We start from the raw sequence: 111480 nt of genomic DNA, 5'->3' as shown, positions 1-111480 counted from the left end.
CGTGTTGGGATGGAACTTGTCACCCCGCAGTTGGGTGTCTGTATACTGTATAAAATAGGTGTAAACTTCACTCGGCTTAGCCCTGGGGGTGCAGCCTCCCCTTTCGTGCTCTGAACAGCACAGGGCAGGCGGGCTCTGCCCTGCCGGGTGGCGGGAGGGGGCTGGGGGGGCCCTGCCCAGAGGCTCTGGCACCTTCGGGCACAGCAGGGGGGCAGGAGGGAGGGACCCTGGAAAGCTCTTGGAAAGGTGGGGGCTGTAGCTTCTTACTCTAGTGGAGTTTTTACACCATGCTGTAACATTTGAACTTTCACAAGAGATGTAATAATTTTGATAATAAAAATACTTAACTTGAAAACCAGTATTTTTGACAGTTTCTTTCCATTTCCTTACCACCTTGAGTGCTGCTGCCCGGGTGGTGGGGTGAGGCAAGGTGCATGCCAGTGTCCTCGCTGTCCCTGCAGGGTACATGAAACCTCTCGGGAGCAGCCCTGCAGAGCTCCCTTCTGCCAGCGTTTCGGGTGAAACCGGGGGCTGCTCTGGGGGCCACCATTCCCGAGAACAGGGAAAATCCCCAAGCTTCCTGGCTGGAGCATTGAGACGGTGGCCGTGCTGCTGCTCTTCTCACTCAGGTTCATTTGGGGAGGAGGTGGGGTGGGGGGTGTCCCCTGTGCTACCGCACCCGCTTCAAAACCTGGTTTCTGGTGTGCTGGTGCCCGGGGCTTTGCATTTTCATACTGCTTGCCTTTTCCTTAGGAAGGCCGAGATGGGCTGAGCCAGGAGTGGGACCTGCCTGGTGTGCCTGCAAGTGCCATCCTCACAGCTGGCACACCTGAGGTGTCCATCGCCTCCGAGGTTGGACTGCCCTCACCATGAAAATGTTCCCTCGACACCTTGTGGGACAGTGTCTGTTGTGGCACGTCCCCCAGAAGAGTCTGGCTCAGCCGCCTCCTTCCCCGAAAGCTGCAGGCAGCAACACGCTCTCCCTTCTCCCCAGAGGCCGACCAAGCCCATCCCTTGGCCTTCCTCCACACCGTGTGCCTGCATGGGGCTCACCCAGGCTGCGATTGCGTCCCGTAGTGGGGGTGCCAGAGCTGGCCGAAGCTCTCCAGATGTCCAGGAGGTCCCCAGGCTGCCCTCGCGCTCGCACAGCCCAGAAAGCTGTCCCCACTCCCCTGCTGGAGCACACCACTGCACTACGGGCCACGCGAGTTGTTTTTCCATCAAGGCGCAGGATCTGCTGAATTTCAGGCGGCTCCTGCCAGCCCGTGAGCCGACAGCCCGCCCGCGGTGCTCCACAGCTCCATGGGGACCCGAGGACGGGCAGGAGTGGGGGGGCTTGAAACGCTCCTGGGGATAGACAGGACCCAGCCCCCACCTCCTGCCTTGCCGGGGGGGGGGGACAGGCCCTTTCCCTGCCCTGCCTCCGGCCGGAGCCCCCCTTGCGCACCCGCCTGTGCAGACGGAGGCTCAGCCCCACCGGGCACAGGGTGGGCTCCCTACCCCCGCTGCCCACCCTGCCACCCCCCACCCCCTGTGGCTGCGCCATGGCCAGTGCCCCTGCGGGGTCCTCGGACCCCCTGCAAACCTTCCCGGCTTTTCCAGCAGCGCCGGGGCGGGGGGGGGGGGCATCCCAACCCTCCCCACACCACAGGGCGCCAAGCTCGTCTGGTTTGAATTATATTTTTCAATAAGGTTTTGTGAAACACTGTATCAAACTTTGTACTAAAATACAGATATATTACAGCTACTGTATTCCTTTCTCCACTGATTTTCTTCGCTTGTTTTTCAATTCAGCCGGCAGCAGCGCTCCCAAGCTGGCAAGACCCGGGCGCTGCCGGGGCCGAGGGGCAGCTGCCGGAGGGAGGCCGAGGCTGGCAGAGGCCGTGGGCAGGAGCGCCAGCACCTGCGCCATCCCGGGTGACTTTGGCTCCACAGCTCCATCCCTCACCACCGCCATACAGGGCCTCAGGGCACGACTTACCTGCTCCCGCCAGCCCCGGGCACCACGATGGTTCCTGCGGAGCCCGTCATTGCCATCGCCCAGCAGCCTCCATGCGCTGTGGCCATGGCCGTGGCCGAGCCCCGCTGGCAGCAGCTCCCCTGCCCGGGGCTGCCCATCCCAGGGCCGTGGTCCTGGTCCTGCTCCGCTCCCTGCACCCAGCTCCAGCCCGCTCCCAGGCTTTGCCCGGCGCCCGGCCCGGCCTCGCCAGGGCCCTGCAAACAGCCCCCGGCTACTCGCACTGAGACGCGGCCAGTGCTGAGGACTTTATTGCATTGCAAGGGCTGTGGTGGCCCCAGCCCCCCGCAGCCGGGACCTGGGGAAGCCCACACATGCCGGTCTGGCCAGCAGAGCTGCGGCCGGGCTGTGGCTGCCTGTGCCAGGGTGAGTGCCGGGGGTGTCGGTGCCGGCTCCCGGGTGCTGCACGTGTGCGATGCAGGCTGCCTCGTGCCCGGAGGCTCTGGCCTCAGTGCTGCCCCGGGCAGCCGCTGCCAGCTCCCTGCGGGCCATCACCGCGGGCCAGCGAGGTGCAGCCAGGGGACGCGACCAGGGTGCCAGGGTGGGAACAGGAGCGCCCAGGTCTCCCCCAGCCACACCGTGTGGCAGGGAGAGCCTTGCCGTCGCCAGTGGAGATGAAGCACCGTATGGGGATGGGGAGGGAAGGCGTTTGGCAACAGCCTGCGGTCAGCTCAGGGAGGGGGCTGGGGGGGGGGGGTCCTGCACCCATCCGAGGCGGGGGTTGTATGTCCAGCTGCTCCCACTTACCAGGGCTTACATTCAGCAGCGGCTCGAGTCGGGTGTCCCAGCGGCCAGCAGCAGCGAGGCCCCTGTGGTCCCTGTGCTGGGGGGGAGCGAGCGGCAGCCCACAGCCCCAGCCACGCACCAGGAAACACCACGCCCTGGGGCTGCGCTCCTGGGGTGGGGGGCGAGGGGGCTTGAGTCACTTTACCCTGTTTAGAGAATATGAATTTACACGTAAAAGTAGGGGTTGGGCCCCGGCCCCGCCACCGGGTCCCCCAGCCATGGAGGCAGGGTCACGGAGCTGTACAAAATGGGAGCAGGGAGGGGGCCAGGGCCTGGAGCAGCCGGCGCGGGGCATCACTGAGCGCGTGTTCGGGTGGGATGCAGCAGGTCAGGAGTCCTGGGGATGTAGAAATCTGTTAAAAACTCTGAGACTGTTTTTTCCTTGAAACAAAACCGCAGTTGGATGCTGTTCTCGAACGAAGCGGGTTTGGGGCATCCTCCCCCGGTGGTGACCCACGGGCGACAGGGGGTGCGGAGCTGGCGGGGTGCGTGGGATGGCGGTGCCAGCATGGACATGGAGGTGGCCATGGATGCGGCGGATGGCCGGCACGTCCCCGGTGCAGGCAGTGGGGCCCGGGGAGCGGCACGGGACGCTGCGTGGCTGCTGGCAGCAGACGAAGGGCAGGATGGGGAGGGAGTGCCCAGGCTGCCGGCCGCGGGAAGAGGGTCCTGCTGCGGGCACTTGGCTTTATATCCTCTGTGGGGAGAGCACAGCAGGTCAGGGTTGGTGCTGGGCAGGACTCACTGCACCGCCGTGCCACCAGCATGTGCCACACACATGCCTGTCCCCATCCCTGCTGCCCCCTTTCCCCATTGCCCCCCTGTCCCCACTGACCCCAGCCCCATTGCCCCGCATAGCCAGGGTCCCCCCATGCCACCCCACAGGGAGCCACCCAGCACAGTCACACCCAGACACGCCGCACGGTCAGGGCTAGGGGATGGGACAGTGACACTCAGGACTTACCGCAGTGCCGACAAAATCTGTGGAAACAGAAGAGAGGGCATCAGGCAGGGTAGGGGGTCGGCAGCCCACTCCCACCCTGCCCAGCCTGCCTCGCTTTGCAGGTGGCACTTGAGCCTGCAGGACCCTCACTGCAGACTGCTGGAGGGGCCGAGCCCCCCAGGCTATTCCCCCTAAGGATCCCGCCGCCCATGGCCACGGTGCAGGGCCCCAGGACCCCCGGCAGCGCAGCGCTCACCTTTGCTCTCTGTCTTGAGCTCCTCGTGCAGCAGGTCGTTCTGCCGGTTGCCAAGGACAAAGGCCAGGAAGGAGAGGATGAGGGCATTGAGGATGCCGATGATGGCCAGGATGTAAGCCCAGCGCACGGAGCAGTCGCCCAGGGAGTACTTCCCTGTCTTCTCCCCGCACATGTCCCTTATGGTCTCTGCATCCCAGCCGTCGGGAAAGATCATGCAGCCCAGCACCAGGCAGAGCGCTGCAAGGGGGAGAGGAGCGGGAAGCATCAGAGCGCACACGGGTGGCAGTGCTGGGTGCTGAGCCCCCCAGTCAGTGCGTGAGTGCATCCCGTGCCTGGCAGGGAGCCTGCCTTGGCCCCACGACAGCCAGGCAGCTCTGTGGGTGACAGCCACTGCTGCCCCGACAGCCCCAGGGGACTGCGTGGCTGCCCCAAACGTGCCCCACACACAAATGGGGACTTCAGGGTCTTGGTTTCTTCAAGCACTAACCACAGGATCAGTGGTTCCTCATGGCCTTTCCTCATCACCGCGGGTTCCCGCATGTGGGCAGAAGCTACTGGCTGCTGCCTGCGCCAAGAGGGTCGTCGTCCCCAGGAGCCCCCACACCCAAAGGCCTCACAGCCTGCAGGCACCGCTCCCAGCGGGGCTGCTTGCTCAGCACACCTCTGTCCTGCACACCCCATGCCGAGCAGGGAGATGTCAGGGAGCCCCAGGATGATGCGGAAGGGAAATGCTGAGACAAAGCCCGCGAAGGTCAAGGTAAGGAGGCAACATTTTTTCTAACTACAGCAAGTACAGAAGCTCCTCACCCCGTATCAGCTGGGAAAGCTACAAATGTTAAAGATGATGGAGATGGGTTGGGATGCCCTGTGAGTATTTTTGTGCTGGGTTAGGGAAGACTGAGGGGCTTGAGCCTGCACAAGCAACAAGGTACCTCCCTGTCCCGTACTGCTGGAGCACAGCAAACACCCTGTCCGGCACAAGTGCTGCTGCGGCAGCAGCCCTGGGGGACCGGCAGCTGGTCTGGCTGGCGAGCTTTTGGGGTGCTGATGTGCACTTCTAACCGCTCTTGGTAGGGAAGGGAAATCCCAGGAGAGGGGGAAAGCGAGCGCAGGGCTGGCATAGGGCATCGTACCGGGACTCGGCACTGCCCTCACATCTTGATGTGCTGTGCCAACTGTGCTCCCCAGGAAAGGCCACAGACCCGAGGTGAGCTGCCCCCAGCAGCCCACACACCAGTACATACCACCACCCGCCAGCTGCTGCCTGCTCTCTGTCTCCTCCATCCATGTCACAAACCTGCTTGGTAAAAGCATCTTTGCAGACAGAGGCGAGCTCTGCAAGCAGATTTAGCATCATACACAGCCCTGGTGCTGCCCTGGTGCCACGCCAGCACCACATGACTGCACAGCGTGGCGCACACATGAGGAGCTGACAAACCAGCATCTCTGGCACGTCGTCACTGGGGACTCCCAGCCAAGCACAGCCATGTCTGGGGAACTCCCTGCCTGCTGAGACTGGACTAACCCAAAACCATCCCCTCTGGAAGAAATTGTGCAATTGGCATCGACGCTGTGCGCTGCACGGGGCACGGTGAGGAGCCACCTGGCCTGCTGCTAACCTGAGCACCCTCAAGCACAGACCTGAATTAAAGGTAAGGAGGAGCAGCAGACTTGTGCCGGGGACTCTTCCCAGGAAAGCAGAGATGCCAAGAGGATTTTAGAATCCACTGAGCTCCCAGGGCAGTGCAACTGTGAAAAAAGCTAAGGTGTTCTGTGGCCATCCCTGGTGATGGGGTGGGTTTGCCCCCACAGGGCTGGTCAGGCTGGCACAACCCAGCCTGGAAATGGGCATGTCTCTAACAGCTCTGCCAAAATTGGTGAGGACAAGAAAAGAGCCGTGAGCATGTGGTTGAGGCCAGAGGAAAGCTCAGAAAGCAGCAAGGCAAGCGCTCCAGCTGCCTGGGTGGGCAGCAGCCCTCAGTGACAGCCCCTCTCAGCCCAGAAGAGAACAACAGGGCAGTGCTCCAGGGTGGCAGAAGGCGGCAAACATAAGCAGAAAAAAAAATTAATAAGGTGCTAATTGTACCTGCACCAGCAAGGGCTTGGGCAGGCTCCCAGCTTTTGCACACAGCCCTCAGTCAGTCCTTCACAGGAGCAGAACGGCAGCCCCTAGGCCTTCCCTTGGACTCTGCAAGCATTGGTATGTCCTTTGCATTTCTGAGCATTTATTTGGGCTCTGGATCCAGCTGCCCAGGTAGAGCCGGAGCTCACCGAGAGCTCACCACTCTGCAAACACCACAGGTGTGTGTGTGAGGATCTCCCAGCACGTCAGCAGGTCCCAAACATGGCAGGACAGGACAGTGATGCTGCAGGCTGTGGATTAACGTGCTGGAGGGCTACGGCACTCATGGAGGATACAAGAGACAGGGTTTAAGGTGAAAGCAGAAAGCTGCTCAAAAGAGTTATGGGAAAAACACACAGCACATGAGCCACCTGTGCAGCAGGTTGTCACAACACAGCCATGGAGGACAGGCAGCAATGGTCACTGCCAGGACGCCTGGGGCTGGCTCTAGTGTGTGTCTGCCTGCCCTGGTCCCTGCTGTCCCTGTGTGCCTGCTCTGCACTGGCACAAGAGCAACGGGAGCCTGTGCCCTGGCCTGTGGAGTAGGTCCAGGAGCTCTGCCCGAGACCTCACAGCCCCTATTTGCCAGACAGAATTAAACTACAAATTTACTACCAGGGCAAAGGAGCATGCCCGAGTCACTGCAGGTACCCGAATGCCACTGCCCAAAGGTGACCAGCCTCTTCCCACAAGACCCCGACTGTTCTGCAGCTCCCTGGGAAGTGGCTGGGGCAGGGCTGCGCCACCGAAGGCAGGTCCTCTCCCAGCAAAGAGTTGTGGAGTGCTCCCCTCTTCCCATCTGTCCTACGTGTTCCCAGCAGCAAGCTTCGTCCTCTGCTCTGTCACAAGCAATTCCCTTTTCCGCATGTCCCCAGGCCACCCAATGTCCTGGAAACACCTTCCGGTGCCTGCAGCAAGGAGTAACGTTGAAGCAGAGCAAGATCAAGGAGGGGATCCCCACATGGTCAGCCTCAGCGCTGCCCTTCCCAACAAACCCCTCGTAGCAAGTCTGAGGGGTGCAAGGACGGGGCTCTGCCTGCCAGTCCCTCTGCCCACAGCACCATTCTGCCAGCACCTGCCTCCAAAAGCTCCAAAGTCCCTTGCAGACCTGTAGAAAAACCTTGGGTTTTGTTTAAAACACCCTGTTTCTACGCCTTGCAAGCACATGAAAAACACCAAGGGATGACTCCTACAAGAACCACTATTTACGAGGAAAAAAATAACCCAACTCCCATCCATTTTGCTTTTAATTCCCATTCTCCTGAGGTGGGACTGCCAGTGGCACCATGGACAGCCAGCCACTTCGTCACACACCCCAGCTACCATCGCACCCCCAGGTCCTGGGCTCCCACTCCCTCTTCCAAAGTTTTCCCAGTTGGAAAGACAGATCTGACACTGGGCATTTCAGTGACCACCAGGGCAGGATGCATGCAGAGGGAAGACAAAGCAGCTGTGGTTAGCAGGGCTGCTTGTGGGATCTGCTGGGGCTGGGGCTCTGGCCCTGGGGAAACCACCATTTCTCAGCTTGTGTTTGCAGCTGGTTCATGGCTTCCCACTCGGTGCTCCCTTGTCAGGGTTCCCTAGAAATGAAACGGGCATCTCAAGGGTTTTTGGTATCCACGCAAAAGAAATTAATTGAAGGGAGTTCAATGTTATGACTCAGGCTGCAACACTGGAGTGAGATTTTAGCAGAGAGAGATGAGGAGGCTCCTCCCAGCAGCATAACGTCCCCTGGTAGAAAGTGCATTTAGCTAATTTGGACCGTCTGAGTAACCTGCATGTTTGCAGAGTACCACAGTTATCCCAGTGCTGCCCCAGTCCCGTGTAGTTGTGCCTGCAGGATTCAAATCTAATTTTTTTTAATCACTTTTAATGTCTAGTTTAGTCTGCAGGCGTGGGTGAAGACTGGCTTTTACTGCTCTCATGTGCCATGGGTGGAAGGGGCTAGTAGGGACGTGCCCTGCAGCTGAGAGACACGGCCGCCCCCCCAACACGAGCATGCAGAGCGTCACGCTGCCCCAGGACACAAGAGGGATTGAAAATTGGAAAATGTGGGTGTAACTGGGGGAGAACTTCTGGGTCCCAAAGGGCTTGTTAAAGCTGGCTTGGGGACAGCGGGGTGTTTGGCCCCATGGGCAGTGGGTCAGCAAGCTGGCTGTCCCTTGCTCTCATGCACATCACTCCCACCTTCACCACAGGGATGCCTCTCTGCTGGCAGCATTTTGGTGACCTCCCCCAGCCCCTCACGTCTACCTTGTGCTGAAGGGGAAGAAGCTCCGGGTGCCATATCCTCCACTGTGCTCATGGCCACTTGCCGCGACGCTGTGTCATCAGTACATCAGAGGTTCCCGCCAGAGATCCCCAACACGGTGCCCCTGGGCACCACGCACCAGCCCCAAACCCCCAGGGGAACAGGGGCTGTGCCGTGACTTTGGGATCTGGAGTGGCCATTTCTCACTAGGAAACCTCCTGAGAGCTGAGCAGCCAAAGGAAAGGAGACAAACACAGCCTCCTGTCCCCTCCTAAAAACAGAAAACCCTCAAAAATAAATGAAAGTTCAAGGCAGCTTGCTCGGGATGGCTAGCACTGGCCATTTACACAGACAGGAGCTCCCTTACGGCATTTTGCTCCACAGGCTGTTTCCGAGCCAAAAAATCAGCAGGATTCAGAATAGAGTTATGAGTTGGTATGAATCAGAACTGACAGTTACTTTATCTGGAACAACAGTTAAGGGATGTAAGCTCCAGGACACGAGTGGCTCCGAAACACCCAGCTCAGCCCCTCCCTGCAGGTCCACAGGCACGTTAACAGCTACTACAGGAGGGTTATGCTGCCTTCCAAAGCCCAGGGCTGGCTGCTGTGGAGCACGAGGCACTGGATGGATGCAAAGTCTGCGCTGTGTCGCTGCTCCTGTCCCCACTGTATGACAGGAGTGGCCCGCAGAGGAGAGGGGAAATCTTGAGGAAAGCTTTTTTTGGTGCCAGAAGCTAGTTTTGCAGTGATGTCTTCTTTTTGCTGCAAGGTTGGCAGGTGAAAGCAGAAAGACCTGGAAGATCAGATATGGGCAATATTTCTCCCTTGGGCAGAGAAACAGCTCAAGACTGCTTCATCCTCATTCCCAGCAGCTGTCCCAGTTACACTCCTAGCTGGTTTAGAGCAGTGGTGTCACTCTCTCATTTTTTCATTAAGAACTTCAACAAATAACTTTTACATCCATGAAAACATATTTTTTTGAAGTCTCAAACTCTCTCTGACAGAAGCTGCTTCTCCAGCAAGTTCCAGTCGGGAAGATGAGCTCATCCTGACATGGCTCAGCAGAGCCACCACATCAGCACCAGTACCAGGGAGTGTTCCAGGGCTATGGTGTTTGCTCAGGCCAGACGCTGCTCTCCATGAAGGCTGCAGCCACACCACCACCACCACCACCACCACCACCACCACCCACAGCTCAGCCCAGCAGTCAGCAACAGGCTTCCTATAACCACTCCTCTTCATGGACGTGCTGAAATGATGCCACCAGCTGTGCTGCGGGAGGGGTCCCCACTCAGGTGGTGGCAAATGCAGCTCAGGTGCAGAAGATGAAGCTGCTGATCAAGGCTCTGCCTCTGCTCCCAGTTCACACACTGGTGGGTGAGAAGGGCCCATCTGAGAGGTGAGTGTAGCTCCAAAGGGGGACTCCAAAAGCAGAAAAAGCCTGAGATGATATGTATTATTGTTCACCATCCGGCAAGGCACTTGGACACTGTGCAGTTAACTGCAAAGTGCCACCGATAAAGACAAACCCCAGCCCCACGGCCAGTGACAAAGCCCTGGATGGAAAGGCACCTCATGTGTCATGCTTGTGCCTAGCCAAGGGAGCTGGAAGGTCTCACCACACTGAAGCATGAAGAAACACCTTCAAAGGTGGCCAGTCACTTCCTCCATGCAAGAGGCACTGCGTGCTCAGCTGGCTGCCTCTTTTGACCCTCAGTGGACTGTGAGTACAAAACTGAAGCCCCCCTGAAAAGAGCCCCAGACCCACTGGGAGTGACCATCCTCACGGGAGGCATGCGGGTGCAAGTGCCATGCAGAGGGGGCTGGGCTCTCTCGCTCCAGCATTAGTGCTGGACACCAGAACAACTTTGCTCCAAGCTCAAAGTTAACTCACAGGGTGATCGTGTCTTATATTACAGCAGAGAATTAGGGAATCGGAGGAAATGCTGAGGCTCCTGGGCAGCCTCCTCAGCACGTGGTGGTGTATTCCTGCGCTCCGGTCTCCAGCAGATGACTGCTCCGTGGTTGCTGGAATGGAGGCATCTACAAAATCAGCCCAGTTGCCTTCATCTCACTCCTGTACCGGCCCCCCATGGCAGGTGGATGAGAGGGATCCCACACACAGCCCCTTTCTCTTCAAGTAAGCATCATCCTGTGGGACTTTCTGAAGGAGCTCCTCTGTTAATTTTGAGGACTGGGGTGGCATCAGGGTGCTGTCAGTCATACAGTTGTTGACGTGCTCGTGTTAAAAGCCATTTCTGGTTTTGTAACAGAAGGATTTAGCAAAATCTCCAGTTTCGCGTACTGGGATTTTGAACAGGGCAGATGGCTACATTTCTATTTGCGATAAAGCAGAGCCTTTCCTCTTAATTAGATCCAGTTTCCTCCTAGGGGGGCAGTGGCTTTTGAGCTGGAGCTTTCTGTGAAGCTCTAATTAAACCCTTCCTTGATTGTCCACTAATTAGAGATTGACGATTTAAACTGAATTCCTGATCTTTCTCCCCTCCTCCTCCCTCACCTTCCTGCTCCTGATTTTTCTCCTCTGAAGAGCCCATTCATGCCCTTACTCAGCTGCCCTGTATTCTGCACTGGCTGTCCCATAGGGACAAGGTGGACCCACCTCTGCCCTATCTCTCTACTTTTCACCTTGTTTACCTGGTTTTCACCAGTAAGATCATGAAACTTTGGGCCTCGCTGTTGCTTCTGCCATAGTGGTGCAAGGCCTCAAGCTAAAACCTTGCTGAGGCAGGGGGAATGTCTTTCCCTTCCCTGCCCCTTCAGGCCGCCTGCTCTGGTACAACCCTCTGACCTCCCAGGTGGGTGGATCTCCGAAGCTTGCCATCATGCTGTGCTGGAGCCTGCATCAGGCCACATCCTGCCCTACCCATGGGATTTGGCCCATGGTGTCCTCTCCATGGGTCATGGCAGCTCCCTCTCCATGCACAAGGTACCACATCCACCTGCATCTGCCTCTGACTTGCCCAAAGAAGTTCAGCCCTGCCCAGCCCCTCAGATGAGGTTCACTCTTGTCAGGACACCCCACCCCACCACTCTGTGTCCTGGCCCTCCCTGATGGTGACACCAGCCTCTCCTGCAGGACAGAAGCTGTCTGGTTCTCCCCATCTCAGGGCAGTGTGGATGGCCAGTCTCTGTTAATGCTGCATTGGATTTTCCCCGACACAGAGAGGCTGTGTAGCCATGCTGCTTTGGGAGAGCTCTGAGCCAAGACTGGGCCAGCCAGGGCCAGAAGAGCCAGCCCATGGCCCCAGCAACCATGCACTTGGGATCCTCACAACTGCAGTGAACTGCAAGGTGCAAAGTGTGAGCAGGCATAAGCCCCAGGGAAGAGCAAGGGGTACCTAGAGGTGACAGCAGTAGGGTGCTGCCATGGCCACCCAAGCCTGAGCCAGGGCACCACAGGAGGAACCGGGGAGGAAGCCTGGAGCTGCCTTCAAGTGCAGTGCCCTCCACCACGCAGTTCCCTGTGCAGTAGCAGCACCAGCCGGGCGCTCCAAGCCACTTGATTAAGCTGCTGACAATCAGTAGGATTTGGGCTCTGAGCTTGCCTTAAACTGGTAAATCTTCAGGACAGGGAAAATTAAAAATGAACGAATTTCCCAATAAGCCAAGGCAGCTCCAGGTCTGGCTGTGGTCCTGATTTGGGTGAGAAGAGGTCAGGCTAGCTGCTGGGCTAGCTGCAACCCCCCAGCATGAGGGGGCTGTATCCCGCCACATCAATGACTGGGGCCTTTCTCCCAGGGGTGTGGACTGGGGTCCTTTAATTAGGAATATGGGGGGTTCTGGGTCTTTCTGGTGGAAGCTCTGGGTCTGTTCACACCTTGTATGCAGTGGGGAGTAAGGTAATGTCTTGCCACATGTGGTAAAACTGGAGAGATAAGGAAGTGAAGGGTCCCACTACTAGGGGAAGCTCAGCATCTCTTTTCAGGGTCTTTCTCCCAAAAGGACAGACCCTCTGTGAGGACAGCTTGGAAGTCCATGTACAAGAGGATGCTTGGGATCCTTATCAATATATGCATCAGGTCCCCTTCTGGGGAAAAGTTTGGGTGTCACTTTGAGGAGTGAGTCTATGAGGGCATTGGGCTACATCTATGGTGGGGTTTCTTTTGTGGAGGGAGCTAAGAAGCATCTATAGCCAGGGGCACTTTTGGCAGGCATGACTGGGCTTGAGCCTGTGGTCACTTCTGAGGAGCCATCAAGGTAAATGTATGGTGCTTCTGTGGGAAGCACTGTACTTGAGGTCTCTTTATGCAGAGAGCTGAGGATGGTCTGTCCTCAGAGTCCTTTCATGATGAGGGAGGGAGGGAAGGAGGGCAGAGGCGGCCTGGGCACATCTCTTTTAGGGGGAGCTGAAGGGTCTGTCTGTGCAGAGGCATTTTTAAAGGGCTGGGAGGTCCATGCATGGGCTCCTGCCAGTAATGGGGTCCCTTCAGGGCCTGGGGGTTCCCCTGAAGTGGGTACCTGCTGGGGGCAGACTTGCTCAGGAATGCCCTCAGGGCTAGGTAGACAGGGAGACTAGCCCCTGATGTGGGGTGCCCCAGGGGGCCTAGATCCCCAGGGGACTGGCCCCAGCCCCAGGGTGTCCTAGGGCATCCTTGTGGCTGGTCCTTGACTCTGTGGGACAGTCCTTGTTGTAGGATGTCTGAAAGCTGGTCCCTGACTGGGGTGTACTAGGGTCCTCCAAGGCTGGTCCCTGGCCCAGGGTGTTCCAAAGACAGCGCTCCAGGGCTGGCTGGTGCCTGTTCTTGGGTCCTCTGAGGAGGGTCCCTGATCCAGCTTTCCTGCTGTGTCCCAGGGATCCCCGTGGTACCCTGGGGTCAGATCTTGCCTGGGGAGCCCTGGCTGCCAGTGCCCAGAACAGATGTCCATTCCTGGTACTCTGCCAGTGGCTGTGCCTGGCCTGGGTGTCCCAGGAAGCCCTGTAGCACTCAGGGGACGGTTTCTGGCTGGGACATCCCATGGCCCTGCAGTGCTTGGATGCTGCCCAGTTTCCTTGAGTAACCCTGGTGTTCCCTGCAGCCAGTCTCTGTCTGGGGAACCCCGGGTGCTGGTGCCTACAGCCAGCACCTGTTCCTGGTGCTCTGTCAGTGCAAGTGCCTGGCCTGGGTGTGCCAGGAAGCCCTGGGGTGTCCCGGCTTCAATTCCTGTCTGGGACATCCTATGGATCCACAGTACTTGTACCCAGCCCAGAGTTCTTGGGCAGCCCTGGTACTCCTTGTGGCTGGAGGCCCTGACAGCAGTGCCTGCAGAGCGCTGGACGCCAGTGCCCCAAGCTGGTGCCCATTCCCGGTACTTTGTCAGTGGTAGTGCCTGGCCAGGGTGTGTCAGGAAGCCCTGGGGCTGGATCCTAGAACCACAGCCCTGCAGTGCCTGGACCCAGCCCAGCTTCCTTGAGCAACCTTGACATTCCCTGTGGCCAGGGCCCCCACTACCAGTGCCTGGAGCTCGCCGGGCGCCAACACCCACCGCCCGCGCTTGGCGCCGCCATCCCAGCGAAGCCCGCATCCCCCCCGCCCGTCACCCGCCCTGCGTGCCCGGCGAAGTGCCGTCGGGGGCCGGGGCCCGTCGGAGGCCGGTGGCGGCGGGTACCTGCCAGCAGCTGCATCCAGGCGCAGATCTTGTAGACGGTGGCGGTGTTGCAGAAGAAGAACAGGGCGAAGCAGGTGATGCAGCCCAGCGTCAGCACCATGGACAGCAGCACGAAGAAGGCCGCCGCCTGGAAGGCGCCCGAGGGGATGGTGCTGAAGTCGGTGAAGGAGCCGCGGCACGACAGCTCCCGGCCCGCCAGCCCGCTGCCCACGCAGTAGTGGAACAGCCCGAAGTAACCGGGCTTGGGCGTGTTGACGCTGTCGCCCACCCAGTAGGGCTGGATGAAGACCACCACGTTGATGATGGCGAAGCAGATGGTGAAGATGGCCCAGAGCACGCCGATGGCGCGCGAGTTCCGCACGTAGTTGTCATGGTAGAGCTTGGAGGCTTCCTGCGAGGGCAGCATCCTGCCGGCCGCCGCGCTGCCGGGGGGCGGGGGGGCCGCGACGGCGGGGAGCCCGCCCGGGGTGGGGGGGGGCCGCGGCCTAGGCGCGCCCGCGGGCTGCCGGCCCCTGCGCCACCCGCGCCGCCATCTTGGCTGCCGCCTCTGCGCCCCGCGCGCGCCCCCGCCGCGCGCGCGGGCGCGCGCCCCCCGCCACTGCGGAGCAGAGCCGAGCCCAGCCGAGCCCGCCCCGAGGGGATCGGGCCGCTTCGGCCGCCTTCGGCTCCGCCCGCCGAAGGCTCGGCCGGGTTCGGATCGAGGCTCGGCGGGATTCGGCCGCTCCCCGGCGGCTCGGCTCGGTTCGGACCGCGCTCGGTAGCTTTCGGCTGGGGTCGGGCCGACTCGGCAGGTTTCGCAGTGGGTCGCTCAGGTGGGGCTGAGGCGGTGGCGGGCCCGCTCCGGTACCCCGGCCCACTGGGGCCGCTCCCCGGCCCGCCCCCGCCCGGAGCCGCCGCGCCGCGCAGGGCCCCGGTGAATGCCGGCAGGTACAGTGGGCGTGCTCGGCCGGAGCCGGCCCACAGGGAAGGCGTTCATCCCCCCCGGCCCCTCCTCGACCCCGGCTACCGGAGGGCCTCCCCGGTCGGGCAGCCGGCCTTCCCGACTCAGTGGAGCCGGAGCAAGCAGGCTGCCGCCGGCGGGGCTGCACGGGTACGGAGAGCGGCGGGGCATGGGCCAGCAACGCTCGCCCGTCCCGGCGGTGCAGAGCCGGGGTACGCGGCTGTGCCGGGTCGGGTGTCGCGGGCGGTCAGCCTGAGGCACGCGTACGGGGGCAGTGCCCCGCAAAATCCCGGCCCCCCGGCCCCGGCAGCCTCACGCTGGCCCCAGAACGCCGGCGGAAACCAAAGCGTCTCGAGCCGGTTTTCGGTTTTCTTCTCCAGACGGTTCAGATGCTCCGCGTTAGCTGTAGCTGTTGCTGAGCTCAGCTTACACAAAATGCTCCCGAGGCCTCTTTCTCTTCCAAGTCTCGTCAAGGTTCGCAGCTCATTTGCACATCAGACACACGCTGATGGAAACAACTTTGTATTCTCCCGCAAGAGCAAAGGAGCTGCCTGCCGTGTGCCTCTGGCGATGTAACGGGCTGTCTGTTAACGCCGGCACGAACAGCACATGCAGGCTCAGTGCGCGACGGCGCTGGCACCATCCCCGTTCCCATCCCGGGCACACGAGCCCCTACCGCTCCCAAGCGCGCACGGCCGCACCGCCGAGCCCGTGCTACCGTTCACCTCGCGGCTGCCACTGCGCCTGGATTTGTGTGGGCACGCACCCCCCGAGAGGGGCTTCTTTAATGAACACCCGTTTCGGGATTCGTTAAGAACAGCGCTACGGTCAGACCCGCTCAGCGGTGCCCGCCAGCGTTTGCCCCGTCTCTCTGCGGGCCTAAGCGAGCTTCGTGCAAAGCCTCGGCGCCCCACGGCTCGCAGCAGCGCCGGTGCTGGGGAGCACCGCGCAGGCCACCCCACGCCTGCGGGGCCCCGGCCGTGCCCAGCCCTTGCGCTGGGCCTCACTCCTCCCACCGCGCCCCTGACCGCGCCAGGCCCCGCTTCGGGCTCGCACCGACAGCCAGGCGGCTACTGCCCCGCGGGAGGCCTAGAGCAAACCCAACCGCACCGAGCGAAGCCCGTCGCGTCCCGATGACGCCGGCGGGCGAGCGGAAGGGGCGTGGCACGTGGGCGGCGGTGATTGGCCAGCCGGGCGGAAGCGACGGAGGGCGGAAGCGAGGGGTGGGGCGGGGCCATGGGCCGGCGGCGGTGAGCGGCGCGGGGATGGCGGCGGCCCGCGGCTGCCCCCCGGCGGGCTCCGGGGACCGCGCCCTGGCCGAGCTGCTGCTGGAGTTCTCCCGGACACAGTACCGCGCCAAGGACGGCGGCGGCGCCGCCGCTAAGGTGAGGGGCCCGGGCGCGGGGGGCGCCGGGGAGCGGCGGCGGTGGGGCGGGCCCTGACCGGTGGCTGTGCGCAGGTGGAGCGGATCGAGCGACGGTGCCTCGAGCTCTTCGGTCGCGACTACCGCTACAGCGTGATCCCCAACGTGCACGGCGAGGTCTGCGCCCACTACCCGCGGCACATCGTCCTCCTGGAGCGCGACGCCGGCGCCGGCCGCGACCCGTAAGGCCCCCGGTGCCCCGGTCCCGCACGGCTGATGGCCGGCGGAGGCGCCTTCGCGTTTTGTCCCAGGGAGCTTCCGCACCTGCCAGCGGCCGCTGCCGCTCCAGGCTCCCGCCGGCCGGGGGAAGCCCCGCCAGGCTGCGCTGCGGCTAATTATAGCCGGCGGTGTCAGCCGCTGGGTGCGCCGCTCCCGGGGCACCCCTCGCTGCCTGCCAGGGCTGCGCTTCCCTGCCGAGCTCCCCCAGGCTCTTGGGCTTCCCTGGGGAAAGCTGCTAAGCTGAGCCTGCAGCTGCGGGGTGCGAAGGAAACGGGGTGTTTCAGGGCAGCGCCAGCTCCGCTGCATGCTGTCCTCGGGTAAACCTGAGCACAGCACTGGATCCTAATGATTACTGTGCTACAGCTCGCCCGGAGACGCAAAGAGCTCGTGGCCAGAAGCAGGACTGTGTGATGCTCTCCTTGTCTTCATGAAGTGCCTGTGGTCTTGCTTGGAAGGCCTCTGATTAGAGAAATCTTAGTCTGGAGAAGTAGCCTGCTCCCACCGTGGTACATGCGTTAGTGAGTGTTGAGGTTTAGTGAACTAACGGAAAATGCTTGCTTGCTGTTTAGTGCAAGTCTAAGCTAACATGTTTCTGGACTTTGACCCGCAAGCTGAGAATCGCATTGGTGTCACTTCTGGCTGAGCATTACCTGCTCCCTGCAGCTCTAATGACAGCCTCTTATTTTTTATTTTCTATTCCAACAAAACCTAATGTAATTTTGAAGTCTTAATTGTGTCTGTGACAAGAGTAACACATTCAACGGGATGGCGGTCACCAAGTTCCCCTCGCATGTCCAGCTGCTGCCCGAGGAAGGCAGACTGTCGGCTGCCATGCTGGCACGTGGACCAGGTGCTGTAGGAGGGGGTCTCTGGAAAACAGCCACAACAGATTGTCAGGTGGGAGAATTTCTGCTTGACAGTTAGATCAGATTAGAAAAGAAGAAACCTCTTGCTGAAAAAAAGGGAAACAAGTCTGAAGCTGTAAATATGACTAGGAGTGTCTTTGGGGAAGAGAAACCAAACACTTCTGCTTTTCCTGTTCTTGCAAGAGGAAAAGATGCTTAATTTTTCTGACAAGTATTCAAAACAAGTATAGTTACACTTAGTGCCCTCTTTTCTTCTGAGGCTTTTGCAAGTCAGCAGTGACAATTAACATTTTAAACATTGATTCTTTCACAGTCTTGATTTGCTGTCCTAGAGAGTCATGGAAACAGGCTACCGTTCATCATTCCTTGCCTCCTGCTTCCTGGGTGATAATCTCTGTAAAAGCCACTAAGTAATTTTTAGACAAAGTCAATTTTTAGTTTTAGTGTTGCACTCTGGGAACTAATTACAAAATAGAGACTGTTGCACTTCTTGTGTTATAGAACACGATAACTTCTTCCAGTAAATGGAATGCTCCCTCTAGGACTGTGGGTCTTTGGCTGCCTTTCATCTTTGTAATGTTCTTAATCAGCTGATAAGATCTTGTTGAAGCATGCAGGATGTTTCACACCTCTGAGAATACCAAGGGGTTTTGGAAGCATTTCTCACTTACGAAAAATCTGCACTGCCCTATTGGTTCTGCTGGTAGAGCTGCTTCTGAAGCCGTGTGGGGCTTCAAAACCCAAACAAAAAATGGGTATTTTTAACCCAGATTGGTTTCCTGATCCTGTTCATTCTGTAGCCGGGCAGCTGGCAAGAGAAAGGATGTTGCTTCATCAAAGTTTATTAACAGTACTCTGAAATCCAGGCAGGTGCAGGAAGGGTACAGGAGGAATTTGGTGTGTGTTTTCAGCCTGTATGCCCCTTGGTCAAGTGCTGCTCACAAGGAGCCGCAGAAAGTAGCAGAGTGTGTCTGACAGCCAGGGATGCCTTCCCTGTGCTTGCAAATCTCTGGTGTCCCTCCGGAAGGAGCAGGCAGGTGATGTAGGCAAAGGAAATCGAGGGATGTGCGCAGTTCTTTACTCGCTGTCTTAGAGCTACTGTGACTGTGCTTAATTGAAATGTCCAGATCTCAGACATGGGCCATGTCTTTGGTTTCACCTGATGATCCTGTTGTGTGCATGCACTCCAAAAAATTATGATCACAGGATCACAGCCGCATGTAATCTAACAATGTGAGACTTCGTTCCAGTGCTGTATGGCTACTGAAAGAGAAAGATCTCTGCTTCAGGCCTGTCTAAAATATACAGTTGCCAAAACAGTTGCTTGTTCTTATAGGAAATGTTTCCCTTGAATTAAAAAAGATTGATTCAGGTTTGGTGTCTGATTTTGGAGGGGAGGGTGGGCATGAAACTAATGCCAAGGTAAGGTTGCATAGCAGTATCTTCTGGAAAACAAACTTCTGAAGAACTACACACACGCGCGCACACACACAAGTCCAAAATAAAAAGAATTAAGATACACATAATTCCTTCTACTTCATCCCCTACCTTGTGCCAAGCAGCCTTAATGATGTTCTGATGTTCTTTCACACTTCTGTTGAAGAGTGCTCTGTTCTCTGAACTGTTTTCAGTAGATTTTACTCCTACCTATGCTGCATTTAATCACTTGCCCCTGTAAGAGCATTGCACCAGTTCCTCAGAGCAGCCTTTCCCCTTACTAGACTCAGCACCGCTATGTTTACTTATCATGTTTGTCTCTTGCTCAGGTTTAGCTTTACTGACAATGATTCTCAAAATGAGAAGATCCAAGAGCCCTGTTTGTAGCACAGCTACGATGGATAGCGGAGCAGGTCTCCCCAGTGCACGTGCAGGCTTTCCAAGGAGCAGGTGTGGGAGCGTGGGAGAAGGGTTCATCCTACCGTGTCCCCAGTGGGGCACTGGGCTTCCTACTCACCCTGTGTCCCAGATCCCTGCCAAGCTGCTCAGACTCATTCCCCAGGGCTGTGGTGCCTCTCCAGAGAAGGGCGATTAGTGTGCTGAGAGGTGAAACCTGTTGTCTCAGCTCCTGAGGACATGCTTCTCTTATAATTTCTGATCTTCCAGGCATTTGATTTTTACTGAATCCCATCTTCTGGACTTCGAAGCACTGCCATGGAGCTCTTCTGATAGCACCCTATGAAAATTCTTGTTTCCCTCTGTATTTGCTTTTGCAAAGGAAACATAAGGACAGCTGGAGCAGAGTGCAAGATGTATCTCTTTAATTACGCGTGTTCATTTAAAAACATCCCCACAAGCAAATCTATATATCAGAATCTCTCATAGTTTTAAAACAGTTTGGTATGGGAAATTATACACCAAGGCATCTCTTCTCAAAATGCTCACAGGCCGTTCCTGCAGCATGTGTTATTCACATGCTCTGCGAGGAGGGAAACAGATTGTGGAGCAGAGCTCTTGGCTGTTTGCAGTGACAGCGAGATCAGGCACATGCTTTTCTTGCCTGCACACAGTCTTACATACTCCTGTACAGAGTATATTGCATTAGCATTTTCCTGTCTTTTCACTTAGCACCTTCATGTCCACAACGTTTAAAGATCAGCCGGGGTTCTTGGTTCTTGTTCTTTAAGTTCTGATATATGTCAAAGCTCTTTGGAGCTGGACAGCCATAACAGTTGTGTATATAGGGAAACATAAAATATCTTAAGCCTCCGCTATGAATTCTGAGAATTAAATCCTTTTTTAAAAAAGAAAAAGTAGGATTTGAAGGTCTTTTTTGCTGTTTCCCTGCTTCCACTGGCACTGCCTTGTATAATCTTTTCCACAAACAGATCAATTTCCATGTTAATAATAGAATATTTTTTTTAATCCTTCCCAGAATGGCATCTGTGGGTAGATTGCTCCACACTGTCACTGATTCTGAAGCTCAGCAACTTTCTTTTGACTTCCAGCATAACAGTATTAATTTGTTCTTAGTCCAGCATTGTGCTTTTGAGTTCTTCTCCCTCTGCATTGTAAGTTCTCTCATTTGCCGTCATGTGTATATTCTGTCCTCACTTTATCTGCTCTGCCAGTCAATCCATGGTGGTTTCTTTCGCAGCATAGACTGTCCCCTGGCCATCCTAATCATCTTTCTGTGCCTTTTCAGGCATGGGTGGGTCACTAGAATCAAATGCCTTATCTCAGCTGGGATCCTGGGTTCTGCACAGTAATGCTGGTAGTTCTCCATCCCACTGGAGAGTTTTCCATGATTGTATTTGTCCCTTTTTTCAAACTTCCCATGTTGATAATGGGCAAGTATCCAGAGATCAACCAGTTCATTTAGGCTTTTCTATTGAGCTCTACTGGAAAGGGCTGACTGGAAATTCTTGTTAATCATCTCTAAGTGCATGGCCGTGCAGTTTTGTATGTCCAGTCTTCATCTGGTTTCTATTATGTCAGTCTGGATGCTTCTTCGATTCCTTGTGGAAGCTAGTCCACCCTGCACTGACTGTTCCTCCTGAAGGTCTGTAATTCAGAAGTCCATTTGGATTCCTATCAAATGTAGACTGGTACTTGGACAGCAATTTTAACTTGTTTCCACAATGTCTCCAACTTGGAACACACTTCTATTTTTAAAAAAAACCAAATATAATTTAGTTATGCAGATGCAGCTGACATTAACTACCCTGCTTAACCCACTAGCTGATTTACAGTTATCTAATTACCCAGCAACACAAATGCTCAAGTGACCAGAAGTAAAGTTCATTGAGTGTTCAAGCTTTGATTATCTATTTTATTTATTTTTCCTTGTAAAATTATCGCTCTGATAGTGAATTCACTCTGATGGTAGTGCTGAGCTTCTTTTTGATGGAAAGGTGGTGGGGAGGAAAGTAGAACATGTATTTTTGTAGACACTGGCTTGCTCTGGTAGTCCTTCATTAGTAATCCACCTTAGTCTGTAGGAAACCATTCTGATGGTACTGCTCCTGAAGATACTTGCTGTCATGTACTGTGCAGCTGGCCTTTCAAAATAAAGAAAAAGAGACAGAAAAGCATCCATACATATTGTACAGCTGTGGAAGCAATTCTAAAAGAAGTATTCTCTTGCTTGCTAACTTCAGAGCTGGCTTCTAGGCAAAAGGGATGGGGATTATGGCCCAGGGTATCTGTAGCAGCTTTGCTGAAAGACACGTGAGAGGATGCTGTGTGTACTGAACCAAATCTCTGTCCACTAGGTTTGAGAGCACTGTGCAGGTTGGCAAACTGCAGGACCTTATCAACCGAAGTAAGATGGCGAGGTGTAGAGGACGATTTGTTTGCCCAGTCATTCTGTACAAGGGAAAGGTAAAGCTTCATGGGTTACCTGTCTTAACTTAGAAAATAACCTTTCTCCCTGCCATTCGAACTGTGCAGCCATGTCTTCAGTCAGTTGTCACCTTTCTGAATGCTGTAAAAATCTGTTCTTAGGTACGAGCAGGCAGCCTGTAGTAGGAGGTAGCATTTGCTATCTAGGCTGCATAAATCATTTGTGGAGACTTCAGGTTATTTTAACCACCATGTCGTGAGCATTGCAGCAAAGAGCTAACATTTTCTGTGTATGTGTGTCCCTTCTGAAGGACCAAAGATATTTGGTCTTTGAGAGGGGAGAGACAACAGTTGTCACTTCCTGCCCCTTACTTTTCCCAGCGGTGAGCTCCTTTTGAGTAACTTTTCTCCTTAAAGATAGTTTCCCTTGTCTGTTCCCTGGGGATGCAAGATTGCATAAATGGTCTTAGGAATGTGTGGACTTGTCTGCAAGGGGATCTGTAAGAAAGTAAAATTAGTTTCATTTTTATGTGGATTATTTAAACCATATTGAAGTCCCATAGGAATAGTCTCACTTGGCATTTAAGTAGCTTAATTTGGTTTTCTTAGTTCAATTTAGAAGCACTGTATGAATAGCAAAACCATACCTGTGACAATTTTAATCTAGCTTGACTGAAGCCATCGTAGGATGAACCTGCTGACCTTTTTCTGCAGGAGTGAACTGCCCAGAGTTATACTGGGACCATTCATAATCTTATCCACAGGAATGTGGAAACAAGGCTCAAGTAGGGTATTAACAGAGCATGGAAGCTGCTAACTTGGCAGGAATTGACTGTGTTAGTGAATTGGAGAACTGGAAATGAAAAAGTGATTTAAAAACTAGCTACAGATAAAGGTAATTGGGAGTTTGATGTTTTTGGAGAACTTGATCTGGACCAGGGTTGCAGGGGAGGATGCTGAGGGGCGGTAGCTGTAGGTACCAACCATTTCTAGGTAACATGAGGGAAAATAGGCATGAGACCTGGTAAGGGAAAGACCTGGAGCATGTGTGGTTAATAATAAAATCTTCCTCCAGCATATTTGCAGATCAGCAACACTGGCCGGCTGGGGAGAGCTCTATGGGCGCACCGGCTACAACTATATCTTCTCAGGTGAGTGAAGAGCCGTTTGTTTCTGCCTGGTAAGGCCTGTCGGTGCTGGGACAGTGACCTGCACGTGAGAGCAAGCCTCTCCTGAGAGCCAATGCAAAGCTCTGGCGTGGACCTGCTTGTGTCAGGCCCCGCGTAATAGAGCAAAGACTGAAATCTCGTGTCTGTTTCCAAGCACCATAGTACAGGACGGAGTGCTCATAAGAAGCAGTGACAAAAGAACTTGAGGCTGAACAGGGAGTTATGGGAAGCATGTAGGCAAGTAAAGCAGCCCAGAGGATTTCAGGGACTGATTCCCAGACATCAGGGGTAGGAATAATGGAAGAAAGAGGGCGAGAACTTGCTGTTGTTTGACTAATCCTTGGGAATTAAATCCTGCTAATGGTGAGATATACTGGACTCTAGGGAAAGCTCTTCAGGGGGGTGTTGAGTGTCTGTACTGTGGGATCTGAAGCCTGGCTTAAGTAAGCACTGTGTAGCAGTGTTGGGGTGTCCTTCTGGCTGTCAGCAATGGGTTTGACCTGCCTAGGTCCTTTGCAATGACAAGGAAAGAGCAGGCTACATTAGAAAACAGGCTTTTTAGGAAGAGGAAATGTGGGGAACTACTGAGAGCACTCACATGTGGAGAGAGGGTACCAAACCATGACCTTTCTAGGCACGTGCATGTCTTGTCAGTTTGGGGGTTGAGTTGGTTTACACAAGCTTCGGCTCTTAATGCCTTTCTTGCAGGAGGTTCTGATGATGCTTGGGCAGATGCAGAAGACATTTCAGAGGAAGATTCTGCACTTAGGTTTGTATGCATCACTGGGATGGGGAGAAGGGAGTTTGTACCAAAGCTGTCTGGCTCAGCCAATCAGTTCTGCTCTTTCCTAGGCTGGGCTTTGGGTACAGGCTTGAGACCGTCACCAAGCTTGGAGTCTTGCTTTCCTTGCTTTTGAAAGAGTCTGGAATGCTAATAGCTGGCTGAACCCAGTGTAACTGAAGCCTGCTAATCTCTTGCCAGAGGGAAGGGCTGGAGACAAAAATAATATATTGCCATTTAAAAAGGTATTTGAATTACACAGATGCGTTTACTTCATCAAAAAGTACTTCTGCAGGCTGAAGAAATTGTTCTGTATATTATGTGCTTGTTGCAGAACAATGAGATATGGGGAGGGACCCTAAGCACCAAGTCTGCAGTATCAGTTTGTTGCAGAGTCTGACTGATCTGTGGAGACAAGGCTTGTGCTGTGCAGCTAGAAGCGGTTTGGGGAAGAGCTGTGGCAGTATGGTGCAAAGAATCAGACTCAGCGTGGTGAGTCTTCCATGCTCATCTTGCGTTGCCTTGTTCTGTCTTGCAGAAATGCAGACTCCCAGCTGTTTGACAAGGTCAGAGGGCATGACATCAAGCTGCTTCGATACTTGTCAGTCCGATATATCTGTGACCTGATGGTGGAAAACAAGAAGGTGAAGTTTGGCTTGAAGTGAGTCTAGGTTCATTTGTTTTTCTGCAGGCTTTGGATCGCAGCTAGTGTAGCCCTTACATGTGAATTGCTATTGAGTATGCACTCAGCATTCTGGGAGCAGTCCCTGAAGGAGATCAGTTAGCTAGTGCTGTAAAAAGAACCACAAGGTTTTAGGCCAGAGAAAGCTGCATCAACGGGCAAGATAGCTGCTTTCATCTGTCTTCTGCAGTCTGAGTAGGTTTTCTCCATAAAGCTTGTGGTGCTGCGACACTCACCCCTTCAGAAAGGGGAAAATAAAGGACCTCTCTGCTTGGGTATAGGAACAAAGGGAGGTGTTTCTCCTGGTATTTCTCTCAGGGAAAAGCTTTAGTGGTTTTGGGCTGTACCCAGTTTATTGGGATGTGTTGAGTAAGTTCTGCCCCACTCACTACTGCGTCAAGTCACGGCGCAGGGAGATGTGAGAGGTAGCTTTTGGGTTGCTAGTATCTCCATGAATAATACTCTACAAATGTCTGATGTTTTCCTCTTGTCCTGTGCAGTGTGACGTCTTCTGAGAAGGTGGACAAAGCTCAACGTTACGCTGATTTCACGCTTCTCTCCATCCCATATCCAGGTACAGGACTGATGTCCAGAGGGACTCCCAAGGGACAGGTGACAATCCGTTTCTGGGGACTGGGAGCTACCTGTGTGTGTGTGTGTGTAGTGAAATGACTGTGGCTTGCTGAATATTTCCTGTGCTCCCTCTGGAGAGAAGCTCTTTTAATCAGAGAACAGTGCAACAAATCTGGATGCTCTGGTAGTGTGAGTCAGCATTAGGCACTCTTTGAACTAGCAAAATCATTTCTCAGCAGTTCTAATTAGTTCAAGCATGGAGAAAAAGCCCCAGAGGTGGAGCTGGGGTCAAGATGGCCTTTGACACCCCCACAACTCCAAACTACTACTTGGTGCAAGATACATATCTTGCTCTGTGTTATGTAAACCCCTAATTCCTAAGAGTATTTTCTAGTCCTGGTGTTTCAGAGCACCACTGTAAGATATCCTCAGTGCTAGGCAGAGCTGTTAACCTGAGCCTGCAATGTACGACTGAGATGCAGACCACTCAAGCCTGTCTCGCTGGCTATATTGGTCCCTGTGCCTAGCAACCACTGCTGGGTCACTTGCTGCACTCTTAAAGATGAGCTGAATATTGCTGCCTGCCTGCTGATGTCAGGCTTGGTGATAGGATTGGATGTGAGACTGCTGTGCTTGAAGTCTGTCTGCAAGAAAGGACTTCTTTCTCCCTTGTGCACCAGGAAATGGAGAGGAGGAAAAAAAAAAAAAACAAAACCCAACAAAACTGTTGTGGATGATCCAAACCCAAACTTCTCCTTGATTGCTAGTTGTTGCCCTTAAATGTATTTTCTTTTTTAAAAAAATGACGTGTATTTCCTTTCATATAGAAATGAATGACAACTCAGAGAAGCTGCATGAAGATTTCTATTAAGTTTGCCATGCAGATTGCCAAGGTGTACAGAAATAAGAGTACTGCTGGTTTCTGTAGCATATGGCACAGATATATGTTGCTGCCATATGCCTCGCCATACCTAGAACATGAGAGAGACAGTGTACACAGGTCTTTTGTAGGATATGTAAAGAACGAGGAAGATATAAGCTGTAGCGTTGTTACTGTATGGGGATCTGCATACTATATGCAATATTCAGTGATGGTCCTTCCTCTTTTGCCATCTGGGACAGCTGCTTTCTTTTAGCAGCTCTTCAGTGCTACAGTAGAGGTACACCTTGTAAAACTGGAAATTCTGCCTGCAGATGTTGCCTGATTTCAGCAGTGCTGGTCCATAGGGAAATGTTGTCATTCTGTTAAATCTGAGACATACACATCTAAGGATGAGCAACCCATCTAGTGATTGGCCAAGTGCCATGATACATTCTTACTGATGTTTCCAGGTTTGCATTACAAGATACTCTGTTTATAATTTGTCTCTAAAGTTACTCTGAGATCCTGTTGCCTTAGGTGAGTGACGCAGTGTCCAGACATAGAATCTTAGCATTGTTTATGTTGGAAAAGACCTTTAAGATCATACAGGCCAACTGTTAACCTCACGCTGCCAAGCCCGCCACTAAACCTTGACCCTAAGTGCCACATCTACATGTCTTTTAAATACCTCCAAGGATGGTGACTCCACCACCTCCCTGGGCAGCCTGTTCCAGTGCTCGACAGCCCTTTCAGTGAAGAAACTTGTCCTGACATCCAACCTAAACCTCCCCTGGCGCAACTTGAGGCTGTTTCCTCTTGCCCTATTGCTTGTTACCTGGGAGAAGAGACCGACCCCAGCCCAGCCCAGCCTCCTTTCAGGCAGCTGTAGAGAGCGATACGTCCCCCCTGAGCCTCCTCTTCTCCAGGCTGAACCCCCAAGCTCCCTCAGCTGCTCCTCATCAGACCTGTGCCCCAGCCCCTTCCCCAGCCCCTGCCCGGCTCTGGACACGCTCCAGCCCCTCAGTGTCTGTCTGGGAGTGAGGGGCCCAAACCTGAACCCAGGGTCCGAGGTGCGGCCACACCAGTGCTGAGCACAGGGGGACGGTCACTGCCCTGGCCCTGCTGGCCACACTGTTTCAGGTACAAGCCAGGATGCTGTTGGCCTCCTTGGCCACCTGGGCACACTACTGGCTCAAGGTCAGCTGCTGTCGACCAGCACCCCCAGGACCTTTCCCACCAGGCACCTTCCCAGCCTCTTCCCCAAGCCTGCAGCGCTGCGTGGGGTTGGTGTGACCCAAGGGCAGGACCCGGCACTCAGCCTTGCTAAGCCTCACACAATTGGCCGCAGCCCATCAGCCCAGCTTGTCCAGATCACTCAGCAGAGCCTTCCTATCCTCAAGCAGAGCAACACTCCCACCCAAATTGGTATCATCTGCAAACTTACTGAGGGTGCATTCAACCCCCTCATCCAGATCGTTGATAAAGATACTGAACAGAGCTGAGCCCAGGGGAACACCCCTGTGCCTGGCCGCCAGCTGGATTTAATTCCATTCACAACTACTCTTGGGGCTCAGCTATTCAGCCAGCGTTTTACCCAGTGAAATGACTGTCTAGGGTGAAAGACTTGGGTTAAAGTGGGGTATCTGTAGAAACTTTTGTGTTCTGCAGTGCAGAAAAACCCTCTTTTCCATTTGACTGGTAGTTGGCATTTGTAGATGCCTCTACTTACTGCCATAATCCCCCCATTCTTTGCTTTAAGCTGTTCTTTAATTGGAGTTAAATCTCAACTGACAGATTGCTTCCTGACTCTGTTTTGAGGGCTAGTGCTGTCCTTCCACAAAGATTATTTTTTTATTATTATTTTGCCGTTGGTGTTACTTGTGACTTGCAGGGTAGGAATCATTGCCTGTGCTCGGTGCCTGGCACAGGCATGTCGTGGTAACGTGGGCGCTGTGGCACCGCTGGGACACACACGGTACATCGGGAGAGGTGTTTTGTGTAGCCTGCAGGCAGCTGCAGTGCTAATGGTGCTGCTCAGCTGTGACTAAGTGACTGCAGTTTGCAGCAGAGACTTCAAATAGTTGTTATGAGAAGAACAGAGCCAAAGGATGAACTTGAGGAGGGGAGGGCTTGGGGGAAACCTTGGAAGTGGTTATGTACCTGTTTCCTTCAGACAGGGCAATTCACATGTTTGAAAGAGGAGACTTAAATGTGAGAGAAATCACAGCCATGTCTGACAGAGCCCTTTCTTGTTACCTGCAGCAGATGCCCTGTGAAAGTTGGCTTTCCCCAGGGCTCCGCCAACACCTCCTTTTGCTGGTTGCTTCTCACGCAGCATGACAGGCTGATGCCTTAGATCTGTGCAAAAGCCAGTGGCCCTGGAAAGTGTAGCTCCTTGGTGAAACCTCTTGTTTGGGAAAGAATGAAATCAGTGCCTCAAACTCCACGTTTGCTGCGTGTTTGGAGTTTGCCCTTTGCTGTGTGAGTGTGTTCACTGCCAAGTGCTCTGGGTTGTTGCTGCTGGGAGGCTGTGCTGCACCCTGTACTGATGATTACTGCTCTTCTCTTCCTGCAGGCAGTAGTTTTGATTGGTCTGGTGTTCTGGAGCCTGGGGCTGCCAGCACTTCCAGTCCCACAAGGCACTTCAGTTGTTAGATATCAGTTAGCTGAACAGTTGCTCATGGTCTTTTTTTCTTGCAGGCTGTGAATTTTTTAAGGACTACAAAGACCGGGATTATACAGCTGAAGGTCTTATATTTAACTGGAAACAGGTATATGGGTATTGCAACATGGAGAGCTGTGGGCTGTACCGGGCTTAAGTCTTGCCTCAGAGTTCCTGAGTGATGGTATATATGCCATGCTTATTTCTGATCACAAGGAGGAAACCAACAGGACAAACAAAACAGATAGTGAATGTACTAAATTATTCATTGTAAAATTCCTATGTAAAATAAGTGAATTGTTATCCTGAAGTCCAGGATGCTTGACCTCTCATGGGCGGTATGGGTTGCTCCTGTTTTTGAATTTGGTGTCTTATTGACAGCCTCTGTTCTCAGGTCTGTCTTCATATTCTGTGTCCTGCTGAGGAAGATTATTGAGTGGAGCAGCCCTACAGGAATTCAGAAACTAATGTGATTTGTCCCTGACTTTCACCGTTGGGAGCACAGAAAAGCTCCGCTTATCCACTAGTCCTTCTAAGAGGCTATGAGTTAATTCTTAGCACTTTTTTGCATCCCGCTTATCCACTAGTCCTTCTAAGAGGCTATGAGTTAATTCTTAGCACTTTTTTGCATCCAAAGATGCTTTGCTGAGATGTTTTCTTCTAGGTGCACCATTTGGCATTTGTTGTTTTGTTTTTTCTGGAACTCGCTGCCTTCAAGTCATGGCTTTTCTCTGACCAGTTGTGTTTGGGTTTTTTGCAGGATTACGTAGATGCTCCATTAAGTATCCCAGTCTCTCTGACCCAATCTCTGAATATTGATTGGAGTGAGTACCAGGTGAGCAAAGCAGGTGTCTCTGTGGGAGATCAGAGACTCACTCAGGAAGCATCAGTAAAGATTTGAAGTCTGACTTGCTCCTGTTGCCATAATCTGGCTCACTTCATACCGTCCCAGCGGGAGCAAGACTGCTTACTTGACTGTTCAGAATGGCAGTGGAAATCCTCTACCCAAAAGCTCTGTGGCTTGGTGTGTCCCGAGGCAGCTGACTGTAATGTCAAATCTTTTTCTGTAGCTTGCATAAAGCTTGCAATCCATTGGGGAGATACGTCACTAACAGGGGTAAGGAGCATGCCAGGAAAGGGAAAGCAGGATTACTTGTTGGCAATCTTCGCTCGGCACATGCTTGCAGTGGGCAGGCTTCCTTGGCTGCGGAGAGTCCTGAGAGAGGTCAGCTTACCTTATGCGAGCAGTAGGCCAGTGACTAGGCACCTTCTTCGTGGGCATGCAGGGTGCCTGTCCTGTAGGAGAAGAGTAGAAAATCATAACTGACCGTGGCGTGTCTCCATTCCTTATTATTGTGACAGCATCGCAAATGACAATTGGATTCTTATGTTTTCCCAAGCTTCAAGGTTTACCTTTGTCTGTTCATACCAGGGAGCATCCCCTTACACTGCTGATTAGTGTGCTCCATTTCACACATTGGTGGACGTACCAATCCCCCCAGGTTTTGTGGTGATTGACTGCTGGAGCGTGTTGTGCTTCTGTGCTCTGTGGCTGGAAGCACTACAGAACTAGCAGAGCTCCCTGTGCTGGGCCGGTGTGGGTCAGTCAGTGACATAAATAATGTTTAAGTGCCAGCGTAAGCAGAATTGCAGAAAAGTAGCTTGCAGTGTTGAAACAGAACTAATGGGACCACAGCGTGTTTATGGCTAGAACCTTGTTCACTAGAATACTGAGCAGCCAGTATTTTAAAAAGGATATTAAAAATGGAGGAGGGTGTAATAAATAGATGCAGAAATGATCTGAGGACTGGAGAAGGTGCTTCACTTAAAGCTGAAGTTCTCAATCTGTTTAGCTAATCACAAAGGTGATGGAGGGTTGACTTGATTAGCGTGTAAGTACGTTTTCAGGGAGAAGATACTAATTCTAAAGCACTCTTCAATCTGGGGAAGAAAAGCTGCACAGGAAACAATATCTGCAGTCTGAAATCAGACCTTCAAATAAGGAAAAGCATTCTTGTGTATTACTTTTGAGGATGATCTATTGGAACATGCTGCCAAAGGAGCAGTGAGCTGTCACCCCTGGCTGAGATGTTTCACTGGGCAGAGATATTGCCAAGCACAAGCTTCAGGCTGTATTTGGGGCAACTGAACAAAACTTCCTGGTTTCTGCTATAGAAAGATCAGACTGGATGATGAGATAATTCCTCTGGCATAAGCACAAGATTGGGTTGAATTGGGCAGATAAAAGACTTTGGAAGTATGGGGTTTTCTGCCCCAGGCTGAGCGTGTTCCTCATTTCCCTACTCTTTTGTTGCTGTGCAGGCTTCATGGCAGAGCAATATGTTCTTTGACTGACAGTAGTCTTAAGCGTGGTTACACACACAATGCGCACACATGCAAGCACACAGCAAGTGTTCTATTGCTGGGGGTCAGATGTTACTTACACCGCTAACACTGTCACAATGAAACATGTTTCCCTCTCCTTGCCTTTTCCTTGCTAATGCGATCCTATTTTCCTGAAGCTAGTTCTGCCTCTGATCAGACCACTGAAATTCCCTGCGTCTTCTCATGACACAGTGGTTAAGAGTGGCATGCTTGAGCTTGTCCTGATGTTTTTCACCTGCATCTCTTGTAGTGCTGGAGGTCTCTGAGTTCAGAGCCCTTCTGTGGTGCTGCTGCTACTTGGGCGTTACTGCACAAGCCCAGTGCCTGTCTGGAGCAGCTGGGAGTGGGTCAGCCCTCTGCAGGCAGCCTGCTGGGGCCGTTTGCAAGGGCCGTAGAGTTTTGAGCAAAATGCTTGGGTTGTGGGAACGAGCTGCTGACTTTGGCCTACTCGCCCCATCGTGCTACTTGCGTCACATACACAACTGTAACATGGCTGCTGAGCCCTTTGGTGAGGTGCACGTGTGCAGGGGGCTGCAGAGCAGGGTCAGCACTCTGCAGGTGTTTGCTGGCTCATGTTAGTCTCTGAGCATGGGCTGCTTGGAGCTTTGGGGCTGCTGGCAAGCAGGTTCTGTGCCAGCCAAGCAGACAGCAGAGATGTCCTTTTTTCTTTTTTCTTTTTCTTTTTTCTTTTTTTTTTTTTCCCCACCTGGTCTCTTGTCCCAGCGTGCCTTTTGCAGAGGATGGGGGGATTGATTAGAACACCAAGGGGAAGGTCTGTCTCTCCGAGGAATGGCTGTGGGATTATTTCTGCTTTGGTGGGGTTCTGGATAGAGAAGCCAAGAGCGTGGCAGGTTCTGAACTGCCAAACACCCTTTTGTTGTGGGCAGACCCTTACCATCAACATTTCCCTTTCTGCAGAGCTGGGACCTCGTACAACAGACACAGAACTACCTAAAGCTGCTGATCTCCATCATCAATAGTGATGGTAAGGTAAACTCCTTGCTCCCAGCAGTCTAACCGGAGCAGTCGCTGTCTCTGGAAGAACAGCTGATGATATTAGTGCCACTGTGGATCAGTTCCCAATACAGAAGAGATACTTTATAGAGAGCTTCACTTCTCTCCCTTCAAAACAGGGTGATGATCCTAGCATCTCAAGGCTCCAGCTCCCTTAGAAAGGGTCTTGCTGGTTCCTTGAGAACTCTCTCCTCCCAAGGATGGAGGGATATCTGAAAACTTTACCTAATGTTTTACTACTTCAGAGCTGAAGAAAAGAAACATTTTTTCCTCTGCTTGTTGACTCCAGCTCTTATTTTGCTGGACACCCGTGTTTTGTCCCGCCAACCCAGGGTCTCATTAGGTGCCTACTTAAGAGCCCTTTCCATCTTCTGTCATCACAGCCACCCCAACTCTTTGAAGGGTAGATATTGCCCTGTGTTGGCATCCCACTCCCTTTGGGCACTGTGACTTTGTACCTAGCACCGTTGGACAGATGGAGCTGTGGCTGGCTCCGCCAGCATGGCCATCAATAGACTCCTGCAGCAGCTGTGTTGGGACACACTGCAAATTTTGTGGAGAGCCCAGGATTTGTGCCCTGTGTGTGGCTCCGCTCAATGTATATCGGTAGGAAGGCTGGTGAGACTGAAAAAGTCGTGAGTTGGAGCAGGTTTCTCTCTGATGTGGGGATACATTGTGATGGTGAGTTGCAGCTGCGTAGGTGTATGTTCTGCGTAGCAAAGTGATGTTCATACCTAGTGACTTCATGTCCTGAGCAGCTGTCAGAACCAGTACAGCACATCAGCTGGGGCTGCTGACAACCCAGGACACTCTGAGCAATTTGTTGGCTGCCATATGAAAGACAAAATGTTCTGGCTTGGTGGCTGAGCTCTGCGCTTGAGCCTGGGCTGTGGGGATGGAGGGTAGCTTGTCTCTACAGATTTGCCATAAAGAAAAGTTGTTGCTCTTGTTGAAACATCCGGTTTTTTTCTTCTTCCTACCTCTGGAAAAGATGACAGCGGGCTCCTGGTGCACTGTATATCCGGCTGGGATCGAACTCCGCTTTTCATCTCCTTATTGCGCCTCTCCTTATGGGCTGTGAGTACCTAGCTGACCTGCTCTGCTCCTGGGGGTGATTGCTTGGAGGGTGACTGTGTCACCAGGAGGTGGTAGTAGAACAGTTAATGTTCCTTTTGAGGGTCTTGGCTTCAGAGAGGTGTGGTTTGGCTTTGATGTGGAGCCCAACACGCTGTCCTGCCATCAGACACAATATCACAGGCAGGTAGAGCAAGCTGGGCATCTTGGATCAGCATGACAGTGTTCAGTAGATTGTGAATTCCCATGTGCCCAGGGCTGCTGCCTGAAGGTTGTTCTCATTTGCTTTGCAGGATGGGCTGATCCACGCGTCGCTGGAGCCATCCGAGATTCTTTACCTGACAGTGGCCTATGACTGGTTTCTCTTTGGGTAGGTACATTAAGTTTTACTCACACAGATATCCCTGCATAGCAGGCTAGAAGCCTTCAGGCCTCATCTTTGGTGTTTGCTTACAACCAAAGGTGGGTGTTGGGGCAATTCCCAATGAGCTGTGACAAGAGAGGCTGATGCTTTTGGTTGTTTTTTTTTTTACCTGGAGGCTCAGGCCATCTGGCGGTTCATGACAGCTTGTGCTTTTCTGCTGATTCTGGCTTCCTGCGTCTGACTGAGCTTTCCCTTGCTCTCTTTTCCAGGCACATGTTAGTCGATCGACTCAGTAAAGGAGAAGAGGTGAGTGTCTGGTGGGGGCAGTGGATGAGCACTGCTTTTTGTTCTCAAGGTACTTGTTTATGGTAGCAGCATTCACTGCCTGCTTCTGGTAATATCAGTGGTCTGGCTGGGCTCTAAAAAGATTGTTCAGGTGCTGGAAAGATGAGGCAGGAGCCTTTCCCATCACTTCCTGATGCATAAGGTATATAGGAATGCTTTTCTCTCAGTCTGCAGTTTGGTTGGTGGGTGTTAGTCCTGCCAGTTCCCCTGCGGTGCCATTAGTGTTCAGGCCCCTGGTGAAAGGGTGCTAGGACTTGCTGTTCAGCTCAGCAATGAGAAGGGATGCTTAAGGCATGTGACTCCTGGGAGCTTGTAAATAAAGTTGTGTTGTCTGGCGTGCTTGTCCTGAGTGCCAGCCCTCCTGCCTGGATGCTGCAGCTGCATGTGGTTTGCATGTCATCGTAGGCTCATGGAGCAGCTTGTGCTGGCTCCAGTGTGTGTATTTGGCGGGGTGTATCTGTGGGTATACAGATGGGTCTGGGAGGCAGTTAAAATTAGTGCAACTAATTCTCTTCGAAACTTTTACTGTTTAACAGCAAAAAAATGATTGCTCTGACTGTAGATGCAGTTCACTGTAATACTATTTTTTGATACAAATAGAGAGGTGGGGAGTATGTCTAAGCCTTTTGTTAATCCCCTGCTCCTCAGACTCTCACTTCACTAGGGGATCCCCTGCCTCTGAGCAGCAGAGCCAGGACCCTGGCCTATTTTCCATCTTCCAGGGGTCCAGGACCCCTGTGTTGGTATTGTTATTCCCATTCATTCCTTTCCCAGAGCTCTGCTGGCTCTAGCCCGGCAGCTCTGCTCTGCCGCCTGCTTGGCCCAGGGCAGAGCTGGCAGCTGCAACAGGAGAGGGGTGCATGGCTGCCTCTAGCACTCCCTGCTCGCTGTGGCAGGAGGAGAAGGGCTCAGCTCTGCGCGGGTAGATGGGGTGGCAGAGGCACCGCAGAGCGAATACCACAGAGCAGACGTGCGTGGCAGGGCACGAGCTTGGGACCACAGATGCTCCAGGAACCGCATGCTTCCAGGTGTGATACAGCTGTGGTGCGGAGGTGGAGCATGCAGCTCTAACCCTGCCAGTCCTGCTGGGCTTGCTGCTTACCTGGGTGTGTAAGCAGAGGCTGGGGGCCATCTCTTTTCCATTCTGCACTGATGGCATAAGTACCTGCCGTGTGCTTGCGGCATGTGTGCGAGGCATTGATAGGGGATTTGTCATACACCTTCCTTTCTGGGCCTCCCCGTGGCAGGGAGAACAGAGGGTCGGTTTGTGTAAGAGAAGGCCCAGGATGGGATGGTGGCAGCCTGTGGCTGGTAGCTGCAGATTTCTTGCTATCTCCTCGTCAGCACCTCCCCGTGAAGATAAGAGGCTGCATGGAGCCTCAGGTTCATTCCTGAACCACTCTTCTCTCTCCCTTTGCTCAGATTTTCTTTTTCTGCTTCAATTTTCTGAAGCACATCACCTCTGAGGAGTTCTCTGCTGTGAAGTCGCAGAGGTAAGGAGCCTGTGCCTGCTGCTGCATGGGCTGCAGAGCCAGGGAGCTTGTTAGTGCTGTTTCTTTGGGGAGATGGAAACCCTGGTGTCCTGGCCCAGTTTTCTTTAATTTATTCTGCACTCTGAAGGCTGCAAAATGGGGACGAGGCTTGTGAGGTGCCACGTCGTGCTCTGAAAAAACTGTCCATGCTGAAATGTGCTCTCTGCTTAATGACTGTCCGTGGCTGCTTTAGCACGGATGAACCCAGAGATATGTGCTCTGGCTGAAGCAGGCTGTGCAGCAAGCTCCTTCAGGCACTGCTGGGGGGAGCGGGGTGGCTGTTCTTCAACAGACCGCTAAACGTTAACCCCTTCCTCTTTCAGGAGGGGCAGAAAGAAATAAAGCCCACCCTGGAGACTGAATAAGCACATCTGCCTGCAGCCTGTTGCCACCCTCTCAAAGCACAGGGGATATGGGCTGGGACTGTTAGGAGAGTCAGATACTGCGCACCGGTCCCATCCCCTCCCTCTGCCCCTGCACAGCTAACTCCTCACTGCTCTGATACTGCTGGGTACTACAGAGATCAGGCTATGGTCACCCTCCACGCAGCGCTGAAGCGTGGTTGAGGTAACTTTGTCTTTCCTTCCCCAGAAGGAAGAGTTTGCCACCTGGCTTCACCCTGGAAGAGATCTGCATGCTCAGTGAGTGCTGCTGCCAGGCATCGGTGTCCCTGGGTGCTGGTAATGGTCGATCGCCCTGGGGGGCTTGGGTTCCCAGCCTCAAGGTGACTACAAATGGCTGTGCTTCCCTTGGGGCCTCACAAGAACCAGCCCCAGGGCACGGGGGAAGCGTATTGCTTAAAGGGAGAGAAGGTGAGCAAGACCAAGCTGGTCTCCAGGTAGCTGTGTTTTCTTTTCTCTAGAACAGAGAGATCGAGGCAGCACCACAAGTCTGAGCAGTGACTTCTCCCTGGGGATGGAAAGCTCCCCTGGAGCAGCTGGGAGCTTCACCTATGAAGCAGTGGAGCTGATGCCAGCAGGAGCACAGGCTCAAGCAGCATGGTGAGGAGATAACCACTCAGTGGGGCTGCAGAGCAAAAGGTGCAGGTTCTGAGCACGGTAGAAAATATACTTCTGAAGTCCCTCACCCTCCAGGTCTGCTCTCTGTGACATGGGTTTGTTAGAGGGGAGGGAGGAATTTGGCTGTCAGAGGCTTTGCTGCAACTTGTGCTACAAGAGCTGCACCAGAAGTTGGAGACCACCCCATGTTCAAGACTGTCAGGCTTCTGCAGGGATGCTCCTGAAGCTTGTCCCCTGATGAGGGTAAAGCAGCTTTATTTCATTTTCACCACTTTCACTGTTAAACTTCATCCAGAAAGGATTTCATTACTTTTAAAAGATGGTTCCGAACTACCTGGAAAATAACATTTGGCAGCAGCCTCCCCAGGGAAAGATAGAGACAGTTTAGCTGCCCTAAAATGAAATCTCATCAGTTTCTGGAAGAGATTATACAGGGGAATATCTGCAGTTAATGGTAAGTGGGCTGGGTGGCCAAGAATCCCCTCTAAAGTTTAGCCCTTCTAACAGCACCAGGCGTGTGAGCTGAAAGCAGGTTGCTGCCTGCAGCACTGCTTAGAGATGCTTCTGGGGGGGGGAATATGCAAGTCTTGGTGCTCCCAGTTGATAGAGGGTGACATAGGAGCCACCTGGGGATGCAGGTAGCTGTCTGGAAGCAGGGACTGGGGCAGGTATCTGGTGACTCTGCTGCTCTGGGACGGGCGTTGTGCTTGCTTGTGGAGTTTCTGGTGCTGTTCGGGGATTTCAGAACCTTGCTGTAGGGTTGCCCCTCTCAGTTTAATTTTTCTCTCCTCTCCCTCAGCACATGTGAAGATGCTATTTTATATTGCAATTATTTTAAATTAAAACTGGGTTGTGCTGGAGGCAGTTGAAAGTCCTTTGGGACTGAGCCTGCAGCCATGCTAGTGGCAGCAGCCTTTCCGAAGCACATTGCGATTCAATTTATAAAACGCTGAGAAGAGGGGAAGAGAGAATCTTCCTGCAGAATCACAAAATGGAGACGGGGAGTCCTAAACTGCATTTGCCAAGTGAGCAGCACAGAGTCCTCTTTAACACACAGAGCCTTCCTATCCACAGCAGAGTGACTGCAGCAAGTAGAGAATAACTTTCCACTTGCCTGGCTGCAGGGTAGTAAACTGGAAGCATTTGTGTTGCTCTGAGTGCTTAGGATATACAGACTAGATCCTGCAGCACAAAACCTACACATGATTTTCACAAGATGTGAAGTGACCGGAGCATGCTGGAAAAGATCTGCTGCACTTGTGTATATCACAGCTTGGTTTTGTGATGTGTTTTCTAACTCTGGTTTGCTTTCATTCATGTTGGAGACGTGGGGCTGTATTGGGGCTAGCTGCTGCTACCACAGGGATGCTTTGGGCCCGTGCTGTAGGTGTGAGCTTGGGGAAGGGAAGGCTGTGAGCCTTGCCATGAGTGCTTAGCAAGAGGACTGGTCATGGATGTCTTGCTGGAGGTTGTTGAGACTGTTGTGGAGAACAGGTAGGGCTTGATACAAGCTGGGTGAGCTGGGCTGTGCATAGTGTGACAGGGGAGAGGAGGGGATGTGCTTCATTGTGTTGTCCTGAAAACAGGTAGCCTCAAGGTCTCCTTGCAAGGAGAGGCATTTGGTTTTCAGTTGTACAAGCCTTTTTCTGCAGGCTGTGCTGGGAGATGTTGGCAGCTATAATAACATGAGATGAATAATGCTTGAGAGAGGCTGTGGTGTGATGTTTGAGGGTGGACACACTTCAAGAAATGGAGAGGATATCATGCTTTCCACTGTACAATGAGCCTGTCTTTAGCTGCAGTAGCTGACAGTGCTCAAGATCTCAAAGCTCAAAGAGATGCCCTTCCAGATTTCAGGAAGAACAGCATCTTTTCTCCTTGAGTTTGTTTGCTTTAGACTTCTCCTTTTTACTTGTGTACATAGGGACATCTTTGCCCAATTCACGGTGGTTTTGGAAGGGGAGAAATTCTTGGGACTCTTCCAGGAGAAAAAAAAAAATTACATCAAAAACACTGATGTAAGAAAGAAAATCTTCTGAACATGGAGCAGCAGTGATATGAATTAGTCCCAGATCCGTGTGCCTGTTTGGCATGTAGCTGGCTCGTACTGCAAGTTAAGGCCTGATGCAGCAATGGACAGTGAATCATGCCCAAGTCTGAATATGCTGGCTAGAAAAGCAGCTAGAGCAGTTCTGGGCTGTCAGCACAGACAGGGAGAGGACTGAAGTGCACCTACATCTGGAGTGACTGTCAGCTCTGAGCACGTGGTCAGAAGTGTGGTCAGTGATGCCTGAAGAGAATCACTAAAAGCGAAAATAACACCGGAGGTGTGGGGGAAATAACGCTGGTGCTGTCTCCCTGTTACCCTCATCAATGTGCACGAACGCCCACCTGGGTTGAGCTCCTCGGCTGATACGCTCTGTAGTTAGAGCAGATTGAAATGATCTTTCCCTGCTGGGAGGCCCCTTGCTTGAGGCATTTTTACAGCTAGACTAAACAAAGCAATCGCTGTATTCGTGTGGGCCGATGCATTCTCCTGTCTCTGATTTCCAGGTAACGTGGATGTGATCTATAAAAGAATGGGCTAAGATGGGTTGAGCTCAGTGTACCCCTGTCACTGAGCGGTTACCGTGACTCACGGTTCCTTGGGAGGGAGGAGGGCAGGTTCAGTGGGAACAAGAGCTTGTAGCTGCTGGGGTAAAATCCAGCCTGTTGTGGAAAGGCTTCCTAGTTGGAGTATGTGGGAAAGCCAGCTTTCTCACCAGAGTCCTCCATCCCACAGGAGGAAGAGCTGTGCATCATCACCGCAAGCCGTGCTCTGGAGCAGGGCACAGCAGTCTGAAGACAGGCTGCCTTCTGCCGGGATGGTCGAAGTCAAGTCCTCCAGCTCCTCTTCATCAACCCATTCTGATAACTTCCTGAGGATTGGAAGCAGCCCACTGGAAGTGCCCAGATCCAGGTGAGATGGGATGGAGTACAGCATTTCTCAGCAAAATGAGTGTCTCGTTAAGGGAGTGCAGGGCTGCACTTGTGTGGCTCTAAGAACCCCGAAGCATACGCGTATCTACAAACAAGCTTCAGGAAGCCTGTTCCTCTCTTAGCCTGAGCTTGTGTGAAATGCTGGCCATTAAACACAGAAACTCCCGCCTCAGCCCATTTAGAGGAGTGAGGAACTGTGCTGATAACAGCTAGGCGTCTGTTCTGCCTGCCCTCAGTGCATGCTTCAGCTCCTGAGCTCTGGCATCTCTGCATCCTGCATGCTTGGAGCTCACAGCGCTTCCTCTGTTAAAGGCGTCCACAGGGGTTTGAAATGGCTGTGTTGTGCGAGGGAGGAAGCCTTTCAAACCGAGCAGAACTCACTCTGCATCTTTCCTCTCCCCCTTTCCGCCTTGCTGACCTTCCTGACACTGCAGGTTGGAAAAAAATCTGGGTGCTGGTGGCAAGCAGAGGTAGAATCTGCCGGGAGCAAGCTGCGAGCACTGTGCCGGCACAAAGGATTTCACCTGGAAAGCTGTGTGTTCCCACTGGGGAATGGGGACCCTGGACCTGATCCTAATCTCATGCCGTAACAAAGGATATTCTGGCACCCTTCTGGAGTCTGATGCTGTGGTAGGGCAAAGTCGAGTGGTGAGCTAGGCTAGGGAAGAAAGAACAGAGCCTGTGGAGCAGACACCGTGTGTTTAGGCCGACAGCGGATAAAGAGGCTCTCGATAAGAGGTTGCTGTTAACAGCATCAAATGCTTGTGTAGTCTCTGCAGGTTTTCCAGTGAGTCTTTTTCTATTGATTCCCTTCAGAAACAGCCACCAGCCAAATTTTAGTACTCTCTCATCACGTGGAAAATAAAATTACAAACAAGTAAAGCACTGAAAATATATCAGACTTTCTTACCAAGTGCCTTGATTCCAGAGAAAAATCACCATCTGGCAGTTTTCATAAATAATGCTACTGTTCTCCCCAGGGAAAAGAGATCAATGGAATGGTTTTGAGTTGTTGCTGGGACCTACCTCCACGTTCTCTGTAAAATGAAACAAATCTCCCAAGAAGAAAATACTGGGAAGAGAACAGCTTGCCTTGGGGGCTGCTTTTGTTCATGACGGTAGTGCCGCAGTTCCTGTGTGTGGTCTCATGCCATTCCCAAGACCTGACAGGTTGCTTAGTGCTGGGCTGGTGGTGAGCGAGCTTGCAGCAGTGCTGTGGAAGAAGCGGTTTATAATGCTTCAGCCAGACTCTGCTCTGCGAGAGTGAAGAGGAGAAACAGAGTAAGCATTGAAGGGGCTGAGCACCCAGTCCCTGGGGTTTATGTGCCAGGGGCTTGGAGCTGCTAAAGCCAGCAGTTTTTGTCTGGCTGTGTCTGGATTAGGTGTCTGTAAGCTTTTGGATGATTAGTGCCCGTTGGTGTCAGGTGTTCAGAAGCAGCATCTCCAGGGCTTGAGGCAGCAGGCAAGCAGGGTGGGGGAACTTGTTACTTCCAGGCCAGAGTCCCTAGGGGTGGCTTTTCCCTATGCCCCATAAATATTCCTGAGAAGGAGCTGCAGTAAGAGGTAAACGTTCTGTGAAATCCACTGTAAACATTTTTCTGACCTTTATGATAGCTCCTACTGTGGAACAAAGCCATCATAACCCTCCAATGCAGCAAGGTTGCACCAGTTCACTCCCAATCCCTGCTGACTTTTGTGGACAAGGCAGCGTGAAGGGCTCAGCTAGAAAAAAATACATGATGGGATAATAAGGGATAAAAGGGGAGCAAACACCACACACAGCCTGGAACCAAGCGGACAGGAGAAGGGAATCAGTTGTGAAGCCAAAGTGGTGAAATTGGCTGCATGCAAAGATGGTTAGCCTGCTACAGTTACGCTGGGTGGAGACTGTACACCTGCATGCTCTCCATCCCTGGTATCAGCTGGGTTTGCCCTCTCCTCTCAGTGTGCAGGCTGGAGGAAATAAGCCTAGAGACCCTGCAGGGGTGGGTGGAATTGTCAAGGCAATGGCTGAACTAAGCTTCTCTTTCAAACCAAGTTGTCTGACACATTCATGCTCCTTTGCCTCCTAGTCCATGGCCAGATCAGTCAGTCTGTGCCCTGCCTGCCTTCCCCGGGGTAGTGCTGCTAACAGCTCTGCCAGCTGAGGGCTTGAGCAGCGTGTTGCCTTGTCAGACGCTGACATGACTTGCACTTTTGGGGGCCTGAACACGGTATGTTTTCTCCCAAGAGAGGGGTTATGTCACCACTTGGCTTTGGTCTCCCTGCTTGGACTATGTTAATCTGCATTTGTCTGGTGAGCTCCATGCAGGTAATGGATATCACAGTACCTTCAGCCACCGTTTTCCATCCTGAAAAGGATGGATCCCATCGGGTGGATAAAGAGGAGTGTATCTGTGATGGAAGGAAAAGGTAAATTCTTTCCCTTCACCCCAGAAAAGTGGTGGGACTAGGATGGAAAGACTGGAGCACAGAGACTGATCAGGATGCCAAAAATAACTTTATCTCTACAGTGCTGCTGGCAGGGTTAACAGCCAAGGCTCCTAAGATGAAGAAACTATTGTACTTGACTTCCTAATCCTCTGGTGGTGTGGCCATAGCAACAAAACACTTAACCACTGCAGCAGCAGTTGAGGAAAAATGGTTGCTTGTAAAATGCCAGCAGGCACCCTTAAGGTAGTTCATGTAAACAGCCCAGTCTGGGTGCTGGCAGGCAAGGGAACGTGAAGGCAAGCCAGCGAAGAGAGATGAGCAGAGCCTGGGAGGAGAACTGTGATGTCCCAAAGGAAGGAGTCACAAATGCGGAGTCAGCTGGTGGGAGCCAAGCCCCTCTCCTGACCAGGCCATGTCAGCATTCCGGTGCTGACAGTGCCTCACCAGCTGGTCTTCTGAGTCCTGCTCTGATCCAGAGGTCCTGGGTATCCGTAAATCCCAGGATGGTTCTTGTTAGGCAAAGCAGAACAAAGGCAAATTCTTAGCTTACCCCAATGCGATGGTAAGATCACATCTGCTGAGGGCAAACATGCATGAAGATACTGCATAGCCTATTTACAGAGTAGGACAAGGTGCTGATTGTTCTACAAGCAGAGTCCGAGTGTGGCAGATAGCGTGCATTGAATCGAGCTCCCTGCGTGCAAGTGGGTAGCGGCTTGCAAACCATGTTCTGTGTTTGCATTTGACACAGTCTAAGCATCCCATGGCACTGCAGGAAACCCCTGTATCTGTGTCAGGGATTTAGTGTGTGTGTACGTAGCGCTAATGTGGATTAGCAGTTGGATAATCTTTGGTTGAATGTGCTTTTGCTAAGTCAATTAAACAAAACCCAAAGTACTGTGATCTGGAGAGTTGAGATCTTCAGGAGTTAAATTGTGGACGATCTGCTTTGATCAACAGCCACACAGACCTCTTACTTAAAGGGCTGCAGACTGTTCAGCTGTGGGTCTGGGGGGAGTGCAGTGAGCACAGAGAGGGACAGAGAAGCTGCTGTCCCTTGGCTTTGGGTGTTGTGTTGATCATGCTGAAACTGCAAGCACACTGTGTCTTGCTCTTACAGCCACCTGGCTTGGAAGCTGTAACTGCGGTTTGACAGCTTGGGATAGTGACCACAGCAGGACAGGAATTGTTTACAGGAATGTTTTCTGGAATTATTGCACAACTGTGCCACAAAATGGGCTTGCCGGCTGGCACATGACTGCTGCAATCAGAAATAGTTGTGCTCGCAGAGGACTGGCTGCTCAGGCTGTTACGGCACTAACACAGCCTGTAGAGAGCTGTCTGGGATTCAGCCAGGGCTCTCAGCACAGCTTTCTGCCAACTCCTCCTTGCCAACATTTCCCACGCAAAGGTGGGAAGGGCTGCCCTTTACTCCAGGTTGCCACAGTCTGCCTGTGCACACAGTACCTACTTAACGCTTCGATTTGAGGCACAGAGCATATGCTGGCAAATGAGCTGCTTCCCAAATAGTCCTAGGTGTGTAGAAATATGGCAGGTGAGCGGGGGCAGCACAGGGCAGGATGAGAGCCTAGCTGTTGGCACTTGGCACTCATCTCAGTTACATATTAAGAAAGGGAAGGATCCCTGACTGTTGCTCTGCCTCCGGTATTGGCTCTCCTCTGGTAGGCGCGTGTCCGTGTGCTCTGAAATACTCTATCTTGTGCAGCATGTTGCATGGGAAGCGCTGACCTAATTAAAAGGAACCGTTCCAGGCTAGGAGTTGCCAGTTTATGGCCTGCTAGAGGTCCTTCCTTGTGTGAAGGAACAGCTTGCAGCTCATCTCTGTTTTGCTAATCTAATTTTGTTAATCTTGCACTTTTGAGGGAGTTTCTTCCCACTCATGGACCTGAAGAGGTGGGTGTGTGAAGCTCACTTTCATTCTCTTTCTGTCTGCTATTAGATGTCTGTGGCAGAGACAGCGACTTGAAGGCTTGCTGTATCTCATCTCCCCTAACCATGTCAGCTTTGCTGTAGTCATCCAGCTGCTTCCCAAGACCTTCCACACTGCCCTCACAGCTAGCCAGCCTCTGGCATGGCCGTAATGTGTTCCAAATGTGTTGTTCTTAAAGGCTTGGGGACTGGTCCTGGTGTCCCAGCAGCCTGTCTTGCTCTGGGGGCCTCACTGAAGCCCTTTTTCAGCCTCTGCAGCAAGACTTTACAAGGAGCCTTCAGGGACAGAAATAACAGGAAGACTTTCGCCTCTAGCATTGATGAGATTGTGCTGGGATACGTTTCCCCTAGAGATCTGGTTTTGGTCTCAAGCCAAGTTCAGCTTTTAAGAAGCTCTGCTGTTCTTGCAGTGCAAATGCAAGGTTTCCCATGCCGTGCCTTCCCCACCTGTCTTGCCCAGCCGTGGCCTCTGCTGTCTCTTGAGGTTTTTCAAGATGTTTGTTGGTTGTGACACTGCCTCAGGAGCCTCCCTTGAGGAGGTATTGGGGATAGAGGGGAAAGTCTGCCATGATCTCTTAGCTCTGCTGGCTAGGCTCAGATATATAAACCAGGAGAGAGATGACCTGGACTCACTGCAGAGTCAATCAGCTTATTCAATTAATCAACAAGTGTTTATTCTGCTGCCTGGAGGTGAGACACAGAATTGGCTGCCTTGAACTCCTAGACTCCTGTGCTGTTAGGGTAGATGTAACTTGAGTAAGTGCACAGCTGCTTGGCAGGGCCAGGGACCCCAGGAAGGCTTAGAGGGCTAGGAAGCCGCCAGGAGTGGCTCCTTGTGGAAAGTACACGATGCTTTTATCAGCCTATTCAAGAAAGGATTCAAGAGGTGACTTGAGAGACCTCCAAGAGGTGGTATAAGATCTAAGTCTGATCTTAGCTGACAACCATGGAAGGTGACAAGCAACTGGAAGCTGAAGCCGCACACCCAAAGCAGGAAAATTTTCTGCTCATCTTCAGCACAGACTTACAGACCAGTGTGATTGATGATACCAGGCACGGGGACCTTTTTACTGTCCCTGGGGCCCTGGATCATGTCTTACTCCTTTGCTTGGCATGGCATGGGCACAGTCTTCTAGGCAGGCTCCTGACACTACTCTCCCTTTGCAAGAACTGCAGAGCTCTGCTCAGTTCTCTTCACCTGCTGGAGATCCTGCCGTGGCCCAATCTCTCCTCTGCCATCCAGTCTTGCCCTCTTCAAAACCTTTGTTTCTGCCTGGCCCCAAACCTATCCTCTGTTCAGCAGCTCATTACTTTTTTGACATAGTCATGCCCCTGTCTACTTCCAGCCCAAGTCCATTGCCTGCAGACCTCCTTACTGCTTTAGCTGAAATAAATTCTTGCCACTGTGTGTGATACTGCTATTTTTCCAGCCTGGCTGTGCTGTACTGTCAGGAGGTGACATCCTCCTCTTCCCTCTGCACTGAAGCAGTGTTCCTCTATGCTTCTCCCTGGCTTTCTGCACTCTTCCTACTGTGCTTCCAGCATGGCACCGTGCTCTAGGCCCAAATGCTCTCCTTCACGCTGACTTCCTCAGCTTTATCTTCCCAAGGCAGGGAGAGGAGTAGATGTCACTGAACAGCTGCTCCCTTTCCCTTACGAACTCCTTACATCCCAGGGGAGGTTATCCCTGTCTGATCTTCAAAAGGTCTTCCCAAGAGTATACACTGCAGTCTTGCTTTCAATGAAATACTCTTGTCCTTGCTGCAGCATTGCGTGCTCTAGGAAAAACACCTTTTTGCAAGAAGGGATTCTCCCATTATTCTGAACCTCACTCCTCAGTTCGTTGAGCAGCCAAAGAACAAGAGCTGTGCAAGGCAGGTGAAGCTCTGCTCTTCCTATTTTCTGCTGTGGTGCCCTTCCAGAGCCTGAACTTCCAGACAGCAGTGTTACCCCCAAGCTACAGGAGCATCATCACTGTGATGGGAAGCTGACAGGCAAGGAGCTGTGTGACTTCCCCTTCTCTGCTTCGGCAGCCAGCTCAGGACCACATTTCAAACATCTCAAACTTGGCCATATCGATCAGACTAGTTAAATAGCAGGCTTGGAATTAGATCGAGATTGCAAATAGGTTTCCTGCTGTGCGTCTTGCCCTACCCTTGCCTTCCAGTCTTGCTGAGGTCCTTCTTGCTGTGGGAGATCCTGTCTTTCTAGCTGTTCTCCTGGTCTCTTGGGGAGCAGCTGCAGTGCGCCACTGCTATTCTTAGCTGTGAAGACAGCGTGCAAGTACCTGGCCCAGCAGAGCTGGAGCTGGTGCACTGCTATCTGCCCAGCAGTTCTCAGATAAATTATCTAGAAGATCTTGATGGTGTGTAATTGAGTAGCTCTGCCACAGGCTGTGCTTCCAGCTATGTGTGCTCTGCTGTGCAAGCAGGGCACAGTAATTGCTTGCTCCCCAGAAGCCAAGAGCTCTGGGTTAGTCTCAAGTGATTGTGCCCTCTTCTCTGAGATTTTGGAGGGACTCCTCAGATTCACTTACCAGATTTCATGCTTCCTCCTTTCCTGGCAGGAGGTTGCATACATCAAACAATTACCCTCCCTTGACTATTTTTCCTATCCTCGATATTTTGCCACCTGGTTTCTGGCACAGTCCATTCTTCTAGCACAGGAATGAAAAGATCTTCAGATGCTGGGTGGTGGTGGGGATGCCCTGGGGACATCTTGAGCAGTGACTGGCTCTGTTCAGGTCTGGTGTTAATGCCTCTGAGTGATCTGCTTTCTAGCGGCTGCCGGACCAAGGATCTCTAAGTCTTTCTCAGCACTAACCAAGTCACAACCTTGATTCTCCATCAGGCCTTGACACTGCCCTGGGATGTGCTGACAGCTACAACAAGCAACAGGGGAGTGCCCCCTGTACAGCACAGCAGCCACATCTGTGAGGGATTCAGGGCAGGACCTGCTGTTGCATCTTGCTGATGGGTTTCACAGTTCTGCATGGCCATCTGCTTCTTGCTGGCTCTGTCCTGTCCAGCTCCCGGTGTGCTCCTGCTGCTTTGTCAGCCCCAGCCAGCTTGGCTCTCACCTCGCTTTCAAAGGAAAGGCTTGGCCAGAGGCCCAGCCAGAGCTGCATGTTGCGCCCTGGTCCCTGAGTGTCAAAGCTGCTGGCACAGGCACTGCTGGCAGGCAGCCCGACAGGTCCCTGGCACCAGCATTAGTGAAAGGCATGTGGCTGAATGACCTGACTGATTGCGCCGTCTCCCTCTCTCTCTGCCCCAGATCGGCGGACCATTCTCTGCCCGGATCTTCCGTTTCCACAGACTTTGGCAGCTGGCAGATGGTGACAGGGTGTGGCAGTATTCGGGAGCAGGCAATCCTGAGCGCAGACGCCTCTCTCCCTTGCAGCTTCCCGGATGAGTTCCCTTGCACTTGCCTGTAAGTGTCTCAAATGCAGGATCTCTCCTTGGGTCTCTCAGCTGGCTGCGAGTGCTGGAACTTTATCACCCTGACACTTCCGAAGAGGCCTGGGAGCCCATGACAGACTGTCCCGTCTTCCCTGCCTTGATGCTTTCCATCCACAAATTCAGTCACTGAGCACTCTTTGCTTGTGCTGAACTCGGAAAGAAACCCACCTTTTCTCTGCCTCATTACGGGAGGACGCTTTGCCTTCTGCAGGAAGAAGAGGCTTTCCTCCCCTGAAGATGCTGAATTTGGGCATAATTGAGTGCACTTGAGGATGCATGCTTGTAAGGACAGGACTGGTTACCCAGATTTTTTTGCTTTTGGATCTTGCTCATCTCCATCTCCCCGCTGGGGACAGATCCTTGCTGCAACAGGAGAGGGGCTTTCCTTCTGTAACCCAAATTTTGTCTGACCACACTCAGCATCATTTGCAGGTGCTGTGTCTGGCCAGTGCAGAGCAGCAGAGACCCTGCATCCTGCCACATCTTGTCATATAAAATGGCTGGGAGGCAAATGTTCCTCCCCAGATAGAAAGCCACCTCTGAGGAAGCTTGAAAGACAGGAGATGCACTTTAATTGCTGTTAGAGGAGAACCTTGGCTTGTGCCTTCAGGCTGCAAGCTCTCAATCAAGAAACTGAAATGGCAGATCAGAGGCTGCCGCTAGCTAGCTGTGCTGGAGTTGTGCTGCCAAACACTTGCAGTCTCTTACCGAGATCTGAGTACGTGCTTTGGAGGCAGAGGGCAAGTGACATGAAAACCAACATCTCCTGTGAGACAGGCTAGCTGCCCTGGCTCATCTTCTCATGTGGCTGTGTGCTGGGCCACTGAGCAGAGCAGCTGCCCCAAGTTACAAAGCAGCAAGACCCATGAATTGGCAGATGAAAAAATCATGAGAGGTGTTGGACGTGGCTTGGCCAGGATTTGCTTCCTCCTTTCATGAGGATGGCTGATCTGCTCCTGCAGTTGTTTGGAGATGGGTGAGGGAGCAGAAGGGACTGAAGAATGGGCATCTGAATTGGTGACTGCTTTACTGTGCCCTGAACCTGGCTGCGCTTGGTGACTGCTGATCCCCAGCAAGTTGTTGCTGCCCTTGGAGTTGGATCCAATGTCAGAATAGGGAATTCAGTAGAGAAGTGTGAATTGAAGTTGAGCTCTGAATCTGCCTGTGCTGAGACCATAGGCTCGTGTGGTTTGGAGGCCAGCTGCTTGGGACAGCCTGCTTCAAAGGGAGGGGAACAGCATCAGTGCTGCTCCCTTGGGTGTGCAGCAGATGCTGCAAGTGCTTTGCCCTGTTCAGCTCTTCACTAGAGCTGTGGGATGCTCAGATGCTGGGACCAGGCGCTGTGTGGAAGAAGGGGTGAAGACATCCCAAGGATGTTGTGTTGACCTTAACCCAGGGCCTCCACTCTGTCTCTGCTCTTAGCTCTGTTTGCTCAGGAGCCCATTGTGGTTTTATCCCAGTTTTTTGCAGGCCAGCACAGTATGAGTTTTTTGAAAATCAAATTCCATTTAAGTTCCCACTTTACATCTCAGCTGGCAGCAGTTCGATGAAGGTATGCTTTTCACAGCCTACTTCTTGTGCTTGTGTGGGGCTTGTCAGGGCTTACTTTGAGCTGGGGCTTTGACAGCCTCCTCTCATCCTGCACCCCAAGCTGCAGACAAGCGGGCAGGCTGTAGGAAGCGTCGCAGGGCAAAGCACCGTGGATTTGGCAAACGCGACCTGCCTCCCTGTTTGAACTGCTCAGAGTGAAATGGTGCAGCCGGTCTGCAGGGCTGGGTGTCAGGCAGTGGCTAGCTGCTTGGCCCTGCACCTTGGAGTGTCTCACTCCATGAAAGTAACCTAAAAATCTAAATACAAAATCTGCTCTGTAAAGCGGTGCAAGAGCCAGAAGACACGAGACCTAACTGCTGCACGCCCTCGCTTACCTTTGTGTGTGACATGTAAGATCACTCTATTCGGGTGCAAGTAAGTCCCGCTTTCACGTAGCTTATTTTTAATGCTAGCAGGTTTGCGCGTTCCACGTCCTAATTAGGTTGCCAAAAAAGCATCTTTTTTATGTGTTTAGATATGTTGCCTTTTTCCTTTGCCCTCTGTCTTCTCTTTATTATCAGACACTGTAAACAGCGGCCTGGTTGGCTGCCTCAGCATCGCTTGCTGTTTATAGGCCTCCCACCATATCCTCTTGCTGCTGTTTCCGGACCAAAGCTGTTGGCTGTGGGTGGTTAACACTTCCATTCAAATGAGCTGTGCCAATTTATAGCCAGCCCAGGCACTGGAGAGATTAAAGAGAATTTTTTATGGGGAAGGTTCGCGCTGTGCCCTTGGAGTGACCTTTGAGGAATGTCTTATTCTCTCTGGGAACCACCGGCACGTCGCAGAGGCACCGCAACAAAGACCGTTTCAGGCTGGAGCCCTTGGAACAGCTCCCTCTGAACCCTTGTCTTGCTTTCCCCTGCTCCCTGAACTGAAATACCACCTCCCCTCTGCTCTCTTCCCCCAGCCCTTAACTGTGTGGGTGGATCAGCTGGAGAGGAGAGCAGGTCCCAGGGGAAGCTGTGCCCTACTCTGCACACAGCCCTCCTGCTTGCAGAGAGCAGCTGTGCCATAGAGCAGAAGTAAAATGCCGCTTGGCTCTCTTCTTTCCACAGCTGGAGCGCTCCTTGGGGCTTCTGTCACCTTGGCTGCCCCCTCTCCTCTCCCCTTCCCCAAAGCTAGCTGTGCCGGCACAAGCGCCCGAGGCTGGGACTGGTGGAAACGAGGGACGGTGGCAAATAGGTTGGAAGCAACTGTCCAGGCATGGCACGTGCGGACAGGCTCCATCTGGGAACGCCATGCGAGGAGGGGAGGGAGCTGGTGCAGGGGCTGACGTCAGCCAGCACCCGCTTGGCGAAAGCAGCGCTTTCGTGTGAACCGCGGCCTCGTCAGCACCGTGGTGTGGGAGACCTGGGGGGGAGCGGGAGGCTGGGGCTGCGAGGGGCTCCATGGGAGGGTTGGCTTGGGTTGGCTTGGGCAAGGCGGCAACCGGCTACTGTAGCCAGAGCCTTTTGGGGCTGGTGCTGCTTTGACCGGCAGAGCCAGCTGAGCACCACGGCCCTGCTGGTGCTGTGGACAGTGCCCCAGCGCTGCTGCCAGCCTCCTGCCCTGCATCAGGAGTGAGAGCTGGGCTGGGGAGAGGGATGGCGGCAGTCACTGATCTCCCCCTTCTCTCCCCTAGGCTGGTGTCAGCGAGCGACCGCGAGTCCCGGCTGGAAGAAGTGCGTTCTGCCTTTCTGGCCAGCTACAGCCGGACCATCGGCCTGAAGGCCGTGCCCCCCAGCCCCTCGGGGGCCATCGGCGGCCTCCTCGAGCAGTTCGTGCGGGGCGTGGGACTGAGAGGCAGCAGCACGATCTGAGCGCGGCGTTCCCCACCACTGGCTGGAGACCCCCAGGGCTGGCGGGTCCCCCTGGCCAAGCCCTGGGACCCCCTTCCCGGTGCCGGCACCCGCAGCACCCAGCACCTGCTGCCGCCCACCCCTGCCTGGGGCTGGGGGAGCGCCGGGGGGCTCCGACCAGTAAAGACCCCCGAGCTGTGATCTCTCCTGCCTCCTGTCTGGGCTGCGGGCGGGGGGCGGCGGGGCTGGGGCGGGGGGCGGCGTGGAGGAGCCGGGCGGCGGGAGCCGCGCTGCCGTGGGCGCCGCTCGCTATAAATAGCTCGGCCCACGCTCCGGGAGCGGCGGCACCGAAATAGCACCGAGCCGGGACCGGGAGGGAGCCCCCGGCGGGGCGGGAGTGGGGGGGGGGGTGGGAACTGAGCCTCCGCCGCACCGGGTTGGGGAGCGGAGCGGAGCCCGCAGCCCCAGACGGGAGGTCCCGGTGGGGCTGAGCTGAGCCGAGCCCGGACACTGTCCCGGGGCTGAGCCGTCGGGAGTCGGGCCAGTCCCCGGTGCCGACCCCCCCGCCTCCGGGGCCCGGGGCGGCGCTGCCGACGGGGACGGGGCCGCTGTGCCCGTGCCGTGCCGTGCCGTGCCGTGCCCGCCCCCGGGCGCGCCCGCCTCGGCGGCGCGGGAGGAGGCGGCGCGGAGCAGCGGCGGCGCCCGGGCGGGGATGGCGTCTCCGGGAGCGCTGGAGCCGGCGGCCGGCAGCGTGCCGGGCACCAAAGTGGAGCTCACCGTGTCCTGCCGGTGAGCCGGGAGCGGGGCGGGAGAGCGGGCGGGGGCTGGTGCCCGGACGCGGGTGGGTGCGAGAGGCACGGGGATGCGCTGCGGGATGCCCGTGTCCTGCAGCATCCCGCTGCCCGCCGGTCAGCCCCCGGCCCCGGGGTGGGGCGGGCGGCGGGGCTCCCTCGGTCCCCAGGTACCACCCGGTGCCACAGCGTGTGCCCAACACCCCTGTGCCCGGCTGCCACCCGTGGGGAGGCGTCGCGTCCCGTCCCTTCCGCGGGGTCCCGGGGGATGCTGGCACCGGGCACAGCTCCGCGGCTTGGCTGCGATGCCCTCACCCGGGGCTGGGGTGCGGGACGGCCCCGCTCGGGGTGATGCTGGCGGGGCGATGCTGGCGGGGCAGGGGGTACTGCTGGTGGGGCCGCAGGGTGCCAGTGCTGGCCGCAGGCAGGCTGCCCGGCTCCGCCCGGCTCCGCGAGCCCCGTGCGGGGCAGCGGGGCCAGGAGTGGGCAGCGTTGGGCCGCGGCGGGACGGGGGCTGCGGGAGAGATGCTGCCCGGTGCCTCCGGTCCCTGACAGGGTCCGCGGGGCAGGCGGCGGCGGCTGAGCCAGTCTGTCAGCGGCTAAATATAGCCCAGCAGAGGCACCGCTGCCCGCGGCCGGCGGTTCTGGCCACAGGGACCGGCACCGGGAGCCTCCCAGGCAGCAGCAGCATCCCTGTGCCGGGGCTCAGGGAAAGCCTGGGGTTGGCCCCACAAAGCCCCCTGCCCAGATGGGCAGCTCTGGCCCATCCCCGAGCTCTGCAAACTCCAGTCTGGGCCAGGGACTGCTGTGCTCCCTCTTTGCAGCTGAGCCCCTGCCATCCCCGGGCAGCAGGCAGAGGGGCTGTGGGGCCTGGCAGCTCCAGGCAGGGGCCAGGGTTCCCTCCTGGAGATGGCCCAGAGCAGGGGCAGGCTTCGGCTTCGCAGCCCCCCAAGGGCTCAGCCCTGCCCAGGGCTGCTGGGGGAGCCCTGGGAGGTCTCTCTCCTGCATGCTGGTGCCAGGGGTGCTGGCTTAGCCCCATAGCCCCCAGCCACGCCCCAGCCCACCCTGTGCAGCCACCCCAGGGGTGAGGGAAGGATCCCAGCAGTGCCGGTTGCAGTCCCCGGCACTTTCCGGTGTCACACTGTGCAAAAGGCAGTGATCAACCGTTCTGCTGGCAGCTGTCAGGGGTGCAGAGCTGGTCCCCACCAGCTGCCCACCCCCTGCTCTAAGTGCCTCCTTTCACTTCTGCGCCCCACCGTCAGCCACGCTTCTGCTGCTGGGGTGCGGCGGGCACTCAGCAGTGCCGGCGGCATAGGGGAAGGTTTCATCCTCTAAATGGGTTCCCTGTCATGTTCAATTATCATCAGCGCTGGAGACACTGCTCCCCGCTCACCCTGCTGTCCCACTGAACCTTGCGGTGGGAGCCAGCACGTCTCCCCAGGGTGCTGGGGCTCCTGGTCCTGGGTGCCGGCACGGCCTTCTGGCATGGTGCTGTTCCATGATTGGGGTAGGGAGGACATGGGGACCTGCTGCAGGGCTGGGTGCGTGGCACCCAGGTTGCTCACACCTGGCTCTGTCCCTCCAGGAACCTGCTGGACATGGACACCTTCTCCAAGTCTGACCCAGGTGGGTGGCAGGGCTGGGCAGGGGGCACGGCATGGCGTGGCATGGGCATGGCATGGCATGGCACGGCAGCCCGGCTCTGCTCCTCTCTCCGCAGTGGTGGTCCTCTTTGTGCAGGGCTCAGGAAGCAGCGAGTGGAAGGAGGTGAGCACAGCCCCTCTCACCAGGTCCTTGGGGAGGCTCCCAGCCCCACACTGGGGGTGCTGCCTCTCACAGCACCCCAGCTCCTGGCTAATCCCCAGCTGGGTTAAACAGGCCCATATGGCCACCCGCATCCATGCTAATGATCCCTCCACATCCACGCTAATGATCCAGCCCTGCCAGCAGCACTAATCCCCTGCCAGGATTAGTGCTGGGGCAGCTGTGATGGGGAGGGGTCCTGGGGGGGGTCCTGCCCTCACCCCTCTCCCCGCAGTTTGGGCGCACCGAGGTGATTGACAACACCCTGAACCCTGACTTCGTCCGCAAGTTTGTCCTCGACTACTACTTCGAGGAGAAGCAAAACCTCCGCTTCGATGTGTGAGTAGGGTGCCCGGGGAAGGGCTCAGCTCTGCTTGATGTGGAACAAAGCACCCAGCTGGTAATAAATAATGATAATAAGGATAATAAATAATGATAATAAAGAAAGATATGGCGGCAAAAAGCCCAGACGGGTGGGAAAGCAGGGCTGCATGCCGGGGCACCCTGCTGGCACTGGCTCAGGGCTCTGCTCTCCCACCACCAGCTACAACATGGACTCCAAGAGCTGCTCCGTTTTAAAGCAGGTGAGCACAGCCTGTGCCGGGGGGACGCGCGGTGACACCCTGGTGTGATGCCGCAGTGGGGCACCCCAAGTCTGTGCCCCACGTGGGTGGTGCCGAGGGGGGACAGGTGCCCCTCAGAGGGCTCTAACCTGCTCTCCATCTCTCTGTGCCCCATGGGGACTGGCAGAAGGTAGGTGCCTGCCATGCATCAGCCCCTGCTCTGCCCTGGGAACCCAGCCCTCCTGGGGGTGCCTGGTGGGGCAGGGTGCAAGATGGGGCCAGAACACACCGTGGGGGTGGCTTTGGGGGTGCAAGATGGGTGTAGGGTGGTCTGAGGGGTGCAGGAGGGGTTCAGGGCACATGGGGTGGCTCTGGAGGGATGGGTCCAGAGCACATGGTGCAGTTCTGTGGGGGCACAGGGATGGTCCGGGGCTGTGGGCTGTCCCTGGGGGCACAGGATGAGTCCAGGGGATGTGGAGTGGGCACTTGGGATGGTCCCTGGGGGTGAAGGATGGGTTCTGGGCTGGGTGGTGGCTCTTGGGGCACAGGGTGGGTTCAGGACACTTGGTGTGGCCCCGAGGCAAGGTGGTGGCAGGTTCTGTGGGGGTGGGGGTGGTTGTGGGGGTGGTGGTGGCAGGTTCTGTTGGTGCTGGGGGGGAGGGTAGGGGGGTTGGTGGCTGGGGCAGGAGCCCCAGGGCCTCACAGCACTGTGCTCGGGGCGCAGGACTTCCTGGGGCAGGCATTCGTAGCACTGGGGGAGGTGATCGGGTCCCAGCGAGGCCGTCTGGAGAGACCCCTCACGTGAGTCACACCCCGTGGCAGGGCAAGCAGGGGTCCCACACCATGTCCCCAGCCACCTGCCCCATGGGACACCTCCCTGCACGTCCTCTGCTGGGGGCACTGGCCATGCTGCCGAGCACCAGCCGTGGACCACAAGCCCAGCCCTGACCCCACCTCCTGCCCCTGTCCCATTCTCCTTATCTCCAAGCTGACTGGGTGCCTCTGGTCCCAGGGGGGTCCCAGGGAAGCGGTGTGGGACCATCCTGCTGCTGGCTGAGGAGCTGAGTAACTGCCGGGTGAGTGCCCATGTCCCAGCAGTGGCAAGGCAGGGGCTGTGCAGCCTCCCTGCTGTGGGCAGCTGCTGGGGTGGGGGGCGAGGAGGTGCCCAGCAGTGATGGTCCCTGTCCCCAGGACATCGTCACGATGCAGCTGTGTGCCAACAAGCTGGACAAGAAGGACTTCTTTGGAAAATCCGACCCCTTCCTCGTCTTCTACCGCAGCAATGAGGATGGCACGTGAGCGTGGGGCCCTGGTGGGGCGGGCAGGGTGCCAGCATCACCACACAGCGCACCCCAACCCTGCCCTGTCCCTGCAGTTTCACCATCTGCCATAAGACGGAGGTGGTGAAGAACACGCTCAACCCGGTGTGGCAGCCCTTCACCATCCCCGTGCGTGCCCTCTGCAATGGTGACTACGACCGGTACGGGGACGGGGCAGCCGTGGCCCGGAGCAGGGCATGAGCATCTCTTCACGGGTTTGGCCCCATAGCAGCAAGCAGTGCAAAATTGGGTCCCTGTTGGGTTTTTTTTTTCCTCTTTTGCAACCCAAATTACATAAAGGCATTCCCCTCCTTTCCAAGGCCCCCGCCATGACCCAAATTTCTCACTTCTCTCCTGGCAGAGCTGCAGGCTGGGCAGGCAGGGTGGCTCTGCCAGCAGCATGCAGGCAGGGTGCTCGCTGTGGGGCTGGCTGTCCCCAAACCGGGGGGGCTGGGGGGGCTGTGCCAGCCAGGCTGGCCACTCACCCACTGCCCACCTTTGCTTTCAGGACGGTGAAGATAGATGTGTACGACTGGGACCGGGATGGGAGGTGAGGCCATGTCCACGGGGTGGCAGGGGACATTGGGGTGCTGCTGTCACTTCCCAGGGTGCCCCTCACCGGGGTGCCTGGTCGTGCTGCCCCTGTGCTCCTCCCGCAGCCACGACTTCATTGGGGAGTTTGCCACGAGCTACAGGGAACTCTCCCGAGCACAGAGCCAGTTCACGGTGTACGAGGTAGGGTGGGGGCTGGGGCAGGGGCTGGGGGGATCCTACGCTAGGGCCAACTCACCCCTGTGCTCGCAGGTGCTGAACCCCAGGAAGAAATGCAAGAAGAAGAAATATGTGAACTCCGGCACCGTGAGTGGGGCTGGGGCACTCCTGCGGCTCCCACCTGTGGTGGGGGTGGGCAGGTCTGACCCCCCCTGCTGTGTCTGCCAGGGGTGGGGGGCTGGATTTGGGCCTGACCCCCCCCCCCCGCCATGCCCACAGGTGACACTGCTCTCCTTCTCCGTCGAGTCCGAGTTCACCTTCGTCGACTACATCCGGGGCGGGTGAGTGGGGGGCTGGGTGCCCCCCAGCTCCCTGAGACCCCCCAGGGGCGAGGGTCTCGGGCTGAGGACAGCGGTGACAGCGCAGGTGGAGCCTGGGGGTGATGAGTGGGCAGTGGGGTTGGGGATGGGGTGCAGGGTGGCAGCCCCAGGCTGAGGGGCACTGGCTGGGGAAGGGGGGGCTCAGGTGATGGGTCCTGAGTGGCGAGGACACGCCACGCCATGGGGCTGGAAGATAGCATCCCTGTGCTGTGGGGCCGGCAGCCTGCCTCGCTCTCCCCCCCAAGGACGCAGCTGAATTTCACCGTCGCCATTGACTTCACGGCCTCCAACGGTGAGTGCAGCTGGTGGGGGGGTGTCCCATTGCCACCGCTGTGGGGCTGGCCATGGGGCAGGTGCCGACAGGCACTGTGCCGCAGGGATGCCATCACAGCCCACCTCGCTGCACTATGCGAGTCCCTACCAGCTGAGCGCCTACGCCCTGGCACTGAAGGCGGTGGGGGAGATCATCCAGGACTACGACAGCGACAAGCTCTTCCCTGCCTACGGCTTCGGTGCCAAACTCCCACCTGACGGCAAGATCTCCCACCAGTTCCCCCTGGTGCGCCCTGGGGTGGGGGGGAACACCCCACCATGGGGCAGGGCTGAGGGTGAACCCAGATCTCCCAGCTGTGGGGCAGGGCTGCCCGTGGGGTGCCCACAGCAGCTGGGTGGGGAGGGGAAGAACCCTGGCCGCATTCTGCCCTGGCATCCTGCAGCCGGGGGGGACACTGGGAGCCATGGTCCCCCTCCAGCACCCATCCCCATCCCCCAGAACAACAACGTGGACAACCCCAACTGTGCTGGCATTGAGGGTGTGCTGGAGTCCTACCTCCAGAGCCTGCGCACCGTACAGCTCTATGGTCCCACCAACTTTGCCCCCGTCATCAACCAGGTAGCTGGGTGAGTACGAGGGGACTCTGTCCCCTTTGCTGTCCCTAAATGCCACCGGTCTCGCAGTGGGGCCAGCTGTCCCACGCCAGTGGGGCTGCTGGAGGGACCCCATCCTTGTCCCTATAGGGCAGCCGCCCAAGTGACAGATGGCTCGCAGTACCACGTCCTCCTCATCATCACCGATGGTGTCATCTCTGACATGCTGCAGACCAAGGAAGCCATTGTCACCGTGAGTGCACCCTCATCACTGTGAGTTCACCCCACACTGGGTGCTGCCACAGCTGCCACCCTGCCTCTGCTCCACAGGCTTCTGCCTTGCCCATGTCCATCATCATTGTGGGAGTGGGTCCAGCCGAGTTTGAGGGTGAGTTGGTGTTTGGAGACACCAGGGAAGGGAGATGGAAACTCTGTCCCTTCCTCCGGGATGCTTTCAGTGTCCTGGAGGAAAGGATGGTGTTTCTGTCCCTGGTGGCCACCCCACCAAGGCTCAGTGACACCGGCTGTCCCCTCCCAGCCATGGAGGAGCTGGATGGTGATGAGGTACGGGTGTCTTCCCGGGGACGGTTCGCTGAGAGGGACATCGTACAGGTAACACTGGCACTGAGCCCAGTCCCACCACAGGCGAGAGATGCTCAGTCCCTCGCTGACCCCTGCAGCCTCAGGGTTGTTCCCAACCGGGCTGCAAACTTCCTTCCCTTGAAGTTTGTGCCGTTTCGGGATTACGTGGATGACTCGGGAAACCAGGTGCTAAGCATGGCCCGCCTGGCCAAGGACGTGCTGGCTGAGATCCCCGAGCAGCTCCTCTCCTACATGAAGACCCGCGACATCAAGCCGCGCCGGGCGGCCCCCCAGTAGCTCCCCCCGGGGCCGTGGGCTCGGCCAGGAGTGTCACCTCTCTTCTGCTGACGGCCTGGGCTTGGCCATGGATGTGGGCCCCCCCCGCGGGGACAATTAGCCGCTGCGGCCGGTGCCCAGCGCTGGGACCCCCCTCTTCTGGCAGGGCCAGGTGTCCCCGGCCGCCCCCGCCTCTGCCCGGCCGCTCCGTCCCGCGGCACGGGCAGAGCCGGCGCCCGGGCCCAGGCTGCCGGCGGGCACGGTGCGACCGCCGGGGGGACCTGACCCCCGGGGCTGCGTGCATGCCCGGGGCCCCAGCCGGCCAGCCACCCGGCTCGGCGGGAGGGCGGGCGGCCTGTACCGCGTTACCGACTGTAAATAAACTGCTCCAACCGGGCCTGCTGCCGTGCTGCGGCGGGGGGCGGGGGACGGGCGGCGGGCGGGGCTCCCGCGCCGCGGCGGCGCCTGTGATTCGGGCCGGCAGATTCGCCTCAGCCGGCGGCGGCGCGGCGCGGCCCAGCCTGCCCGCCCGGGGCCCGCCCGCTCTCGCCGCCTCCCGCCCCCTGCTGCCGGCCGCTCCCCGCCGCCGCCGCCCCGCTCGGCCGCGCCGTGCCGAAAGTGCGGTTGCTAAGGGCGGCGCGGCGCTTTACCCAGCGGCCGCCCCGCGCCAGGCGCCGCCGCAGCCTCCATTGTTGCGGCCCGGCCCGGGCCCGCCGCAGCCGCCGCCGCCGCCCATGGAGCCGCCGCCCGCGCCCGCCCGCTGAGCGCGGCCCCCGGGCCGGTGAGCGCGGCCGGAAGGAGGGAAGGGCGGGGAGGGCGGGCGGGCCTGCGCCGGGGCCCGGGGAGGGGGCGGCGGGGCGGGGGGCCCGGCCTGGCCTGGCCTCACCTCAGCCCCCCTCGGTCCCTCGGCCCCCGTCGGCCCCGCTCGGGCGGGCGACGCCATGGGCGTAGACTTCGACGTGAAGACCTTCTGCCACAACCTGCGGGCCACCAAGCCCCCCTACGAGTGTCCGGTGGGCACCTGCCGCAAGATCTACAAGAGCTACAGCGGGATCGAGTACCACCTCTACCACTATGACCACGACAACCCCCCCCCGCCCCAGCACACTCCCCTGCGCAAGCACAAGAAGAAGGGGCGCCAGGCCCGCGCCGCTGACAAGCAGTCGCCCAGCCCCTCCGAGACCTCCCAGTCGCCGGGCCGCGAGGTGATGACCTACGCCCAGGCCCAGCGCATGGTGGAGGTGGACCTGCACGGCCGCGTCCATCGCATCAGCATCTTCGATAACCTCGACGTGGTGTCCGAGGATGAGGAAGTTCCCGAGGAGGTGCCTGAGAATGGGAGCAATAAGGAGAACACGGAGACCCAGAGCGTCCCACCCAAATCCGGCAAGCACAAGAACAAGGAGAAGCGCAAGGACTCCAACCACCATCACCACAACGCTTCGGCTGGCACCACCCCCAAGCTCCCTGAGGTGGTGTACCGAGAGCTGGAGCAGGACACCCCCGATGCCCCACCTCGCCCCACCTCATACTACAGGTATTGTCCGTGTCTGAGGCACGAGGAGGCTCCCAGGCAGCTCTAGCTCGTGTCCTGGGTCTGGAGATGGAATTGGCCCCATTCCGTGCAGGTGGCTTGTCTGTAGCGTGTAGAAATGGCCTCCCTCTGCTTCTCATGGGCCCTGTGGAGCTGGCCATCCGGTGGCTTCAGGCTCTTGGAGCGTTGTCTGGTGTCACACCCCAGTTTTGAGGGGTCTGTGTGCCTGCAGAGCTCTCAGTTGCTGCTTAGGTCACTGCTGGCAGTTTGATTGCTGCCTTTTTTCCTTGCTGGGATGGCACGTATAATCATAACAAAAGACAAACGTGTCCTCCTGCTTTCCATACCGCTCTTCAGAGGTATGCTGGGGTAGCTCTAGAGCTCCCCAGCACCAAGGTGTACCTGTAAGGTGTGTCTGTTTGCAGGCTTAATTCTCCTTGTTGTCCTGCAGTTCTCCGTGAGTGGTTTGGCAACTGCAGTGGCCCAAAATAATACCCCATGCAGGGAATTAATACCGAACCAAAGTCATGTTTATGTGGCCACCCTGGCTGTCCTAGTCACTATGTGCTCTGAGAAACTGGCACCGTGTTCCAGGGATGGGAAAATGATGTTATTTTTTGTCAGGGTGTTAGAAAAGAAACCTCCCCCTGAGGCATCTGCGGTGCTGCTCACTGCAGTGGTGGGGGGTGGTTGCTGTCAGTCTCTGGAGTAGCAGCCTCGGGGTTCCAACTTTCTTCTCTAAATAGCATCCCCTCACCCGCAACTCAGAGTGAAGGAGAAAAGGGCTGTGCCCTCCTCACCAGAATTAACAAAACATGGTGCCTCCGTGCCTGGTGGCTGTTGTGTCTTGGGCATGACGCTGCTGTCTCCAGAGTATCTGGCACCTGCTTGATGGCTTGTGCAGGCTCCCATCTTGCACCGATGAGTCTCCGAGGCCCATACCTTGCCTGTTAGACAAGTGTTATTTCGTCTTTGTCATGGCCAACACACTGTTGTGCCACAATGCTGCTCAGGGTGCAGCAGCACCTCCTGCTTCTGCACATTCCTGCCTTGTCCCTCTTTTGTGGGTTTTTTTTGACGTAGGAGCATTTAAATGTTCCTTCAGCCACAGCCCGTAGGAGTAAGGGTTCAGCAGTTCCAAACCCCACCAGGGCCATACCCTCACCCTCCTACGCTGTCCTTCCAGGTACATCGAGAAGTCGGCAGAGGAGCTAGATGAGGAGGTGGAGTACGACATGGATGAGGAAGATTACATCTGGCTGGACATCATGAATGAGCGGCGGAAGACCGAAGGCGTGAGTCCCATTCCCCAGGAGATATTTGAGTATCTGATGGACCGGCTAGAGAAGGAGTCCTACTTTGAGAGCCACAACAAAGGGGATCCAAATGCCTTGGTGGATGAGGATGCCGTCTGTTGCATTTGCAACGATGGGGAATGTCAGAACAGTAATGTCATCCTCTTCTGCGACATGTGCAACCTGGCTGTGCACCAGGAGTGCTACGGGGTGCCCTACATCCCGGAGGGACAGTGGCTATGCAGACGGTGCCTGCAGTCACCGTCACGAGCTGTGGACTGCGCCCTCTGCCCAAACAAGGGGGGGGCCTTCAAGCAGACGGATGATGGGCGCTGGGCACATGTGGTCTGTGCCCTCTGGATCCCAGAGGTGTGCTTTGCAAACACCGTCTTCCTGGAGCCCATCGACAGCATCGAGCACATCCCGCCCGCGCGCTGGAAGCTGACCTGTTACATTTGCAAGCAGCGCGGCTCTGGGGCTTGCATCCAGTGCCACAAAGCCAACTGCTACACTGCCTTCCATGTCACCTGCGCCCAGCAGGCCGGGCTCTACATGAAGATGGAGCCTGTCCGGGAGACGGGAGCCAATGGTACCTCTTTCAGTGTGCGCAAAACTGCCTACTGTGACATCCACACGCCGCCGGGCTCTGTGCGCAGGCTTCCTGCCCTCTCTCACAGTGAGGGGGAAGAGGAGGACGAGGAGGAGGAGGAGGAAGGGAAGGGCTGGAGCTCTGAGAAAGTCAAAAAAGCGAAGGCCAAGTCTAGGATCAAGATGAAGAAGGCACGGAAGATCCTGGCAGAGAAACGAGCCGCAGCGCCTGTGGTTTCTGTGCCCTGCATCCCTCCGCACAGGTATGACCTATCCTCCTCCCTTGACTGTGGAGAAATTTCTCTTTTCTCTGGGCCTCCTGTCCTGCTTTCCACGTGGGCGTTATTTTGTTCCTCTCCTTAGCTTTTCTCACAGTACTTTTTGCTTTTTTCTCACAGAGGGCTGTTGGTGGTTTCCTCTGGGGGTCCTGCAGAGAGGCAGGGTGATGCGTTGCTCCCTGAAGTTGTGTGGGCCCTTGGCTGAGCAGGAAGTAGCTGCTGTTAGTTTAATGGCAGACAACGCACTTGGCCGGACATGTCAGGAAGCAGCTGGGGGTTCCCAGTGCTCCTTTCCTGTTGTGGTGACCTCAGACGCTGGAGTAAACCAGGGAGGGAGGAGGGGGCCACTCTCCTTTCCGCTGAGGTTTGTTTTCTCCCAGGGCTGTGCTGGGGGAAAGAGGGAAGTGTGGGAGTGACTCAGGCCTGGGAAATGAACTAACTGCGGGGGCTGTTTTGGCTCTGGAGCGGAGAGGTCTCATGTTGGGATCCCTGTGCCCTGCTGAGCATAGCTCATCCATCCCAGCAACCGCTTACCCCTTGCTGGGCTTCCTCAGTGTTTTGTGCGAGTCGCAGGCAGCAGCTCTGTCTCGGTGCTGCCTGTTGGAGCAGGGCCAGGCGGCAGCGGGCGCAGAAAGCCTTTGCACAGCTGCCTGTGAGGGGTGGCTGGAGAGGACCAGGACTCCTGCTTGCTGAAGGGTGTGACTGTGGTGAGGTTACAGCATGAGGGCAGCACCGGAAGGTACTTAAAGCCTGGCCAGGGGTCGTGTTTCTGTTGCAACCCAACCCTGAGGGCTCACAGGAAGGCAGGAACACCCGGTAGTTACAGGGGTGTAACTGCCTGTGTCTTGCTCTGGTCTGATCATTGGCCTGGCATGCAAATTCTGAAACAAGCGCATCTAAGAGCCTTGCCAGAATTTGTCAGTGTAGTTTATAACTCTGGGTCTCCTTGGCAGTGTGCAAAAGCATGTAGGAGCATCTTAGGATGGGTTTGGATCTTGCCGTCACCCTGCAGCAGGCATTGCACAGCTGAAGCACAGGAACATGAAAATGTTTGCCTTCATGGTTGTGAACCACCACCCCTGAGCTGCTGAGCTCTCTTCCCACAGCAGGAGCTGTGCTGGGGGTATAGCCCCGTGACACCCTGGTGCCATACCTGCTGGCCCGTGGAGCATGACTATGGCAGGGCAGGCACATGGGACCACTGCTTCCCTGCAGACCCTTGGGACTATTTCCCATGCAGTCAGAGGGGAGCATGCAGAAGCCATGGGCTTTGCTCTCTGGGCAGCGTTCTGGTGACTTGTGGGGGCAGGTCTCTGCTACAAGGCTGCTGGCTTTTTGCCACGGTCTGTTTGTGTCCTAACCTTATGTTTTTGTTCACTCGGAGCTTGCACTACAGCCAGAGCCTCTTTTCTTATGTGTGGACATGTTGGCAGGCAGTTTGTAGGCTCTTGCTGCTATCATTGCGCTCGCAGCAAAGCCCACACTGAGCTAGAAGCTGTTAACCTCTCCCCAGGCCTTCCTGTTGGGATTAATTATTCTTCAAGGGCTGTTGCCAGAATGCCAGCTGTCTTCCTGTTGGGAGCTGTGCTTGGCTGGCGATGGCACATGAGGCTGCTCTCCCCAGCCTCTTCAGCTGAGGCTGATGCAGGTCGGGTCATCCCCTATGAAGAGCTGTCCCCGTGGGATGTGGGGGTGCTGGGGGTCGTCCCTTCAGCTGCCTGCTAGCAGGATGTCTCTGTCTGGCTTTGCTGAATGAGGCTGTCCCAGCCCCTCCAGACTTTCTGCTGTTGTAGAGAGTAAGAAAATCGCTTTTGTGGTGTTTTGAGTTGTTTAGTGTATTCCCTCATTAACTCAGATAGGAGCTCTGTTGTGCTCGTGCCTCCTGTTTCCTCCTCATGCTTTGCCAGGTTTGGTCAAGTTACGGGCTCCCTGGGGCTCGAGTTTGTCTGGTAACGTTTGGCGATTTTGGGATGGCAGTGCCATAACGCTCGTGGTCTCAAGGGACTGCAGGAGCTGTTGTTAAAGGTCTTGGTCCCCAATGCAGCTGTATTGTACCCGGACCTGGCATAGCCTGCCTCGGGCTTTAGCCCAAAAGTTGGCAGGAGGTAGAAAGGAAAAGTCTGTTTTGGAGAGGCAAGGCTGGCTGGTTCCTGGTGTCTTCCATTGCGACTGACAGGGGGGCGGCTGCCCTGCGTGACTTGGTGTTACAGAAATTCCTGCCATGGGAAAGGGCGTTCTCTGCCTGAGGAGCTTCTCAGCTGCTCTTGGGTGGTCTCACTGCTACATCCCCCCAGCCAGGGCTTCTCCTGCAGCGGCCAGGCTTGCCTTGTTTATGAGTTGTGTGGTTCCTCTCCCTTCTTCAGGCTCAGTAAGATTACAAACCGTTTAACCATCCAGAGGAAGAGCCAGTTCATGCAGAGGCTGCACAGCTACTGGACTCTGAAGAGGCAGTCCCGCAACGGTGTCCCTTTGCTCCGCCGCCTTCAGACACACTTGCAGTCACAAAGAAACTGTGACCAGGTAAGGGCTGCTCGTTGCGATGCTGCAGGGAAACCTGGCTGTGTGCACATGCTTCCTGCGCCTTCAGAGCTGTGGGTTCAAAGCCTTTGGTGCATGCGGTGCCTGCAGGTGCAGAAGGGGGGCCAGGGGCATGAGGTCCTGGATGAGGGAAAGGGTGGCCCCAACTGCTTTTGCTGTTTCACCTTCCCCTCCGCTCTCGGTGTTCAGAGATCTGCCAGGCAGCAACACTGTTGGCAGCCTGCCACAGGAAGGGAATCCTGCCTCATGCTGCTGCCGAGAAGTTAGCTCTGTCCTTGTGCCTGTGTTTAGCCAGTGGCAATGGCAAACGGGTCAGAAATGGCTCTAGTCTGAGGCTGCTGTGTCAGCGAGTGCTGAGAGAGATGGCCGGAGATCTCCAGAAACAGTCTGGAGGGAACCATGACCTCACTTCCAGTTTCGGAAACAGCTCCAAGAGCACTCCCTGTGGGTGCTGCTTCCACCCCACTGTCTGCCTCAGCCCTTAGTCAGTGCTTCACAGATGTTAAGTTTCTGGTGCCAGAGAGGAAGGTTTTTCTTCTGGCTCCCCGTCTGAGCTTTAAATCTTTCTTTCTGAGCCCTTTGAAGACTGTGACTGGGCAGGGGTTCCTCCTGCCTTTGCCCCCTCTCATTTTTATTTGCTGGAGAAGATATGAGACTGCTTCTGCTCATCTTTAGCTACGGCAGAATAAAAGTTGGCATTTTTTGTTGCTCCAGAAGTGAAAGCAACCAGAGCCATGCTCCCTTTTTGCCCTATTGCCCTTTGCCAGAGCTCTGAGCAGCAGCAGCACAGACCTTGGTATTGTTGTTCTGTTTTCTTGGGCAGCTGCAGGCAGTTGGTTGTGTTAGGAAGAGTATTCCCAGAGGCTCGGAATGTCTGCCTCCTGGCGTCCTAAGAGCTTGGTGACCCAGGAGCAAGTATTCAGCTCTGGCCAGAGGTTTTTTGAGTCACCTACCTAGGTTACAACAAGGGAACCAGGACCTTCGCTGAACGAGCGGGTCAGGCATGCTGGTTCCCGTTGCCAGGGAAGAGCCCCAGCACGTGGTTAGGAAGGTGGAGATGGGAACACTTCTCCTATCAGCTCACAGTCTCTGATGTTCCCGCAGAGAGATACTGAGGATAAGAACTGGGCCCTGAAGGAGCAGCTGAAGTCATGGCAGCGCCTCCGCCATGACCTAGAGCGTGCACGCTTGCTGGTGGAGCTGATACGCAAGCGAGAGAAGCTCAAGAGAGAGACGGTAACGATTGTTTGCCCCTCCTTGGGGAGCTGCTGGGGTGGGCACAAGCATGGGCTCTTTAGAATGCTGTAGGGTGTGTGCTGGGGTCCCCTCAGCCGTGCTGTGCCCTGCCCCTGTGACTGAGCAAAGGTGGCTGCTCTGCAAGGCTGAGGTGAGACGCACAGGTGCTGGAGCTGGTGTTACACCTCCACTCCCCAGAGAAGGGGTGAGGTGCAGTCCCTACCCCTTGCTGAAGGAGAGGTGTCACTGACCTGCAGGACTACGGCGTTGCTCCCTGGGGACTGTCCCCGCCGCCTGGCTGCTGGGCAGGGGGCTCAGCCCTGCTCTGTTCCTCTGTTTCAGATCAAAGTGCAGCAGGTGGCACTGGAAATGCAGCTGACCCCCTTCCTTATCCTCCTCCGCAAGACGCTTGAGCAGCTGCAGGAGAAAGACACAGGCAACATCTTCAGCGAGCCGGTCCCTCTGTCTGAGGTAACAGAAATCTACGAAGTAAGAACCCCCTCCCCCAGATTTCTACTTCACTCAAACTTGTCCCTTGCTCATGCCAAGGGCTGCCCAGGGCGCTCTCTGCTCCGGAAGCTCCCCCGGGCAGCCTGGTGCTGGCTCATGCATCCCGGCACCACTCACCCAAGGGGAGTGTGCAGCGATGCCCCTCCTGGGTGGGACAAATGCAGAACAGTCAAGCTGGTGCCAGCCGGGAGCACAGCACCTGGCTCTTCCTCTGCGCGTGTTGCTGGTGACTCCCCAGTGTCTGTGAGTGGTTGGGGATTCCCGTTGGGAAAGGCAGAATGCCGGCCCTTGGCAGGTGGTACACACTTACCTGTCCTCTCATGAAGGTCTCTGCTAGGTGACAGGCTGGGCACAGCACAGAAATGGGTTTGACCCCCATAGTGTCACTGCTGGGGGTGAGGGAAATGATCCCTGACACCATCATCGAGTCCCCGCCCGGGGAGGGGGGGAAAGGCTGTGCTGGCTCTGCACAGCTCTGGCAGCAGGTTGGCCTGGAGGTGTCTGTGCAGAGCTGGGGAGGAAGGCAGTGCTGTCCCACCTGCAGCCACTGCTGCCGTCCTGGACAGGTCTGTGTTACCTGTCTGCACTCACCCTCACCCCCGAGGGCTGTGCTTGTGGCTTCCTCCCCCAGGGAATGCTGTGTAGCGGACTGAATCCCAGCTGCCTGCAGACAGGAGGAGAGGACGGGATGCTAGCATGTGCGCTGGAGCTGTAAAAATGCTTCAGAGTGCGTATCTGCTCTAACAGGTTGAGCACAGCACATGGGCTCCCTAGTCCGGAGGCGTTACTGTTCCTCAAGCTGCAAAAGCAGACGGCATTCCCCGATGTGCATTTGGGCAGAACACAGAGAGCAATACCTGATTCCTCTAACGACTCTTTTCTTGGAGCAGGTAATGCTAATTGATGGCTCCTGGGCTCTTAGCTCTGGTTCTTTCCTCACGCAGGTCCCAGACTACCTGGATCACATCAAGAAGCCGATGGATTTTCAGACAATGAAACAAAACCTGGAAGCCTATCGCTATCTGAATTTCGACGACTTTGAGGAGGATTTCAACCTGATTATCAACAACTGTTTGAAATACAATGCCAAAGACACAATCTTCTACCGGGCAGCCATCCGTCTGCGGGAGCAGGGAGGCGCCGTTCTCCGGCAGGCTCGCCGGCAGGCGGAGAAGATGGGCATTGACTTTGAGACAGGCATGCACTTCCCCCACTGTGTAACGGTGGAAGAGGCTCAGGTCCAAGACATCGAGGACGGTGGGTACTCATCGCTTGTCCCAGGGTACGAGGGTGCTCGGAAGTAGAGCTTGGGCAGAGTCGCTGCCTCCCACAAGAGGTTCAGTCAGATGCCTGGGCTGTGTGTCCCCATTCCCCAGAGGGGTGTGGGCTTTACTAGCCAGGTACCCATTGGCCCCGTTAGGCTGGTTCAGGCAGTGGCTTGTCTGCGTGCCCTGTCAGTCCCTTGGTCCCCATCGTCCTCCTTGGCCACGTCCTCCCTGGCCAGCATCAGGGGTACTGCCACTCGCCCCATCTCCAGCACTGGCTGTGAGCTGCTGAGGCTCCTGCTGTGCTGCCCAGCTAGGACTGACTCTCCCTGCTCAGAACTGTGTGCTCCCTGCCTCTCTCCCCAGTTGTGGGCTTTGCTGGCTGGCACAAGCTCCTGGTACCCCTCAGCCAGATCTCACTGGTTCCGTGGTTGTCGTTCTGCTTGTCTCTGGGCAGTGGGGAGCACCACCAGGAACAGCTTGTCAGAGGAGGATCCTTTCAGGGTGCCCTTCATGCTGTCCCTAAGCATGGGACAGGCATAGACAGGGGAACTGCTTCAGGATCCCTTCGACTCTTGCTTTTCCTCTTACAACCCCCTTTCTTTTTCCAACTGTGTCCTTGCCCCAGCCAGTGGGAACCTTGGTATTCTCCAAGCTGCACGTTAGCCTGCTTTGCCCGGCAGTCCCAACTGGCTTGCTTCCCACAGGGCTCCTCCAGGTCTTTTAGGGTAACTTCCCATCTTCACAGGTGTTTGGTACCATGTCAGCTCCTTCCCTCCTGTGGGGAACCTGGATTGCCCTAAAACGTTTCAGGTAGAGGACCTCCAAAGAGTTCCTGATTTCTTCCATCCATCTGCTCTTCTTTGTTCCCTCAGAAGATGTGCGGCTGCTGCTCTCGGAGAATCAGAAGCACCTGCCTTTGGAGGAGCAGCTAAAGATCCTGCTGGAGCGACTGGATGAGGTCAGTGCTGGCAAGCAGAGCATAGGACGGTCCCGCCGGGCCAAGATGATCAAGAAGGAGATCACAGTCCTACGGCGGAAGCTCGCTCACCCGCGGGACCTGGGCCGAGATGGGCTGGAGCGGCACGGCTCCTCTGCCAGGGGAGTCCTGCAGTCACACAACCCCTGCGAGAAGGACCTGCAGACAGACAGTGCTGCAGAAGAGAGCAGCAGCCAGGAGACTGGCAAAGGTACTGGTCCCTCCAGAATACGGCCAGTTTTGAGGAGTGGTGGAGAACCGCCTCTGGACAGGCACGGCTGGGGGAGAGGCTGCCCTGCCAGGTGCCTCCAGTCAGGAGGGCTGTGTGGGCAGCTCCCTGCACATCTTGCTCTTTGCTCTTCCTTGGGAGCAGAGCAGATGGCCTCTCGGGAGGGCAGCCCCTTATCTCCCATTCCCCTGTGGGGGTTCCTTGTTTCCTGTAGTGCCTTCCGTAAGAGTGGGTGCAAGAGTACAACGTCTGCACCTCCCTCCCAGCATGCCCATCAGAGGACGGTATCCCACTGGGTAGTTTGTAGGGAGCCATGCCAGCCAAACAGGGGATTGGCAGCTGAAGGAGGCTACCACCTTCACCTGGAACAGCGGCAGCCTGGTGTTTGTTTGCCTCTGGGGAGGGTTGGCAGGTTGCTGGTGGTTGCAGCTGCAGTCAGCATTCACCCAGTGAGCTCGCCTCCTGTGCCACCGAGGAACTGGATGTTCCAGAGACTGAGAGTCCCAGCTGTGTGATGCGGGGCATGAGATGGATTGTTTCCTCCTGCCAGGCCCTGCCAGCTCTGCCATGCTGCCCATTTTCTCTGGGGGCATTACTGAGCAGGCTGCCTTCAGTGTCCCTTCCTGCTTGACTGCTTGAGGGCACGGGAGGGAGTTGCAGCAGCACTGGCGGGCCAGCCGCCAGCTCCCTGGCCTCCTGGACGGAGATGCTGAGCTGGGCTCTGTCAGGAGCGCACAGCAAAAGCTCCAGGCAGAGCTGCCAGGCATCGCTGGGTGTTTGCCACCTCTGCATCCCACCCCTGCTCCCCTAAGCGCTGGTAAAAACAGGCTCTTCCACAAGCAGGGAGCATTTTAGGGCCTTTATCTTTCAAGGGTGCAGTGGAGCTTCTCAGCTGCTGTGTGTCACGGGAAAGGTTTATTTCTGCTTGCCTCCTGTTCTTGGCTTCTGTTTCTGTGTGGTTGATGCCCAGGAGAAAGGAGGGTATCCCTGGCTGCTGGGGTGTTCTTTCATGGCCCCATCTGGCTTTTACTCTCAGCAGGTGGGATAGTTTGACCCTGAGGGTGCAGGCATGGCAAAGCTCAGGATGGAGGCTCTTCTGACATAATGTTACTGAGAAATGAAGCTGTTCCTTGATGCCACTGCTGTGCGGTCCCTGCCAGGTCCCACCAGCTGCAGCTGACACCTTCTCCTCACTCTTCCAGGTCTGGGTCCCAATTCTTCTTCCACCCCAGCACATGAAGTTGGCAGGAGGACATCAGTGCTCTTCTCCAAGAAGAACCCTAAAACTGCAGGCCCTCCAAAACGTCCAGGACGCCCCCCGAAGAATCGAGACAGCCAGATCGCTCCTGGGCATGGGAACAGCCCCGTTGGGCCCCCGCAGCTCCCGATAATGGGGTCCTCACAGCGACAGAGGAAGCGAGGCCGAAGCCCACGCCCCAGCTCCAGCTCTGACAGTGACAGTGATAAATCCACTGAAGATGCTCCCATGGGTGGGTGCAGCGGTTTCCCCTGCGCAGCCAGGCAGCTGCAACCCTGCTGGGAGCACGTGGCAGGGTGCTGCACAGTTGTAACACTCTTCTGGTGGGGTGTTTTGCAGACCTGCCAGCCAACGGTTTTAGCAGCGGGAACCAGCCAGTGAAGAAGAGCTTCCTGGTGTACCGCAACGACTGCAATCTTCCCCGGAGCAGCTCCGACTCGGAGTCCAGCAGCAGCAGCAGCAGCAGTGCTGCTTCAGACCGTACCAGGTACCATTGCCAGCCCGGCTCTGATGACATTGGTGCTGCCCGGGGTGGCGGTGAGTGGCTCTCAGCCCTGAGTGGCCAGAGGAGGAGCCTGTTTGGTGGTACCCGTCTCATTCACCCTCCTGCAGCCTGGCTGCTGTTGGCTAAACCCAGGAAGCTACGGGTTTTTTGCCTTTTTTAATGTAAAACCTAAAGGTGGGTGTGTGGCAGAGGGCTAGTAGGGAAGAGAAACCAGGGAATTCCCTCTTGGCACAGTGGCTGCTCCGGCACCAGCCCTTCCAGCAGCCAGATTCCTGCCCATGCCCCTAACTGGGATCAGTGCACATCTTCTAGGTCCTCGCAGGTGAAACTGGCTGAGGGTCTGGCTGGTGCCCCAGCAGAAGCACCAATCCCCCCCTTTCTTCCTGGCACCCTTGCAAGTCCTTCCCGGTGCTGAGGCTGGGGTCTGGAGCCCACAAACCCTGGTGTCCCGCTGGGCTGGCCCTCTCAAAAGCGGTTTCTGGAATCTTAACATGGCTCCCAGTGACTGCTCTGCTTCCTCTCTCCACAGCACAACGCCCTCCAAGCAGGGCAGAGGGAAACCCTCCTTCTCCCGAGTGAACTTCCCAGAGGACAGCAGCGAGGACACATCCGGGACAGAGAATGAGTCCTACTCCGTGGGCACAGGGCGAGGCGTGGGGCATGGCAGTAAGTACTGTTGCTGTGGAGCCTGGCTGGCATCGTCACCTGGGGGGATGCAGCTGACTCCCCTCTCCCCTCTCCTCTGGCACAGTGGTGCGCAAGGGCATGGGGCGTGGCACGGGGTGGCTGTCTGAGGATGAGGATTCCTCCCTGGATGCCCTGGACCTGGTGTGGGCCAAGTGCCGGGGGTATCCCTCCTACCCAGCACTGGTGAGTACCGCCAGCTGCGCGCTTCCACCCCGCAATCCACACCCCCCTCCCACAGAGTGGTGGTCGGGGGTCCCCGTTCCCCTCTTAGCCCTCCCCTTGCTCCTCTGGCAGATCATCGACCCCAAGATGCCGCGGGAAGGCATGTTCCACCATGGTGTCCCCATCCCCGTGCCCCCCTTGGAGGTGCTGAAGCTGGGGGAGCAGATGACTCAGGAAGCACGCGAGCACCTCTACCTTGTCCTCTTCTTCGACAACAAGCGCACTTGGTAAGGCCGGGGCACCGGGGGCTTTGGGGGGGGCGCCCGGAGACGATTGTAACCCTCAAACGAGGTGGCCCCCCGCTCCCCGCAGGCAGTGGTTGCCCCGGACAAAGCTGGTGCCGCTGGGGGTGAACCAGGACCTGGACAAGGAGAAGATGCTGGAGGGCCGCAAGTCCAACATCCGCAAGTCGGTGCAGATCGCCTACCACCGCGCCATGCAGCACCGCAACAAGGTGCAGGGCGAGCAGAGCAGCGACTCCAGCGAGAGCGACTGAGCCGGCCCCCGCCGGCCCTCCCCCGCCGTATCTCAGGGCAAACGGGGCTCGGGGACCCCCCCGTGCAGCTGGCCTGCACCCACCGGGCGAGGGGGGGACCGGGAGGGGGGGGGGGGGGGCCGGCCCCTCGTGCCCCCCCTCGCTCTCCCATCCCCGGTGCCCGCCCCTCCACCCCCCGCCCGCGGCTCCCCGGGATGTTCCGGCCGCCGCCGCGGCCCGGGCAGTCCCCTCCGCCCCCCCCCCCCCCCCCCCCGTGCTGCCACCGGCCGGCCCCGCGCTCGGACGTTGTTTGTATTTATTTTGAAGGAAGAAAAATCTATTGATTCTTAGAAAATAAACCTCCGTTGCGGAGCCGCGGCCGCTGCGGGCGGGGGGCGGGAGTGGGGCGGGCGCCGCCGGGCCGCGTTTCCGGGCCGCGGCCGGAAGTGGGGACAGAGCGTCGCCGGCGGGGCGGGGGCGGGCGCTCTGCCTGCGTGGAGGGGCACTCTATGGTGGGGAGCGGCGGGGGCGGGCGGGGTAGGGGGCTGGGGGGCCCGGCCTGGCTCGGGGGTAGCTGGGGGGGCTCCGTGGGGCGGGGGCTGCAGGGCGAGGCCTGGGGGGCTGACCTGGGTATGGAGGGGCTCCGTGGGGCGGGGGCTGTGCGGCTGTGTAGGGGCTGGCGGGGTAGGGGGCTGACCTGGGTATGGGCTGGCTGAGGGGGCTCTGGGGGACCGAGGCGGGGGCTGTGGGGCTGGCGGGGTGGGGGGCTGTCTGTGGGGGGCTCTGGGGTAGAGGTCTAATAGGGGCCTGACCGGAGGCGGCCGGCCCCTGCGCCACCCGGCCCCCATGCAGCTGCGGGACTCGCCGGCCGCCTGCCCGGCGCTGTGGCGCTGCCTGCCCTGCCCGTCGGCCGAGCTGCGCCTGGACCTGGTGCTGGCGTCGGGGCAAACGTTCCGGTGAGCAGCGCGGGGGGCGGCCCCAGCCCGCCCCGGCGGGACCTGGCCCGGCCCCGACGGCCCGTGTGCCGCAGGTGGTGGCAGAGCAGCCCGGGGGCCTGGACCGGCGTGCTGGAGGGGCGCGTCTGGACGCTGCGGCAGGAGCAGGACCGGCTCTGGTACACGCTGTACGGCGAGGAGGGGGATGAGGAGGGGGGTCCCGCCGGGGCAGCCAAGCCGGGCGATGCCGAGACGGACCAGATCCTGCGTGACTACTTCCAGCTGGACGTGGGGCTTCCAGCCCTGTACCGTGCCTGGGGGGCTGCCGACCCCCTGTTCCGCAAGGTGGCTGCTGACTTCCCAGGTGAGGTGGCCCCACGGGGGTGGCTACGGCACCCGCCCCGCGTCCCCTCACCATGTCCCGCCGGCAGGGGTGCGGGTGCTGCGGCAGGACCCCGTGGAGTGCCTCCTCTCCTTCATCTGCACCTCCAACAACCATGTCTCCCGCATCACCGGCATGATCGAGCGCCTCTGCCGCACCTTCGGCCGACGCCTCTGCCGCCTCGACGCCCGGCCCTTTCACGCCTTCCCCTCCCTCTCAGCGCTCACAGGTCCGCCATCGCCCCACCACTGCCACCATGCTGTGGCCTCACCTGTGCCCACTTGTGTCCCGCCGCTGCCCCTCCACAGGCACTGACGCTGAGGCCCGGCTGCGGGCACTGGGCTTTGGGTACCGGGCCAAGTTTGTCAGCGGGACAGCGCGGGCCGTGGCTGAAGGGCTCGGGGCTGAGGGGCTGCGCCAGCTGCGTACCGTGCCCTACGCTGAGGCCAGGAGGGTGCTGTGCACCCTGCCCGGCGTGGGCACTAAGGTGGGTGCCAGGGCGGAGGAGGACAGGGAGTGGGGCTGGTGGTGGGGGCTGATGGTGCTGCCCGGCCGCAGGTTGCTGACTGCGTCTGCCTGATGGCGCTGGACAAGGCAGAGGCCGTGCCGGTGGACACCCACGTCTGGCGCATTGCCCGGCAGCGCTACGGCATGGCGCTGGGTGGCAGGAGCCTGAGCCCCCGGGCCCACCAAGAGATCGGTGAGGATGGGGCTGGGCCCCCCTACAGGACCCATGGGGATGGTACTCCTGGAGCTGGCACTTGCCCTCTCTCTGCAGGTGACTTCTTCCGAGGGCTGTGGGGCCCCCGCGCCGGCTGGGCACAGGCAGTGAGTACCCTGCTCCTGGGCACCCGGGGCTCAGCCCTCGCCCCCAACCCCAGCCCTGTCATGCCTCCCCATGCCAGGTCCTCTTCTGTGCTGACCTCCGCAAGGGCCAGGAGCCGGCTGGCAGCCAGGATCGGGCCCCGGGGGGCCGAGGCCAGGACAGATGTGGGGACACGACCCGCTAGGGACACCCCAGGAGGGAAAGAGCCGGGGGATCCCTGTGCCTGCTCCCAGCTGGGGATGGACAGGGGTGTAGGCAGCTGCCTGTCCCCTGCCCACTGTGTGCCTGGCAGGGGCTGCTGCCCTGGCCAGTGGGGCTGGGGGTGGTCGGGGCTGTGTCCAGCCCACCCAGGGCAGAGCCAAGCCAAGCGGTGTTGGCCTCTTGCCTTTATTACAAGCAATAAAATAGAAACATCCATTTGGAAAATTCTCCTTGAGCATGCTGGGGGGGGTGTGGGGCAGTGCCAGGACAGGCATGGGGGGGAGGGAGAGGGTGTGGGAGGGGGCCCAGAACGCAGCCCTGAGCTCGGGGGGGATGGGGGGGGGTGTGCTTCCTGAGGGCTGCCCCCATGCAGGGCTCTGCTGCGAGCCTGTGGCAGGGGGCAGCCCCACACACCCATGCGAGCAGGGCAGGGTGCCCCCCACACCACCCCCCCACCTCCAGCACTGCAGGGCCCCTCACCTCACACTGTGCCCATGGGAGGGCGGCCCCCCCCCTGCCCCCCCACCCCCCAGGATGTGGCCGTGTGGGGCCACGCTCAGTCCGGTGGGAGGCGCTGAGCTCTGCTCAGGGGCAGGCACCTACAGTCCGACCCTGTGGGAAGGAGCGGGGTGAGGGCCTGGGGTCAGCCCTAGGGCTGGGGGGTCGGGGGGTGGGGGGCCAGAGCTCACCATTGCTGGTGCTCCCCATAAGCCGCTCGCCGGGGCTGGTGGGAGTCATCTGCCCGGGGCCCTCCTGGCTGGTTCCCAGCTGCAGCTTCCTCATGTGTCTCACCACCGCCGTGGCGTTGAAAGCTTGCTGCCAACCCCATGGTATCCATCACCTGGCACGAGGTGCCTGGGGGGGGGGGGGGGTCCTGCACCCCCTCAACACCCCCTGCGCCACCCTAGCACCCCACGCTCACCTTCCACTTGCTTTTTGCAAAGTTCTTCTTGATCTGCTCGCTCACCGACTGGTGGATGTTCTTGTCCAGGGCCGTGTCCCCGGCAATCCTGGGGTGGGAGGGGGGTCAGCGGGGGGGTCCCCTGCCCCACGGCTGCCATGGGGTGAGCCAGGGAGGGGGGCAGACAGCAGCAGGTGCCCCCCATACCAGGGATGCTGCAGGGCTTGCTCGCAGGTGAAGCGCTTGCCGGGGTCCTTCTCCATCAAGTGCTGGATGAAGTCCTTGGCTGGGATGGGGCACGGAACAGCTGTGAGCTCCTGTGCCAGCTGCCATGACACCATGCCGGCATCCCAGCCCCCACCACCCTGGTGGTCCCAGCTCACCGGAGTCCGAGATATCATCCCAGTAGGGCGAGTCAAACTCGTACTCAGCCTGCAGGATCTGCTCGAAGAGCTTCGCATCGTTCTCATCGTAGAAAGGGGGGTACCCGCAGAGCCTGGGGGGGTGGTAGGGAGGGGGATGCTGGCCCCAGGTGGCCAGGGGAGAGGAGGGGAGGGGGGAGAGGGCGTTGGTACATACAGGATGTAGGCGATGACCCCGATGGACCAGCAATCCACTGCCTTGCTGTAGGGCTTCTGTGCCAGCACCTCAGGGGCTGGGGGGGATGGCAGGGGTGAGGGGGGACCCCAACCCTGGGGGAAGGACCCCAACACCCAGGGTGGTGGCAGCCCGTGGCAGGAGCTCACCCACGTAGCCGGGGGTGCCACAGGCTGTGGACATGACGCTGCCGCAGCCCTCAATCTTTGACAGCCCAAAATCACTGATCATGATCTTGGAGTCCTCGTCCACGCTGTAATAGAGCAGGTTCTCGGGCTGCGCGGAGGGGGTGGTCAGGGAGGGGTGACACCGAGGTCCCCTTCCCCACCAGCACGACAGGGGGCTGTGCATGTGCATGTCCCCCACCCACTTACCTTCAGGTCACGGTGGACGATGCCCATGTCGTGCAGGTACTTGACAGCATCAAGGATCTGCCGGATCAGGGTGCTGGCATCCCGCTCGGTGTAGAAGCCCTTCTCCACGATGCGGTCGAAGAGCTCCCCCCCCGAGACCCTGCGGGGACGGGTAGTGCCAGTCAGCACAACCCCCCCGCACCACTCTGGACCCCCCCCAACGTCACTCACAGCTGCATGATGAGGTAGAGGTGGGTGCTGCTCTCATAGATGTCATCCAAGGCCACGATGTTGGGGTGCTTGATCCTGGGGGGGGGAAGCATGGGGGGCGTGAGGGGGTCTCCCAGCTGCCCCCACCCTGGCCCCCCATTGGACAGGGAGCCGCCAGGCTCGGCCCGCAGGGCGTCACGCGCCACTGGCTATTTTGGGCACTGCCAGTAACACCCGTCACCGGGTGCTGGCAGCGGGGAGCTGTGCCGGGTGCTGGGCAGGGGGTGCAGAGCAGGACCCCCCCAACCCTGGTGCTGGGACAGCCCCTACTTGTGGAGGACGGCAATCTCGTTCTCGATGCTGGTCTCCTTCCCCTCCAGCGCCTTCTTGGCGATGCACTTGATGGCCACCAGCTTCTGCGTCGCCTTCTCCTCTGCCAGGACCACCTCGGAGAAGGCCCCCCTGGGGGGGCGAGGGGTGAGCAGGGCAGGGGTGCCGCCGGCCAGAGCCACCATCGCTGTGCCACGATTGCCATGGTGACAGGCAGAAAGTTCAGCTATTTATAGGCGAAAAACGAGTGGGAGCCGCCCGCCAGGACAGCCGGACACGGCCCTGCAGGGATGGAGTGCCCGACCCCCCCGGCACGGCCACACTGTCCCCTTACCAGGCAGGGCGAGGCCGTGGCAGCGGGGGCTGAGCCATGCCAGGGATGAGCCCCCAGGTGGGTTTCGGCAGCCCCATGCCCTGTGGCACCCAGGGCGAGCAGGGCCACTCCGGCTGGGGGCACGGGGGCCACCCGAAGGCCAGGGTGCCCGGCGGGAGCCATCGGCCGCGCCCCGACGGGGCAGGTGGCGGGCAGCGTGCCTGCGCCCTGCCAGGCCCTAAGCCTTGCTGTAATTAACCGCTAATCCAGCCTAAGAGCCTTAGGGTGCTCCGGGCACCGCCAGGACCCCTGTGCCAGCCAGGGGACCCCTGCCCGGCCCCCTCGGTGCGGCAGCCGGCACCGGAGGGCTGGGGGGGCAGCGCCGGGGGCAGGCGGTCGGCGGGGCAGGTGGCACCGCAGACCCCCGCCTGCACCCCACGGCAGGTCCCTGGGGTGCCAGCCCAGCGGCGGCCCCCGCCTCGGGCCAGTGCCGGAGCTGGCACGGTTGCACACGGTGGTTTTGGCGAATCCAGCGCCACGAGTGGGTGCCAGCGGCGCGTTCCCGCCTGCAACTCACGTGCCCAGGACCTCTCGGAAGTCGTAGATGCGCCGAATGTCCTCGGTCCTCTTCTTCCAGCTGGGCCCATCCTGCCCCAGCGGCATGGTGCCCCGCGGGGGCCACCCACTCCCACCTGTGACACGAGTGGCGACAGGGTGTCAGTGTGCTGGGGGGGGACGGGGGCACTGTGGCCGCGGGGTGAGGGGCCACGGGGACAAGGGGACGTGGTCGATGGCGATGGTCGTGCGGTGATAGGGACAAGCTCCCCGCCTTTGCTCCAGCCCCACAGCCACCCACCCCCCGCCCCACGCAGTCTTGGCGTGGGGTGCCCCACGGGGGACACACGCTGGGTCCCTCCCGTTGCCCGGGCGCGGGCCGGGCGCGCCGGGGGAGGGGCAGAGGCGCACGCGTGGGCGTGTGTGAGGGTCGCCACCCACGACCCCCGCACGCGCGCCAGCCGCCACAGCCGCGCCGGGTGGGACACGCGTAGGAGCGGGGCTGCGCACCCCGCCGCCGCCGGTCGGGCTCGCGCGTGGGCACCGGCCCCGCGCGTGGGCGCGCCGCCCCCGCCCCGCCCGGCCCTTACCGACGGCGCTGCGGCGGCCCCGGCCCCGGCCCCGCGCGGAGCAGCGGCGACTCCTCCCGGCGCGGCGCCGCCGGCCAGCCCTGACGTCACGGGGAGGGGCGTGGCCAGCCCCGCCCGCCGCCAATGGAACGGCGCGGCGGGGCGCGGGGGGACACGCGTGACCGCGGGGCGCGCAGGAGGGCCGAGGGCCGCGTACCTGTGGCCGAGGCGCGAGTGGGTCCTTTGGGGACACATGTGGGGCAGGCGCCCCGCGGGCTGCAGGACAGACAGCCACCCCCCGCCCCAGCAGGACCCCAGCTCACACACACCCCGCCCCACGGCAGAGCTGTCCCCGCGCCCCGCCGTCCCCGAGGCCACCACACCAGCGCCTGCACCGGGCTGCTTTTATTGCCCACACATGTGGCAGCGGAAACCACTGGTACACAGAGAGCCCGGCCGCCCCCCCCGGCCCCTTCCCCTCCCCACCCACCCCAGCCCACGCCGTGGGGGCCGGGACCCCGCCTCAGGGGCCGTGGGGAGGGACAGGGGACGGTGGGAGCCGCCTCACAGCAGCCACCACATCCACCCCCTGCCTGGCTGATGTCACCTTCCCAGGAGAACAGGGAGAGTGCTGGGGGTACACGGGAGCAGAAGCTGCGGGCCAGGAGGGGCCATTCCCCGCAGGGAACCCCCGCACCTGCACAGGGTCCCCAGCTTGTGTCAGTGACAGTCCCATGCAGGGAGGGGACAGCAGCCGGGACCCATCACCCAGCTGGGCAGACAGAGCAGGACCAGGGTGTGCGGGGGCTGCGCCCCCTCAATCCCATGCTGGGAGGCTGCAGGCATGCCGGCACTCTGGGGGTGACTGGGCCATGGCCACCACCCCCGTAGCTGAGGTCCATGGCAGACAGGGGTCCTCAGCCCCCACTACCCATCCAGCAGCTTGAGGATGCTCTCCCGCTCCTTCAGGGTCTTCCAGGCCTGGTCCTTCTCCTTCTTGGTGGGTGTGCGCTTCTTCTGCCGGGCAGCCATGATCTTGCGGAAGGCATCCATCACCTCGTTGTCGGCCATGCGGACACGCTGCCGCAGCTCCTGCCGATGCAGCTCCTCCTTGGCCAACCTGGGGAGCGGGCACATGGGAGTGTAAGTCCCTGCACAGCAGCCCACCACCTGCACCCGTCCCAGCCTGCTCTCACCGCAGCAACTCATGCTTCTTGGCGCGGTTGTGTGCGCTCAGGGCCTTCAGCTCTGCCTGCCTCTTGCGCAACTCGGCCAGCACCTCATCCTCCGAGTCCTCAGCCGGCCGGTCCTCCGACTCCAGCAGGCCCTGGGCCACCAGTTCCTCCTTGATCCGCCCCTCCAGCGACTTGGTGTGGGGAACACTGCCAGTACAGAGAGCGGCTGCTGCCCACCACATGCCCTTTGCTCCCCACAACGCATCAGGGCTGGGAAAGCACCAGCACGTTTGGTGTACCCGCAGGCAGCACCAAGCCCTGGGCCCACCTCAGCTGCTCACCTGAAGGGCTTGTTCTGGCTGCGGGGAGATGTGCTGGCACCGTCGGCTCCTGAGTCCTTGCCGGCAATCTCAGGGATGGGGGAGTCCTCAACAGGGGAGATGATGTTCTCCTAGCGGGCAGAGCATCAGGGAAGGGTCACAGTGCCAGGCCACAGCAGTGCTGCCCCACAGGGCCACACCACAGCACAGCCCCACGGAGCCAGGCTGCCACACAGCTCCACCGAGTTCCTCACCTCCACGAGGGCCTGCAGGAGACGTTGCGTCAGGGGCCCAAAGGGACACCCATCCTCCGGCTGCTCATGCTGGGCCTCCGACTTCTTCAGGAGGGCATCAACATCTGGGAGGAAGTGGGAGGGGGGGAAAAAAAACCAACCCTAAACACACAGAGATGAGCAGCAGGGCAGGGCAGCCTCTACCCCGGGGCATGGGGCCAGCGGCCAGGGCTCGGCTCTGCCAGGCATGGGTTCTCACAGCCCCTCCAGGCAAAAGTGGGTGGGGGACAAGGGCACCTTTGGTGTCCAGCTCGGTCAGTGGCCCCAGAACGCCTTTCTTTTTGTCAGCAGCAGCTGCCGCCCGAGCACCATCCTTCTGTTCCTCCAGCAGGTCCTCCTGGGCCCAGCGCTGGGAGTAATGCTTCCCCAGCGGTGGGATCTGCAAGAGCAGGGCTCGGCACAGCTCCCAGAGCTCCCCACCTCGCCTCCCAACTTGCCAGCACTATGGCATCATCCCCAGGTGGGAACACTCGCTGTGAGGTGCTGGAAGGGCAGGGAGGAAACGAGGAGGGAGGGTTGGGGATGGGCTCAGGAGTTTTTCACCTTGTAATGCTCAGCCTCATCCTCCGGCGGCTTGAGCAGCTCCTCCAGGACTCTGACCTCCTCATTGGTGAGATCGGCACAGTATGGCTCCACTGATGCCCAAAACCTGTGAGGACGCATGAACTGTGAGGGAGAGCTGCAGGGAGCCCATGGGAGCTGACACACACATCCCTTCCCCCAGGGCACCTCTTTCCTTGGGCTGGCAGCAGTCTTCAAGCTAGGTGCTGTGAGGAAGGAGATGGAGGATCCCAACGCCCCCCAAACCCCCACACACCTGTTTGGAGCATCGTTTTTGGGAATGCGGGGCACATCAATGGGATCATCCTGGAACTCGTATTCCTGGATCTTGGGCTGAAGGTTCTTGGACTTGGGCCGGCCAGGGCCAGGCCCAGTCCCATGGCCACCTTTGCCCTCCAGCTTCTGCTTCTTGGGCTTCCCATGTTTGACAGAGGTGCCCACATCATGATCCTTGCTCAGCTTCAGGAACCGCCGGTCACCCTTCTTATCCTGCCAATCCGTCAGGATCTGGAAAAGAGTGATGCCCCATCAGGTCCCACACCCAGCGCTGGGCAGATGGACTCGAGGCAGCCCCTTGGTGGAAAGGAGCAGGACGGGGAGCCACCCTACGGCCACAGTCCCGGCACCTGGGTCTCAGCTTCCAGGACGCGGAGGCGGCGGCTGGCAGAGGAGAGCAGCGTCTCCAGCTCCAGCTGCAGCGTGTCCAGCTCCTCGATGCCGATGCCGTCGTCCTCCGAGCGGGCCAGCACAGCCGTGTACCGGGGGCACACCTTCACGTGGTCCACCGACTTGAAGTCGTGGAACTGCAGCGGGCAGTCCTTCAGCTCGCTCATGGCGGCGGGGACCGGGCACCGGGGGGGGGGGGGGCTACGGGACACCGAGGCGGGCACGGGGGGCTACAGGGGAAGCTGAGAGGAAAAGGAGCGGAGCGGGGGGTTACGGGGAGCCGGACGGGAGATCATGGGGTGCTGAGGGGAACAAGGCGCAGGGCGCTGCCCCGGAGCGCCGCGGAGGCCGCGGGACGCCGGGAGCAGCGTGGGCCGCGGGCGGGCGGCACCGCGGGGCCAGGCCGGGCCTAGGCCGCGCGCCCCTTCCGGCCCCTACTGGCGGCGGGAGCCCCGCCCCTCGCTCTCTCATTGGCGCAGCCGCGCCCTGCACCTGCGGTTCATTGGCCCGGCCCGCTCTCCATCTCCCTTCCCTAATATGGAAGCGATGACAGGACCGTACCAATCACGGCGGGGCGCGAGGGGAACCATACGGGATCCTGCCGCCGCCACGGCCACCGCCACCGCGCCCGCTTTTCAGCGCCGTCGCGTCCCTGCTCCGTGCCGCAGAGAAGCCTCGCCGCCACCGCCCAGGCTCTCGGCGAGGGGCAGAAGCCTCCCGTCGCCCCCCTCCCGCCGCAGTGGGAGGTCCCGCGCATCCCGGAACAGGTGACCAGCCACTTCCTCCTGTCGGGACCGGACCGCCGCCGCCACCATGGTAGGGCGGGGGGGGCCGGGCCGGGCCGGGCCGGGGGGCGGCGGAGAGGGATGAGGGGGCCGGGGATGGCGGGGGGCTGCAGATCGGGGGCGGGCCGCGGGCTGACGCCGCCCTGTCCCCGCAGACCGCCACGCTGCGCCCGTACCTGAACGCGGTGCGCGCCACGCTGCAGGCCGCGCTGTGCCTGGAGAACTTCTCCTCGCAGGTGGTGGAGCGGCACAACAAGCCCGAGGTGGAAGTCAGGTACGGGGGGGGAGGCGGGGCGCCGGTGGAGCCCTGCTCCGGCAGGGCTGCCTACCCTGGGGGCTGTTGGCCGGTCCCTGCCCGTTTGCTGGGCAGCCCGGACGCAGCGGGGCAGGCCTCTGCACCCACCGGCCGCTGCCCCTTAGTCACGGGGCTAATGCCCGCAGGGAGCCGAGGGATTTCGGATCTAGCTTGTGACGGAGCGGGGATCTGCCTCGAAGGATGGACGCCTCAAGGAGGCAGAAAGCATGTTGTAGCAGCATGAAGCAAAACCTCCGCATCTCTGTGATCCCTGCGGCTCCCCACTTGTGTGCTCCCCATCCCTGTTCCTGACAAGTAAATCCTTCTGAGTCAGTCCTGCCCTTCCTCTGCTTGCAGGAGCAGCAAAGAGTTGCTGTTGCAGCCAGTGATCATCAGCAGGAACGAGAAAGAGAAGGTCCTCATCGAGGGCTCTATTAACTCTGTGCGTGTCAGCATTGCAGTGAAACAGGTGAGGTGGAGGGCACGGGCAGCGGGTGGGCAGCTCATGCCTGGCACAGGTGAAGCCTCACTTCCCTTTCTTCTCCCCAGGCTGACGAGATCGAGAAGATCTTGTGCCACAAATTCATGCGCTTCATGATGATGAGGGCTGAGAACTTCTTCATCCTGCGCAGGAAGCCCGTGGAGGTGAGGTGGCAGGGAGGGAGCAGGGCAGATCCTGGCTCTGCTCCTGGCATCGAGGTTGGGGGGTCCCCACTGCTGGACTGGGATGTAGGATTGCGTGGTCAGTGGCCTTGGTGCTCATCCCCAGGGTGCTTCTCTCTTCCCCAGGGCTACGACATCAGCTTCTTGATCACAAACTTCCACACAGAGCAGATGTACAAGCATAAGCTGGTGGACTTTGTCATCCACTTCATGGAGGAGATCGACAAGGAGATCAGCGAGATGAAGCTCTCTGTCAATGCCAGGGCCCGCATCGTGGCAGAGGAGTTTCTTAAGAATGTGAGGCTCTGAAACAGAAGAAGGCGGGTTCCTCATTTTGGGACTGGGGTGTGGGGCTCAAACCCAACATGGCCCTTGTCCCCAGAGCCCTCTCCATCCCATCTTTGGGGATGGTGGTGACATTCTGCCCAAGGAACCTCTTGGGCATGCTGGGGAGGATGCCCAGGGGTGCTCATACCCTTTTGCTCGTGAAGTGCCAGCTTTTGAGACCCCCAGACAGCACTTGGGGGTGGACAGCAGCCATGGGGAGCACTGCCCTTCCGGTGGCTGCTGCGACAGGCTGTGCAGTGCCCAGGCGAGGCAGCAGGAGAAGCTGAGTGGGGCTCTCCGTGAGCAGTGGCCTCTCTCCCTGTCACCAGGGAGGGTGGTGAGGGCTGGAGAAGTGCCCGTGGGCAGGGACTGATGGCCACGCATCTTCTTCTCTTGTCTTTCAGTTTTAGGCCGTGGTGCAGGACCCCGTGGCTCCCCGACGCTTGTGCCCGCCAGGCACTGTGCCTGCGCCTGCTCCCGCTCCCCCCGCTGAGGACAGCCGGGCCGGGCCCCGCCTGTCCCCCGCCGGGCCGGGCGGCCGAACTGGGAGCAGCCCCCGCTTGCGGCAGAGCGGCTCCGGTCGCTGCCCTTGTCTCGTCTCGTTTTTTAAACGGTCTCGTTTGCTGTAACCGTCGCCTCCGCCTTCTTCATCCCGCTGTAACGGCGGGACCCGCGGCACCAGGGGGGCGGGGCCGGGCGCCATGGCAACGGCAAACAGCGCGGGGGCGGGGGGGCAGCCCCGACGGTGCGGGCAGGGCTGGGGCGGGGCGTGACGGGTGTCTGTGGGTACGGAAGGGTTTGAAAGGGGGCTTGGGGGGGGTCTCCAGGTGTGGGCACAAAAGGGTTTGTCGGGGGGGTTCTGGGGTTCGAGTGGGGAGCTGGGGTGGGGGTGGGGCGCGGGCACGGCGGGGCTGCACCCGTGGCACTGGGGGTCTGGTGTTTGTTCCCCCCTTTGGAGCAGTGGAGCCAGTGCAGTGGTTGCCATAGCAGTGCTGGTATTGGGGGGGCTGCATTCTGCACTGGACCCTCACCTCAGCTCCCAGCAGGGTGAGGAACAGGGAACTCACTTGGTGCCCGGGGGAGGCAGAGTCACCCTGGGTTCCCCCTCACCCTCAGGCTGCCGTGGGACCATGCCACAGAGAGAGCAGCCCCGGGCACGCCGCGCCCATGGCTGGGGTCAGCGCTCAGCTAGGGGGGCTGTTGCTGGAGCAGAAGACATCCCGGCTGTCCCCTGGCCTGCCAGGCTGGGCACAAGGGCACAGCAGGGCATCTCAGGGCCTGTGCAGTGCAGCCGGGACACCAGCATGAAGCTTGGCAGGCCAGCGAAGGCCATGTCGGGGACCACCAGCTCGGTTAGGCAGAGGCAGGCAGGTAGGCACGTGCTCCCCCTCCCTGCCCACCCTGTGGGGCTGGGAACCTGGGGTCAGCGGGCTCAGCCAGGGCTGGCGTCACGGACTGGCCTCACAGGGCAGGCAACAGCCACCACCACTGGCCACCGTAGCTGCCACCACCCCTTGCTCAACCCTGATCAGTTCAAGAGGGCCAGGCTGCGCGTGGAGAGGGCCATCAAGGTGAGGGGCCTGATTTCACACCCCCCAAGATGCCATGCACTTACATTTATTGCATTTGTGGCTCAGGTGTAAGAGCTGAGCTGGAGGGACCAGGGGTGGGCAGGCTGAGCTCTCTGGTCTCTCCCCAGGAGAAGAAGATCTTCACAGTGCAGGGCCCGTACCCCGTCATGCGCAGCCTGCTGCGGGCCCGGGGCTGGGTAGAGAGGAAGCTCCCCAGCACGGGCAGGGTGGGCAGCTGCCCAGAGCAGCAGCATGGCAGCCAGGAGAGGCGGCTGCAGGAGGAGGATGAAGGCAGTGATGGTGCTGAGCAGGGGGAGGCAGTGCTGGACCTGCAGCTGGGGTCACCATGCCATGAGGCACAGCCTTTGCTGGGGACCCCAGGGCCCCTGAGCTTCTCATGGCCACCCAATGAGGAGGAGGAAGAGGAGGAGGAAGAGCAGTGGGATGAGGACCCTGATGGCATCCATGACCTCATGGTTAGCTGAGCTCTGCTGCAGCCCCCAGCACCCTTCCTCTGGGACCCCCTGGCGCAGGGGGTGAGGGTGGGATGGAGGCTCTGTGCCTCACCCCAGCTCCCTCCCTCCCACAGTCCTGCCTGGTGCGGGACCAGGTGCCGAACTTCATCTGGACCAGCCGCTGCAGCACTGACTGCCGGCTGCTGCGGCAGGACCAGGTGGTGAACCACTACGCTGGGGTAGGCGCCTTCACCACCAAGGTGAGAGCCTGGAGCCCCTGGGGAGGGGGATGCAATAGGGCTGGTGGGGTCCAGCGGGGGCTGCTACCTTTCTCCAAACAGGAGGGGCTGTGTCAAAACCTGCGAAACCTGCCCTGGTTCGACCAAGCTGACCCTGACACCTTCTTCCCCCGGTGCTACCGGCTGGGGGCTGCAGATGAGCGGCAAGCCTTCATCGGTGAGCTTGGGGCTGGCACAGCCCCCCAGGGCTGTTGCCCTCCTGTCCCCCCACCCCATGCTCCTGGTCCCCCTGTGTCCTGTGCAGGACTGGGGTGGGATGATGCCCCCCTACCTTGCAGAGGATTTCCGCTTGACAGCAGCTCGCAGCCTGCTCAGAGTGGCCCTGGAGAGGGCTGGGGATGTGCCGGAGGGGACAGAGCAGCCCCTGAAAGCTGGCGAGGGGCCAGGTGAGTGTGTGGAGCTGCACCTGAGGGGAACAATGGGGAGTTCAGGGTCAAGGACATGTCTAGGGGCTGACCTTCTGCTTGGGGCTGTGGCTTGGGACTCCCCCTGCACCCTGAGGCCAGCCAACCTTACTGGTGCTCTGCCTCACCCCCCACCCATCCCCATGCACCCACAACCACCCATCTCCATGGTAAGGCTCTGTGCTTTGGCCCTGAGGGTGGCACAGCAGGTCGCCAGGAGCCATGTCTCTCACCCCGTACCATCCACAGCAGGTTCGGGGTCCCTCCTGCCCCCCCAGCTGGTGGAGGAGGCCCTGCAGGTCTGCAGGCAGCACCTGGCCAGCCTGGGGCACCAGGACATCGACTGGGACCCCTCAGCTCCCCGCATGACGGACGCCGACTGGGACCGCTTCCTGCGGGACTACTACCACGTGGTGCAGTGAGTGCTGAGCAGGATGGGGGGGACAGTGTGGTGGCACCAGCGCTGAGCCCCCCATGCCCCCCCGCAGCTTGGGGGCCAGGCTGGTGCTGAGTGAGGCGCAGCGGGAGCAGTGCCGGGCCCTGCTGTGCTGCCTGGCAGAGCAACTGCCCCAGTTTGGCATGGAGGGTGACCGCAACGTCTGGATCCTCAAGCCTGGTGCCAAATCCTGCGGCAGAGGTAAGGCCAGGAGGAGCTGGGGGTGGGGCACAGGCTCCCTTCTAAGTGCAGGGCCCCCACCGTCACCATGTCCCCAGGCATCGTCTGCACAGCACGGCTGGAGGAGGTGCTGGAGCTGGCGGGGGGCTGCAGAGCACCCTCAGCACGGGTGGGTAGCTGGGTGGTGCAGAAGTACGTGGAGCGGCTGCTGCTCATCTTCGGCACCAAATTCGACATCCGGCAATGGTTCCTGGTGACCAACTGGAACCCACTGACTGTCTGGTTCTACCGAGAGAGCTACCTGCGCTTCTGTTCCCAGCCCTTCTCCCTGCGCCGCCTGGACCCGTGAGTGCCCCCTGCCCTGGCACCCACACCCCAGTGCCCTGGTACCCCACTGACACAGCCCCGCTCTCCCCACCCCAGCGCCCGGCACCTCTGCAATGTCTCCATCCAGAAGCAGTTCAAGTCAGTGCGGAGCCAGCACCCCCAGCTGCCCCCTGACCGGATCTGGTCCAGCCGGCAGTTCCAGGCATACTTGGCACAGGTTGGGCAGGCAGATGTCTGGCACCAGGTGATGGTGCCCGGCATGAAGGCGGCAGTGGTGGGCACCCTGCGCAGCACCCGAGACCTCGTACGGTCCCGCAAGGGCAGCTTCGAGCTCTATGGGGCTGACTTTGCCTTTGGGGAAGATTACCAGCCTTGGCTGCTGGAGATCAACGTCAGCCCCACCATGGCCCCCTCCTCAGTCGTGACCAGCCGACTCTGCGCCAATGTCCAGCGGGACACGCTGCGCGTGGTGCTTGACCGCAAGGACAACCCCACCTGCCCCACTGGGGCCTTTGAGCTGATCTACAAGGAGGTAGGCTGGGGAGGGCTGGGGGGCAGGCCTCTTGCAGGCACAGAGCCCCCACTCCCACCCATGTCCCCCCACAGGCGGTCATGCCCAGGCCTCTGGCCGTGGGGCTGAAGCTGACGGTGGAAGGTCACTCTCTGAGGAAGCCCCAATCCCAAGGCAAGCCCCCCACTGCTGCACCTGCTGCCCACCAGCCCATCGTGCCCCCCAGCCCCTGGGGCAGAGCCAGCCAGGTTCCCCACCCAGCAGCAGCGTGGGAGAAGCTGGTTCCCCTGGGGCGATGGAACCGCCGCTGCCCCACTGGCTCTGCCCGCCCAGCACCCCTGCAGTCCCCACGCTGCTGCGCCGGGAGCTGCTGCAGCTCAGCTGCCTGCTCGGGCCACCCCAGGCAGCTCTGCTGCAGCTCAAGTGTCCATCCCCTGGCCAGGGTCCCCATCCCACCACCCCGGGGAGCCCCCAGCCAGCTCCTGGGGACCCACAGGCCAGCTCCCCTCCTCCCCTCCCGCCGGGGTATGACACCCACCCAAGCTGGCACCTGGCATCTGGACCCCGTGCCACCCAAGCCCTGCTGCAGGGAGGGGGCGTGCAGCAGCTCCCAGGGGGGACACAGAAGAGCTGTGACACTGAAGGCCATCCAGGAGCGCACCACACAGCGCCCTGTGCCTCACAGCTGGAGCAGTGCAGCAGCACCAGCTCGCCCCCACCTCAGCCAGACCCCATCGCTGGGTCGGGGCACACAGCCCACCCTCCGTGGGGGCTGCAATAAACGTCTGTGACATTGAATCTGGGTCTGCCCCTCCTTGCGTGGCAGGGCACAGCTGGGGCTGCACCGTGCCAGGGCTGTGGGCAGGAACTGGGGCTGCTGGTGGCAGAGAGCAGGCAGGAACCGGTGCCTCCGCTCCCGCCTGCCTGCGGTTGTGCCTGCCAGACAGAGCCAAGCCCCAGCAGTGGTGATACGGCTGTGCCCCAGCACTGGGAACCAGGTCAGGCACAGGGGGGTGGTGGCAGCACTGCTGTCGCTGGCTCTGCTTGGAGGGGCTGGTGCCCCCAGCGATGCCGTGGGGACAGGGGCAATGTGTCCCTTGTGTGCCAAGGAAAGAAACGGGCGCTGAGCCACAGTGGTGGCAGGTGGGGCTTTAATGGGGTAGCACAGAGAAGCAGGGTGGGGATGGGGTTCCCCTGCAGGTGCTAGGGCTCCTGATGCCCAGGCAGCCCCAGGCGGCGCAGGGTGCGCAGGAATGGGGGTGGCGGAGGGGCACAGAGCGGGCCCTGGGGCAGTGCCAGCTGCTGCAGGTGCAGGTGGAGTGGAAGGCGGCGGAGCTGCTGCAGGGACAGCCCCAGCCGGTGCAGCAGCTCCTCGTCCAGCACCTGCAGCAGGGCAGGAGGCAGCTCAGCGGGGTCCCCGGGGGTCGTGCTGAGCCCCCCCCAGCACCCACCCTGGCCACGTACCTGTGTGTGGGGCGGAGCGGCTGTGGGGGGCAGGAGGAAGGGCACCCCCAGCACCCTGCCCACACGGGACGAGTGCTCATGGTCGCCCAGCGCTGGACACAGCAGCAGCGTCAGGTGCACCTGGAGCTGCTCCGGGAAGGCTGGGGAGGCATGGAGGGGGCAGTGCGGTGGGATCATGCCGGTGGTGGGGTTGCAGGTGGTGGGTGTTGGGTGGTCACTCACCTGTCTTGGGCTGGAGCTGGAGGAGGGCACAGCCCCCCGCGGTGCCCAGCACCCGGTAGCGGGTCAGGGTGCTCTTCACCTCCTTCCTGGCCAGGCTGCGGCGCCCTGGGGCCGGCACTGGCACCACCTGCGGCAGCACAGGCCTCAGCACCCCGCGGGGCACCCCCCCAGGCTACCCCCCAGCACCCCCTTACCACGGCGGTGTCACCCTGCTGCTGCCAGCACAGCCCGGTGCGGATCTCGCCCTCCACCTCTGCTGGGACTCCCACGGTGACAGCACTGCGGGGAGGAGGGGAGGGGGGGTGAGGAGGGGATGGGTCCCACTGCCCTGGCACGGCGGGGTCCCGGGGACTCACCGGTACGTGGCAGGGTACTGGCCCCTCCGGCGGGCGTCAGTAAAGAACTGCTGGAGCTGCTCAGTGGTGCGGTGGCAGCTGGACAGGAGGACAAGGCCAGAACACTCCCTGCAGGATATGGGAGCTTTGAGGCCTGGGGGAGGGGCAGGCACCCCCTGACCCCCGCAGCACCCCTCAGCCCTACCTGGCGGGAGCCTTCACCACGTGGAGCTCAGCGTGGAGGCCCAGGCGCCGTCGCAGCGCCGGCAGCAGTGCCGCCAGGCTCAGCTCCCCAGGGCACCCTGCAGAGGGGGGTCAGTGCCTGCTGGGCCCCCCCCGCCTGGCCCCTCATATCCCACACTCACCCAGGACGGGCAGGCCAGGGGGCTTGCTCAGCGCCAGCAGGGTTCCTGGTGAGGGGACATCTGGTCAGGGTGCAGCCCCCCCTGCTGCTGCCCCCTCCAGCGTGTCCTGTCCCCCCCCACACCCCCGGTACCTTCCCGGTGCACCACGGCGTCCTCCAGCAGCCCCAGCGTCCCCTCGGCACCCAGCGGCCGCCCCCACCTGCGGCGAGTGCAGTGGGCTGTGGGGGCACGGGTGGCGTGGGACCCTCCCCCAGCCACCTACCCGCGTGGGACATCCCCCCTCCCCCAAGGCTACCTACCCTGTTCCCCACCCTGTGCGTCCCCACTGCCCTACACGTGTCCCCAGATCTGGCCCCCCCCGTGCACCCCTGCAGCTGTCACCGCACCCTCATGCTCCCCCAGACCCCCCAGCTCACGCACGCGCGCCCCACGCCTGTTCCCCTCCCCCACGCATCCCATAACCTCCCTGGCCCCACACGTGCACAACCCCGCAAGCCGCCCGCACCCACGCGTCTGCGTGCCCACGCGCACCCCGGGACGTGCGCCCCGTATGCACACGCGTGCGCGCCCCCGCGGCCCCACGAACGCGCGCCCCCGCGTGCCGCCACCCCAACCCCCCCCCCGCCTCCTCGCGCCCCACGCGCGCGCTCCCACGCCCCGCTGACCCCGCGGCGCGCGCCCCCTGTCCCGCGCGCGCCAGCACGCGCCCAGCCGTGCCCCCGCCCGCCATGGCGGCGCTGCGCCTGCGCGCAGGCGGCACCAAGGGGGGAGCCGGCCGCCGCGGCCATAGAGCCGGGCCTCCGGGAGCGCAGAGCGGCCACCCAGGCTTTCAGAGCCGGCGGTCGCGACCATAGATAGGCGGAAGTGTAGGCAGAGCGTCCCGCTAGCAGGTGGGGTGCGGCGCCCGCGGCGGACCGGGCCGGCGGGGAGGGGGCCCCGGGGGTGTCACCTGCGTGGGTGCCCGGGAGCCTGCCCCGGGGGGTCGGGCGGGCGCAGGGCAGTCACGGGAAGGGAGTTCCGCGGCTGTCACGGTGGTCTGTCACTGCGGGAGGGGAGGCCCGGGGAGGCTCCCCGGGGGGCTTCAGCTTGCGGCTGCAGGCGGGCCTCCCGCAGGGAACGTCGGGGGAGGCCTGCTCTCGCCTCACGTTGTGCCTCCCCAGGATACTGCCATGGCCTCCCGCGGGGGTCCCCGCGCTGCCGGCACCGATGGCAGCGACTTCCAGCACCGTGAGCGCGTGGCCTCTCACTACCAGATGAGGTAGGTGTCCCGCCACTGCGGGGCCCCCGCGGCCTCCCCCAGGGCTCCAAGGATGGCCCGCGTTCCCCCCCAACAGGCCCTGACAGCCCTGTGCTCTTTCCGCAGCGTGGCCCTCAAGACAGAGATCAAGAAACTGATCTACACGCATGTGGGCATCTGGCTGCTGCTGCTGGCCCAGATGTGTGTAGGGCACCTCAAGCTGCTGCCCCACGACCAGGTGGCCATGCCCTACCAGTGGGAGTACCCCTACCTGCTCAGCATCCTGCCCTCCCTCCTGGGCCTCCTGTCCTTCCCCCGAAACAACATCAGCTACCTGGTACTCTCCATGATCAGCACCGGCCTCTTCTCTGTGGCTCCTCTCATCTACGGGGCCATGGAGATGTTCCCCATGGCGCAGCAGCTCTACCGTCATGGCAAAGCTTACCGCTTCATCTTCGGCTTCTCAGCTGTCTCTGTCATGTACCTGGTGGTGGTGGTGGCTGCCCAGGTGCATGGCTGGCAGCTCTACTACAGCAAGAAGCTGCTGGACTCCTGGTTTACCAGCACGCAGGAGAAGAAGAAGAAATGAGCGGGGATGGGTGGGCTCCATGAGGGCTGGAGCTCTGCAGCCGGGCCCTGTGGGGCAGCGCTGGCGCAGCTCTGGTGAGGGTCTCCGGGGACCAACGTGTGTGTCTGAGCCACGCCACGGCACCGGGCTCGCATGCCGGGGGGGGGGAGACCCCGGGGCTGAGGTGGCTCCCGGGCCGTGGAAGGTCCCTGGGGTGCGGTGCCCCTTCCTCCGTGTCTTGCTCTGTGTAAATAAAGCATGCCCCGCGCCCCCACGCGTGTCCGCGCCGCAGGAAGCGCCGCCCGGCAGTGGGGCGGGGGAGCGGCGGGGGGGGGGGGGTGGCGCGGCGGGGCCGCACGTGCAGGCGGAGGAATGCGGCGGGGCCGGCCCGGGGCGGGGCGGGGAGCGGCGGCGGCTCGGCCATGGGGCGCCCGGTGCTGCTCGCCGCCGCCGCGCTGCTGCTGCCGTGGGTCGGGGCCGCCGTCACCCGCTTCCGGGTCTCCGCCAACTTCGTGAGCGCCGGGGAGGTGGGGGGGACCGGGCGGGGGGCGGGCGGCGCCAGGCTCACCCCCGTCTCTTTGCTTGCAGGAGTGCCGGGCCACCGGTGAGTAGCGGCGGGGCCGGGCGGCGAGCGCGGGGCTCCCGGGCTCTGCAGGGTACGGCGGGATGGCAGGGCTCTCGCCGCTGCTGGGTCCTGGAGGGCGGGAGGGGTCACCCGATCACCGGGGCTCTTCTCCCTTCCGAGGGCTCCCGGTCCCCGAGGGCTCCCGGTCCGCGGGGCTCTTTCCCCCTTCCCGAGGGCTCCCGGTCCGCGGGGCTCTTCCCCCCTTCCCGAGGGCTCCCGGTCCGCGGGGCTCTTCCCCCCTTCCCGAGGGCTGCCGGTCCCCGGGGTTCCCCCCCTTCCGATGTCCGCCGGAGCTCCGGCAGGCGGAACCCCCGGCGCACGGCCGCCCCTCTGCTCTCCCCCGGCAGCCGACAGCACGCTGAGCCGCCCCCGCTGCCGCCGCCCGGCCCGGCCCGGGCCCCCGCTGGAGCCACCCGCCCTGGCGCTGAGCGGGGCCCGCCTGTGCCTGCCCGCGCAGCCGTGCCGGCCCTGCCTGCGGGTGCGCCTGGCACTCCCCGCCGCAGGTACGGGCCGGGGCGGGGGGACCGGGCACCCCCGGGCGTGGGGGAACGCCTCGCCCTCCCACCCGTGTCAGCATCCCACGCTGGTTTCTCGCAGAGCTCAGCGGTGTCCGTGGGCTGCAGCTCAACTTCCTGGAGCTGGGCTCCAACCGGGCGGGCTGGCTGCAGGTGTGGCGGCGGCACCGGGCACCGCGCAGCTCACCGGTGAGTCTGGGGTGGACCGCGGGCTGGGCACGGGGGTTGTGGGTGTCCCACTGACCCCCTGCTCCCCACAGTGGCAGGTGCAGTTCGACTGCTTCCCGGCGGAGAGTGGGCAGCAGGTCCTGGTGTCCCTGCGCACCATCCCTGACCGAGGTTTGGCCCTCAGCCGTCGCCGTCTGGTCACTGCTGAGCTGCCCGGTGAGGCTGGGAGGGACCCCGGGGATGTCCGGGGGGGACACCGGCGCTGGCTGACCCCTGCCTGCTCTGCAGGGCCTGTCTTCAACCATGCCTGGGTCCCTGAGGCACGGGCCATCGAGGTGTGGGTGCCCGAAGGCCCTGCCCTGATGGTGCGGCTGTGCCACCAGCTGGCCCTGGAGTGCGAGGAGCTGCCCCGGCCCTTCCACCAGCAGGTAATGGCTCCGGTTTCCCCCCAACTCCCATCCCGGGCTGGGGGCCATGCTCCCTGCCAGCTGATGCTGCCTCTGTGCCTGCAGGTGCTGGTGCTGGGGGGCAGCCGCGTCTCGCTGCCGTATGAGTTCCTGGTGCCCTGCCTGTGTATCGAGGTGCGTCGTCCTCCCCTGTGACTGCTGGGCCCCTGTCTTTTCCCCTGCAGTGAGGGCAGGCAGGATGGGTGGGCGCACACCCCACCGTGACTGCCCCACTCTGCTCCCCTAGGCCTCTTACCCACACCACGACAGCCCACGCAGCAAGCGCTGCCCCTTCCGTGACCAGCCAGCCGCCTGTGAGTGCCCGCGGGCAAGGGAGCCAGGTCCCAGGGGTCCCCCAGCTGGGCCCCCAGCCCTGCTGACTGGTGTCCTGCAGATGGCCCCGAGCTGTGGTCCTCAGTGCGCTTCCACGACTACAGTGCCAGCAGCAAGGACCAGATGGCGATGGTGCTGAGCACCAGCTGCCCCCTACACCCGCGGGCCACCCTGTGCTGGAGAGATGTGGCGGCTGAGACTGCGCCCTGCCATGACATCCCCAACTCCACAGCCAGTGAGGAGGAGCAGGTGAAGGGTCCCAGTCCTGAGGTGCCACTGGGTGCAGGGCCATGTCCCTGCCTGTGGCATCGGCTGGACCCCAGGTCCCCCAAGGGTGGCGGGTGGGTGCTGGGGTGCCCGTGGGCTGTGTGGGTCAGGGACAGTGACATGCTCTCTGCTCATTCCAGGCATATACACTGGACAAGGTGGATGTACACCCCCAGCTCTGCTTCCGGGTAAGCCTCCAGGGGTGGGTGGGCACTGTCTGGGAAGGGGATGGGGGGCAGCTATGGGCGATGGTGGCTCACCCACCCCCTCTGCTGATCCCCGCTCCCCCCAGTTCTCCTACAGGAACAGCAGCCATGTAGAGTGTCCCCACCAGCCAGGTGAGCCCTGTGAGCTGGGGCACCCCTGGGCTGACCACAGCTCTGCCCTGAGGACCCTTGCACCCCTTGTCCCCTTGGGCATCCTTCAAACCTGCCCCTCCCCCTCTCTGGTGACTGCAGAGACCGCCTGGAACGTTTCAGTGAGCATTTGGGGGCTGCAGTTGCGCCTGCACCTCACCTCCAGCATCCCCACAGCCTTCAGCGCAGCCCTCTGCCAGCGCCGGAGTGGGCAGTGTGAGGCTGAGGCCCCACTCTACACCGTCACACAGGTGAGCAGCACAGGGCTGGGGGCAACATGGGGGGCACCCACGCGTGGTGACTCTGTCCTTGTGCTTTGCAGCCGGAGGGCTCTGCCCCGGGGGAGCTGGCACTGCTGCTGCCAGTGCAGGTCCTGGGCAGCTGCGTGCTGGTAAGGTGACCTCTGTGCTGGCACCAGCACTTGCATGGCTGGGGGGGACACCCCAACATGGCCCCCCCTCACTTAACCCCTTCCCCAGGTGTGGCGCTCAGATGTGCGCTTTGCTCGGAAGCAGCTGCTCTGTCCTGATGGTGAGTGGAGGTCTGGGGGGGCATGGCGGGTGGAGGTGGCGGACAGAGACCCACCCCTCACTGCCCCTCTCCCAGTCTCCCGCAGGCACTTTGGGCTGCTGGGCCTGGCACTGGTGCTGGGGCTGGTGGTGACTGTGCTGCTTCTCAACTGCCGCAGCACCTGGAGGCCGGCTGATGGTGAGGGGCACCCCAGGGGGCTGTGGGACCAGTGGGAAGTGGGCATGGTGGCCTCGGGGCTGGGGTGCCAGCTCCCCGGCTCGTGCAGCGGATGCTTGGATGCCCTTGGGGGATGCCAGGATGTCCCTAGGGAGTGCCAGGGGGGCTCGGGGCAGGGCTGTCACTGCTGTCCCCTCCATCCCGCAGGTGGCCTGGGCGGGCGCCCCGTGCTGCTGCTGTACTCCCCGGACTCGGAGGAGCACCTTGGCCTGGTGTGCGCACTGGCCGAGCGCCTGCGTGCGGGGCTGGGCTGCGACGTGCACCTGGACCTGTGGGAAGCAGGTGGCTTGGGGCAGGCAGGCACCCTGCCATGGCTCTACGCCCAGCGGGGCCGCGTGGGCCGCCAGCATGGCACTGTCCTCCTTCTCTGGAGCCGGGGCAGTGCCCGGCTTTTCCGCCGGTGGCGGGTCGGGGCAGCCGGTGGGACCGCTGGCGATGCCCACGACATCTTCGGGGCGGCCATGGCCTGCCTGCACGGGGAGCTGGGGGTGGCGGGACATGGTGGCGGGTGGGTGCTGGCCTACTTCAGCCATCTCTGCAGCCCCCGCGATGTCCCCAGGCCACTCCGACCCCTGCCCACCTACCGCCTGCCCCGGCAGCTGCCTGGGCTGCTGGGTGCCCTGCGGGGCAGCCCCCCGGTTCCCCGCCGCTGGGGCAGAGCAGGGGGGCTCCTGCACCGGCTGCTGGAGGAGGGGGCTGGGGAGGGCACCCCCCCAGCTCGACCCTCCGGGGTGGCAGCTGGCACCTGAGTGCCCATGCTGGGGCTGAGCTGGGTGTTGCTGCGGGGCCAGTGGGGCTGGGCATGGCCCCCCGGTGAGGGCGGGGGTCCTGTAGCGGAGGTGTAGGGCTTGGCCAGGTGCCAGCCGCGGTGGCAGGAGGGGTGCCCGGGGGTGCCGCACGGTGGGGCCCCAGCAGGGCTGGCCCCAGCCGTGGGATGTGCTGCCGGGGCCGGGAGCGGACGTGCTGTCCCCGGGCCGGGGGCAGCTTTATTTCCACACAGGAACCTCTTCCAGTGGAGAGCCGGGACCCCGGGAAGCCCCTTGGGATGCCGCAGCCGGGCGAGGGGCCGGCTGGAAGGAGCTGAGCGGTGGTGGAGGGGAGGTCCCTGCCCTGCCCGGAGCGAGGGGGGCTGGGGCGGCCGGGCACAGCATGGCCCTGCCCCTTGCTGCCTCTGGCCGCAGGACCCGGGCCGGGCTGGGAGCAATAAAGGTTCCGTTTCACCCTGCCCCGCCGTCTGTGTGCTGTGCGGGGCTCGGCTGGTGCCCTGCTGCGGGTGGCGGCCGCCCGGCGGCCCCGTGCGGGACGGCGGCCCCGAGGACGGGGCGTCCGAGGACGGGGCGGGCAGGGCTCACCCTTGTCCCGGCATCGAGCCCCACCCCCGGCTCCCCGCGGCCGGGCCGGGCCGGTCCGGTCACCGTGTCCGCACCGCGGGGCAGCCCCGAGCCCTCTCGGCAGCGCCGAGGCAGGGGCCGCCCGCGGGGCCGGTGCGGGAGCGGGGAGGCCCCACCCCGGGGCGGTCGGTGCCGCGCTAGGACCCGGGTGTCCGGGATCGGAGCAGGAAGCGGGAGCTGGCGGCGGCGGCGGGGCCCGCGGAGCCGGGAGCGGGAGCGTCGGGAGTGGCCGGCGTGGGGCCGGGGCACCCCACGGCCCCGGCCCCGCCATGCGTGCCCTAGGGCGGCTGCTGCTGCTGCTGCTGGTGGTGGCCGGGGTGGCGGGTGAGCGCGGGGCCCCCCACGACGCCCTGGCTTGCTCCCAGGTGGGTTTGGTGTTGCGGGCACGTGGGCCACCGGGTCCCCTGACACCGCCACCGGCCTCACCCCCGCCTCGTCCCAGGGCCTCGCCTGCCGCCTTCTGGGTAAGTGCCCCCGCCACTGCCACGGACCCCGGCCCGCCCGGGGCATGGGGCCCCCATCCACCATCCATCTCCCCCCCCCCCCCACCAGACACCGACGTGCTGTGCGGGACGGAGCCACCAGGGCCCGGGCATGGGCTGTCCCTGTCTGGGCTGCGGCTGGAGCCAGCGCTGCGCTGTGCCGGGCCCACGGCCTGCTCACCCTGCCTGGAGGCACGCCTGCGCCTGGCCCTGCCACCTGGCTCCAGCGGCCAGCCCCGCCGCCCCTCGCCGTCTGGCATCCCCCGGGCACAGGATGGTGGCGAGGGGGGACAGTGGTCACCGGTGGATGGGGCCGCCTCATCCCAGCCCAACATCACTGCGCTGCTGCTGCTCTCCGGACACACGTACACTTCCTCCCGCTGTGTGGCCGTGGAGGTCCAGGCACCCCTGGCACCCTCACTGCCTGGCCGACCCCTGGTACATAGATGTGGGGTGTCAGGGAAGGGTGTCCCTGGCACCAGCAGTCTCCATGGACTGCGGTACTTGGGGATGTGGGTGCTGGCACCAGCACATCTCCATGGCGCGGTGGTCCTGTTCCCCGTGCCCCAGGGAGATGGGTGCTGGCAGTGCTGGTGCCTTGCCACAGCGCAGTGGTGGTTTTCCTGCCCAGGGCTGGGTGACCTTCCGGTGCTTCGAGGCGCCGCTGGGCTCCGAGCTCCACGTCACAGCGTACACCAATTCGCACGGCCGCCAGAGGCTGAGCCAGTGGCAGCGGGTGCCAGGTGAGCCCCCGGCATGCAGCGCCGCAGCAGCCACATCCCCCTGCGTTCACTGACCCCCTGTCCCCACAGACTGCTCGTGGCCTAAGGCACAGGCTGCCGTCCCCCAGTGCCAAGGTAGGTGCTGGTGTTCCCCAGCTGTGGCCGTGCCAGGGTCCCCCCACCTTGGCGCATGTCCGCGGGGCAGAGCTGGGCAGTGGATGCCAGGGGAGAGGGTGGCCCCCAGGGGCCATGGCCTGTGCTGCCATGCTGGGTACCCTGAGCCACCTCCGGCGCAGTGCCTAGGCTGCGCATCTCCCCGGGGCCGAAGGAAGTGGTCGTGGAGGTGCAGGGGGCCGCTGTGGGGCACAGCTACACCCTCCGGCTCTACCACAACCAGAGCCACAGCACCAGTGGGCCAGGGCGTGCAGTGACCGCAGTGAGTATGAACCACTTTCCCGACCTCCCACCCTGGCCAGGCTCTGGCCACTGCCCCCCCCCCCCCCGCCCCCCTCCCCGAGAAGCCATGTCTGTGTTACAGGCAGGGGGCTGGGAGAGGGTCCCCTGGGAGCGGGTACCTCTGAGCTGGGTGACCCTGCCAAGGGGCAATTTGCCACGGGGTGACCCACATCTGGTTGCCGGTGACAGAGCAGCCCCATGAACTACAGCCTGCCAGCCGAGGAGGTGCTGCCCTGCCTCTGCCTGCAGGTGGGTGCCCAGCCAGACACCATGGGGGTGGCAGGACTGCTGCCAAAGCAGAGGGGCTCTGGGCACTGTGTGTCCCCCTCTGGCATTGCCAAGGGGCTAGCTGGGTCACAGTCACAGCATGGACACCCCAAATCCTTCTTCTTCTCTCTCTTCCTCCCCACCAGGTCTGGCCAGAGACACAGGACTCACTGCGGGCCACCCTGTGCCCCTTCTCCCACGGTACCCATGCTGTGGGGCTGGGGTGGGCTGGGGCATGGGGTCGCTGGGACACAAGCGGACCCAAGGGGACACCACATAGGGTGACACCCCCTCTCCTGGTGCCACTGCAGACACTGAGGCCTGGGAGCGGCTGTGGGCACGCAGCCAGCTGGTCCTGCATGCTGTGGGGCAGGTGCTGACCTGCTCCCTCTCGGCGCCCTGCGACCTCCCGGCCGAGCTGGTGCCCTGTTGGCAACTGGTGCCCGCCGGGCCCTGCCAAGCCTTGCCTGGCTTGCAGCAGCCCAACGTGGGGCAGGTGAGTGGGGGCTCCGTGGGGTGCCAGAAGCATAGGGGGGATGTGAGTGGCACTGATGGAGCATCACTTCTGCCCACAGGGACCCCAGGACTTTGGAGGGCTGCGGCCGCACCCCAACCTCTGTGTGCAGGTAGGACACCCCTCTGCCCCGTGGCTGCCCCATGGGCAGACCCAGGCACTGTTAATCCACTCTTTGGGGCAGGTGTGGAGCAGTGGACAGGTCCAGCTGATCCAGTGCCTGAGGGACCGTGAGTACTGCTGGGGTGGGAGGGCAGGGGTAGCCTGAGGGTCTGGCTGGGGGGGGTGAGCCCTCCCTGGCCTCCCCTTGCCACCCTACAGCCCCCTGATACATCCGTAGGAGCGCTGCCTGGCCGCCCTGATGACCTCCTGCTGCTGGAGCCTGGTGGGAACACCTCGCTGTGTGTCCTGGAGCAGGGCGCCTGCACGCCCCTCGCCAGCTTCACCAGCACGGTAAGGAACAGGGAGCCTCGTGTCCTGGTGGCAGCAGCACTGGCGGCACAGCTGGCTCACCCCCTGCCGATGTTGCAGGGAGCGGGACACCCTGGTCTGCTGGAGCGGGAGCTGCAGCGGGACGTGGCGGCTGGGCAGTGCAGGCAGGTCAGTGCGGGCAGCCAGCGGGCAGCGGGCAAGGACCAGGCAGTGTGTGACATGCCCCCATGCCCACAGATCTGGCACAGCAAGAACAGCACCGGGGTCGTGCTCTGGGCCTGTCCCCTGCACAAGTGTGAGTGTCCCCAGCTGTGCCTGGAGAGAGGGGGGCTGGTGTGGGGCTGAGGGCGAGCACCCACCCCCTGGAGCCACTGGGCAGGCGCCGGGGGGGGGGGCCTTGGTGGACACTGACCCCAACCTGGCAGACCTGCGTGCCCGCTGGGCCCTGGCGTGGATGGGGGTGCTGCTGGGAGCCGCCTGCCTCCTGCTCCTGCTCCTGCTGAAGAAAGAAGATGTGAAAGGTGAGCAGACCCCACCTGGGGGCTGTGCCCAGTGGGACATCCCCCCCAGGAGCCCACCTCACTGCCTCTCCTCCCTGCAGGCTGGCTGAAGTCCCTGAGGGCTGGCTATGGCTCTGAGGGTGAGTGTGAGGCAAGCCTGGGGTCTGGGGGCGCAGGGATGTCCATGCCTTCCCCACAAGGGTCAGTCCCACATCAGGGCTGGTCCCTGCTTGCTTCCTACATGGTGGCTGCCCCACAGGGTGGGTAGGGATGTAGGGGGACAGAGCAGAGGGTGGGAATCTTACTGGGGAGGATCCCAACCCACCTCACCCCTGGCTGTCCCTTCGGGTGGGTAAGGGGGTGGAGGGGCGAGCAGGGGGTGAGTCCGGCATCAGTGTTTGTCTGGGCCTGCTTCCCACCGTGGCTGTTCCTTAGCTGGGGCACAAGGGGTGCTGCAGTGGTTGGGAGACAGAGCCAGTGGGTGGCCCCCACTTCGTGGGCTGCCGCCCCAGCCTGCCTCCCACCATGGCTGCTCCATAGGGTGGGTACAGGGTGCCCAGGGGCGTTTGGGCACTGACAATGCCCCCCAGGCCCGCTGCAAGGCCGGCGGGCGCTGCTGGTGCACGCAGTGGAGCCGGCAGCAGAGCGGGCAGCGTGTGCTTTGATGGCAGCCCTGCGCCCACTGGGGCTGGCAGTGGTGGCAGCACCGGGAGGTGGCAGCGGGGGTAGCGACGTGGGGGCCACTGCCCTGGTTGCACGCCCAGCACCACCGGGCCCTGTGTGACGGTGACACCATCATACTCCTCCTCACCCCGGCGGCTGTGGCTGCCACACACGAGTGGGATGCCAGGGCCGGGGCCAGTGGCCCCAGCCCCGGTCCCAGCCATGGTGCCGGCCCCGATGAAGCCCCCACTGTCGCGCCCTGCGAGGTGTTCGCAGCAGCTCTGTCCTGCGCCATGCCAGCACTGGTGGTGGGCAGTGGGCACTATGTGGTGGCCCGGCTGGAGGCCTCGGTGCCGGTGGTGCCGCCAGCGCTGCAGACAGCCCCTGCCTTTGCACTGCCCAGCGAGACGGAGGCTTTCCTGCGGGCGCTGGCGGGACCACGGCAACGGCGGGGCTGGTGGCCAGAGCCATACGTGGTGGCGGTGGCCGAGGGGCTGCAGCGGGCAGTGGGGGAATAAAGTGATGGTGCCTTTGCTGAGCATGAGTCCAGTCCCTGGCGGGCAGGGATGGGGGTGGACTGGGGAGCAGTGATGGGGAGGTAAGTGGGGGGCGTGCAGGCAGGAAGGTGGGTCTGGGCTGGTTGCGGGGTGAGGAGGAACTGGGCCAGTTTGGGGGGCTGTGAGATGGAGCTGGACCAGTTCAGGGGGGATTAGAGGGAACTGGGTTGGTTTGGGGGCGAACTGGGCCAGTTTGGGGGGCGGTGTGAGAGGGAACTGGACCATTTTGGGTGGGATGAGGGGGAACTGGGCCAGTTCAGGGAGAGTGTGAGAGGGCACTAGATCAGTTTGGGGGGATCTGGAGAAGAACTGGACCAGTTCAGGGGATCTGGGGGGAAACCGGACCAGTCTGGGGGGGATGAGCAGGAACTGGGCCAGTTTGAGGGGAACTGGGCCAGTGTAGCCGGAGGGGGAAAGTGACCTGGAGTGTTTGGCTGGGAGGGTGATGGGGAGCAGCTGAGCCGCGTCGGGCCTCGCCCAGACCAGGCGGTAGCGGGGCTGGTGCGCCCCGTGGAGCCGCTCCCGCTGCGTGCGGGGGCACCCAGCACAGCCCACCCGCACTCCCTCCTACGACTGCCCTTGGCCTCGGCCCCTTTAAGACGCGGGGAGGCGGGGCGCGGCGGGCGGCGCGGGTTGGCTGGGAGCGGGGGCAGCCAGCGGCGGGCCCGCGGCCATTGGCGGGGGCGGCGGGCGCTGAGTCAGCGGGCACCGCCCACGTGGTGCCGGAGGGGCGGGGCGGGGCGGGCGGAGGGAGGATGGGGCCGCGGCGGCGCCCGGCGGCCGCGCTGCTGCCGGCCCGGCGGGGGGGGGCCCTGCTGGGGGCTGCCCTCCTCGGGGGGGCCCTGCTGGCGGTCGCCTGCGCCCACCCGGACCCCGACCCGGAGTGGGACGGGGCCGAGCCGTGCCGAGCCTGCCGCGGCCTCGCCGACAGCTTCAGCAGGGTGCGGGGCGAGGGGGCCGGGGGGCGGGGGCTGCGCATCACGGGGGGACATGTGGGGGGTGGCGGGCCCGTGGGGTGTATGGATGACAGCCCCTGCTGTGGGGGGAGGCGGGGACCAGTGGGGTGGGGAGGGGCCCAGGGGTGACAGGTGGGGGGGGTCCGACCTGCAGTGCCGAGGTGGCCCAGCGCAGGGTGACAGTTTGGGGGGTGATGGGTGAGCAGGGACAAAGGGGGTGCTGGGTGGGGTGTCGTGGCTGGGTGGGGGCACAGGCCAGGGGAGCAAGGAGGCGACAGGGGCCCGGGAAAGGGGGTGGCCTGTGCAGGCCGATGGCGAGGGGAGGGCACTCAGAGCATCCCTAGGGAGGGGAGGGGAGGGGTCCCCGGGGCGGGGAGAAGCTGGGCTCTGGGGTGGCAGGTCCCTGGGGGGACTCGCCCCTGGCTGGAGGAGGGTGGCACAGTCTGGGGGGTCCCTATGGGGAGGGGGTGTTATCGGGGGGGGGTCCCACGCCTGCACTGCCCCCCCCCCGCCATGTGCCCAGGGCCTGGAGCGGACGGAGCACGAGGGTTTTGGTGGGGGCAACACCGCCTGGGAGGAGGAGAAGCTGGCCAAGTACCAGCACAGGTGGGTGCTCCCAAGCTGGTTCAGGAGGTGGGGTGCCTGTGGGGGCCCAGCTGCCCCCGGGTGACATGTCCCCATGCTGACCCCTCTATCCCTGCAGCGAGACCCGTCTGCTGGAGGTGCTGGAGGGCGTCTGCGCCCCCTCAGACTTCACCTGCCACCAGCTGCTGGAGCGGAGCGAGGAGCACGTGGAGCGGTGGTGGTTCCATGAGTGAGTCTGGGGACGGAGACGTGATGGGACAGGGGGTTGGCAGGGGGCTGAGCACTGTGTCCCCCCCGCTTCCCAGGCGGCAGCAGCACCCCGACTTCTTCCAATGGCTGTGCATGGACCAGCTGGCACTCTGCTGCCCACCCGGCCACCTACGGCCCTGACTGCAGGCGTGAGTAGCTGTGGCATGAGCCGGGTGCTGGCGGCACTGCCCGGGCTGGATGGGCCCCCCCAGCATGCTGCCCCCTGCCCCAGCTGCCAGCCGGCTGATCTCTCCCCATGCAGCCTGTGCCGGTGGGCCCCGGCAGCCCTGCAGCGGCAATGGACGATGTGATGGTGATGGCACACGCCGTGGCACTGGTCTTTGCGTCTGCAGCCCAGGCTATGGTGGCCCCTTCTGTGCCGAGTGTGGTGACGGCTACTACGAGGCCTCACGGAACAAGAGCCACCTCATATGTGCCGGTAGGTGGGAGTCCAGCCTGGCGGGGGGGGGGGGGGCTGTGCTGCCGGGGGTCCGGCCCGGTGCTGCCCTGGTGCAGGCAGCTCCCCCCTGCCTGTGCCCACACCTGCTCTGCCTTGCCCCCAGAGTGCTACCGGGCCTGTGGGCGCTGCACGGGGCCGGAGGACTCCAGCTGCCTTCGCTGCAAGAGGGGCTGGGTGCTGCACGAGCACCGCTGCATCGGTGAGCGCCACAGTGGGCGAGCTCAGGGCTGCGGGGAACTGTGTCCCAGGAGCTGGGGCTCAACAGGGCCGCCCCCCCGCTTCCCCCCCAGACATCGACGAGTGTGGCACAGAGATGGCGCACTGCCGAGCTAACCAGTTCTGCGTCAACACGGAAGGCTCCTACGAGTGCCGAGGTCAGGGGGAGGTGGGGGGGGGGGTTCTGCATGGGTGGCTCCCCCGGCTTGGGGCCATCCCCCATGGCCTGGGCTGCTGCCGGCTGGGGTGGGAGGGGGCTCCGGCAGCGACCCCGGCTCCTCTCCCCACGACAGACTGCTCCACGGCTTGCATTGGCTGCATGGGCGCTGGGCCGGCTCGCTGCAAGAAATGCAATAAGGGCTATTGGCGAGATGGAGCCAAGTGCCTGGGTGAGTGCATCCCGCGAGCTGGGGGGGCAGCTCTGCCCCCTCCTCCTGCCTGAGCCCTGCCTCCCCCCTAGATGTGGATGAGTGTGCCAGCGCCGAGGAGCCGGTGTGTACAGGAGTGCAGGAGGTGTGCGAGAACACAGAGGGCAGCTACCGCTGCGTCTGTGCCCGTGGCCATGTCCGCCGGGATGGGCAGTGCGTGGAGGACAAGCCCCCCGGTATGGCCTGACACAGCGGGGGGTGGCAAGGGGCTCTGCCCACTCAGCTGTGCCCCCCCACGAGCATTGTCCTTGCAGATGCCCCAGAGAAGGGCTTCTTTGATGACGTGACAGAGGATGAGGTGGTGGTGCTGCAGCAGATGTTCTTTGGCGTGATGATTTGCGCCCTCGCCACACTGGCTGCCAAGGGTGACATGGTCTTCACCGCCATCTTCATTGGCGCTGTGGCTGCCATGGCCGGCTACTGGCTCTCTGACCGCAGCGACCGTGTCCTCGATGGCTTCATGAAGGGCAGATAGCTCTGGGGCTGCGGCCTGCGGGCTGGGGGGGCAGGTTCAGCCTGTGGTGCGGGGGGCCCCCCCAGCAGGTGCTGGCTGCCAAGACCAGTTCCTGCACGCAGTGCTGTGCCCTGCATGTGTCCCCCAGCCCCTCATTAGCGTAGGGTTCCACCCCCCGCTGCAGAATGAGCTGGGGCTCCCTGATCCCCGGGGGCTCCCACACAGCCACCTCCAGCCTGAGCGGTGGTGCCAGGCAGTGTGGCACTGGGGGGGAGGGGCACAGCATGCTGCCCCCAGCCCCTCGTGCTCTGGAGGAGAGGCCTGGCACTATGGCAGGTGGGAGGGCACGGGGGCAGGTTGGGGTGCTCTGGCACCACCGGGTGCTGGGGCGGGGATGCTGGCAGAGCTTGGCCGTGCTGCCTGTCAGGTGAGTGTCCCCAGGCTGCTGGTCCTGTGGGACCTTGTGTCTCCCCCCCATGAGACTGTTCCCAATGGGGCAGCGGGGGACAGGTCTCCCCCCACCCGAAGCCGAGAGGCTGGGAGAGCTGCCCCTGTCCCCCTGACCTCTCCTCCCCATGTTCCCTGGGCAGAGCCCATCTCTCCCCTCCCAGGCTGGCGGGGCCGGGGCTCCCACAGGGCAGGGGGTCAGGGCCCCCCCACTGCTCGTGGGGTGCCATGCCGGCGGGGGGGCCCTGCCGGATGCATGAGCGTGGCCGTTTCATTTGTTCCGTGGTTTGTCCGTCGGGGTGTGCTCATCTGTACGTGTGTCCATATCTCAGGAAATAAAGCTCTGCACACCCAGCTCGGCTACTTGCAGGGGGTGCTGGGGGTGCTGCCGCCCGCCGCTGCCACTGCACACCAACGGGGCCATTTCCTCCCCACATAAACTTTTTATTTCTCTGGTTTGGCACAAATGGAGCTGGCCCCTCCTGCCCGGCCCCCCAGGGGTGCAGAATTGGACCCCCACACTGGGCTCGTCCCCCTGCACCCCCCAGTCTCTGCCCATCCTCACGTTGCCCCAGCTCAGAGCTCGATGGTGTCGCTGGAGAGGCTGCGGGCGTCCACCGGTGCCTTGCCAAGGGCCGGGAAGCTGCGGGGGCCCTCACGCTCCCAGCTGGGGGGTCCGGCGGGCACCAGGAGGGGGGCCCGGCTGGGTGCCTCGTCCAGGGGCAGGCTGTCAGGTGAGGAGAGCCCGTGGTGCCAGGGGTTCCAGCTGATCTTCAGCGAGCTGCTCTCCAGCGAGCTGGCCGAGGCGGGGTGACGGTGATGGTGACGGTGCCGGGGGGCTGCCGGGGGCCAGGCAGCTCTGTCAGTGAGCTGCACCGCACCATGTGCCCCAAGCCGGGGCTCTCAGCGGGGGCCAGGGAACTGTGGAGCGAGGTGCCGGAGCCACGGCGGGGCCGGCCAAAGAGGCTGTCGTGCAGGAGGTGCCGGCGGCAGAGCGCCTGGTCGATGCTGCGGCGCAGGTCGATGGGGGACGGCGGGCGGAAGGCCAGCTCCCCCAGTGAGGGGGACGAGCCCTGCTCAAAGGTGGTGCAGGAGCGGGCGGCCAGCACGTTGGGGCACTTGGGGCTGAGCCCTGGCATCCCGGCAGAAGCTGCCCAGGCCTCATTGCTGTCCTTGAGCGCCCGCAGGGGCAGCTGCTCCGCCGGGTTGCGAATGAGGTTCTTGGAGATGTCGTTGGCCGGTGCCCGCTCCAGGCTGGTGCCGCCAGTGCTGCCGGTGCTGCCAGCGGCCCAGTCGTAGCAGTTGTTGGGGTACTCGGGCGCCTCAGCTTTGCGGCCGGCACAGAAGTACCGCAGCACCTTGGCCCAGCAGGAATGGCTGGTGGGGCTCCGGTGGCAGCACTGGCAGCACAGCGGCTCGGCGGCGGCCATCAGCAGTGCCAGCGCCGTGCCCAGCTCGCCGACCCGCAGCCAGAGCTGTGCCACCCAGCCGGGCCGGGAGAAGCGCCCGGGGGGCCCCAGGACCTCTCGCAGCCACAGGGTGCTGTAGAGCTGCAGCCCGCAGACTGGCAGCCCTGCCACCGCCGCCGCCAGCAGTGCCAGGGCCCCCTGCCGTGGCCCCGGCCTCCCGCTGCCCCCCAGCCCCTCCTGGGGTACCCGCAGCACCTGCCAGCATCCCCAGAGCCCCGCCAGCAGCAGCAGGGCCCCAGCCCCACAGCCCAGCACCTGCAGCCCCAACCCGGTGGTGGGGCCCAGCCAGGGTGGGAGCAGGTCGGCGGTCCCCAGCACCGCGCTCTGCAGCGCAGCTGCAGCCCCCAGTGCCGGCAGCCCCCGGAGCTGGGCTGGCAGCAGCTGGAGCTGGGTCAGGCGCTGGAGCTGCTGGAGCAGGAGGGCGAAGGTGCCGAGCAGCAGGGCAAAGGGGACCGTGCTGAGCAGCAGCAGGGCTCGAGGGGGCAGACGGCCCCGTGCCCCGTAGGGGTCCAGCAGCAGGAAGGTGGCCCGCAGCAGGCAGACAGCCAGCAGCAGCCCATGAGCCCCTAAAATGTGGGGCAGGTGGGGGGGACGCAGGGCAGCTGCCCCCACCAGCCCAGCCAGGCAGCCCAGTGCCAGCAGCAGGAAGATGGCGGCCACCCCGTAGACATGCGCCTCCCAGGCAAAGCCCAGCTGGCGCCGCAGCTCAGCCCAGCGCAGCCCCGTCCCGTTGGCCCCCGGTACCGGGGGAGTGTGGCTGGGCTGCGGCTGTGGTGTGGATGGATGCTGGGGTGCTGGCTGTGGCGTCGCCCCTGCCCGTCGCCATGTGGCTGAGGGGGCCACGGTGCCATGGGCAGGGGGCTGTGTCCCCAGGGTGTCTGTGGGCAGGAAGGAGCGAGATGGTCAGTGGGGAGTGGGGGGGCTTGGTAGCACCCAGCTCCTGCCTGCACCTCCCCCCCTCCCGACTGGGGTGCAGCAGCTGCAGCAGCCCAGCACCGCAGAGGGGATGCCCCTTGCTGGCCAGAGCTGTGCCCACCGGCACCTCCCAGGGGTCTCTGTCAGGACGCACAGTGCAGGGGGTGGCACGGCCCCAGTCACGTCCCTGACCCCCAGGGAAGCCCTCTCCCGCCTGGCACTTAGCACTAATCCCTGCGGGCAGGAGTAGATTAGGGCTGTCGCCGGGCACAATCCTGATTGAAGGTGTCACTGCGTCCCAGCTGGGTGGCCCAAGATAGCTGCCATCCCCCATGCCAGCCCTGACGCCCCAGGGATGGGCTCCCACATCACCTGCAGAACGGATGGGCTCGGACTGCATCACCTGTGTGCCTGGTCCCAGGTGTCCCTGTGGCGGGATGCGCCGTTGGCCATGGGGTGGCCTTGGTGGCATTTGGGGGTGCTCACAGGGCCCACGGCACCCCGGACCCGCTGCGGGGAGCCGACGTCCTCTTCGGGCAGCAGCCCTGTGAGAGAGGGCAGAGCCAGGCGCTGGCACCCTCAGGGGCTTGGTCCCTGCCAAGGGGTCCCCCATGCCCTGCCAGCGCCTACCTGTGCCGGGGGTGCCAGGGGGGGCTGCGCTGGAGGCAGGTGGCAGCACAGGGCTGAGGGCAGCCCCTGGGGCGGGCTGGGGTCCCCACTGCCCCGTTGGCTTGGGATCCGTGCGAGGGGCTGCATTCCCGGGGCTGGCAGTGGCGCGGCTGAGCGGGGCCCTGCGGGTGCTGCGCTGGTGGGCTGGGAGCACCCGGGTCCAGGGCTCAGCCAGCCCCCAGGATGGTGCTTCAGGGGGCAGCCATGGGGCAGAGCTGGGCAGAGCTGGGGACGGGCTGAGGGCCCCCCACAGTCCCCCTCGTCTGCCCACCGGCTGCATGGAGCTGGGGCTGGCATGGGGACCCTGGGCTGGCCCCATGCCCGTGGGGTGTGGGACAGGGACCGTGCCCAGCGGGACCGGCTGGCTGCTGGCTGGGGTGAGCTCTGTACCCTGTGGGAGGCCTGGGACCGCTGTGGGTCCCTCCATCACTGGCTGTCCCCCTGTGTGGGTGTCTGCTGTCGCCATCCCTGGTGCCGGCCTGGAGGTCAGGGCGATGGTGGACATGGTGGGTTGAGGACTGGAGGTGCTGGCTGGCCCGGTGACACTCTGTCTGGCTGGGGTCAGGCCCTGCCCTGCCTGCAGTGGCCCTGGGGAGCCCGGCCCCGTGTCCATGGGCACCTCAGGGCCCGGCGTACCCAGTGCAGAGCTGGGGGGCGGCCAGGTCCCCCCCCGGGGCCTGTCCTGGCCTCCAGCCTCATGTCCTCGCCATGCAACGAGCGGCTCCTCTGCCACGGCCACGGCTGTGCCGCTATCCTGCCAGGCCCCAGTGCCAGCACCTGCCGTGGTGGTTTCTGTCTCCAGGGGGGTCCCGGCAGCATCCCCTGCCTGCAGCGGTGGGGACCAGCGCACAGGGCTGCTGCCCCCCCAGCGCTCGGTCCTGGGGGCCCCGGCGCCGCTCGGCTCCCCCGACGCCTCCCAGGTGGGGGGTGGGCCCGGCCATCGCTGTCCCTGGGCAGGGCGATGCAGGGGGTCCCTGCCCCACTGCAGTGTCCCACCTGGGGACAGTCCCACCGGCAGCATCCCCCGGGCCCTGGTGGGGACCCCGGTGGCCAGGAGCAGCCCCCAGGTGATGAGCCATGCTGCAGCCATGGTGAGCACCCCGCGGCCCTGGGGGGACAGTGGGCTTGGTGAGCCGGGACAGCCACAGCTGCCCACGGGGGGCACATGCCACCGGCCACGGGGCTACTGTGCCCACGGCAACCCGCTGCCCGGGGAGAGAGCCAGCGGCTGGACTGGCCCTGGGCCCTGTTCCCAGCTGTCCCCATCACTGGTGTCCCCGGTGCCAGTGGCCCCATTCCTGGCCTTCCCCTTCCCAGTGTCCCCGGTGCTGGCAGTCCCCACCGCGGTGTCCCTGACCCGGTGCTCCCAGTGCCGCTGGTCCGCGGTGCTTAGTGCTCCCTCCCCCCAGCATCCCCGCTGTCCCCTCCCCGGTGCTCCATCCCTGGTGCCCCCCCCCGGTGTCGGTGCCGCCGGCGGCACCGCTCCGGTGCGCACCGTTCACCTTGGCGCGTCCCCGGCTGCATCCCGGCGGGGATGCCGGGCCCGGCGCGCCCCACCGCCGCCGCACAGGCGGCTCAGCCCCGCCGGCACCGGGGCCAGGGCCGCGGCGCGGAGCCGGGCCGCGGCCAGTGCGGGACCAGAGCGCGGTCGGTGCGGCCGCCGCAGTCCGCGGATCTCGCCTGCAGCGCGCCGGGCCGCCCCCACTGCTCGGTGCTCGGTGCCCGGGCCGCGGTGTGGCCAGCCCCCTCCCGCCGCCCGCTGCAGCCCGGGAGGCCCCGGTGCCGGTGCCGGCCGCAGCCCCCCCGCTGACCTGCCGGTGCCGGGTGCCGGTGCCGTGCGGGTGCGGGCGGGCCGGGCTCTGCGGCGGAGCGGGCGGCGGCGGCAGCCGGTCACGCGCCGCCCCGAGCCGCGGGCACCCGCGCGGGAACCCGCCCGGCACCGGGGGGGGGGGGGGGGGGGGGGGGGGCGCGGGGCGCCCGGGCACGGCTGGGGCCGCCGTGCGGGGCCGGGGCACGGGGACCGGGCGCAGGTGCGGGGCGCGGGGGGCACGGCCCCAGGGGGCTCCGCCGGGGAGAACTCCCGGCGCCGGGTCCCCCGGTGGGGCGGGTCCTGCGGGTCGGTCCCCGCGGGGCAGGACACAGCGGGGGCAGCGGCGGGTTGGCTGCCGGAGGGGCGGGCGGACCGGACCGGCGGCGCAGGCAGAGCCCGCCCCGGGAAGCTGCGGCACCCCGGTGCGGTGCTGCTGCTGGTGCGTGTCCCACGGCGGGCGGGGGGCGGCTGCCGGCCCCCCAGCAAGGTCCTCGGGGAGGCCTGTGGGTAGCCCTGGCACCCGACTGCCCCGCACCTCCCACCCTGCGTGGGGCACGAAGCACCCTGGCAGCCGCGGGGCTATGGGGCCCTGCCAAGGTGCAGGTAATTAGCTAATCAGCTAATTGTCTCGCTGGAGAACTGCCCACCTGCCAGGGCTTGGGCTGGCCTTGGCACAGCCACAGCGCCACAAAGTCACACCGGCTCAGGGCTCTGTCCCGCACAGTGATGCCCGCCGGCTCCCTGCCTGCATCCCGGCTCCCTGCCTGCATCCCAGCTCCCTGCCTGCTCCCTGGCTCCCTGTGTGCTCCCCCGCTCCCTGCCTGCATCCTGGGCTCCCTGCCTGCACTCCGGGCTCCCTGCCTGCACCCCAGCTCTCTGCCTGCACCCCAGCTCCCTCAGGCAGTACCTGAGCTGCCACAGCCTTGGCACACCCCTGTCGCTGCCATTGCTCTCCACTCACCCAGGCCAGCAGGCACATGTGGCACCTCAAGTCCCCACGGCAGGACCGTGCTGGCAGCAGCACACAGTGGCCCGCTCCTGCTTCCTGCAGCCTCTCCATCCCCGGGGCATCGTGCCCGGCCGGGCTCACCACCGGTGCACGGGGCATTGCTGGGCTCCGGGTTGGGTGCCGGGCTGGTTGGGCCGGGCTGGGTGCAGGCACTGGGACCAGGGTGGCTGCAGCAGCCAGCTGAGCCCAGGGGCTGGGGAATTTGGGCAATGCCGGCATGCCGGCCCACACAAAGCAGGCTGGGCAGGCAGCTAATCCGGGGATTAGCACCAGGGAGGCCGCGCCAGGGGAGAGCCAGGCAGCGGCAGAGCCTGGGGCAGCCGGTGAGCCTGCACCGCGCTGGGCACCGCCAGTGCCGAGCACCGATGAAGCCGGCCAGCCTCATGCTGTGGATGGGGTGGCCGCAGTGCTGAGTGTGCAGCAGGGCCGTGGGGGGGGAGCCAGCTGTGCCCCATGTTCTGCAGATGTTGGGTGCCTTTAGTACAAGGCACGGGTGCAGCAGCCACCTCCATGTCCCTGGTGCTGCCAGCAGTTTTGTCCTCTGCCAGGTGACTTGCTGGGCGACAAGTGCCCCACTCTATGCTGCTGCAGCTGCTGCCTGTGCTGATGATGTGTCCTGTGCTCTCATACTCCTGTGCCCACAGCCACCTGGGTTTCACTGGCTTTTGGCCACTGTTCTCCCCCTTCTTCCAGGCTGTTCCCCAAGGAAGCAGGACAAAATTCCAGTTTAGGAGAAAACTGTCCCAAGTAAGTGCCCGCCAACATCCCAGCTTCGCCTTTTCATGACCACCGTGCATGTTTTACGGTGCTGCCCCATGCCCTCTGCAGCGCTCCTTGGCTGTGCTGCCAGAGGGACCACCCCCGGCACCTTCCCTGGGGACCTTCAGTGAAGGGTGGGACGAGACCCCACAAACACAGGTGCTGGCAGCCCCATGGCAGCAAAGGCCAGGAGAAACCGCACACGCCAGGCCCCGCGTGCCTGGCAGCATGGCTGGCTCTAGCAGTGAACCGGCGATGACGGATGGTGAGCGGGGTGGCCGTGGGCACTGGGGGTATGGGCTGGGAGACAGGACGCCTGCTTCTGGGGTGCAAGCATGGTGCTGTGGGAAGGCTGGTCCCAGCTGGGGATGCCAGCCTCAGCCCTGGGGCAGAGCCAGCAGCACACACGCTTCCATCTTTACCTGGCAAGGCTTGGGGACAGTCGCTGGCATCCTGGCCAGAGTGGGGCAGCCACTCCCACTGGCAGTGAAAACCCCGAAGGAGACCCCAGGTGGGAACAGGCGTGGGGCTGGGCCATGGGGGCCGAGGTGGCTCCCTGGGGCTTCTCCCCGCTTGCCAGGGGAGGTAGCCAGTGCCGGGGGAAGCGCCACTGGCTGGTGTTGCTGCTACACCTCCTTTCTCCAGGGATTTTGTTCATGACCTCGCTGTGTGCTGTCATGAGTGTGCAGCGGGGGGTCCCCGGGGCAGCCCTGCACTGTACCCCA

General features: G+C 60.8%; 15 protein-coding genes across 41 annotated transcripts; 10 read left to right on the top strand and 5 right to left on the bottom strand.

Moving 5' to 3' along the window:
- Positions 1–1661: 1661 nt before the first annotated feature.
- Positions 1662–14771, bottom strand: LHFPL4 (LHFPL tetraspan subfamily member 4). 2 transcript variants are annotated; one of them, XR_008821278.1, is made up of 5 exons: positions 13985–14546; positions 4003–4239; positions 3768–3784; positions 3261–3500; positions 1662–3140 (listed from the first exon to the last, which is right to left on the bottom strand). XR_008821278.1 is itself a non-coding variant. In XM_056334907.1 (4 exons), the coding sequence occupies exons 1-4, from the start codon at positions 14388–14390 to the stop codon at positions 3492–3494; spliced, it is 669 nt and encodes a 222-aa protein (XP_056190882.1). In that variant the 5' UTR covers positions 14391–14771; the 3' UTR covers positions 1662–3491. The 2 variants fall into 2 exon arrangements, 1 of the variants encoding a protein (XP_056190882.1); XM_056334907.1 differs by having other exon boundaries at positions 1662–3500; positions 13985–14771.
- Positions 14772–16146: 1375 nt separating this feature from the next.
- Positions 16147–50567, top strand: MTMR14 (myotubularin related protein 14). Of its 3 annotated transcripts, XM_056334904.1 has the most exons (19): positions 16147–16309; positions 16384–16529; positions 21644–21752; positions 22789–22864; positions 23591–23651; positions 24202–24324; positions 24846–24919; positions 28481–28551; positions 29203–29277; positions 31746–31812; positions 32833–32918; positions 33209–33285; positions 33549–33585; positions 35047–35117; positions 35748–35797; positions 36019–36157; positions 38958–39134; positions 46811–46966; positions 50210–50567. In XM_056334904.1, exons 1-19 carry the CDS (start codon positions 16190–16192, stop codon positions 50385–50387), a joined length of 1893 nt encoding a protein of 630 aa, XP_056190879.1. In that variant the 5' UTR covers positions 16147–16189; the 3' UTR covers positions 50388–50567. The 3 variants fall into 3 exon arrangements, with proteins under 3 accessions (XP_056190879.1, XP_056190880.1, XP_056190881.1); XM_056334905.1 differs by lacking the exon at positions 46811–46966; XM_056334906.1 differs by lacking the exon at positions 16384–16529 and having other exon boundaries at positions 16172–16309.
- Positions 50568–50825: 258 nt separating this feature from the next.
- On the top strand, positions 50826–57987 carry CPNE9 (copine family member 9). Of its 4 annotated transcripts, XM_056333931.1 has the most exons (20): positions 50836–51155; positions 52743–52783; positions 52878–52924; positions 53196–53299; positions 53505–53544; positions 54248–54324; positions 54536–54599; positions 54715–54818; positions 54899–55003; positions 55351–55392; positions 55502–55577; positions 55647–55700; positions 55833–55894; positions 56179–56225; positions 56311–56492; positions 56706–56833; positions 56951–57053; positions 57131–57188; positions 57339–57412; positions 57527–57987. In XM_056333931.1, exons 1-20 carry the CDS (start codon positions 51079–51081, stop codon positions 57677–57679), a joined length of 1638 nt encoding a protein of 545 aa, XP_056189906.1. In that variant the 5' UTR covers positions 50836–51078; the 3' UTR covers positions 57680–57987. The 4 variants fall into 4 exon arrangements, with proteins under 4 accessions (XP_056189908.1, XP_056189905.1, XP_056189906.1 ...); XM_056333930.1 differs by having other exon boundaries at positions 50832–51155; positions 57131–57412; XM_056333933.1 differs by lacking the exons at positions 56951–57053; positions 57131–57188; positions 57339–57412; positions 57527–57987 and having other exon boundaries at positions 50826–51155; positions 56358–56492; positions 56706–56832.
- Positions 57988–58167: 180 nt separating this feature from the next.
- BRPF1 (bromodomain and PHD finger containing 1) lies at positions 58168–71545 on the top strand. 8 transcript variants are annotated; one of them, XM_056333913.1, is made up of 13 exons: positions 58168–59195; positions 60379–61338; positions 63717–63873; positions 64996–65127; positions 65470–65616; positions 66582–66894; positions 67781–68092; positions 69313–69600; positions 69708–69855; positions 70403–70539; positions 70625–70743; positions 70855–71009; positions 71074–71545. In XM_056333913.1, exons 1-13 carry the CDS (start codon positions 58600–58602, stop codon positions 71276–71278), a joined length of 3669 nt encoding a protein of 1222 aa, XP_056189888.1. In that variant the 5' UTR covers positions 58168–58599; the 3' UTR covers positions 71279–71545. The 8 variants fall into 8 exon arrangements, with proteins under 8 accessions (XP_056189888.1, XP_056189891.1, XP_056189887.1 ...); XM_056333916.1 differs by having other exon boundaries at positions 58172–59195; positions 65470–65598; positions 71074–71544; XM_056333912.1 differs by having other exon boundaries at positions 58172–59195; positions 67778–68092; positions 71074–71544.
- Positions 71546–71621: 76 nt separating this feature from the next.
- OGG1 (8-oxoguanine DNA glycosylase) lies at positions 71622–73957 on the top strand. 5 transcript variants are annotated; one of them, XM_056333936.1, is made up of 8 exons: positions 71707–71769; positions 72075–72213; positions 72288–72556; positions 72624–72803; positions 72883–73061; positions 73133–73274; positions 73353–73402; positions 73480–73817. In XM_056333936.1, the coding sequence occupies exons 2-8, from the start codon at positions 72104–72106 to the stop codon at positions 73582–73584; spliced, it is 1035 nt and encodes a 344-aa protein (XP_056189911.1). In that variant the 5' UTR covers positions 71707–71769; positions 72075–72103; the 3' UTR covers positions 73585–73817. The 5 variants fall into 5 exon arrangements, with proteins under 5 accessions (XP_056189912.1, XP_056189910.1, XP_056189913.1 ...); XM_056333937.1 differs by having other exon boundaries at positions 71622–71769; positions 72110–72213; positions 73353–73957; XM_056333935.1 differs by lacking the exon at positions 73133–73274 and having other exon boundaries at positions 71704–71769; positions 73480–73957.
- A 119-nt stretch (positions 73958–74076) lies between these two features.
- On the bottom strand, positions 74077–77699 carry CAMK1 (calcium/calmodulin dependent protein kinase I). Of its 2 annotated transcripts, none has more exons than XM_056333940.1 (12): positions 77451–77699; positions 76883–76997; positions 75993–76179; positions 75684–75758; positions 75474–75612; positions 75249–75375; positions 75082–75157; positions 74886–74998; positions 74710–74788; positions 74524–74611; positions 74291–74417; positions 74077–74213 (listed from the first exon to the last, which is right to left on the bottom strand). In XM_056333940.1, the coding sequence occupies exons 1-12, from the start codon at positions 77682–77684 to the stop codon at positions 74158–74160; spliced, it is 1416 nt and encodes a 471-aa protein (XP_056189915.1). In that variant the 5' UTR covers positions 77685–77699; the 3' UTR covers positions 74077–74157. The 2 variants fall into 2 exon arrangements, with proteins under 2 accessions (XP_056189915.1, XP_056189916.1); XM_056333941.1 differs by having other exon boundaries at positions 75993–76124; positions 77451–77545.
- A 205-nt stretch (positions 77700–77904) lies between these two features.
- Positions 77905–80896, bottom strand: TADA3 (transcriptional adaptor 3). Its single transcript, XM_056333942.1, has 8 exons — positions 80405–80896; positions 80035–80285; positions 79761–79866; positions 79455–79596; positions 79179–79282; positions 78946–79055; positions 78626–78811; positions 77905–78549 (listed from the first exon to the last, which is right to left on the bottom strand). The coding sequence occupies exons 1-8, from the start codon at positions 80609–80611 to the stop codon at positions 78357–78359; spliced, it is 1299 nt and encodes a 432-aa protein (XP_056189917.1). The 5' UTR covers positions 80612–80896; the 3' UTR covers positions 77905–78356.
- A 206-nt stretch (positions 80897–81102) lies between these two features.
- ARPC4 (actin related protein 2/3 complex subunit 4) lies at positions 81103–83143 on the top strand. The gene is made up of 6 exons (XM_056333950.1): positions 81103–81260; positions 81385–81503; positions 81882–81993; positions 82074–82169; positions 82314–82484; positions 82919–83143. Exons 1-6 carry the CDS (start codon positions 81258–81260, stop codon positions 82922–82924), a joined length of 507 nt encoding a protein of 168 aa, XP_056189925.1. The 5' UTR covers positions 81103–81257; the 3' UTR covers positions 82925–83143.
- A 270-nt stretch (positions 83144–83413) lies between these two features.
- TTLL3 (tubulin tyrosine ligase like 3) lies at positions 83414–87495 on the top strand. Of its 2 annotated transcripts, none has more exons than XM_056333923.1 (11): positions 83414–83885; positions 83982–84085; positions 84214–84561; positions 84675–84800; positions 84882–84996; positions 85118–85225; positions 85496–85661; positions 85732–85880; positions 85958–86204; positions 86283–86718; positions 86793–87495. In XM_056333923.1, the coding sequence occupies exons 1-11, from the start codon at positions 83645–83647 to the stop codon at positions 87486–87488; spliced, it is 2736 nt and encodes a 911-aa protein (XP_056189898.1). In that variant the 5' UTR covers positions 83414–83644; the 3' UTR covers positions 87489–87495. The 2 variants fall into 2 exon arrangements, with proteins under 2 accessions (XP_056189898.1, XP_056189897.1); XM_056333922.1 differs by having other exon boundaries at positions 85493–85661.
- Positions 87496–87831: 336 nt separating this feature from the next.
- Positions 87832–89935, bottom strand: RPUSD3 (RNA pseudouridine synthase D3). Of its 3 annotated transcripts, none has more exons than XM_056333944.1 (9): positions 89749–89935; positions 89215–89301; positions 89084–89128; positions 88924–89020; positions 88740–88847; positions 88578–88662; positions 88384–88510; positions 88162–88301; positions 87832–88080 (listed from the first exon to the last, which is right to left on the bottom strand). In XM_056333944.1, the coding sequence occupies exons 1-9, from the start codon at positions 89933–89935 to the stop codon at positions 87901–87903; spliced, it is 1056 nt and encodes a 351-aa protein (XP_056189919.1). In that variant the 3' UTR covers positions 87832–87900. The 3 variants fall into 3 exon arrangements, with proteins under 3 accessions (XP_056189919.1, XP_056189920.1, XP_056189921.1); XM_056333945.1 differs by having other exon boundaries at positions 88581–88662; XM_056333946.1 differs by having other exon boundaries at positions 89215–89282; positions 89749–89828.
- On the top strand, positions 89855–91157 carry JAGN1 (jagunal homolog 1). Of its 2 annotated transcripts, none has more exons than XM_056333947.1 (3): positions 89855–89973; positions 90244–90341; positions 90447–91157. In XM_056333947.1, the coding sequence occupies exons 2-3, from the start codon at positions 90253–90255 to the stop codon at positions 90907–90909; spliced, it is 552 nt and encodes a 183-aa protein (XP_056189922.1). In that variant the 5' UTR covers positions 89855–89973; positions 90244–90252; the 3' UTR covers positions 90910–91157. The 2 variants fall into 2 exon arrangements, with proteins under 2 accessions (XP_056189922.1, XP_056189924.1); XM_056333949.1 differs by lacking the exon at positions 89855–89973 and adding an exon at positions 90018–90036.
- Positions 91158–91220: 63 nt separating this feature from the next.
- Positions 91221–95570, top strand: IL17RE (interleukin 17 receptor E). Of its 5 annotated transcripts, none has more exons than XM_056333927.1 (16): positions 91221–91400; positions 91477–91492; positions 91861–92016; positions 92111–92217; positions 92289–92412; positions 92485–92624; positions 92709–92777; positions 92890–92956; positions 93037–93224; positions 93383–93430; positions 93535–93580; positions 93701–93849; positions 93921–93989; positions 94078–94129; positions 94205–94306; positions 94493–95570. In XM_056333927.1, the coding sequence occupies exons 1-16, from the start codon at positions 91311–91313 to the stop codon at positions 95092–95094; spliced, it is 2025 nt and encodes a 674-aa protein (XP_056189902.1). In that variant the 5' UTR covers positions 91221–91310; the 3' UTR covers positions 95095–95570. The 5 variants fall into 5 exon arrangements, with proteins under 5 accessions (XP_056189902.1, XP_056189903.1, XP_056189900.1 ...); XM_056333924.1 differs by having other exon boundaries at positions 91236–91400; positions 91477–91544; XM_056333928.1 differs by lacking the exon at positions 91861–92016.
- Positions 95101–100310, top strand: IL17RC (interleukin 17 receptor C). Its single transcript, XM_056335103.1, is given in 20 exon segments — positions 95101–95118; positions 95191–95947; positions 95950–96101; positions 96179–96200; positions 96289–96656; positions 96850–96961; positions 97031–97075; positions 97237–97376; positions 97586–97645; positions 97810–97864; positions 97975–98159; positions 98239–98289; positions 98362–98407; positions 98518–98630; positions 98709–98777; positions 98847–98904; positions 99035–99130; positions 99211–99249; positions 99700–99830; positions 99832–100310. Coding segments are annotated over 20 exon segments (2976 nt in total). The 3' UTR covers positions 100291–100310.
- Positions 100311–101069: 759 nt separating this feature from the next.
- Positions 101070–104478, top strand: CRELD1 (cysteine rich with EGF like domains 1). Its single transcript, XM_056333943.1, is given in 11 exon segments — positions 101070–101270; positions 101809–101891; positions 101989–102099; positions 102176–102245; positions 102247–102268; positions 102382–102558; positions 102683–102778; positions 102870–102953; positions 103089–103184; positions 103256–103399; positions 103478–104478. Coding segments are annotated over 11 exon segments (1290 nt in total). The 5' UTR covers positions 101070–101084; the 3' UTR covers positions 103699–104478.
- A 129-nt stretch (positions 104479–104607) lies between these two features.
- Positions 104608–109084, bottom strand: PRRT3 (proline rich transmembrane protein 3). The gene is given in 6 exon segments (XM_056333921.1): positions 104608–104931; positions 104934–106471; positions 106912–106984; positions 106986–107053; positions 107139–108285; positions 108989–109084. Coding segments are annotated over 5 exon segments (3039 nt in total). The 5' UTR covers positions 108268–108285; positions 108989–109084; the 3' UTR covers positions 104608–104700.
- Between the last annotated feature and the right edge of the window lie 2396 nt (positions 109085–111480).

The sequence above is a fragment of the Falco biarmicus genome, chromosome 4, assembly GCF_023638135.1.
Source record: "Falco biarmicus isolate bFalBia1 chromosome 4, bFalBia1.pri, whole genome shotgun sequence".
NCBI classification, from domain to species: domain Eukaryota; kingdom Metazoa; phylum Chordata; class Aves; order Falconiformes; family Falconidae; genus Falco; species Falco biarmicus.
This window is presented reverse-complemented; position numbering and strand designations above follow the sequence as displayed.

Coding starts and splice junctions, on each gene's coding strand:
- LHFPL4 (XM_056334907.1), bottom strand. CDS start 14,390: ATGCTGCCCTCGCAGGAAGCCTCCAAGCTCTACCATGACAACTACGTG. Junction 4,240..13,984: donor CTGGATGCAGCTGCTGGCAG/GTACCCGCCGCC, acceptor TCCCCCTTGCAG/CGCTCTGCCTGGTGCTGGGC.
- MTMR14 (XM_056334904.1), top strand. CDS start 16,190: ATGGCGGCGGCCCGCGGCTGCCCCCCGGCGGGCTCCGGGGACCGCGCC. Junction 16,310..16,383: donor GCGGCGGCGCCGCCGCTAAG/GTGAGGGGCCCG, acceptor GGCTGTGCGCAG/GTGGAGCGGATCGAGCGACG. Junction 24,325..24,845: donor AAGGTGAAGTTTGGCTTGAA/GTGAGTCTAGGT, acceptor TGTCCTGTGCAG/TGTGACGTCTTCTGAGAAGG.
- CPNE9 (XM_056333930.1), top strand. CDS start 51,079: ATGGCGTCTCCGGGAGCGCTGGAGCCGGCGGCCGGCAGCGTGCCGGGC. Junction 53,300..53,504: donor CAAAACCTCCGCTTCGATGT/GTGAGTAGGGTG, acceptor TCCCACCACCAG/CTACAACATGGACTCCAAGA. Junction 55,701..55,832: donor AATATGTGAACTCCGGCACC/GTGAGTGGGGCT, acceptor CCATGCCCACAG/GTGACACTGCTCTCCTTCTC.
- BRPF1 (XM_056333912.1), top strand. CDS start 58,600: ATGGGCGTAGACTTCGACGTGAAGACCTTCTGCCACAACCTGCGGGCC. Junction 65,128..65,469: donor AGAAGCTCAAGAGAGAGACG/GTAACGATTGTT, acceptor CCTCTGTTTCAG/ATCAAAGTGCAGCAGGTGGC. Junction 65,617..66,581: donor AGGTAACAGAAATCTACGAA/GTAAGAACCCCC, acceptor TTCCTCACGCAG/GTCCCAGACTACCTGGATCA.
- OGG1 (XM_056333934.1), top strand. CDS start 72,104: ATGCAGCTGCGGGACTCGCCGGCCGCCTGCCCGGCGCTGTGGCGCTGC. Junction 72,804..72,882: donor CTCCCTCTCAGCGCTCACAG/GTCCGCCATCGC, acceptor GCCCCTCCACAG/GCACTGACGCTGAGGCCCGG. Junction 73,062..73,132: donor TGCCCGGCGTGGGCACTAAG/GTGGGTGCCAGG, acceptor GCCCGGCCGCAG/GTTGCTGACTGCGTCTGCCT.
- CAMK1 (XM_056333940.1), bottom strand. CDS start 77,684: ATGTGTCCCCAAAGGACCCACTCGCGCCTCGGCCACAGGTACGCGGCC. Junction 75,376..75,473: donor TCGTCCACCGTGACCTGAAG/GTAAGTGGGTGG, acceptor CCCTCCGCGCAG/CCCGAGAACCTGCTCTATTA. Junction 74,418..74,523: donor TTGCAAAAAGCAAGTGGAAG/GTGAGCGTGGGG, acceptor TGGGGTTGGCAG/CAAGCTTTCAACGCCACGGC.
- TADA3 (XM_056333942.1), bottom strand. CDS start 80,611: ATGAGCGAGCTGAAGGACTGCCCGCTGCAGTTCCACGACTTCAAGTCG. Junction 79,597..79,760: donor ATGAGGCTGAGCATTACAAG/GTGAAAAACTCC, acceptor CTGCTCTTGCAG/ATCCCACCGCTGGGGAAGCA. Junction 79,283..79,454: donor GACCGAGCTGGACACCAAAG/GTGCCCTTGTCC, acceptor ACTTCCTCCCAG/ATGTTGATGCCCTCCTGAAG.
- ARPC4 (XM_056333950.1), top strand. Junction 81,504..81,881: donor AAGCCCGAGGTGGAAGTCAG/GTACGGGGGGGG, acceptor CTCTGCTTGCAG/GAGCAGCAAAGAGTTGCTGT. Junction 82,170..82,313: donor TGCGCAGGAAGCCCGTGGAG/GTGAGGTGGCAG, acceptor TCTCTTCCCCAG/GGCTACGACATCAGCTTCTT.
- TTLL3 (XM_056333922.1), top strand. CDS start 83,645: ATGCCACAGAGAGAGCAGCCCCGGGCACGCCGCGCCCATGGCTGGGGT. Junction 84,801..84,881: donor TAGGCGCCTTCACCACCAAG/GTGAGAGCCTGG, acceptor TTCTCCAAACAG/GAGGGGCTGTGTCAAAACCT. Junction 85,662..85,731: donor GACTACTACCACGTGGTGCA/GTGAGTGCTGAG, acceptor GCCCCCCCGCAG/CTTGGGGGCCAGGCTGGTGC.
- RPUSD3 (XM_056333944.1), bottom strand. CDS start 89,935: ATGGTCGCGACCGCCGGCTCTGAAAGCCTGGGTGGCCGCTCTGCGCTC. Junction 89,129..89,214: donor CGCCGTGGTGCACCGGGAAG/GTACCGGGGGTG, acceptor TCCCCTCACCAG/GAACCCTGCTGGCGCTGAGC. Junction 88,663..88,739: donor CAGTACCCTGCCACGTACCG/GTGAGTCCCCGG, acceptor TCCTCCCCGCAG/TGCTGTCACCGTGGGAGTCC.
- JAGN1 (XM_056333947.1), top strand. CDS start 90,253: ATGGCCTCCCGCGGGGGTCCCCGCGCTGCCGGCACCGATGGCAGCGAC. Junction 90,342..90,446: donor GCCTCTCACTACCAGATGAG/GTAGGTGTCCCG, acceptor CTCTTTCCGCAG/CGTGGCCCTCAAGACAGAGA.
- IL17RE (XM_056333924.1), top strand. CDS start 91,261: ATGCGGCGGGGCCGGCCCGGGGCGGGGCGGGGAGCGGCGGCGGCTCGG. Junction 92,017..92,110: donor CCTGGCACTCCCCGCCGCAG/GTACGGGCCGGG, acceptor GGTTTCTCGCAG/AGCTCAGCGGTGTCCGTGGG. Junction 94,130..94,204: donor GCAGCTGCTCTGTCCTGATG/GTGAGTGGAGGT, acceptor CCCCTCTCCCAG/TCTCCCGCAGGCACTTTGGG.